Source organism: Anguilla anguilla, chromosome 16 (assembly GCF_013347855.1).
Source record: "Anguilla anguilla isolate fAngAng1 chromosome 16, fAngAng1.pri, whole genome shotgun sequence".
Classification (NCBI taxonomy): domain Eukaryota; kingdom Metazoa; phylum Chordata; class Actinopteri; order Anguilliformes; family Anguillidae; genus Anguilla; species Anguilla anguilla.
The window spans coordinates 20,988,264-21,132,442 of NC_049216.1; the positions used below are offsets into that span (position 1 = coordinate 20,988,264).

General features: G+C 37.4%; 1 protein-coding gene across 1 annotated transcript; it reads right to left on the reverse strand.

Annotated features, from left to right (window-relative positions):
- Positions 1 to 8,423: 8,423 nt before the first annotated feature.
- LOC118214756 (cadherin-8-like) lies at positions 8,424 to 83,734 on the reverse strand. Its single transcript, XM_035394944.1, has 12 exons — positions 83,428 to 83,734; positions 80,223 to 80,656; positions 50,113 to 50,407; positions 32,775 to 32,894; positions 29,810 to 29,977; positions 29,275 to 29,462; positions 25,974 to 26,227; positions 16,270 to 16,406; positions 14,349 to 14,470; positions 13,684 to 13,801; positions 10,606 to 10,857; positions 8,424 to 10,430 (listed from the first exon to the last, which is right to left on the reverse strand). The coding sequence occupies exons 2-12, from the start codon at positions 80,472 to 80,474 to the stop codon at positions 9,937 to 9,939; spliced, it is 2,400 nt and encodes a 799-aa protein (XP_035250835.1). The 5' UTR covers positions 80,475 to 80,656; positions 83,428 to 83,734; the 3' UTR covers positions 8,424 to 9,936.
- Positions 83,735 to 144,179: the final 60,445 nt, after the last annotated feature.

The window sequence follows — 144,179 nt, forward strand, 5'->3', positions numbered from 1 at the left end:
GCTCACACGACTCTCCTCACTTTTATTAACATTAATTCAACTTGCTAACATTACTGCCTTCACAGAACATAGCTCATCAAGACACAAGGAAGGGACACACAACAACAAGCAATATTTCTGAAAATTATGATGTGGTAATACTAAATAGCTGATTCTTTGCCAGGGATATTTTTGAAATGTATTCGTATTTGAAGAGAATTTTAAGTCTCCTGTATTCTTGCAATCTGAGACTACATTTCTTAAGCTTATGACAGTGAGCACATTCTGCTGAGTTGGATTTAGGTTGAATATGCACAGATCAACTGATCTGATACAGATCAGTTCAGTGTGAAAGGGAGGAGCTTTCCAGATGATTTCAGGAGTTGCAGTTTTATTCATTTGGATAATTCAAACCAACTTTTATATGATAAGATTAACACCTGTGAACATGTTATAATGCAGAAAATGGGTGGGAATGTGTTTGAAAGTGTGGTAGAAACATGAGTGAAACAGACTAAAATCTTCAAGAAAAAATTCTTATGGGGCTTGCGCTGGTCAGCACTCTGGACGTAAACAAATAGTCCCTCTACATATTTGGGGCAAGTCATTTATTTTGTTAGCATGATTAATTACAACAATACATTCAGCACAAATAGTGTCAAAGGACCTTGAGCTCCAGCTGCTGTGAGATTTCTTTTTTATTGACAGAAAGAACAGCTTCACTTCTGACACAGGAAAAGTTAAATTCAAAATGAAATTGAATCATAATGAAAGTGAATCTTAATGCCTTATAAAAATGTAACATTTTATAGGATCACAAATGCCTCACATACTCTTGTGACCTTATATGTCTATGTATATGTGCTCTAAGTGTACACAGAATTATGGACACCTGTGCTTTCCATGACATAGACTGACCAAAGAATTGTGATTTATACATCAAGCAGGAGCACAAGGCTGGAAGTGAGGTTTGTGTGTCATCTACATGGGTCATTGCAAGGTGCGCTTCTCTCCATAATGCATATGCATAACAGGTGTAGATATTATAAGAGTGGTTGATTATGTATTATGTACACACTCAGGGTGTTGCTCTTACTCTCATCTCAACAGCCATGAGTCCTTTAAGTAACTGAGAACTTGAAGATAAAGTTAATTGACTCTTACAAAGCTGGGGAAAGCCTCTAAGAAGATATCAGAACACTTCTAGCTTGGAATTTCCACTGTCAGAAACTTCATTAAGCAATGGAAGTTAAGCAGACTCTTGAAGTCAAGACAAGATCTGGAAAACTTTCTATGATGAAAAAGAGCTGCGTATAGACTGGCCAGGTATGCAAAGCAAAAGACAGATATCGCTGCAAAGCACCTGCAGAAGCTTTATCTGCACAATGTTGCCAAAAATTATATTAATCGGAAGAAAAATACAAATATCTGCATTTAGAGATTTAAGAAAATATTAAATTGTATCAGCAATGAAATACACACATTTACAGTAATCATGTTTAAGTATATATCAATAGTCAGACATGAACTGGATAGACGCATTTTATAAAACCTTCCGGACTTGTATCCAAGACAATCTTGCCTTTTACTTGGTGTCGTATTGATGTGGTAATTCTGAGAAGGAGAAATAGAAAATTAAGAAGTAAAGCAATGGTTTAGTGTGACAGAAATATCCTTTGTTGATGGGTGAACAAATGTTTCAAGGAACTGGTAATAATGCATAGTCTATATTGACAGACCTGTCAGTCACTGACTGTGAGTCTGTAACTGGATGTGGGAAGGAGCGCTGAGCACATAGGATATGAATAGCACAAGCAATGTTGTGGGTCCTCTTGAGAATAATTAGACTTAAAACTTGAATCATGAGACATAGAACGCAACCTTTCTTTACGTAATATAGTATTCTTACACTGCACTACATGGGAATGAGGATCAGTCCATGTCAGAGATGATGAATCTGGATCCATAGTGGTTCTCTAGTAAACAAAGTGCAAAGAGTTTTAAGACAGCATTTTGAGGGTTGAGGGCAAAGGCATTGGGAGGTGGTGTCTTTCAAAACGCAGCCCAGCACTTTTGCTGTCCCTCTAGATTTAGGGTAGTCAGAAGTCAATTCATTTGCATTCAGATGGTTTAATGGTTTGTGTGCAGGGAATTCATTAAGGTATATTTGCAGGCCAAATCATTTATTTTGCATGTTTGTTTACTGCTTTACACATCCTTCAGGATACATATTCAGTTTAATTAATGCGCAAATATCTATTTATCAAACATAATAAGTGGGAGACTACACATTTAAAATTTGCTTTAAGATTACAAGCACTGCAGAATATCTGTAGGTTATTGACATAATTTTATTTTATTTTATTTATTTATTTATTAGGAAGACTAGGGATGAAATTTGGAGCAGTTTTATTCTTAAAGAAGTGTGAGACATTTATTAGCTGGAGAGTGAGATACAAATCAAGTGTAATCAAACTGAAAAATAAATTAACATGTACATTTTACTAGGGAGTTTGGTTGTCTTAACAGGTAAAATACGTGAGTTACTTAATTATATTGATTCCATGTTTCCTCGGGCTTGTTGCTTATTAGTTAATTGGGTTATATTTCATCAGTTCCAACAATTCTGAGATGTATGTTATTTAATAAGATCAGTTTTTCTTGATTAAAGTCTTCCTTTCTAATTAGGAACATTTGCAGGCTTGTTTTTGCATTCATTTTGACTTGCATCTGGCAAGGTTCTATATTCCCACAGCTCCTAACTAGTGAGAGCGGCCAATCAGCTTGCAGCTTCCATTGCTTTATTACCTTCTACATCTTCAAAAACAAAACTTCTGAACATTTTTTAGTTAAAATGAACTTTAATATTTAATTTATTTACCTGAAAAATAGCTGTAATACGTTTTAGGCCTTACAATTATGGAGCTCTCCTGCTTATATTATAATAAATAAAAAATAATCTCTCTCTCTCTCATGAGCACTGTAGATCTTTGAGGTCTGGACATAAATGTTATCTCTCCCATTTGGCTTGTCACACTCGCCCCCTCCTGTCCAGGTGAACTAATGAACAAATCACTGACATTACACTGATATTGAAAAATGCATGGCATCTCAAATGGTAGAGAGAGAAAGTTTAATGGGGCTCCTTCTCCTGAAGTTGTTGATGTGCATGAAATAATAAAAGGCTGAGCATGCTCTCCACCCAGTAGATGCCACAAAGTAGCAATGTAAGAGTTTGAGGCTGTAAATAAATCTTCTATAAGACTTCTATAAAATAAATCTTCTAATAAATTTCTACATTTCTACTGAAGATCTGATTTTAGTGTCTTCATTAATTGACCAGTGGCAGTCACAGAAGGCGCATTCATGCCCTCTCTATGTGTATTGAAGGTTTGATTGACAATCGTGTTCTCAGTGTTATCAATGGAACATATTAACTAACAATTATTTTACAATCATGTGCTATAAAATCACTCACTCACTAAAGGAATTTATGCTTTTGCACATAGTGTAGGTTGGAAAAAGACTTTATATTTAATATCCAGCTTGCGTTTGCTAGAGGGAGAAGTGAAAGATATTTTATAATCTGATCCCAACATATACAAAGGCAATTACATGTTTTTTGGTGACATTTCTTTATCACTGAGCTAAGGCAATATTCTGGAGCAGGTCTGCCCTCTGTATTTTTTTCCCTAAAGCTTCTCACTTTGCAGATGGGGAAAAACAGAGCAGGTTACAGATAGAGGTGGGGTTCACATTGCAGATCAAAACCCAAGTTGCAAGAGGGGATTTGTGTATGGGGTGAGAGTCGAACAGTCAGGCACTCTTTTGACTAAAAATTTTGTTTTTGACGTGCAATTGATTGAAGATACTATATGCCCAAATAAGACAAAACATTTGCATGTTTCTTTTTGGTAAGATCAAAAAAGCTCATAAATTGAATTGTTGAGATTTTGCTTCAGAGCTTCGAGTGATTCATCAACAAATTGCATTCCTATTGACACAATGTTCATTAGGTTGTAATTCCAAATTAAGGACAGATGTTGATGGAATCCAAGCCAATGTCATTTCAAGAAAGGAGGGCTACTACAAATAGCATTAAGAGATCCTGGAAATGCGTAATGTAGTATGTAATTTAATCATCCCGATTGCTCAAACCAGAAGGAGTAACACTAATATTACTATTTTTATTCTCAACAAAAATTGTATTTAACAGATGGCTAATAAAATTGAGCCTTCAAACTGTAACAGTCCTGAATTGCAGGTGTACTACTGTAGCTTGGTCTGTGAATAACAGTCAGCATTGATAGGTGGATGCTGAGTTTTGAACTGCTGTACTACTATAAAAGAGAATTGTGAGATGAACTGATGAGGATGTGATTGCACTGTTCTGTTACAGTACCGCGGTACAATGCCTATATTGTACAGAATTGGCCAAGGTATAATATATGGCTTTTAGTGATATGGCACGGAACGGTCCTTCATATGCATAAAATGTTTGCTAATGTTTTAGATTGCAGTATCTTATGGACATGCTGTATAACATTGTTGCCCCATTGATATAAATCTTTTTTGATGACATGAAGGATTAAAAGGGCTGAAAAATGAAGCTTTAAAACCTGAAAATACAGACACTAAAGTTCATAGCTATATCTGGGTCTTGGAACTCAAAGTAGACAGATTGCTCAAGGCAGAACTTGCCAGCAAAAACAACAGCACTGCATGAATAATTAAGACTTAGGACTTAATTGTAATTTGCAGTTTGATCTCTCTTTTTCTGCCATCAAGGCACACTTTAGCAGTTCTATTTTTTTGTCATTGCTTTCAGCTGCTTACAATTAAGCAATTGTGAGCTGTGGCCAAAAATGGAGTCTCAAGCCTAAGGCTCCAGCTCTCTCTATAGAAGTGAGAACACCCTACTGTGAATGCATTTTTGTAATAGATAGTTTTTTTTTTTTCTATGATGTCCATTTTTTTCACAATTGACTGGAAATTCTACTAGTGATAGCATCAAGTAAGCTCAAAAAGATGTTTATCACGGTCTAGTCTTTAGATTCTCAGTGGTAGTTTGGTTTTGTCTGGTGCTTGAATTGAAGACTGTCAATTGATTGTTTGAAGCTTTGTTTTCAAGGACGCTAGCAGCTAAATATATGAAAGTATTAATACATAATAAATTAATAACATGTAAAACATTCCACATCAAATTTTTCTTGTAACAGAATGTGTATTAATGCCTCTAATGAGATTAGATTTTTATAATGACCTCATTGATTTTGTGCAGCGATAAGTGCAGACACAAATGCTCAGTAAAATTAGCTTCTAATTAAAAAAGTAACATTGTTGAACTGTCAGTGCACTTTTGAAACAATATAATAGCTTTATCTTCTAGTTCACCTAAAGATAGCGAATCATCTCAAAATACATTGCGGCCTGACATCAAGTACAATGCAGAATGATGGAAGCTGTCCTTATGAGGAAGGATTACACTCTGATGCCCCCTACTGTCAGAACCCCACAAGCATTTCCCTCTGGCCCTCAGAACCTCTACCGCAAAGGCAAATGCGTCAAATGAAATTCTAAACCACTGTAGGTCATCCATTAACAAGCACCCCTTCCCTGCAGTCTCATCTGCAATTACAATTCCCAAGCATGACACACTGGACAATAGCGTCCATCTGGGAGTTCATAAAAATAATCTTTCACCACCAAAAATGAGCATTTCACCATAGCATCATGACAAAACTAACAATTTTGCGATGGTAGGTTGGGGTATAACACAAGTTTGGTCGCATTATCTCAGCTTTATGCATTCATTGAGGAAAAACAAGGTAAATATCATGAATACTATAATAGAAACGCAAAATCAATATGTTTGAGGTGATTTTTAACAAAAAAACCTAAATCTAAATTAAAGGTTAGATGTGATGTATGCATTTTCTATCTTCTGATGTTTATGGAGAGCAGTTATTTAGGTAATATGATTCCCATACTGACAGGAAATACTGAGGTATACTGCATTTAAATACTAGATAATTCAGCAGGGTAACTTGCTGTCATCAGAGGGGCATTTCCATTAGGTGACAAAAGTGTGTGGATAATTTGATTTGCTGTTTAGTCTACCAGCCTGTTCCAGACTTGCTGATAAATTTGGAAGTGAAAGTGATTCTGACTGTAAATGAGATTATTGACCTGTGGGGTGAAGCTGGATTTCAAATGTGGAAAGGAATTATACTTTTCAAATTTAAGACTATTATGAAAATGCCCCAGTGTTAAACATTACCTGGATTTTGAGGTGTCCCCTGAAACCAAATTTGAGCTATTTTAGCAGACAAGGGGAATGGATCTACATGGAACACCTGTGTAAATAAAGTCCTACCACAGAAATCTTCAGCGAGGTTTAAATTATGTTAAATGCTTGAACACCAATACCTGTCTGATAGCATTCGTTTGGAGACATCATGTTCTTTGTTTTTCTGTATTCTAATAATGTTGTCTCTGTATATCCCTGTAAATCTTGTTGTAAGGTCATTCCCCAAATGAACAGGAAATGACTCCATAGATGTAGAGGAGTAAATATTTGTGTGAAACAAGAAAATACTTGTATAGAAAATAATGCATGCATTCCATCATACTTGCAAAATGAACAACATTATATTCATTTGAAGCAGTAAAGATATAAACCATCATATGTTAAAGTATACATAAAGTATATTATCACATATGCATTGAATTATCATGTATTTCTCATGTTTCATGGGGATAAATTGGGGTAAAAAGTAGTTTAAAAAGAAATCTGAAATCAGAACAAGCAAGGTTAGATTTTCATCAAAGCATACCCATTCTCATTAGAATTATGGGTCATGTAAGGGCACGTGCATGTTCTCACTGGACACCTCTCCGTTAATTTTGCCAGCCATGATAAAATATATGGATAGCATGTTTCACAAATACATAGTGTGTTTCCTTGGTCTTTGTTTGCATTCATGTGTGAATGTCTGTTGCAATGTGCGCACTATATTAATCCACTCAATGGTATTCAGTAAATGACAAGATCAAGGGCTTTTTACCTCATGAAAAGGCTGTGATATCAGATAAGACAGAACAAAAATTCTAATCTTTTAGCAGGATTATCACAAAGAGTAGCTAAGGCTTAATAAGATAAAATCACTCATTTAAAAGGCGTGTGAGTTTAAAAAAGGGGATACAATGCCTTTAAGCCTTTCCTTTGTCTGGTAACATGATGAGGGACAGATAATTAAAGCTCCATCAAAAAGTATTGTACAAAGAATGTGAGTCTGAGGAGTATAATCAAATCCCATCATATGAGTTATATGGTCAGCAATGGCAAACTACCTGGTTGACCAAGGAAGACCAGTGTAGTGGATAACTGAAGATTACTTTCAATTGTGAAGAAAAAACATCAACTGTCAGACAAATCAAGAATAGTCTCCAGGATGTAGGCATAGATGAGTCAAATACTACCACTGCAAACCACTGCTAAGCCTCAAGAACAGAATCACTAGGTTAGAGTTTGCTTTTTTTTTTTTTTTTTTTTAAAGCACATTTAAAAATAAATAAAATGAGATGAGCAATTACCCTGTACCAAACTTATTCTGGAAGAAGTGCGCATAGGTTCATTAAAGTATCAGTGTTTTGTGAATAAAAATAATGTTTTACTAATTTTCATTTAGATATGCATACAGAATTTAGTATTGACACTAAAATATAAATACATAAATAAGTAGATTAATATTGTGACTTCACATATCATTACTAGAACTGAGGTGTAATTCTGAAGGGATAGCTTTTTTATTGATTTATTTATTTTACTTTTTTTAAATTTTTGCTCAAATATATGGCTTGAATGGACTCTAGCATGAGAGGTAATGTGCACTAATATATGTTCTGCAAACCTATGACTTGGAAAGGAGGATGCTTGAGCAGGAAGCCACGTTTAACGGATAATGAATTTTAGTGCAGGCTGTCTACGTTTTGAGTCCAGAATTCCAAAGTGCAGTACTGATATTAGATGAGTAATTATGAATAATTTTTACATGAATTATACAAGTAGATTATGATTCCTGAAGCAAGAGAGGGTGAGTTGTTGACATATAGCCACTATAATTATTTGCAGTTCCAGATGCTGTCAAGCTGCAAACCGTTGAGAATTGTTTTAGCACCCAGCAAAGCATGAAGGCAACTGCTGTAATTTTTCACATGACATTTATGAATAGTACATGTTCTTGGAATTATATTCAACAAATCTTGTATTATTATTTTTACAACCTGTCATCTTTGCTCTTCAGGAAACAGAGGTTCGTGGCGAAGAACAATTTTTCTAAACCATATTTATATGAAGAGGAAGAACAGGGTTTTAGTGAATGCCTGCTCCACTATGAAACATTTTGCATGACATAACTGGTGCTCAAGAAGACCACACCCTCAAGTATTTATAAAAATATATTTCACAAAGTAGGAAACAATACAGGGATATCTTTGATAACAATACATAGAGTAAATAATTAAACATACAAGATTATAAGCCTTAAAGCACGGTAGAAAATATGATATGCATGTAAGACTAATTCAGATTTACTGTCAAGTCTACTGACAACTGGCATATACTGTATTGGTACAAACTGAGTATGCTCACAGCTTAAAAGCTGTTTCAGATTCCCGTGTGCAAGAGCTAATGGGCATTGACAAAACCTCAGTTTGCTTCAGAGAAAAGCTAATAACTTTATCAATAATTCTATGTACATGTCTAATATACAGTGTAGCACAATAAGCACGTCTTTCTGTTTTCCCACTGGTTAAGTTAAGCAGCCTAAAGTAGTTAAAAATAACTACTTGAATGTTCAGGGGTCAAATATTCACATTAACTTATTTGTCCAAGTTATTGTGCTTCAATGATCACTGGTAACTGTGTGTATGTACAATGTACGTGTTAATATAGCTCTCAAGTATACTGTTTAGCAGTTCTTACGAATTTAAAATTGATAATGTTTGCAAATTACCATATTAACTGCATTATCTGAACATCTGAGTTCTCTTAAATCAAATAACTAGCCTAAAGAACGCTAGAAAAATGAAAGCAAATTACACCCATTGAATATCTGTAGCACAAATAAGTTACAGTATAAAACATAGGTCTAAATATTATAGCGACAGAACTGCATATCGTTAAAAAACACATCTTGAATACAATTGTATTTGATACTCGCTTAGGCAAAAAATGGCCTCACTTCATCTCAAATTATCATTTTTCCACTATAGGCAAACTATCCAAGCAGCACTTGGAACACATCAATATAAAGTTGTATAAAGAAAGCCAGTTGGCTCATCCAGTTTATATAATAAAGGTGGTCACCTGGTATCAAATGTTATCTCAACAAATTCCTATTAAAGCCAATATTGTCATTTTTAAAATAATACGTACATTCACAATTGTATTGAAGACTGTATATTGCTATTTTCGTTCAATCAGCCAATACTATTGGTTACCCCCTCCTCTCCCATTGGCTAGGCGATGGTTCATGAATTTGAAAACTAGACTACTCAAGAGAGTGGCATTTTTTCTATGCCCTCCACAGACCTGCACAGTCTCAGTGGTTGGTGCCATGTCCCTCGTGTTCTCAAACTTAGTTATTCCAGCAATTATCAAGAATCCAGGTCTTAATGTTCTTGAGGTCACAGTGAACAACAAAATACCCGAAATACTGCTAGACACTCAACAAAATCTAATTCACATTCCACAAGAATCATAGACCTCATAATATAGACATTGTTTAGTCTGGCTCAACGTTACAATGCTTTTGATATGGTAGATGAACACTATGCTTTCCTGTACTAATTTAAAAAGGTGGCCCCTTTTTAATAGCTGTTTCTAATATCTGGTAACCCTAGCATTACATGTAAGTATGCGGGCAATGACAAAGGGTCACTGTGGATTTGTGGTCAAGTCTCTTTGTCGCTCTCACCCACTGAATAGAGCTCCCCCAGTCTTCTGAAACGTGGACCCCATTCTCTGAGGTAGTCATAGTTTTGGTCTGAATCTGAGGATGATGTTTCCAGGGAGCTTAATGAGCCAGCCACAGAGCCCCGCCCTTCGTAGCCATATATCTGTATGGAGTCATAAGGGGGTGCCGTGGGGTCGTTGTCCGCCTCATGAAGCCGCACGTTGATGAACTCATCCACATCCACACCATTGGGGCCAGAGTGCTGGCCTTGCCTTGGCATGAACTGCAGGTCTGGCTTGATGTCTTTCCGTGGAAGGAAGCCGTTGATGCCATCAGGGTTCTGCAGTGTGGCGATGTCGAAGGCCTCTGTGTCCTCCTCGCCACCACCCTCGTCATCGTAGCGGATGATGTTCTCTCGGACGTCCTCATCGTCTTTGATTATCAGAGGCTCATTTTTGTGTTTCCGAAGTGTCACGAAAAGGACAACAATGACTAGAAAAATGCAGACACCCAGTAAGCACAAGAGAAAAAGTACATATTATTTACATTTACATTGACTTGAATTGAACCAGCATTTGTTTTCAAATGTGTTTTTTTCTCTTCACAATGTATGAATATGTTAACGTCAAACAGCACTTTGTAGTAGATAGTTGTAAAGGAGACATACCTAAGAGTAAGATTATACATGCAAGAATAGCTATTAAGGCTCCCATGCTGAGTCCAATTGGCAGAACATAAGCTTCCACGTTGCAGGACTGGACGATGCCATCTTTGCTGCAGCCACACACCCGGATGGTCAGGGTGTTGGTGCTGCTCATAGGTGGGTTTCCATTGTCCCTGACAACAATGGGCAGGTAGTACATCTCCTGCCTTTGTCGCCGGAACATGTCGTGCTTGGCCAGCACACTGATAGAGTTGTCTGTGGAATGGAGACAAAGACGTTGTTGAGCTTGGCTTCCATGGCAGGCTGAGTTCTGCACCTGTGACCATCCATGAAAGCCATCAGCTTAATCATTTGCTCCATCATATCATATCCTGCTTTTTACTTATTTTGAAATGGCAATTCTCTGCAAATCCAGATTCTTCATTTGGTGAAACTTTATCATATGCAGTATACATACAGTATGTGAAAAAGAAAATATGCTCTTTTTTTACATATTCGGACATAACTAACCATATTCTTGCCCTCACCAAATCAAAACAGTAGATCAATCTATTTGATTCTTACACAAAGTTTACTGTGTCACATGTATTCAGCCAAAAGTCATGTGGAATGTGAAAGTGCACCTTCACCACTTCCATATCAATGAAGAAAGTCATTAGTACCAGGTGTTCCTAATCAAGTACACACAATTAGGTGATCATCAGTAAGTGCTTACCAACTGTATAGAAAAGCTGAAACTTTGTCACTTTAACACAGCATGCCAATGGTGGTGTCATATAAAGAAACACTGTTACTGAAGCGCAATGAAACATTTTCCATTTCATGGATTTGACAGGGGAGACGTTTTTACATGGAAAGTGGGAAAGTTTAGTTAGAAAAGCAGGAACAAATGGTTAAGTGCCACAACTGATGTTTATATAAAGGTTTAGGTTCATTATCCACTTCATATTCACATTTTGACAAACATATGAAAGCCCAGATTCTCCCATCGCCCAATAAGACAGAACCTGTGAACTTAATTTTTAAATACATTTTTCAAATCTTGAACTTTACAGTGTTGGTAAACTGATTCCTATTTCATGCTGAAGAGAAGGGGGCAAATAAGGAAGGGATGACAATGAAAAGCAATTAAAGTGAAGTAGCAGTAATTATTTTACACAAGTGTATGGCACTGGAAGTACCTTGTGTTTCTTCCAACTTAATATTTTTTGACACTATAAATGCTAATTACAATAAGTGAACTCATTGTAGTCCATAACAGTAAAGGGCACCCTGGAAGATAGGTATAGTTATTTATGGAGAAAATAGTAATGAAACACACTCATGGCTAAGCCATTTATTCTCATGAACGCTAATAATCAGAAATGCATTTTTTTTCCCCTCTCCCTGACAACAAAGCAATTATTTGCAGATGCACAGAACTGATTTATCATAATAATTAAAGTCCCATTTTTGTTATGCGTCATTACGAGCTGGGGAAGTACAATGCCTATGGCAGCATGTCATTAGAAATAAAGGATTATCTAAAATTGAAAGAATCAAATGTACCATATGAACACATTAAGATGTGCATATATTGCAATAATCATCACACACATACACACACACACACACACACCAGAACTGCTCCTTACACTGACTGTACCAAAGTCAGCATTAAACAAATGGAAACTTCCTATTGATACCGCCAATCGAAATATTTCTAAAATGAGAAAAACATGCACTATTGCTAATGAATATAAATCAGTAGAGTTTAATATAAAGATGAGGCAGAATGAGAGCTGACATGGCAATAGAAACAGACTATTCTAATAAATTCTGGATTACTGATTATAGCTACTTATTTTTAAAAGTGTTAATTCTTTGTGAAACTATTATCTAAATTATGAGCATACATATATAATTTCAATAAAGAAAGGATTTTAATTCTTAAAATTGTTGTATGTTCACAGCCCTTCTAAAATTGAAACCATTTCATATCTCGGATATTTTACTGTGTGCTGTACAACTTGCGTGTGAGGGGAGATAATAACAACACCTTGTTAGCCCAGGTATAACCTGTATCCTGAGCCACCTCTCTGATATGTTAAAATGTTGAGTCAAAGGTTGTGGGGCAGTGCTGAATTGTTTCAATAAAATATTGAGTTTTGTAAGTGGATTGTATGTTTAACAAGTCATCTATGCAAAAGAGCACCTGCCAAATGTTGAAATGCAATGCAATTATGCACCTTGCTGTCATTACAGAACTCTCTTTTTGTTGTGCTTGAACCCTGTTTTAGCCCTTAGTAAATATTTGACCTCTCTGAGGAGTGATACAATCTGAAATCTGTGAAATCCCCATGAACAGATTCAGTCTGGGATTTTTAAGCAGTAAATTGTGCTGTAATGCAACACCTCTTTCCTCCACAAAGATGTATATCTTTATGCAACTTTTTCTAACACTTTTAAACTTTGAAATACTTGTCGCAGGAATCTGCCTCTGTCATGGCATGCTTTGACTTATGGAAAAAGAGGCAGAGTTGTTCTTACGCCAGCAGAACAGGCGTGATTTTGAGCCAACAGCAGGTCCTCTTGCCTGCAGCTTTCATACCAGAACAGACGGAAGTTACCAGATGAAGATTTTTCACCCCAAGCTCTTTGAAAACATTATGTAACATCAGGCTGAGTGCAGGCTCCTCAGAAAGTGTGATGGAGGAGAGAAAAAAAACCCAAGATAGCTTGCTAAACCAATCACGGTATTTAGCAAACAAATTTAGCACCATCTGCTCTGCTGCAACAACACAAGAAGTCACCCTGCATTGAGTTACATGACTATTGAGAGGATTTGGATCTCGTTCACTCACTTTCTTTCAAAATGCACAGTGCATTAAAGGATAGCTGATGTCAGACAATAGCACATCTGTTAACTGCAGGGTGCTCAAATCCAAGTGTTTATGTGTGTCTGTGTGTTTTTATTTCTTATTTATTTATTTTAATTACCGGATAATCCCTTTGGGGTATGGATGTAAATGAACTTTTCGTTTGCAGATGTCTGTTCATACTTTTAAGAATGCTGTGAATACCTGCACTGAATTTGCTTACCTCCATTGTTTTTTATTGTGAAATTAGGATTGTTTAACATTTCTGGCACTAAGCTGTAGATGAAGGAATGTCCATTCTTTGGGTCATCCTTATCAACCGCACTGACGGTCTGTATGACCTGCAGAGAAACATGATGCAAAAACGGACCTTTTAACAAAAATGCATCCATTGCTGTTATTTTGGTAATCCAATAAAATTCTGTTGTTTTTGTGCTAAAAAGAGTTTACTCTTAAATTTGAAATAACTTCTATCTGGGCAGAAGTTGTGCTTATTCTCTAAATGCAAATATCTGCCAGCGAAGAGCAAAGTTCTCTTTTTTACAATGTTTTTCTGGCCATTGCCATTCTAAAATTACAGGTCTGTCTTGTGAGAATACATTTTAAGAATCAGCTGGGAAAGGCTGACAGAACTTGTATTGTAGTCCAAACCGAATGTGTCAGTTCCCAATGCACTTTCCCATCCCAAGGAGGTGAAGGGGGCTCCAGAAATATGAATTATACATTTATTCTATTTTCATTTTTCATCTCAAATTTCAGAGAAGAATATATGGTCAAAATGCTGCATGTTTGCCCACTTTTTGGGTAAATAAAGTAAGCAATATTTGACAATAGCTGATAAATAACACTGAGACAAAGAGGGGCAACTGCCCTGATCGATATACCCACCTGCCCAGGTTTGCTGTTTTCACAAAGAAAAGCTTCAAATTCTGTGGCAAATTCAGGGGCATTGTCATTAATGTCCAAAACTCGAATGGCAACAATGGCTCGAGAGATCTGGCTGTGATTCTCTAGAAGAAGAAAAAAAGAAAGAAACATAATATCACATACTAATAGTGCAATCCCCACTAAATATGTTGGTAAGACTCAAAAATCCCATTCATGCTGCATTTTCTTCAATCCCCAGGTTTGACAGGAACCCAGGCGAGTTAATAATAAGTACAAACACACATCTATCATATACAAAGTGCTTTTGAAATTCCCTGCTCAACTCTCATGGTTTATACATGAGGCTTTTTTTTAATATGCATTTTAATGAAATGGTGGCAGCCGAACTCTAAAAGACAATAAAGGCCAATTTAATTAGATTAGGGTTTATTGGAATTATTCATTGCTTGTAATTTATGGTCTCTTTTGAGGCCTCTGTAAATTGCCTTTAATCAGCTCAGCAACCACTAACTTTTAAAGCTATTATCTCGTCATTTGGACAAGGGCGTGCTATGGCAGCATCATTGCTGTTGACATAGATGAATTTATAGGGTACAGTGATAGAGATCATGTCTGACCACTAAGGACTCAGATTAATTAATGTGCCAAGGATCTTTGAGAGGACTGACACATTTTAACAGCTTTTCTCTCTATAGTGAAATGTTATCTCTGTCAGTTATGACACATAAAATATATCTTTTTTTATTTTAAAAAAGCATATTTCCTTAATTAAACTCGCATATAATGAAAGGGCTTAGGGGCATCAATAAAAAATAACAATATTTAAAAGTAAAATGTTTTGTTGTGTGTAGTGATACCCCGATACAATCTGAATCCCTTGTAATCTTTAGGAGAGGAGCTGTGCGGGTTTGAGAGCAGGTGAATGTGCCCAGCCCAGGACAGCAGTGGTGCCCACAGTCTGGCACATGTCAAGCAGCCTGTGAAAGCAGCCCAGTTTGCGCCAGCCAGAAATTCAATCTGATTAGTCAGATAGTATCTGGAGCGAGCAGCAGAACACCGTGCCATTTGGGTGGCAAACTGTCACGGAATTGGACAGGGTGTGCAATCCTTTTTCTTCACAGCAGACAGGTAGCCTTTTTTCTTTTTGATTTAAAAAAGCAAAGTATGGTAAACATGGGTGTATTTATTTTGGTGCATTTCTGTTAGGTGTGTTCAGTGACACTGCTGCGGGGAGTCACAGCCACACTTAGCCGAAGGGCATGAAAGCAAAGAAAGTGTATACAACGCGGCATGACAAATATATTTAGAGATATATTATATTTTCAACTGTGTGAGTGTCTTTTTTTATTTAGTCTGCCATCTCATCTGCTACTGATGCTTGATATTAGCTTAATATTATATGACAGTAGCTTTTTTTCTGTTGATTTACAGAATAATAAATGTTTGGAAAATGTCCTGCACATCTTAGGATATAAAAGTCATTTCAGCTTTATCTTTGAATAACCTCCGGGACACTAAATGTGTAAATGCAGCTATTCAGGTGTCTAGTTCCCAGATTTTCTTTTATCCTATTTTATCCAATGACATTGCTGAAAAAAAAATCATCCAGTGTTACTGTTCATGAATTTCAAGAAACCTTATCTTAAAACATATTTAAAGTTAATCTAAGGCACTCAGACATGTAATGTAATTGAAATTCTAAAGATAATCAAATGTTTCACCCTTTGGATTCAGACAGTATTTGTAGGCACCATATGATGCATTTGGTAAACAATGAATAAACTGTGTAGTAAATCCCTACAAAATATGTTATTTGTGGAATCACCATGTAAAAGTGATAGAATAAAGATTTTAAATGTATATACAAAATTATATATAAATCAAATAAACATGTACTTTTTTAGTTTAAAAAAATACTTACTGACTTCTGTGGCTGTCACAGTGATGTTGTGCCACATATCTGTCTCCCTATCAAGTGGCTTGGCCAGAGTTATCCTCCCATCATCAACATCAACATTGAACTGCCTCTCAAGGTCTGTGTGTCGATCGATGAAGTACCTGCAAAAACAGCACTGTGAAAAAAATTGTGTATTCCACTCACAACTGACTATTAAAAAACAATCCCCTTGGCACCTGCCTAATAGTGCCTTGTTCATCAGTGGCTCCTGCAGATTAATATATGTTAAAAGCTGTGAGAACTCAATAATTATCACCTGAGGATTAATTACTATCTTCAGATTAGACGGGAAGACATTTAAATGCTTTCGTGTATAAGAGGCCCAATATTTAAGAACTGAAATAGATGGGAGGCCAGTTGAGTCTCTAAATACTCTCTCATTAATGCCGCTCTTTCTAAAACAAACCATTAGTGAAGCACTCACCAAACGAGTCAACACATCACTGTGTTCTCACCCCTTGCTCATGTCCACCACCCACCCACACCACTTCTTCCTAAAAATCCAACTGCTCCTTTCCAATCTAATTGCACCAAGGAGGCACAAGCACTGCAAGGATAAGGAAGTGCTAAAACAAAATTAAAATATTAGTCATTGGCCTAATTCTGAATGAGGAGGCACGCAGAGTTGTGATATTTCTGAGGTGGAAAAAAGAAAGGATGTGGAACTAAGACAGGTGCACTTGGAAGAGAACCCTACAGACTTGCATCGCACTAAAGACAAGCAGACAGCAGCGGCCACCTGGGAGCATTTTCCAGGAGAGAAAGCAGATCTGAGACTGCCTTGACAGCTTCTCCTTGTGATGCGAGATAAAAACCTAGAAACTTTCTGCCATGTGTCAATCAAAGCCTTTTTAAAAGGACTTGAAGGTGTCCCCACCCCACCCCATCACACAAACACACACACACACACACACACACACACATTTGCTAATGCATACATACAAATGTACATGCATATAAATATCAGAATATCACATTCTTCAAAAAGTATTATAGGCTATTCCAACCTTCCAATCAAGGTTAAACATACCAAATAAGACTTCAAATTTCTACGATGTGCTTGTAAACATGTTCCACTATGTTCCATAGTTCTGTATTAAACTTGTTTCTCGGTTTCTTACTTGGTCTCTTATATGCCAATGGCAAACTCAATAACATATTTTTTAATATTCAGATTTTCATTCAGGTTAACTGGTTCAGGATATTAAGAATAAAGGGGGAGTTGGGAAGCAATGTCTTGCTGTGAGGATCTGGGTGATTTCTTAAAATTTATTTTACTTCTATTGCTAAGACAGGACCCCCTGCAATACAACTTTTGTTTTATATTTTGTTTTACAACAGCATTTTTTTTTACTATACTGCAGACATTTTACTATACTGCAGTGCAAAACATTAATTGGTCTTTATTTAGATTTACAGATTAATCAGTTCATCCTTTGCTTTGAGATGTTATGTAAATGAATTATGATGTTTGCAATGTGGACATAAAATAAACATTGATATTAAGCAGTGAAATAATAAAACATAAAACATGTCCCACCAAGCCTAGTCATAGAGCGAAATAAAAGCCTGAACAGAAGAAAGTTTCACCAGCACAGATCAGAGCAGTGGTCAGCTCCTTAGAACATGGTTTCCTGAAACTAGAAAATGTTGGCAGATTCAACCAGATAATAAGGCTTCACCACAATTCAAGTGCTATAGTGAGTATTGTAGCCTTCACAAATTTTACAGAGGAGATGTCAGATATTGTAAATAGAGGACAGTGAACCAGGCAGGTACAGGGCTACTTGAATGACATGTATATGGAGGACTAAACGTGCCAAAATAAAATAATAAATAAATAAATATGGAATTATATAAATACATTCATAAATGAAGAAATTGGCCAATATTTAAATACTTCATTTTATTTCCAAATAATTAAGTAATTGACGCCTCGTGATTGTCCTTTTCACAATATTCAATTTCATAATAACATGCTGCATTTCTGGATGGATTTTTTTAAATGTCAAAATGACACCTACTTCTGAATGGCGTTTTTATTTCTGAACTTCCTTTTTCATGTCATAATGAGACCTTTCAAAATGGTAAGACCTCCTATCAATCAACATGATGTCATGGTTTTGGCTGATACCACCATTTCTTTTCCTTCCTGCGCCTTTCCTTCGGTTATTACGGCCATTGGTTTTGTTCTGCGCCTTTTCATCAGTTATTACGGCCATATAGTTTTCTTCTTTTCCTTGATTGAATTATACGCGTGCAAATCCCCTTTAACTATTTGCACCTGTTGACTCTCTATTTAAACACTTAGCAAGCCGATAAGCTTTGCTTCAGTGTCACTTGCGTTACATGAAAGCCGGTAACTTGGGCTGTTTGGTAAGAGGTTTAGTGTTTGTTCAGTACTAGACCAGTACTAGACCAGTTCCTCTTCTGCGTCCTTTGTTTTACGCGAAGAGTTACTGCGGAACTGAACTTTAAACTGAGAGGTTATTGGATTGTGGGCTACAAAGTTAGCACTACTGTCCTTGCTCATTTCTACAACTCTCTCTAGTGATTATTTTCACAGTTCTCTGTGTGAGGGCTTCTTAAAGTTCTCACGTTCTCCAATGTTTCCAGACTGTTATACTCATACTCCTTAAGCTTTTGTTTGTTACCCAGTACGTGGGTTGTTTAGGGCTTTTCTTTGGGATACTCTCCCTTAGGAGTGTTTTTTCTTTTTTTTTGTTCTTTTTCCCCTGTCCTTTTGTCTCTTGATACTTAGTGGTTATTCTACTACTATGAACAGCTTAAAGAACCCCTGTTCGGTCGTGGTTGGTCTCCCAAAACCCCCACTCCCTCTCACACGAGCAGGGCAGGGTCACTCTTAGTCATTGGTTACTCAAAAATGCAAAGGTAAGCTTCATAATGACAATGCTAGAAGCTAGTTTTAACTTGCGACTACCAAATGAAAGTGCTGTTATGTAGATCCAACACTCAATTGTTTGCGTCATTGTTTATTCATTATTAAGCTGGTCATTGCGATATTACAGCCAATTATCAGGCTAACTAGATTATGTTAGCTAGGAACATCTCTGGGCTAAAGCCACCAGCCACTCCACTTGCAGTTCCTGGCCAGCAGGGTTGATGAGCTGTCTTCCTGGCTAGTTTTAGCCAGTTTTAACTAGCTACTAGAAAATTAGTATTTTGATTCGGCACTCAAACTTAAACAAGTTTTCTTAACTTTTTAAATTCATTATTCATCTGCTGGTAACTAATTAAGAACACTTCCAATTAAAAACCTATTGCTATCTACCTAGCTAGCAAGCTAGCAGAGCTAATACCATTAGGCACTCTACGCACAGTGCCTGGTTAGCACTCGGTCTTCATGGCTGTCACTTGGAAACTGACAAGCTAGAAAGCTACTTTTGACTTGCGTCCAGCAATTAAAAGTTTGATTAGTTTGGTCCAACATGCATGTTTTTGCTAAACTTATCATTCTTTTGTTGTTTTTTACCCACATAGTGCAAAACAGACATCCCACTGGCTAAAAAACTTTTCTTGTCTTGTGTATAGAAAATGCCTGTATCATACAATCAGTAGACGTATTGCCTCGCCCTTCCTGATCTGAATAGTATAACGTTACAACATTGACAGTAGCATCGGTAGCCAACTTTAATGAGCGGAGTTGGCTGATATTAGCCCAGACTCCATACTCTAGGCAGTGTTGTTCCAAATTGAATGAACAAATCTTTTTGAGCAATTACTTCTTAAACTTGATACATTCCAAACTTTCAATGGTAGGGACTGAAGCTAAATTTCAGCACCTGGACAGATTCAATTTGCCAAATGAGCTGAACTACCTCTGCCTTGTTGTCCCTATTAGCCCATGTGCTGCCTGGACTAGTTCACATCTCCCCTATAATGACAAGACATTTCACAAAATGATTAAAGTGTAAACATCAGGTGTACTTGCAATCACTAGTCATTAAGGCATTGCAAATACTATCAATGGCATTAAATCATTGATACAAAATCGCTTGTGTAGTCTGTGCTGGAACACAAGCGCATCTGACCGGTCATTCATTTGTTTCATTCAATTTTGTTTGTACCGAATGTACTGAAGACTCAATTAACAAAATGTACTGGTTTTACTGAATTACATTAGATTACATTTATTTAGCAGACACTTTATCCAAAGTGACGTACAAAGTGCAATGTTCTGAATGTACTAAAACACTCATTGAACAAAATGTACTGAAAGATTCAATTGGTACAAAAACTTGAAAAGTAGTCTACTTAAAGAGGCTCGGTGAGTGTATGGGCTCATTTCAATCACTTATTTTATCCATCCTTGTCTCCTCGGTGCTTGACTGACTCAGAAGTCGATTGAGGTCCACTGTCTTTAAGGGCATTCCAACCCGTTAATTTATCCTTGTAGGAACTAGCAGCAAGGAGCTAGGAGGATCCCAAAAGATTCTTGAGCTAGGAAACAGTGGGACGTATTACAAAGTATTTTTTCAGAACATTTGACATTATTGATTGACCTGTGGATCCACCGCTCCCCATCAGCCACATCTGTAACTGATGCTTTAAAGAGCAAGGAGGTTCTATTTGCCTATTATACATGTCCTTGATTCCTCGTGGTTAATGGCTAAATCTGTAGAATTAACTCGAACAACTTGCAACTTCAATTAATTTTAGTTTACGGACTCAAACATACTTATTCATTTTAAATCAAACTTCCAAAACGGTAGTGCCAGGCACTGCTCTTTGAACAAGATGAAGCAATTGATCAAAAAAAAATTACCCTGTCAGTCGGTAGAGTCCAGCCCCACTTGATTGACAGGAAGTCTTACCATTTGAAAAGTCTGATTATGAAATGAATAAGGGAGTTCAGAAATAACAATTCCATTTGGAAATAAGTCATTTGGAAAAGTGTCATTATGAAATGGAAAAAGGCATTTGGAAATAGATGTTATTTTCTAATTAAATGATAACGTTATTGAAGAGGACAGTATAAGGACAGTCACAAGGTGTGAATTATTTAATTCAAACTAAAATGAAGTATTTATTTATAATTTCTTATTTATTTATTTATTTCACGTTTAGTCCTCCAAACATGTAGGCTTTTACCATTATATCTGTACAAAACAGAAAAGTTTTACTTCAGGGGCAGCTGGTCCACCAAACTGTTGAGTGGAAGCTTAAACCAGCATATACTGTAGCTGCAACGATATGTATGCACAATCAGAAGAGGAGTTATATGTTTTAGTTGAATCTAATGCAAATTGTATTGCAAAGCATACAGAATTACTTTTTTTAAATCTCTGTTTCTTCTCTAAATTTAAACAACGTTTTTAAGGTTCTTGTTTTTCATCTGTGGCCGTTTTAGATGATCCTACTCCCTCTGCATGTACCTTCTTTCTACTTCTGTGTCCTCCTGCCTCCACCTACTTTCACCGAAATGTTTAGATAGGCTTTTTTTCTAAATGTGATCTCACAGGGGGAAATTGCCACTGCAAAACCTTTTACACATGTGCTAATATGGCGTTTATATTTTATTTCCATCAAAGTAAATGTCATTTATATGGAAAGTTTACTTGTTTTGTACAATGTCAGTTGTCCTGGCAAATGCATGTCACAAAAGGGCATTTTACAAAAGCAGTTAAAGGCAGAGCCATCTTCATTCAGTATAATGCTGGACTTTAAACCCCCTTTTTCCTGAACACAACCAAAGCAATATGTTGACAATAGCAACAGATTTCACATGCTAATTCCTCACCTTGAATCAACTTTTAGACCTTTTGTTAGCTTTCTTGTGCATGAAATAATGATTCAAAAACACTCAGCTGGCCAAGAAATAACTGAGCAGCCAGTTGTCCCATTACTTTTGCTCTCCTAAAATGGGGGACTATGTAAAACAAGGGCTTGCAATTCCTGCATGGATCACATACCCTGATATGGGTGTACATTCCCTCAAATTAAAGCTGACAACCAGCACTAACCTCACATTCATTGTTTAGTTTCAAATCTAATGTGCTGGAGTATAGAGCTGAAACGACAATATGCCAGGTTACGAAAATATAACTTAGAAAGAACAAAATAAATTGACACATCACTACAAAACTAATTGTCTCACTATATTTCCTTTATTCTACAAGGAAAGTGGAGCACCGATTTGTCTAAAGGTTGCTGGTTTAAAATCTTCCATCTTCACTGACTTGCAGGAAGAAGAGAAAAGACCTCTAAACCCAGGGGGTTCTCTGAGATGCACAGAAAAACAGCACATAAAATCCCAGCAAAATAGGGATAATGTCAAGTGAATATAAAAATGAACAGATTCACATGAGACTGGATTTACTGAGGTCAGTAAAGATGCTGAATACCTTTTGGGACCTTCAAAGGAGTCTCTTGTGAATAGTTCTTTGTGTAGAATAATAATCTTGGATAGTATGGTGTAGTAACCATAAAATGGCAGCATTCATCACAAATTTTAGCATACACAATTCTTATATAAGCCCCTTTGTGTTCATTACCAATGCTTTCTTTCAACATGATCATTTTCTAAGCTTGATTATACTGTTCATCTTGAACCTATGAACGAAAATGTGTACAGTGTTACGGGGCTTTGTGCTGTGCAGCCATTTCTTTTCAAATCCAATGTACAGAGTACAAAACCTGTGTCACTGTCCAAATAGGTACGCACTACACTATGTGTGTATGTGTTTGTGTGTATATATATATATATATATATATATATATATACAGAAAGAGAGAGATTGCAATATTTACAACATGTACTGTAAATGCTATAATGTAATGGATGCTTTTAATTGAAGGCCTTGTTTTACAGTGCTATATTTCACTTTTATGTCATACTGTAAAACTGTCATGTTATGTTGCTATTAATGTCATATCATATTTCACAACTATAAACAGGGCATTGGAAAAGATGTACCTTAACTTGATATGAAGCTACATTCTGCTGGATAGTGTACTGGTGTTGGCAAACCACATGAGGGGAGGAAATGGTTCATTAATTAAATCCTGGTGTTTTGTAGCCATTTGGTTTGGACTCCATCATTTAGTTTGCCAAACATGGCAGACTGGCTGAAAAGTAAACATTTTATTTATAAGGTCATTTCAGCATCATCAATGCTGTTAATCATCCGACATAACGTGAGCTGAGCCGAGCGTGGTGTGGACATATTTTCAGGGTGTACAGAGTGGTTTTTCTAAACTACTTACTGAGACATTTTAGCTCACTGCAGTGGAAAATCAAATCTAATTTGAGTCTGTTAGTGTATTTAATGCTTCTAGAATCCATTGAATGCTTGTGAATCCGCTGTGTAGTGATAAACAGACACAATATACCTAGTTAAAGAAAGTTATTTTCAAAAATAAAATACAGACATAAAATTTAACAATGGATATGGACGTCAATCACAAGCAGAATTTAAAAAATAAATAATTAAATGCATTTTTTTAAATAAAGCTTACTGGTGGCTTCCAGATTAACAAGAAATGTATGAGAATTGGGGAATTTTGTATGCATGTGTGCGAGAGTTCTACTGGAGCAGTGTGTATGGGTGACACACAAAACACAGCCAGACGTTTTAATGTGATGAGGAGCATTTGCACTGTCTTAACGCTGTTGTTTATATTAAGCTCTACTTGGCTGGCTATGGATTTTGCCAAATTCTTCCTCAGCTTCCTCTCACTGCCTAGACCTGGCCCTGTCTGAGCCTTGGACCCTGGAGGTTTGTCAATGTGTTTGTTTCTTTACCATACTGGCTCAAGGTCACTTTACAGCATTCTTTTATCAGATTCATTTTATAGTCCCTACTGGCAATGTGCTATTTATACCATCGCAAAAGGTGAATAAATGAGGGGGCAGGGGATTAACTCCCAATTTGATTATGTCTGTCCAATTTTTGGATGTTAAGTTGAATGTTTTTTAATGGTGTCTCTATGTACGACCAAGTTGTACTGTATCAGTGGTGCAGGGCCCGACTGCACCTATAGTCCTACTTTCAGTCATTTGTATTGCTACTCAATATTGGCTGTAATGTCAGACTCATTGTAGTGACAGAGTAGGTTAGTGTCGTTTGAAAATTCATCAAGATTTCATGTACTTGTTGCTGCTGGCCTTAATCTTCTGTTCAGACATGCATTCTGACAGGTAGTGTCCCCCTGAAGGGTAAATAAAGTCAACACCAAACACCTGTGTGCAATTACCATGACATTGTCTAATAGGAGCAAATTGACATTAACTAGAACCTCCAGACTGAAATAAAATAACATACAAGTTGTATCAGGAACTCCTTGCTGTGTCATCAATCCACAATTTTTCACCCCGGCCACTAATTGCCCACCAACTGTCTACAGAGCACGGTCAAATGTTATCTGAGCACTCGCCCCCTGCTGAGTTTGAGAGCTTTGTTTTTCCACTCGTACTTCTCCGTGTTCATCAGCTTCCTGACCTTGGGTCTTAAAGGGGGTCTGGAATCATCTGCTCCTGGCTTTAATCCGCCCCCATGAAGACACTGTTCAGATGCATGGTGTTGCTGGCAAGTTTCCCCCTGAAGGGATGGGGTCAACACCTTGGAACTGTTTGCAGCCAGTATAACAAACTTGCAATAAAAAGGTTTTGTATTATCAGCAGTTATAAACATGTTGGTTCAGTGTCTTCAGTGTCCTCTATGTCCAACTTGAAACAGAGGGAACTTTCGACAATGTGGGGCATACTTATTGGACTGTGATTGTTAAAATAAATAAAAACTGTAGTTAGTGGTTTGTGTGGCATCCATGCATCATTTAGCTTGTTTTAAAATTAAAGATTTTTAATATCTATATTGCAAAGCTACTCAAAATACATCTGTTTCCATAATTATACATTTATTCATGGTGTCTTACTGTGTGTAATGACACACACCACAGCATGACCTTGACAGCGTGTGGTCTGAACCATAAACATGGCCTGTACCACAATAAAAAAAAAAAGTTTAAATCTTGGAAGTCATATGGTAAAGACTGACATACCCCAGCACTGTCTTGCCCTTGAAAATAAATGTGATCATTAAAAAATTGAATAAAATAAATTATTTTTGATATAAATCCAGAGCAGACGAGACTACAGAATACAGGGTTTTTTTTTTGGTGTAAACGCATTTCACTTCCACACTGTCCACCATATAATTACACAACTTGTTGAATGTTGTCCCTGGAACACAGAAAGACACTGGGGAATTAATGAAATGCTGGAGTGGATGGAGAGAAATTGCCTGTATAACCTACATTCAAGGTGCCCTTTCCTGGAGAAAAAAAGCATATTATTGGAATGCAGCTGAGGGAGTAAGCACTCAAAAATTGTATTGTTTGTCTCGCTTGTGTTATTAGATCTAATTATAATGGCATAAAAAGAAACTTGTGAAAAAGTTGTAATGAAGTGCAGAGACGGATATTTTTGCAATCATAGCAGATGTGATTTCAAAGGGCCACTGAAACTATTAAAACGACAATGAATGTTCAAAACAGAATAATGTTAAAATAAAAAAATAAATAAAAAAACTATTCACAAAACTTGCCATTTCATAAATGGAGGCAAAAGCTTGAGGAATTAAAGAACAGTCAGTGGGTTTGTGACATTCTTCCACACAATGGGAGTGTGAAAAAATGTCCTGTCCTACCTGATGAGGCTGGTGGCTGAATCTGGGTCTCGGGCAGCTACCTGCCCAATGACGGTGTCAATGGACTCATTTTCATGAACCTGCAGCTGGTAACTTGATTTCGAGAACACCGGGGGCTCATCCGAATCCTCCACCGCTATCTTCACTGTGGCAGTATCCCTGAAGGGACCGCTGCTGCTGAACTGAGGATCGAAGTGGATGTTGGTAGCCTCCACCTTCAGAGTGTAGGATTTTTTCATCTCAAAGTCCAGGGGCTGTTAAGAGTGGCAAAGACAAATGGTTTAACTAATGATTGTAGCCGCACGAACAACTGAGCCTAATGTTGACTGTTGAAAGTTGGGAAGACGGTTCAGGTTTCACTATCGCTGTGCCACATCCATGCCTCTCACACAAGTTAAATAAAAGAAAGTGCAATAACTAGAAATAAACTAAACAGGTTATTTATTTGTAATAACCACAATTTCACCCGAAGCAACCAAACTGTTATTAATTTGGGCGGAGGCAACACCTGTTCCAGATGGAGACGTTGCTGTAAATAAGGTTAATCTAATAATATCAAGGCAAATTATTTGCAAATAGAACAGCAATGATGCTCAATGCCATTTGTTTGTTTACACTTTAGGGGAATATAATTATGTTGAAGCTCATTATTTTGACAGTTTCATAGTTATAAAATTATTGCAGGCAATGGTTGTACAGTGAGAAAATGTCAGATAATAATTCCCAATCTTGTGCTGAGTTTGGATACCAACGACACCTGTGATAAAGTTATTGCACTTGAACAATGAAAATGTGTACACACGTATTCATACACATGTATTCATTCAGACCAGCTGACAAAGTCAAACAGTATGGTCATTAAATGCTATTTAACAAAAGTCTTGAAATGACATTTCTGATTTCACAGTATCTGCACAAGTCACTTGCTATGTGTAACAATGTCATTACTTCAATGCGCTATGTCTCCACGGCCATCCCCAACCAAGTCTTGCGTATTCCAAATCACCTCTGGGGGGCTCCTATAATACCAGAATAATGGGATCAAGTCACTTCTATGCTCAATAACTACGATTTATAGGGAAATCAAAACTGGGCCTCACCGCTGGAGGGAAGGGGGCCGGCTTTGGGAATTACAAGCAAGGGCAGAAAAAAAAAGGAATGGAGCAGTGTTGAAAATGAATGGGCCAAACCACAGCGGTCCCATAGGCTGGTCCATGCCGGGGCTGGAGCTACGCCGAGAGGGGGCCCAGCTGTGAGAGGAGCACAGCTGGGAATTGGCATCAATTGGGGAGCTTTGAAGTCTACACTTCTGGCACATGGGCACCAGGGTGGGGAGAATCTTCCAGCCATGTCTGCCTCTGTCCGGGAAGCTGTTCACAGATTTTTGTTTTTGCTAACCTCCCTTGCGCTAGGAAGTTGCACAAAACAGCTGGACTATGAGCACAGACGAGCTGAACTTCAGCTGAATACTAGTTTAGCACAGAAAACAGCAGATAATGGAAGGTTTCCTGAGACACAGAACCGTTAGTTGAACTGGCAAGCAAAAAGGCTTTGGGTTTCCTGATACAATTAAGTCAACTTGCCCGTCAATGCAGTTGCTACCAGGAAAGTTCTATTTTATTAAGTTATTTTTACTCTTTTTTTGCCATGACAGTAAAATGTATAAACACTCTGCAACACTTGCAGTCTCCTTGAACGTTTTTTAGGCTGATGACAGAGTGTGTGTTGCTCTGCTTCAGTCTATTTTCAATCTGAGTGCTCTCTTCCTCTGTGTCTCTACATCATTCAAGGGTTACAACAGCCACTCCTACCATGACTCTTTCCCTCCCTGCTTAGAGCTACACATTTGGAAAGAGGACTTGAACATTCCCATTCTGCCCAATTATCATTTATGAACCCCTCTCTGTTGGCCATATCTAAAATTGGACTGTGGTGCCACTGCTTTATCATGTATTGTTCATGGGGATTCAACACTGATGGCACTTGACCCGCTTCCATCCCGAGAGCTGCAATTTGGTTTCCCTATCAATAGCACATATGCTAAATGAAGTGCCTGGCTCTAGTTTCTCTGTGCTACGCCCCCCACCCCCCTCCCCCCCACCCACCCATCCTGATCCACAATTCCCTTGTCGCAGCTTTGGCTGGAAGCGCTATTGTGAGCGCAAAGCTCCCCAAGAGACGCAACATAGGATCTGTGTATGTAAACACAAGGCACATTTAAGAACATCAAAGATCAGTGACGGCTGCTACAGCGAGCAGAGCATTCCACTCCCAGGCCCCAGATGGGCCTGAGGGGTAAGAGATAAAAAGCTTACACCCCACAACAAAGCTGCATTCGACTCTCTGCCCCCGCAGACTCATTTAGATCAATATTTTTAACCTTGCCGCGGAAAGGATCTTTAATAATTTGCTCCCGATATTTTGACAGCAGCTTACAGACTGATGTTTATCATGGGCTCCCTGGTCCAATCGCCCCATTTAGCTCTCTGATTCAAGCGTCAATGCAAATGAACATTGGTGTCCCCTTGCTTTTGTGGTTGACTGCTATAAAGTTACAGGCTCCCCTTGTCTCAGGTGCTTTTCCAGCTCCATGGAAGTAAGATCCATTGTGGCATTGTGGCAGTGGAAAACAAGCCGTTTTTTGCATCTTACTCGCCTACAAGGCTATCGTGCTACTGGTACTATGGGAAATAAACTGCAGGCCAGCTGCATTGTGGGGTAGGATGGGGATTGGTTTAAAAGTAAGTATTATTGGTTTGGCATTGCTCGGGGGCTAAATTTAAAGATCTTAACAGGCAGATATTAAGATTTCTATAGAAGAGTTAATTGCCTTAAAACCGATTACACATTTTTTGGAAGTTGTCTTAGTGGGTCATTGGGAATGACAGTACCACACTGGTTCGGAAATGGTGAGGAATTTTTAGATTGAATATATCACATCATTCTCCGCATCTATAGCTGAAATACATGGACCATTTTTAAAACTGAATAGTGCAATAAAATAGTATACAGTGACTTAAACATTGTATTCATTTAAAAGAGGTGCCCCTTGCCGTACAGAGGTACAGGATCTGCTATTTCCTTCATGTTTTCTTTCCCCAGATTAAAATGAACAACAATTTAGACTCAATAATCCAAGTGGTGTGAGTTAACTACGTAATCAATGGCTTTGAATGAGCAATTGATGGCCGAATAGCAATGGAAACCGACATACCCAGACTGGAAACTGGAAAATTGATTCAAAGTTATTTAGAGAAGAATATTTCATTGGCACCCTGACCACTTTTGTACTGCAACTCACCTTCCTCAGCTGGATGATTCCCTCCTGCGTCTGCGGATCAGTGGTAATCTCAAAAACATCCTTTTCATCTCCATCAATGATACTGTATGTTGATCTGGCATTCTCTCCTATATCCCTGTCATTTGCCTTCACCTTCCCTCCTGCTTTTCCAATGCTGAGGTCCTCTGGTATAACAAACTCATACAGATCTGATAGAGAGAAGATAAATTGCAAAGTGGTCTCCAAATAGCACACAATCATTTTAATCTCTTTCACAATGAATAAAAGTAAATAGTATTCTGTGACTGAAGTGAGAACCAGTAGAATACTGATATAGAATACTAATACTGACGATTCATTTAACTTGCACTATATTGTTAAAAAACAAACAAAAAAAAAAAAAAACAGAGAAATAGTCTCACAATTATTACAGAACCAAATGTCAAAACATTAACTTTCAGGCCATTTTAAAACAATTTTAATTTTCTTATTTCAGTAGCACTTTTTTATTTTCATTTTAAAAGCACTAAGCTGCATAAAAACCCCTTGTGCTTACTTTTTGAAAACTTCGGTGGATTATCGTTCACATCCGTAAGTGTGATTGTGATAGTTGTTGTCCCCGACAACCCTCCCATGTGACCACCCATGTCCTTTGCTTGGATGACAACAAGGTACTCCTCCCTCATCTCTCGATCCATTGCATGCAATGCAACTTTAATATCAGCTGAAAACAGAGAACCCAACACGTCATGATTACTGTACAGCTTGTATTTGAGCTTTCTGGCAGTCACCTCTCTTATACAAAAGAAAGAAGATGCATGAGATACATTTCCCACACTCGACCATTTCACAGGAGAGCCATGGAATGTTGAAAATCACTGTCCATTCAAAATTGAGTTAATACCAGAATCCCATTCCTGAAGTCAATCAAATCTGTCATTCACCTAAATTCCAAAATTCAAAATTTTAAAATGGCTAAAGCTGAAGCCAGAACAGCAGTGAAGCTAATGTTAATTGTTCCTATGTCAACCAGACCACTAACTGCACGCATGATCAGAATGCCGGCTAAATGAACTAACAGAAATGGAAAGTTTTTATTTTTTTTTTGTTTTTTTTTATATCATTTTATTTTTAATTTTTTTTTTGATGCATGGCTGCTCAGTATAGCTATCTAATCAATCTCTTAAATATAGGCTGAACTAGGTTCTGTTTTATATCCCAAATAATGATCCGTGTTATTTTCTTGGACAGCAAGTGCATAAACACCCAGAGCTCTTTTTTCCGGCAGGCACATGTGTTGTGAGCTGTCACACTGGCAAAATGGCATTTTCATCATGGATTTTCACACGCCTGAGCCATTTGGTAAGTTGGTGTCTCACCATGTGCCAAAGTGGATGGGGAGCTGCTGCTGGGAGTGTGTCAGTCAATATCACATGTCACACTGCAATTTTGATGCAGCTCATTGGAATTTCTGGGTTTTACAAGTCTGCCATTTGTGCGTTTCGCCGCCCTCCTACTTAGACCACGTCTACAGCATAAAGTGCAGGCCATCATACAGCGGATTGCTAATTTTGGGAACAAATATGGACAAATTTATCTTATTTATGAGATTTCCTCCAAGCATTCATATGGAAGGAATTGCAGGATAGCTACCAGGCTGGAAATCAGTACATGTTGTATGACATCTCTTAAAAGGATCATTTGATTCACTGTCATTTTTTTTTGTTTGTTTGTTTTTAAATATATCACAAGCTTGCAACTTTTATTAGTTATTTTAAAGTTTATATAACTTCAGAGGTTAGGAGCAGTAATGCTGAGGCAGAAATATGCTCAGTTTAACTCATAAAGTCACCATAACCCCAGACAGGATGCATTATAATCACTTTAAACCAAAACTATATTTACGTTTCCTTCCACAGTGCACATATAAAGTTTTGAGGAGGATAACACAAAAGTAGCAATGAATAAAAATGCATAACAAACTAATATTATTATTATTATTATTATTAAGGTCACATTTGGCATGAAGTAGATTACAGGTAACTGGTCACATTCATTATAAAGCAACAATGAGTCCATATCAATTTTCAGCTGTTTCAGGAGAGTTATAATAATTTCACATGGTTCATTCTGTCGATAAAGATGAAATAATCAGCCACGTGCTAATTATTGTTGCAGTATCTTTGTTGGAAAAAAATGTAATTGTGTTTAGTCACTGTAACTGCATTTGCTAAGGTATCTGATGTTAAAAAAAAAAGGGCATTGTGGACCTGCAGAATCAAATCATCAAAGGCTACAAACAAGGTGAGCCATGCCCCGAGCCATCACATGCTGTGGAGCTCGGGTAATGCATTTAGTGCTGACGGCAGGCACGGGGATTGCAGAGCAGGGGAACAGAAGCTTTTCCATCAGACAAAAAGCCGAAGCACTCCCAGTGCCAGAACTGTTCCCAAACCTGCTTTGCAAATTCAGCCCGCACTGCTGGGGAAGCAGAAGGAGGATTCGGACGGAATTATCAGGGCAAAAACTCATGCATTGCCATACCTTGGGAAATCTAATCCCGATGATTTTAGGACAGAGATGTAGGTGTAAAGACAACTACCCCCTGCCCCCACCACTTGCCCCCCTTTACCCTTTTCTTTCTTTATATATATTGGACGTTTCCTTCCCCTCTATGACTAATTTGAAATGAATGAACAAATAAATAAATAATTAAGAAGCTAAAATACAATTGTACACTAAACACATTTCCACAGATTTCCATAATTTGTATCTGAATGTTAACTACTGATGTATTAAGAATCTGGTGCTCTTGTATCAGTCAAATATGGTTAATTTCCGACATTCTGTTTGGAAGTGTGAAATTGATTCTATTTATTGCTTTCTCCATACCTTACCCCTTTAATTAGCACTCATTGGAACATCTGACTTGCTTGAAGGAACCACCTGCATCTATTCAGTAATGAGGTGAGGAATACATAGTTTTACAAATTAATTTATTTTTTTAATTGATGCTTAATAGTAATGGAAATGGTTGTATGTGCCGACATAAAGGAGTGTACATACAACATGAATAGTTGTATTCAGAATATAGTTTTCTTCTCATTAATGTCTACCATTTCCTATCCAAACAATGTTGTTCATTCGAGTGTAATTGAAATTGAAAGTCAGCTCATTTGAACATAATGCCATTAAAAGCATGGAAACAATTTTTCTGTGGTTTAAATATGAAAGTCATGCAAGTCAGGATGACCCAGACAATGTTTCCCTGGTGACTGATAAGCACAGTTGTTCTGTATCATCAAATAAGAAACTCATTTTGAGATGTTTCCTCCTTGAAATGATAATCAATATCTAATTCTAATTAAAATAATATCCATTTATTTTCCAGAGCATTTCAACATACGGTTTCACGGTATAATATGCAAAACAATACAGAATAAATATGTCGCTGCTCCATGTCATGGTTTAGCCACCATTAAAGTATCAGACTTTGGAGCAGTCCCAACACGATCGCTCACCAGTGTTGGCATCGATGGAGAAGTACGGTTGCCCCTCCAAAATGCTGTACACTAGCTTGGCACTATTTCCATACACTGGGTCGTCTGCATCCGTTGCCGTCACCTTTGTAACAAATGTTCCTGTGAATGAAAGAAGTCAGGAGGCAATGAGAAAGCATCAAACAGGCTACCGTCACTGCTTCCAGCAAAGCACAGGGTGTTGGGGAATACAGTGGTAACCGAACTGGGCTTGTAACCAGCAAGTTTCACATTAGAGTACTGCTGTTAAGAAAATAATCTATTTTCATGTAGCTCTTTAAATGCTTTACAACTGAATGGTGGTTGGACTAGATTATAGGACAATTTTAGCATTTGTATAATTTAATTGTAGTGTAATGTGTCCTCTAATGTTACATTAAAATATTATTTTTTAAAAGTCTCCTTTACAAATATTCTTCTTTTATTTGGGAATTAGTTGCACACAAGGGTTTGACAAGAACTGGAAACACTTTCCTTAGGACAAGAAAGACTTCATAGCATGGCAATGACTGGAGTACACAGTAAAATGTCCAGTGTTAATTCAACCCTAACATAACATTTGTTCCCAGTGTATTTACACAGTTGCAGTTTTTTCAATTTCATACTGTCATTAAGTTCAGGCCAACAGAGTGACATTTGTATCTGCTTGCAGACATTGCTAGCCTCTGCTACAGCAGGATTTGCAATAGAACATGTACACATTAAGAAACATACAGTTACAAACCAAAAACAAGTTGTGAGCTTGGTTAATACACACGGAAATGTGATAAATTACACAATTGTACACAAGTATGTTTTACTAGCCAGGGTTTAGGCTCTTGGCTGCTTATACAGTAACAGAGCCCATACATTACTGAGACTAGTGAATGACAGGACTGTAGGTGACAGGCACACCAGAATTGTCCTTTTTTGTGCCAGATGGCAGTGGGCACATATCTGTCTGGCTGCTTCTCACATTTTTAATTTAGCAGTCAAGCTTTCTCAAATCTCAAATGCTTTTCAAAAGGGGGTCTCCTCCAGTTGCTTCATAGTCCGGCCGAAAGGAGGAATCTTTCAGAGCCAGCGGTATCCTAATGGAAGCTACTGGGATGGAATTATTCTTTTGCCAGGCAGTACAAAATGTTTGGTGACTTTGCAGAATGGAAACCACAGTAAGAAAGTGCATTGCATCTCCCCCTCAGACTTGATGATGCTGTAACACAAACAGAAGCAGTGGCTCAGAAGCCACAATCTGTAAATGAAGCCCAGATGTCTTCATTAGCACCATGTGGGAGGGAGTTCTTCAGCACAGCTAAAGAACGTGGCTCATAAAACCTTCACCAGGTCTTATTCGTGAGGGAGGCCAACAGCTCAGACAGTTGCAGGCACAGTATTGACAATTGCCTTGGGATTCTCAGCTGCACACACAGTGTTTTAATGTCTTGATTTTTGCAGTCATTCCACGTGCTAAGCAATAATCAATAGCAACTACTGCCCCATGATCTCACTAACAATGTTAAACTCAAGTGAGCTTCCCATTGAAAACCAAACAAATACCAAACTACTCTGACCCTAATACCTTATAAGAGCCTTTTATTGCAACCCAATTATTTATGAATGATGGACTCTGGTTGCCCCGTAGGGGTTACCTGTCCATGTGGTACACATGGTGCAAGAATATGGGTACGGCTTATTCCTGACATTGCCATTTCTTGTTATCCGATAATACACGTGTATAGGCACGTGCATGTGTGTTGTGATGGAAGAAGGGGTATATTGTCCAGACTTGTCTCAGAACTAAAAGTTCAAAGAGCACATACTCCACATATTAAAGTAAACATTCAGTTTACCTTAGTAATTAAAAATTAATGCTGGTAAACTGAATTATTTCTCAGTATTTTTCACATCTATCTGAGGAGGTACAAAAACAGGAAATCTGACATTTTTTTTAGTTTGGAAAAAAAACAACTGACACTGGTGGAGATCCCGGAAATCGTTACTGAATGTGCGACAAGCTACTGAAACACATTTTCTGAACTTTGTAAATAGACAATCAGTTGGCAATCTGGTTCCATATGTCAATATATATGGTTATTATCACATCTATTCTGTAATCTGTATGATTTATTATGTTTTCAGAATGTATTTTATCCTACAGTACTTTTCAATAGACATGATGTTAAACATTCTTTATAGCTGTCTACAGTATACTGATTTACTGGTAAAACAGTAGGCTACCATCATCCTTTCTCAAAAATAAATTTTCCCTTTTCCCAGTTCCCTACTAGTTCTGCTTGTAAGACATCCTGTTTTGACATTACGATATGGTACACATCCTATGCATTGTTATGGCAAACTTATTTATTTATGTGATTGGCATTACATTACAGGCATTTATCAGACACTTTAATTCATTGTGACTTACAATAGAAACACAATGCAAAGATCAGGGATCAAAGTGCAGTGATTCCCTTTGGTGGAAAGTATACTCTCTCTCTCTCAAGAGAGAGAGACCAAGTGCAGTGATTGACAGAATCCAGAATAGAGAGAAAACATGAACATACAGCCGTATGTGATTGTTGCAAACTAGGTTAAATGACCTTATATTTATGGAAGGCAGTTAATAAGGATGTTCATCTGTTACAAGTACTGACACCTGAGATGTGTTAAAACTGTGAGACTGTCATTCAGCATAATGCTGATGAAAGCCTGAAGTGAGGACTTTACTATTTTTATGCTGTATGCAGACATTGCAAACTCTTCAGTTTTATTTTTGCTCAAAGCACCTGCAGGTTCAAGGTGTTTTAGTATCATTTGAGTACAACAATGCATCGCCAACACACTAGAACTTATTTTTAACATTACATTACATGTTGGCATTTAGCAGCTGTCCTTATCTAAGGCAACTTACAGATTACATTTTTCAACACGTATATATAAAAATCTACCTATAATGTATATTATAGATGGATATAGATGAGATATATCATCTCAAAATAGAAACAAAAATAATAAACAGATATAAAGTTATAAATCCATATGACTGAGTAAATAACACCAAATTCATATTTGTATTTCTTTTTTCTCCAATGCTAAATAGTGGCATCTATTCTCAGAGTTTTAAATAATATGAATGTTCACATTGGTGAAAGTATACATAAACTGCAGTACTGGAGACTCATTGAAATTTCAGAGACTATTTGACACAGAGGCTGAATCCACCTCTAATGGCCAGCCTCACAACAGAATGGTATTTAAATGTACAAGACGAAACTCACCAGGGTGTGAAACAATGTGAATCAGCAAGAGGAGAGAAAATTAATGGAAGAAAATGAAAATCTGGCCAGCAAAATCACACTCAGCTATACCACAAGGAGAGAGGGTTATATAATTATAACATGTGCAATTACGAAACCCAGTGAACTGGTACAACACTTGCTTGACTAAATGTCCACTCTTTAAATATTGCAGGAATTTGTCATTTGTCATTTTGGAATTAGACAGAACAGAACAATGTAATGCAATCCCTCATTCCCATACAAATATGGAATATATATATAGTTTATAAATATGGAAAGAAGGGCCCTGACATAAATGCCATAAATTGCTTGAAATAACATTGCTTCCAAACTTATGATTGTTTAACAGGCATGCCTAGAACAAATAGTGAGAGAGAAAATACCTATACCACATACAAATTCAGGAACAAAAAGAAAATGTAAAGAACAGTGGAGCCGGCGAGCCATGAAATAGCTTTCGCCTCCTTTTCCTCAGTCGGTTCTTTCTCCACTCTTCCTCCGATAACGAATGAGGGATTAGAGACATTCTTCTGTGTGGCACTGTTTCAAATCAGTACAGATTAGCTTGTCCTTCCTCAATATTGTGCAGAGACTTTCCGGGCCTCTCTTGGCTGTCAAAGGAGCTTTTGGGCCTTGACGGTCCAGGAAATCTGATTGGCTGAATATTGTTTCAGGATTTATTTGATGCCTGTAGCGCAGGTGCAGTGACAGTGGTGTGTAACAGGTATAAACTTCAGGAGATGAGAGACTTAAATTGCTTTGAGAAAAAGTAAATAAATAAATAAAAAATCAGGTTTGCAAAAGCAGCTTTCGGTCCGTGAGGCACACCCAGTAGCGTGTCTTGTGTGCATCTCGGTGAGAACTGAATTTCATGCACGTGTTATCGGTGACATTTTATTCTCAGACATACAGCACCCTGGTGTAAGTCTGAAAGTGTGTTTGAGACTGATGAATAAATCTGTTATCCCCCTGCCTAATAATATTTTCCTTTTGGCGCTGCCTTCCGTTCTACCTGCTTAGTCATTCCAAAACACTGCAAAGAAGTTATTGAATACAAGCTGTCTACATTTTCATATGCAGGTGTTCAGCTGTGTGTGACACCAGTCCCTTGCAAACAAAGCACTGAATTAAAACCGGAGTCCCTTTTCATAACCCACAAGAAGCTGCAAGCATTGAATGAATACATACTTATAATTGCACAGATTTCATCAGGATGAATGCACTTGACAAAACTGCATACCATTGCACCTCTGACATTGTTCAGTGTCAACTATGTATACTGTATATTAGTTGTATAAGACTGAAAAAAATATGTATCTGAATATTTACATGACTATCACCAGAAGCTGCCTTACAGCTGGACATTTACTCTTACTCTAATCCTTTGTCTCCAGACATGCCAACAACAGAGAACACATATTGGACATAATGCTTAATTATATCTTTTTAAAAGATAAATACATTTTTAAATTTAAAAAAAAAATCTTTATTTACTGAACACAGGCGCACTGCAAGAAAAAAACGCAAATCAATAGAGGGCTTCCTTAACAGCAGGGGAAAGGATAACTGTGATGTCAACGGTGACACATTGCCAGTCATGAGCATCCTGTTCTAGCCTGAATTCTGTTTCATTCTGCCATGTTTATCAGCAGTTGACGGATCTCCTAGAGATCAGATCAGAGCAGAAAGCCAACAAGACTTCAGACAGAGTGCCTCTGTGACATTTGCCTGTGAGAGAGTGGGTCACATGTATATTCATGCAAGCACTGAGGCATGGGAAGGCTGCATTCCGAGTGACTCTCACTGCACATATTGCCCAGTGGTTTATAATACGAACTGTCTTTGCTCAGCATGCCCACAACATGGGAGAGCAGTCTGACCTCCGGACTTGTTTGTGGCAATGTTGAAATAACATTGCCACAATGCTGCATACCGGTACCGTGTGAAATAGTGTATACAACATGTGCTATAACCACACCACTACTGTTTACGTCTTACATGTAGTGTTCTCCAGGACCAGGAGGTTCTGCATTTTGTGTGCTAAATACATCCGTGTGATAATGATGAAGAAAAAATAAATACTACTTCAATTTAACCAGTTAAACACGCAGAGAAATAATATTTGCATGCTATGTATGAAATCAGAACTCCTGGACAAAACTTTTTTTTAAAGTCGTTCTCTTCAGAACTAGGTCAGTTGTAGTCAGCTGCTTTCCAGCGCTTCCCTGTCTTGTGATATTTTTTTTAGAAACGTGCTCATTTTGACGGCTGCTGTATTGTGCATATCCATATTTATGACACTAGCATTGCTCATGTATTGATCATAGTGTGATCTGGATTCCGGCAAAGATTTTTTATTTTATTTTTATTCTTTTTTTGTTGGCAGGACCATGCACTGATATAAATAGGCAATAAGCCCCATTCAAAATGAAATAGATACGTTTATTTGAAAGCCAAACTGTGACCCAGTTAAATGGAATTTATGGGTATGGAGCACTTTTTTTTTAAAACAGAAAACAAAGCAAACTCATCCCTAATGGATAAAAGTCACATGATATTCTCTAAAACCAACAAGATTTGAAGGTTACCAATGTTAAGATCTTATTTTATTTTATTTTATCCTGTGGAGCACAGTACTTTCTGATGAATTTGAGCAAAACCAAATGTTCCATTCAAGATTATAGGCCATGGCAATTTTTGGTCAATGGTAAACTACTAAACTATGTAATCTTGCATTGAAGTTGTGTTTTTCCAGACCACTTAATCTAGCATGATTTAACAGAAAAATTGTTTGCCTCAAAATGGAAATAATCCCATGCAAATGGGCCTGAATGTGAAGGAATGATGACTTTAGAGTAAAAAAAATGAAATGTATTATTAAGACTACTTGGCATCACCTTAAGATTTTAGTCCATTTCCTCTAGTCTGAACCTTGCTACTTAGGGCTTGTTCCTGCCTTAATTGGTGCTTCATGCTGTTTTTCTAAGGGCATGATCATGGCCAACTGGGTTTAAGCGATATCTGCAAATGATAATAAGGTGGAAACAGGGATTCATCATCAACAGATCAGCCCTGATAAGACAGCTAATATGCATTACAATCTCACACCAACAATAGATACTGATTAAAGAAGATGGCCATAGTGGTCAGAGAATTTGAACAATGAGACATGATGATGAGATTGGTGGTTAATATTATTATTATTTATTTATTTATTTAATTAAATAATGCATTGGATGGAAAGACCGTCCTGTGTTACAGTTGTCAGAGTAATGTAAATTGCTCCCATGAGCCTCTTGTGAAGGGGGGACTTGGGAAGTGCATGGAACCATCACCAGCAGGCTTGCAGTGTCAAATTTGTGGTGCAATTAATGGTATTTGATAAGGCTGAGGAAGCTCTAGCTTGAATGAGCAAGGAGGATGGATGGTGGTAGAAGATGGAGGGGTAAGGGGGGGCTGACAGACAACAGCTAACACAAGAAGAAGGCAGAGGAGTGTGGACCATGGCAATTTGCTTACAAGCAAAAGACTCTTTTATTCAATGAGAGTGACTGCCAAAGAAGCCGACATTCCATTCTAAAATGTTGTGCCTTCAATCTGTTTTAATTATTTCTCAGGCAATGCACAGCATGGGTGGTTTTGGCAAAAAGGTACTTCATGCTTATGTTTCTTTTATAGTTATGGAGGATTGCAAAGCATAAAGTATGTATAATCCAACCATAATGAGTATCACCATCATTAAAAAATGACTACAATTTAACCATGGTCTTTGAAATAGTCATCTAAAGTTTTATAGTCCGACCACAAGCTACAATATTTTATGAAATACAAATGACACAAAAGATGATGCAGACAAATGGACTAACATCAATAATTACGTCTATCATACTCATGTAGTGGATTTACATGACAACATCAAGATGGAACAGCCTCAGCAACAATTAATTATGCCTGCTTATCTTAGGTTGGTTCTGAATGTGATATGGTTCCTGAAAGATAATAATGAAAAACATGAATGAGCACAGTGTTCTGTGAAAATAGAAGGGATTGTTAAAACATGGACATACAGTCAAATCAGGATCACAATACAACTGCAGAGCTTATTTCAACATATAATTCACATGTGCATCCTTCAATTTCTTACAATGCACTGATCTACAATGCACAGCTTCCTGCTTGCGTTATGTTAGCGTTGGGCGCTGGGGCAACAGAAAATGAAAACAAATGATGCGTCCGCCACACAAGGTGCCAGGAACCAAAGGAGTTAGCTGATTTTCCCCAGAGAGTTTGAGAGGTAAGAGCAAATGCTACGTACGTGACCAGGGACTAAATATACCAGTCAGGCATGCGGTAGGTTTCCTGCCGCCTGCTGACTGGCAATCCATCACTGAGAGAGCTTGCACAAAACCAGTGATGGATCCGCTGAAGAAGAAGAAGATGGAAAAGCGAAAGCATTGACTTGTCACCCTCACCCCGCTTTACATTCTAATCTGTGGCTTCACATGCCATTCTCCTTCTAAGAGTTATCTCCACTGTGGACTTGAGGGCAGATTCAACTAATTACATCGAGGTCCCTTAAATGATGTGATCCCCTAATGCTTCCCAGGGCATGCTGCCGGTGACTTCTCTGTGTAAGACACTGCGTGTGTCGAGGCCCACAGACAGGGAGAATCTATATCTGCCGAAATAGGCTCTGTGTGTCATGACTTGCTCAGGAGCTGAGATGCAACTGTCAAAAGAGGAATATCCTCTGTTTAACAAAATTGGGTTTGGTGTGAAAACAAAAACCCAAAAAAGGCTCAGAATGAATACTGACGGAAACTCTGTCATTAGCATTGGAATTCCATTGATACCGTTGCCATTGTCAACGTTGATAAATACAATTTTCACAGTAAATGCACTCTGCATTTAATGTACTTCTATAAGCATACCTATGATATTATACCAATATGCTTAACCGGAACAACTCTACAGTCTCTACAATCAGGTTACTGTTGCTAATGTGGAATATGTATGTAAGAGATTACTTTAACCCCTGTTATATTTAATAATAGATGTAGGTATTACATCCATGTTTTTATTTTAAATTATAGTGTAACATATCCTTTCATTTCCACTAGTCTAAGAGAATGATAAACAGTCTTTACTATGACGAGCAACTAGCTTTCTCGTTTGACCCATGGCACAAATCTGAATATTTGAGCACAATTATTTCACGTATGTTTCATAATAGCTTAGATCCTTCGTTTTTCTCAAAGATCAGCAGCATATTTAATTGTTTCCTTGCTTAAATTTTTTCAGTTAATATTTATATCTACAATTTATACAAATTTGTTAAAGTAAAGAAACGAGAGAGGGAGGGAGAGAGAGAGAGATACTACCATAAAAACCAACAACTAGAAGATCAGCAGCCTGACTTTGAGCACTGTTAACACATTGACCTCACTAAATATGGGAAATGGGCACAGATATTAAAAAAAGAGAGAGAAAAACTATATTGGATGGCTACATCACTACCTCTGCATAATTAATAAAGCAAGTATTCCAACTGCAGGGCATCTGCAAAAATGCATCTGACATCATATAAGAAGTAAATAATCTTCAGCAATACTGGAACAAGAGCAGGGAGATCTCAGTCTCTAGTGAATGGTTTCACAAAAATGTGAGCCTCACAGGGCTAATTTACATTACCACAGCCATGGTTGTGCATGTTGTTCCTCTGATATTCATGTGGAGAGAACGTTGTATATGTTTATATACGTGCAGTACACAGGTTGCCATAATTACAGCTGTTTTTTTTTTTTTGTTTTTTTTTCAAACTGAGAGAAGATCAGGTTATAATTAACACAAATAGACTGGATAATAAATAGAAGTGTCTGATGTTTATGTTCACATAAAAAAAGCTGTTTAATGCAAATGTGCAAATTCTCAGAATGCACTGCTAATGAGAACGAATCTAAATCTGTTCATTATGGCCTCAGTCAAAAATATAGCTGCAAGCAGCAATTAAGGGGGCCAAGCACAAATATCTACCATGAAGCCATAGAGGTAGTAGAATGACCCATGTGGCAAATCAGGGCCACAGTTGGCCAATAGTTCAGACACATTTTCCCACTAAAATGTAATTATAATCTGATGGTAATAATAGGTCCATGTGTTAGGAGTTTTTATGTAGAGTTAGAGTACTGCTGCAATCTTATTGGATCAGCTGTGTTTTAGTAACTTTTCAGAGGACCTTACAATGAACAGATTGCTCAAGGTTCAATGTTATCAAACAATCTAGGAAATATCTTTTAAATGTTTGTCAAAAAATTTGAAATGGTGGAACATTCAGCCCAGAGGACATTTATGACTTCTAACCATTTATGTTGTCCATGAGGAGAGACATCTAGTGAGCTTGGTGACAGTCATCATGCCCAAAGTAGCCAATCAGTGCTAAATTTGTTTATTGGCCATTTGATGTACCCTCTACCAATGTTTCTGAAAATAGTTGCAAATGTATAGGCATGGTCTACACACAGCCTGCTGTCTATCATACAAGGACATGTTGCTCAAGGAGCCAACTGCCTTATTGATCTCATGTACGCAATTAAAGGGGAGCACTTGAGGTCCATTCTTCGGAGTCCAGATTCTGAAAAGAATCCATCGGTGGTGTAATGTTACACATGCCTCAAGGCAGTAGTGTGGCATAGTGGTAAAGGAACAGTGTAAACGTTTCAGGTTCAATTCCCAGAGATAATCTTATATTCTTGAGCAGGTTACTTAACCTGGATGGCTACACTAAATGCTTTATAAATGTAAAACAACTTCAGAAATGTACTTAAGTTATGCAAATTGCCTAGATAAGCTAAATAACACATTTACGATTCTGGAGCATAATCGCTATCTCATTCAATTCTAGGTACACAGGTGAGCATATGCATTTTTATTCGATATTATCGATCAGATAATTTAATTCAATCATGGAATGTGCCTTGGGCTACTGGAAAATAATATTTGTTATTTCAGCATTTTGACTATACATATTCATGCAAAATATATTAGAAGTTTTGTAATGAACTGCAGGAATCCTTATATAACCAGTTTTAAAATAATAATCTGGATGCATTCACAAACACCTATAAGCATGTATTAGCATTTCCTTGAGTCCCTTCCCTTTCTCTTTCAGGAAAGGGAGATAATCCCAGTGACAACCTCCACATTGAATATTCTGTCATTGAGTATCAACCTTGGCACTCCAGCAGTCACAGTGCTTTCCTAGGCCCATTAATACAGGCTTGTGCTATCTGTGCACCTTGCTCATTATTATAAGAGTGGCTTGGACAAAAAAAACCCTCCAGGTGATTCATTTGCTTCCCTTTTATCACTTGTTTTTCCTGGCTGTCTGTGAAAAGGTGATTTTTGAAAAGCGGCAGAAAAGGGCTTTGTCCGTCATTTTGCTTTGCTCTCCATCAATCATGTGTCATGGCAATCTCATACAGAACACAGGAAATGGCTCCATTACCTGACAGCCTTTTCTGTTTTTTCAGGGGTGTAAAGAACTGTAACTAGGGGACCACACAGCTTTTTAACCCTTCAAGCTCAGATGCATCATAAAGCCTCTTTGGCAGTCTGTGTTGACCATTCGCAAGACATTACCAAACTGCTTATTTACAAGCCACATAATGTATGTATTATTAAGAATAGGCACATGATAATCAAATCCAAACAAAACCAAGAACATGTGTCCAAAAATGTGTGAATTACTGCAGACCACTCCCTTTGTAGTACATGAGATGACATCTTTAACAAGTATCTTCTTATCAGAATGTGGGTGGCAAAAATATTTACTGTTTGTTGTGCTTTTGCACTGTGCACATGCACTACATTTGTATTTTTCATTAGGAATAAGCATTGGGCGAGAGGCAGGAATACATCCTGGACAGATCAGCAATCTACAGTATCATAGGGCTGAAAATTTATATTTTTGAGGAAATGTATTATACTAATCACTTTAAATATATTTTAACAATAAAAAATGGATAAGGAAAATAAAAATCTTTCTATGTTGCTTTGGTGCCGAAACTAAAAATTGCACAGTAAAAATATTATTGAGTGGATTGAGTCATGTCTTAACCTCCATGGTTTTATTTAATTCAAGGTATTATTCTGAATTTTGAAAAATCTATATTGTGATATCATATCATTATCATAGTAACAGTGCAAAATATCCTGATATAAATTTTCGGCCATATCACTTATCCTAGGCACATCCAACCAAATAACTCGTCTTTAAAGAATTTGCATAAGGTAGTTACATGATGGCATCTACGTGTGACTGTGTCAGTGTTGACTGTGACTGCAAGTCCCAAGAACAGCACATAATTAGCGCTGGTATCACCCAGGGAGTTTTACCCTGCCTCACTGCACAAGAACCACTCCTTTGGTTGATTGGGCATCTGACTTCAGAAGACAACTGCAGTGCACAGGACATGACAGCTTGAGGAACCCAATTATTAAGAAATTGAAAAGATTCCCCTTAGATTGAATGTGTGTGTGAGAGTGTATAGAGTATATATATTAGAGCCCTACCGATGCCAGATTTTTGGGTCTGATGTCGATCCCGATTTTGGAGAGTCCTAGCCCACCGATTACCAATGTTTTGACCGATATTTTGTCAAAAAGTGCAACATTTTCAAATCAATTTGAAAAACTTATATTTTATTAAAGTTTCTATATTTAAGAACATTTAACTTATAAGCAAACAAATAAAAATAAAAATAAACACACAAAGAACATTTTAGATAAAAAAATGTAAAAGATGATATTAAATGAATTATATATATATTAACACCATCTTTAAGTGTGTGAAATCAAAATAACTCCACACCTTGCTTTTACTCCTTTCTTTTCCAGCCATCCATAAAAAATGAATTTTAAAAAATCAGTTTTCCAGTTTCAAACATGTATTTTCATGAATATTATTATTGTTGTTATTAATTTGTTATTATTTCTTAGTATCTATTCTCAGTAAACTAATTATATTTTCTTATTTATCCCTACTACATGATCTCAAAGAGTAAGACTTTATCTAGCGAGCTTCCCTGTCCATAAGAATTCGGTAGTGAAAATAACTACGATGCGCTCTGACGCGTGACTAGATGACACACTCGCTCGCAATAACGCATTAGCTATTGACACAGCCTTATTATTTCTTATTATATATTCTCAGTAAGTTAAATGAATTATATTTTCTTATTTTATTTCTACTACATGATCTCAAAGAGTAAGACATTATCTAGCGGAGCTAATGAGTGAATCAAGTGTAACGTTAGATTAAATTAAATTGACTGGATGAAATACGTGAAAAAAAACTACAATGCGCTTTCGTGCAGGTTACCCACGCTAACTGTTGGTTGATTCACTTCTCCAACAGCAATCCTTCTCTCATGTTATCACGACAAAGCTAGATAACATGGCTTAAAATGATCCACGTTAGAAGTGTTTTATCTGCGTTTTTACTGTCTGGTTAGCTTGCTACGATGACGCGTGACTAGATGACACACTCGCTTGCAATAACGCGTTGGCTATTGACACAGCATCATATAGTAGCTAATATCATTATCTCAGATAAAAGAACAAATGTGTGATGCATTCAATCACCATTTTATTTTGGCTGGTTATTTATACGAGAATACAGCGATGATCCTACGCTGCATATGTGCTCACTGCCACTTTATAAAGGCTTGCTAGCCAGCTAGCTTGCTAAAGTGAACCAAATATGTTAGCTAGCTCGCTCGCTTGATAGTGATGATTGATAAACATAGTGGTCGTATAAACACATTTAATTAAAAACTTTCACTAAATATACAATACCTTCAAATGAAAACTGACAATCTGCACTTTAAACTCATATCCATTGTTTTTCTTCAAATCTAATGAGCTGGAGTACAGAGCCAACACAACAGCTTGTCAGGTTACAAAAATATAATTTAGAAAGGACAAAAGCAATTGAAACATCACTACGAAACAAATTGTATCACTATATTTTCTTTATTCTACAAGGAAACTGGAGCACTGATTTGTCTAAAGATTGCTGGCTTAAAATCTTCCATCTTCACTGACTTGCAAGAAGAAGGGAAAATACCTCTAAATCTAGGGGGCTCCTGAGAAGCAGCACATAAAATACCAGCAAAACAGAGATCGGGACAATGTCAGGAGAATTTCAAAATGAACAAATTCTCATGAGACTGCCTTTACTGAGGTCAGTAAAGATAGTGAATACCTTTTGGACCTTTAAATGAGTCTCTTCTGAATAGATCTTAATGTAGAATAGTGATCTCATGTAGAATTGAGTAGTAACCAGACAAAATTGATGCAGCGTTCTTCGAACATTATAGCATAAATATTTTTTTGTTTTCATCACCTTCTATATGATTGTATTCTAAGACTGAGGTTATATTGTTCATCATGAACCTATGGATGAAAAAGTTGACTGTGTGCTTCAATTTAATTGGATTACAAATTCTGAATTGCACAGGAGGATTTCCATCTGCCATGATAAGTGAAGCCCTTAGTCAAGTTCAATTTCACATATAATTCCCCATGCAAACTCAAATTACTGAATCAATACTTCATCGGAATCTGGACATTCATCACATTGGGGAACTGCACTACCACATTGTGCACAACATATGACACGTTGGTGCTTTTTTGGAAACTAACAGAAAATGAGCAAGCTTACTATCTTGATGGTATTTCATAGCATCTCAGAAATGGTGTGATTAATTGCTAGATACTGTATTTCCATTTGTGATCTATGACCATGGTGTGAAAGAACAAATAGATAGAATACTTTTACTCAAACCATTTAAACATTTCTAGTAGCCTAGTGGCTTAAATGAATACATTGTAATACAGCATGTTAAAACTGGGTGGGGGGGTAGTGGTAAGCATGTTTGGTTCTTCTGTAGCAGTTTATTTTGTTTCATATAAACCTGTACTGTGAATAAACCATTTTTGGTTTGCATTAGCTTCAGAGTCTGTTCAACTGAGTTTCAGTTTAAAAAAAATAAATTTTAGAAATACAATGTTGATTTTTAAATCTATAGTCAGTCATTAATTACTTTTAATATTCATATTGTTACCGTCTATTGATTATTTTCTCTTAGTTTTATCTATGCAAATTGAATACGGACGCCACATAATTTAGGCCACATAATTGGGAGACTGAATTGAGGCAACCGTTATGGACAGAATTTATTTGAGCGATTTAATGGGAAACAAATTAGAATTTGAATTAGAAGCAGTCGCCCATCCTTTTAAGAAAGTGGTTGGTTGAGAACCATAGCCTGGTGTTGTAAGGAAACCAATCGCTGCTCAGACTACAAAATGTAAGTCAACCCATTAAAAGTTTTCCCAGAACCTGAGATTGGTTACTTTACTTGTTGGACAAGTTCTGAGTGTATCGGACTGACTCATAAGGCAGGAAACATACTCTACGCAAGTACGCATATGCAAATCACAACACCAGGCCAATGCACTGCAAAGTGCGTTCTTATGTCCAAGTGGAGGTAATAAACCTTAGTCTTCAAGGGGGAAATTCAGGACAGACTAAGTGGGGAAAAAAAGCACAAATCAAAGAAGACATCTTCAATCTGTTGTTACCTGCTATAATGCCCCTCACTGTGACGATTGAAACTACAGCTCACGCTTGCAGCCATTTTAAATTACAATCACAGTTATACGGACAACCAAACCATAAACATGCAAGTACTGGTAAATGGACTGCATTTATATTTTTTATATAGCGCTTTTATCCAAAGCGCTTTACAATTGATGCCTCTCATTCGCCAGAGCAGTTAGAGGTTAGGGGTTAGGTGTCTTGCTCAAGGGCACTTCGACATGCCCAGGGCGGGGTTTGAACCGGCAACCCTCCGACTGCCAGACAATCGGTCTTACCTCCTGAGCTATATCGCCCCTGGATAGATATACTGGATATACCAGAAGTGAATGCAATGTAAGTATACTACATGTGGACATTTAAAACATTTTTTTTTTAAATGCTTTATTCGACTATCTCAAGCACTGTCCTCATAGCTGTCCTCATGCAAAGATATCACAAAAAATCACGACCATCACAAAAAATACATGCTGTATGTAGGTATGCCATAGGGCACATTGGAAGACAACAAATTTGAATAAAAAAGATAATAATAATAAAGTATGTTTTTGTACATGTCACTTTTATGGTAGCATAATAAGAGCAGTATGCATATGCATAATGGCCCAATGAGGGGTGAGGTAGGAGCAGAGGGCTGCTCCTGGGCGCTGTCTGTTCGGCACCTCTCACATCCCTGATCCACAGAAGGTCTGCAGGTCCTTGGAGAGCGCCACCTCCAATCCCATTCTCAGGCAGGGAAACAGCTGTAGCCCATTCCTAATCATGCCAGCTGCTCCCATTAGCAGGATTGGGGCTATAAATGGCCCTGCTTTCAGGCCTGAAAGGCCAGACAAGTTGCCGTTTGGCCACTGTGCAACTGATCAATTGTTTTTTTTTCCTGAACTTAAAAAAAAAATATATATATATATATAATTTCTTTTTTTTCAGTTGTGTCTGTTTTTGGTTTTTTTAATTTATTTTTTGACATATGGACTATGGGATATCGTACTAAAAAAGTACTCTTACTTTTTAATTTGAAGATTATCAACGATTGTATTCAACTTTAACTTTATAAATCTGCATATGAAAAATGTTCCATATCAGCAGTTGAAATGTAACTACTTGTAATGGATACACTTCAGCAGTATGTTAATTATGAGCATATTGAATCATATGTTCTCAGTAAGCTTTTTTTATATTTAGTAAATGACAATTTTAAATTAAGTTTATTTTAAATACTTTTCATTCTGTCACTTATTTTACCTCAATACATGTCTTTTTTTTATTTTTTACTTTTTTATTTTGTTGCTGTATAATTTCAAAGTGCTCTACTCCTTTTATGGCTGCCTCCCACATCCCATAAATACTTAACAAGATCATAACAATCCATCAAGACCGTCTTTCAAACAAACAAGAGCACATTGGCTCATGTTTAATTAATCAGCAGTGACAAACAACAAAATAACAATCACAAAACCGACCTGCTCCCATGAAAGCAAATAGACAAGACTGTATTCCCACTGGTAAATCTCACTTTGCCCTCAATGCTGTTTTTCACCCGACTGCTTGCAATTTCCCTCACTTCACTGTCAAAACCATTGGGTTAAGTCGTGTGCATTTCAATTGAGCACACCGCAGTGCGAAGAAAAAGTGAGACTTTTCCCTCATAACCACTAGAGAATAAAGATTTCAAACCTTGCTATATAATGGACTGTGCATTACTTTTTCCAAGAAGATATCGAATTTTCACTTACACTTGATTGATTTTATGATGGAAGAAAAAAATAAAACCAAACAGATAACACACATATGGTTTCAACTTGATGCCACCTTATCTTAGAGCACCATAGAGGATTGTGTTATAAAAAATAAAATAAAAAACATCTCGCAGAAGCAATGCACCGACGCCAGCTGCCATGAACAATGTGACATTGTTTACCAGCATCTGTAGTGCCACAGCAGTCATTAGTTCTGTTTTGTTCAGAATGATCCCATGAAGAAAGGCTCATCTTGTGGCCTTCTATTTCTGTAAACACATAAGGTTTGGTGGGTGGGGGGTCTGAATCACTGGAAATTGTATTTTCACAATGAGTTGCCTCTGTAAAAAGCAATTTATCATGTAAGGATGGAAATCATCTATGCTAATTCCTGTGCAGGTATAACCAATAACAAATATTTGTGTGAATAAGTATTGTTAACTGTTTTTGTTGGAAATACTTTTTTTTTTTAAACTACACTGCTGTTATTCTCCTGAGGTACAATTACACCATGCCTCTGCTAAAATGTGCAGAGGCATGGTGTAAAGTAGTTTTTTTTTTTTTTTTTTTTTGCATCCAGTGTGATCCTGACAAAATAAGTAAACCATCTGTAGGTAAAAAAAGAGCTGCAAGAGTTTGCTTACCCACTTGGGACATCTCCGGAACTGTTGCATGGAAAGGGCCGCCAATGAACTCCGGTGCATTGTCATTGATGTCTTGTACTTTAATAGTGAATTCTGAGGGTGGCTCCAGAGGCTCATTGGTGTCCCTGTTGATCACTTGCGCTGTGAGAGTATATTCAGCCTTCTCTTCCCTGTCCAGTCTCTTCATGGCGTGGATGTCTCCCGTCTTCTCATTGATGGCAAAGATGGTCCCCGCACCCTCGCCAGCCAGGACATACTTAATGTTTTTCCCACCAATGTCTAAATCCGTGTGAAGCTAAAGGGAGCAAATGGTAAAAGTAAATGAGTTACCATTGTATTCATAGTCTCTCAATGCATTTAGTTAAAGAATCTTAACGTGGATTTACACCGCAATATACTGCTTCTGCTGCTGAGAGGTTAAATCTGGAGATGGTTTTTGCGAATGTACTGGTATTTTACTGTGACAGCACAATTGCCCAAGCTCACTGACAAAAGCAAAGGCCAGACAGGAGCATCAGCTTTCAGGCAATGTTTTGATTTCATCTCCTATACCACTGTTATTTAGTCCTTAATCTATCACTGTTTGGGAGTCGAGGTAAACCTCTTTTCAGACAATGTTTTCTTTTGCCATTGACAGCTCAGCCAGAGTTATTCACCCACAAATCTTTTCTTCACAGAGGTCGAAGTGTTACTGTGTCAAAATGTGCAGCTTCCTACTAAATACACTTGCAACAAAGCAGGGATTAAAAAATGGACAACAGCCTCATAAAAGTGGGTTAGAGGCTATGCAATTCTCATATAGGTGATTCTTGAATTTTTGAACTGCCTTCCTGGACCTGTAAAATGAAAACAGGCAGACCTGCCTTGCCAATTGACAACTAAGTTGTGGCAACTAAGTTTCCATATTCATGGAAGAATTAGATGAGCATAGACATCAATTTAAGAAGGAAAAATGTAACATTTAATTTGTAGAACTAAATATTTCAACTCTCATACTTTATTATTAATCAAAGAACATGCATGAGTAAATACTGATTCACTGTATAGCTTTGCTTATTAATTTGACTGGTAAAAAGATCAGTTAATAATAATAAATTAGATGTTTAATATAATTTGGTTACTTTTTGTGTATGGCATTTTCACTTAAATTACAGCATTAAAATGCTTTGCCTCTCTGGTACCTGTATACTGCATCATCACTTTAGCTGCTCTTAGTCAATCAACAGATAGTGATGAATTTGTTTTATTCGATGTTAACGGCTGATAAAAATGCAATCCCAATAGTATCATGCATCCCTGATCTCATGCACTTCTATAAAATGCAGACAGAAACCTCCATATTAAGGAAATGACAAGGAGAGACAGTACCTTCACACAAAGCAAACTGGTTGTTTCTATAACATGTCTGGCAGAAGTAATTCCCCAGTGACATGCGTGGTGAAAAAATCTAGTTGAGTGAGAGGAAGCACCTTGTTTGTCACCTGTTTTCACCTCCTGGTGTCACAGATGTTTCCATCCTGTGCAAGAATTGCTTTTGAAGCTCACGGCTGGAAAATATGGCTTCAAACTGTGAATTTATTCTGTGCCAAAGGTTTTATTTCTTTTTACTGTGACTGAATAATTGACAGGAGGTCTTGTCAGTCCAGGGATGAGTGGCATTTGCAGCAAGGTTTTTAGAGTTCTTTCTCTGCCATTCTACACTCAGGGTGTTGAATCCCAAAGGACAGGAGGCTGGGGAAAGAGGGTAAACCTGAACACTTCTTGATGTCTCTCCAGTGTGGCCCAGAAGTGGTCATCATATTTTACAATATATTATTATTGTCCACATGTGAAATTTTTCACACATTGATGGAAACAACCCTGAGATTTCCTGGTTATATTCCAGGAGTTCCAGTCACAATTTATTTGAACTGAAATTTCAAGAAATAAGAGAAATATGATTCACCAAGTGTTTGATCAGGAAGAATTCATGCATACTCCCTCATATACAATTTCACAAAGCACAATAAACTTTGTCAAAAAGGGCAGTCAGAAACAAAATATAGTACAGATTTGGCTAAGCTGTCTGTCTCTGTAATTACTAGGGCAGTACAACTGCTGTACAACTGAGGAGACACACTGATGATATACTAATGACTGACAGCCTTGTGGGAAAATGTATGAATTTTTCACAGTGTCATAATGATGGGATTTCAAGTAGATTGAATGCACCATGGTGGATTCCAAATTGGAGAAAAAAAGTGCATATATACACCCGTCACAAGCCAGATGACACCCCAGTTAAGGACATAATTGTTGGTCACAAGGAGCATTGGACATTTTGGTTTTCACCACTGTGGTTTGCCAATACATAAACCTCTTCAAACAAACAAGCAAACACACATCATTACTGTTCCCTCATGGCTTCGAGGCAAAAATAGCAAACCAAAATAACTAAGATAAAATAAACTAAACTCAGCAAAAAAAAAAAAAAAAGTTTTTACATCTTTCTGCTGTCTGGCTCCTCAGCTTTTCATCCTTTAGCTTTTCAGCCAGGTTGCTTTCACTTTGTTCACACTCTCTCAGACTCCCCTCCCACCATAGGAAGTGAGCACATCTTTAAGCCCTGGCCTGATCGCCATTGCAACCCAGGTGTGTGTGTGCCCCCCTAGGGGTGGGGCTCCAGACTGCCACAATATCTTTTAGTCAGTGAATCAGTGAAATTACCCCAATAATTTTATTAGTCTCTTATATGAGGAATCTGGTATCTGGGTCTTTTAAAAGTGAGATAATTATATCTCTTGTCAAGTTGGTATAAAGGCATCAAGTTTGATATAAGCTCTGACCAAAGCAGTTACAAAAACCATTGATAAATCTGGAATGTAGGAACACTTATCAGTGTTGGCCTCCAGATAATCTTAACTGTCAGATATTGCATTTTTTACCAGCTTAAAAAGTAGGTTTGTCATTTTATCTGTAGATGTCAGATTTGGTATCTTTAAACCTCCATCCCACCTGTTAATGAAAACAGCACAGCTTCCTTTTTGGGTATTTACCACCAGGGATCAGTCAGCCTTTCAAAAGAGCCACTTACCACCCTAGCCAGTTCATTACTAGGGCTCTAAATCAGGTGTTCTAAATCAGATTGCCTAAGATTGTAGTTCACTGTTTCATCAATCTTGAAGCACAGAGGGAACAGACATTTTTTCACTCGTTCTCAACCAATGGCTGTGGACTGGGATCTTTTAATGTCAATTCTGAAACTAATGTCTCTGGAAGAATTTGTCTAGAGACAGGAATTTGTGGAAGAAAGAGGAGCAATCAGAGTACTTAATGAGTAACCAAATTCTATGAAAAACCATTCATGGTAATATTATGATTTTGTTCCTTGTCTGGGCAAAGTGGCAAACTGAATCCTTCACCCTGAAATCTGAACAGTGAATTGCTAGGCATGTTTGAATGACATGTATGCCCTATGTGATGAGAAGTAAGCTTAAATGAAAGTGCAGTCTCCTGACAGACCTCAGCAGCAATGTGTCAGTGCAGGCAAGGTAGGAACAGGACATTGCTGCCTTTACGGTGCCATCTGAGTTCACTGAAGTCAGCGCACACGAAATATAAGCATACTGGCAGAATGCATACAGGCTGAATAAAATGCCATCTAAAAGGCTAATGGAAAGGCAATAACTTATTTGCCTTTAGGAGGGTGCCCTACTCACTTCCTCCCATACCACATGTTTCACAATGGCAAATATGAGACCAAAAACATTTACAGTATGCAGAAAGTGTGTTGTGAAGTTTAATGGATAATCATGCACAATTTAATCATCAGAGTTTTACAGTTGTTGTCCCTTCCACTGTGTGTGTATGCATATGTGCTTGCGTGCTTGTGGGTGGGTGTGCTGCATTATTCAAATAGCCTCTTCCAAATACCATCTTTTGCACTTATTGTTAGCGCCTGCCAATTATATGTCACATAAATGTATAGGAAATACAAAATAACCCCTCACTCTCTTTCAGAATTAACCTCATTCCTCAATTCTGTGACTTGATTTTTAATTTTTTGTTTAGTATTGTTCAGTTATTCCCATTTCTCTGCTTTGTTCATCTCATAGTCATGTGTCAGTCAAGTAGGTCTCAGATGCTGAGTAAACATGAAGCAAAGGGTGTATTACTAGCTTTTGGTTACATGTTTTGTGAACACCCTGAGGTTGGACTTTGTTTCACAATGGGTAAATGTGACTGGTTCTGCAGGAGCGGGGTACTGGGTACTGCATCTATGAACAATGTACAAACCCCCTCTGAAGCTCACCTCCCCATGTTTTTATCTTGTCTTGCAATCCTTTGCATGGATTGTCCTTTCATCTTCGTCACCTCATCCATCATTGAAAAGTGGTAAGACCAAAGAGAATAAAAGACCAAAGACATGTCAAGCATTGATTGAAGGAGACTTTGGAGAAATCAAATGCTAAATAAACAAGGAACAAGCCTAGGGTGTGCTTCTGAAGATAACCCTTTGGGATTTGAGCATTAATCGCAATTGCCAATCATGTTAACGGCAATGTAAAACATTAAGTGGCAATTTGGGACTTAATACTTGCAGGGGGCTTGTCTTCTTCTAACAGTGCTGCCCGAGTTAACAAATTTGTCTAAAACACATTTGTATAAAACGCAGCTGTGTCTACTGAGAAATCAGGCACTGGATCCTCCTACTAATATACAGTAGGTGGACTCCGTTGTAGTGTGTGTAGTCAGATCATTTCATTCTGTGGGTATTAGCAAATGAGCTGTGCAGCAATGATGTATGACTTATGCTTCCCATAACTAGAAGGCAAATGCAAGAGTTCACCCCCCAGAAAGCTGAGGGTATGCCACGATGACTCCTTAACACATAACACAACCCCGAGTCACAACTACTCACATGCAATCAGTGCCATGTCCTACATTCCACTGATGTGTTTCTCAATCTGTGCAAATTGCAAGCGCAAAGTGATTTCAGATGATTGGTTAAGTCAAACAGAACTTTGGCAATGTCTTTTCAGGTAAGTGCTGCAGGCAAGTCAATTGCAAAGACCGACTACTATTATAAGAGTGAATCTCATTTCTTGTAAGGAAACTACTGCTCTGCATTGTGACATAACACTTTGAGTGTAAGAAGCAGATGGCACTTTGCATGATAGATGATATCCACTCCTATTCTTGGAAACAATTTTCCTTCCAGTTCATCCACTGAGAACACTATTGCTGCCGACAATGTACGGTCCTAGTTTCAGGTCCCTGCATTTTATCTCCTCATTAGAAATACATGAGCAGTCTGCAGGAAAAATGGCCACAGTGCAAAGGAGGGAAAACTAGCTCTAATGACTCGTGCTATTGAAGCAAACTCTCTCTATCTGCCTTGAATTTGAAGCTCACTAGGATCACAGTCAGTTTGACCAAGGCACAGACAAGCTAAGTCATTGCTCTTATTTACTCAAAAACAGTTCTGTAATATATGGACATTAATTCTCTGATTGACAATGAGCATGGACATGCAAATGTGTGAAAAAATAATAATGAATGTGGAAATTCAGCACACAGCTAAAGTCCAGATAATACCTCAATGTTACTTTTTTTTATATATTATTGTTTTATTAAATTACTGTACGGGACAAAACTGCTATGCAGCAATAGGGGAAAAGATATACCATTTGAACAGAGCGTAGTCTACTTTTGTGATGCTTAGGTGTGTATGGTTGTGTGTATGCATATGTACGTGCGTCCAGAAATCATTTGATATCATCTTCAACAGTTTGTGCCTTCTCTAGTCTTATTAGAAAGTACTTAAAACAGAATTGTGCTCTCTATGAAACCTAACAACTTTGTATGCACAGAGATTTTGCAAACTTCAGCCTGAATTATTTCTTCATGCACTGAAGACAAGCAAAGAACAGCCATAATTAAAGAAAACAATGGTTCTCTTACAGCTGAACTAATTAAATTAGAATAAGTTTGATTTTCATGAAGTACAGATGGAACCTGTAGCACCTCTCATTTGATATGGGATTTTGTAATGATGGAGTGTTATCATAGCCCAGATGGCACAGCTTTGATTCATGATTCATATCTATTTTTGAGCAGCTGAATGAATGAGCAGTGATGGCCAACAAACTTCCGGTTTTCTTGTAAGATTCCCATATCAATGACAAAATAAAATAGGCATGCAGATGATTGACCCTTAGAATTTACTTTGATCCCTTGTGGCCTAGTTTGGTTGTTTCCCCATAAAAAGACACACCGCGCCAATTGCAATTTCCCATACAAGAATATTTTTAAAAAATCAATAACAACCATATTGAAACAATAGATGTATTATGAAGATTAATAAAAAATGATGAGAATGAAGAGACCAGCTGTGACAGAATGGTTCAGGTGGTCAGGACCGTTGCCAGAAGAACAAGGAGCACCAAATGTCCACAGCACATCACAATGCACAGTTGTCAATGCATATAATCTTAGATGTTTAATCACCTGATTCATGAATGCGCTCTCATGAGCTGTCATTGAAGAAGACGAGACAACTTCCAGATGGTTGAAAATACAAAAGGTAAATATGATAATTTGGTGCCACAGCAAAAACACTGTGAGCCATATACAGTCATGTGGATCAGTGTCATTCAACCACACATTTTAGATTCTTTCAACAGAATTCCCATCTACTGTCAACCAGTTCATTGTGATTTGAATGTGACCTCAGACAAAAAATAAGTATGTTATACATGGCTTCTGGAAAGCCATTGGTCCACACGTGCAACTTTAAAATTACAAAGGGTAATATTTCTTTTTAACATTCATATATATATTTTTTTTTCCCTTGTGATCACAAGGTTCTCTGGTGCCTTTAGGCATGCAAATAACTGCAACACTTCATAAGGAACTGAGGGTGAGGCAGAAATAATTAAGCAGTGTCCGTAGAGTGTCTGCTGGCACTGATCTGAGGGCTAAAAGAATAGAGAATCTCTTCGCTCAAGCAAGCCTTCCACCGCCGATGTCTTGTTGAAAACAGAATTACAGTATGCAGTGTTTCAAGCTGTCATATTCCCTCTGAGCAACTACCCTCTGAAGCAACTATGTACTCTGTGATTCATGCTCATTTCATACTGTATCTTGATTCTTCCAATGAAAACCAAACTAATGGTGAGAAAAATGATAATGATATGCAGACAGTGATTCATACTTTCCAGTAACGTTTTTCAGTGATACTTTTTCAGTACATGCTGGTATTCCAATCTTAGTTGGAACCTTTGAGAATTCACAGTATGCTGAAGGCACAGCTTGTCTGCTCAGCAGGTGGCTTGGTTTGGACAGAAACACCACCACATGGACAAGGACTTAGAAAGTAGAAGTAATTAAATTACAATTACAAAGGCAGCCATACAGGTGAGTTATACTGTGTTTGGTTGAATGCCAATTAGATGTATTTGTCAGCTATAGATGTTGTCCAACAATCAACATTTTGATGTATGAATCTCCAAAGCAAAATGTGTTCCAAATTATCACAAGCTAAATGTTAACTATAACAACCAAAGTATGCCAAACATAAACTGCATTGGCAGTTATTTACTAACTCTCTTTTCAGTCTGATGGCCTCAGTAACATGTTTCTTATCATCTGTGCTAGTACATGGTCACCACCAAGCAAGTTAGCACCTATTGGAACACAATCTGCAACAGCTGCCAGCCTGCCAGCATTCAGAAAATGTATACTACAGCAGCACTACTGCTTGCGATATGGCCATTCACAACAGTGAATCTTCATCTCCAGCACCTCACCTCAACAGACCACCAGTTGTGCCACTAATGGACCACGGTATCTAGGCATTATAGCTAGCTGGGCAATATAAAATGTTGAAATATTGAGGACACAACAAGTGCAGACATTACAGTAATAATAAATAAATGATCGTTATGTCCAAATAGACACAGCTCCAACCGAAGTCTGTAGATTCCCCATTTATATATGCAGATTGTCATCGGTAGCCACAAGTCCTCATGCTGATTATCACATCTGTTTTCTATAACACCCTGGATAGAAGCATCAATCTGAGAACGCCTACATCATGATCCAACATTGATATTTCACAATAAAACGTCATATGAAAGTTGGGTCCAGGCACTCACGTTTTACTGTAAAAATATATATATAATGAATACAAACTTTATTTGGATTGGCACATTCATGCCATAATATAGGCATTATAAATGGCATACATGTTGTAGCTCATGCTTTTGGCATGGTGTGAGCAACAGTAGGAAGGCAACCCACACATTTGCCTAATTGAGTAATCAAAGGGTAAATTATGACTTCTCTCATCCAAGTTCCAACATTACTTTGGAACTTGGATGAGAGTGCTTACAGGAAAGGGACTGTTGACCTTAGGTATGTACATTCCTAAGGTATCTTTCAATGAAATTGTTGAAAAAAAAATGAAAAAAGAGAGAGCGAGTGAGTGTGCGAGAGTAAGAGAGAGACTACTGACTGTTAACGACAACAACCAACAGCCAGAAGAAATGCAGCCTGACTTTTCACACTATAGAATACTGATCTCTGAGATGAGATGATTCGCATAGACGTGAAGAACAAAAAGTAACAGCTCAAAGGGTTTTCTTCCAGTGCTCTGCAAGTTTACTCCTCACCTTTATGAGGAAAGGTAGTAGTGTTGTATACAGTACATCCTCAAAAACAAAATGGCTCATGGTGGACAGAAGGTCTGATTCTGTTCCCTAGAGTGACTCATGCACAAAAGAAGGATAAAAATTCCAAGTAATGCATGTTTGTTTTCATGTGGTTTGTGTCACGCACAACATTCCCTAAACCTTTACCAAGGAGGGATTGGATTTTATTATTATTATTATTAATATTTTATTCCAGAAGTACATAGCAATTCATTGATGCTGTCACACACTGCACAGCTTTTGATTAGTGCACATTGAAGTGTGGAAGAACTTTCTGTGACCACATATTCTACACTTCATTAAGATGTTCCTCTTCTCTTGATATATGCTGCCAAAAATACCCTCAGTTTTCACAAATTTTCATAGATTTTTAAGGTTATCACTGGTATCCTCTTATCAAACTAATAAAATAAAGTAAATCCAATGAGTGTCTCTCCATGGAAAACGTAACAATACATTCCTCTAAATACATTATTAATTTAAATAAGCAGCAATATAACTTAAACTGAGTACTGCATGTAGGTATTGCCTGAGGTCAAGGTCAGTACATATCCAAATTAGCCTCACTTCAGATATACATTCAATACATAATTCAACTGGGTATGCCTGCACATCGTCAATTACTAAAATGCAGTATGCCTACTGTGTAGTTCTGTAGAACATTTTTTTTTTCATAAAAGGTGTAAATTTACATTAAGTAATATCATAATTTACAATAAGAATAAATAGACAATATATGTGTTGGTGACACTTTTTATGAAACAAAGAGATTCATATTTATTTGCCCATTCTAACATACACTGCATGGCCAAAAGTATGCAGACACCTGACGTCCAACATCTCATCCAACATTTTGGGCATTAATATGGAGTTGGTCCACTGTTTGCCACTATTCCACTCTTCTGGGAAGACTAGATGTTGGAGCATTGCCGCAGGGATTTGCTTCCATTCAGCCAGAAGAGCATTAGTGAGGTTGGGCACTGGTTGGGAAATTAGGCCTGCCTTGCAGTTAGCTTTCCAATTGATCCCAAAGGTTTTGGATGGCACTGAGGTCAGGGCTCTCTGCAGGCCAGTCAAGTTTTTCCACACCAACAAAACCATTTCTAAATGGAGCGTGCTGTATGCCCAGGGGCATTGTCAAGCTGAAACACAACAGGCCCTTCCTCATACTATTGCCACAAAGTTGGAAGCACAGAATTATCTAGAATGTCATTGCATTAAGATTTGCCTTCACTGGAACTAATAGCCAAAACCATGAAAAACAGCCCCGGACCAAGGGTGTCCACATACTTCTGGTCATATACACTATGCATAATATTACATTGCTGTAAATATTTCTTAATTCTTAAATATATGCATGAAATCAAATATGGTCATGACAGTACGTAAAATATATGTATATATATTTTTGCTGCGGAGATGAACAAATTGACTTTGAGAAATTTATTTGGTATTTCTGTAAATGGGCAACATTTACAGAAATACCAAATAAATTTCTCAAAGTCAATTTGTAATCACAATCTACTAATCTGACTTTTATCATAAGAATGTCTCCTGGAGCTAGTCACATAGCCAGCAGGCTAGCATATGCAGGCAGTAAATATGGGGCCACAGCCAATAGTGTGTAAATCAGAGTTCTGGTAGGAACAAGTACTCACAGAGGGCACTTATGAAGCCAGAATTCTGCCTTTACTGTGCGGGAGGACAGTACTTCTACCAAGGAACAAGTCGTCTGTCTTCTTTTACAATCTACGCTGTAAAGCTGTCTTCTGGCAAGCACTCCCTCTGTATGAAGTTGGTTCTTTTTCACACTGGTGGTTTCCCCAAGTTACCACGAGTGGGTGGGGTTCAAGGAAGAGCTCTGCATTGGTATATACAGCCTAGTGAACTTCGTTCTGCTAACCACTTAAAGCCATAAAAATATTGTTAACCTTCCTCCGAGGACTGTGTAAAAAAAAATAGTTGCTTTATTCAGCAAGCTAGTGGATAATTTAATAATATCACATGTAGGTCAGATATATGTACAAAAAATATTGTAAAACTAATATAAAGTTATCGCATGGGCAGTAAGACATGGCTTGAGAGATGCACATATTTTGACTGTGATTTTAACCCTGCTTTCTTCATCCTTAATTCACATCAGATAATACAAAAAAGCGAGCCATGTCCAGAAAACCACAGCTTGCAAGCATACATTCTGTATCTGCTTCCAATACAAGATCATGAAAATGGCTAGGACCTTATAATGACCCTCAACTTAGAAACTTAGAAATCAGTTACAGTAGCATGGGTACTGTGTAAACTACTGGAACAACTTATTTTAGGTTGTGTTCATGAACACATTAGTCCTGTCATTCATTTTAAGCAATTCATGACATTAAGTTGAATGAATAAATACATAAATAAATAATATAACTTAATTATCATTGTGTATCCTGTTTATAAGGTGTGTTATCAATAATACACTTATAACCATCGGCATAAAATTATTATAAGCAGACTGTAGGTGTTTGTGTTCACCACAAGGTTTTGAAAATAATGCAAATAAATAAATACATTCTGTTCCCCAGACAACAAACACAATAATGGGAAGAATTGAAAGGATAAAAACATCTTGCATGTTGTGCCAAGTTGTTTGCCACCTATTTTTACTTGTTCAGATCTAAAGTGGTTGCATCTGCATGTTCTCCCATTTGAGGCTTCAAGGCATAAAGCCCATGCAATGCTTAAACTGACAAAATAACTTTACTGTCAATTGTATAAATACCTTTTTTTCAGCCATCAATACAGGCCACTATTTGAAGTTCATACTGACACACCAAAGCCCATTCTTATTCCTGCAGCATCTTTCTTGTCTGCCAGAATCTGATTGGTGTTCTTTTCACTTTTGCTCATGAAAAAAGACAAGGAAAAAACTAAGCTACTACATTTATTCTACTTTATTACCAATCCTTTGGGGAAACTAGAGGCCAGCTTTATAGCCAGCTATCTGTTTACATTTACTGTACAAGTGTATTGGAATTATAATTTTGTTCCTTCCTTTGGAGCACAGGTCTCTATAAAGGTTTTGTGGTCCCAGAGAGATGAGGAAAAATGAAGCCCTGTTTGGGAGATTCGATTACATGTGCAAAAGTCCACTTGTTTGTTTGTTGTCCTTTTTTTCTTATTATTTTCTCTCACGGGGAGTCTGCCAGGCAGAGTGTTATTAAAGGGGGAATAGACGTAGTGGCTGCTCTAAAGAAATATTTTCCAATTATGGGCCAAAACAGACACAGAAAATAGTTTGTGTGATAGGAGATTATGCATAAGATAATTACAAAGGCTCAAATGTTGGTAATGCCACAATAGAGGGACTTTATGAACTATATTAATTGTTTGTTGATTTATCTCACATTTTATGGCAGTATTTCAAAGGTAAAGCAGATTTAAAGATTTAGTCATTCCTTGCAGTCCTGGTGCAGCAGTGGGACTGCATTGTCGAAACCAAATCACTTCCTCTTCTATCATTTACTTTTTACATCTATTTACTAATTTACACATGAGCCTCTAAGCATGTATGAATGCAAAATAAATGATGGGTAAAAGGCAGAAAAATGAACATAAGGACATGAGAAAATTATTAATATCAGTATGGGGTAAAGGTTAAATAGTTCTGTAATTTTTTGACATTGTGTTATTGATTGGCCCAGACACTGTTTTTTTTATGCAATGAAGCATATTTAAGATAGTGAAATAAATTTATGTCAGCCTGTCCACTCTATAGGGGATCAGCACATTCAGGGTTTCATGGTATACAGTAAGGAATTAAAACACACTTCTGCTTGTACAGTGATGTTATGTTTCCACATGTCCTATAAAGGTATTGCATTTTGCATAAATATTCTTTAAAAATGGTCATGCAACCTCTACTCAAGGAAACTGTTGCCTCACCCTTCAGCGAAATTATGTCTCGTCTTTAGGAGTGAAGTGCTTGAGAACTCAGAAGGAAAGATACCAGCATGCTATAAAAATAGATTTTTTATGATCAAATCTATAGCCTCTAAAAACATTCACTGTCCAACTTGAATTACTTGAAGTACATTTTTTTGTTTGACACGACAAACCCGTAAAATATAATTTATCACGTGCAAAAATTGGGCCAATCAATAATATATTCTGAAACTGAAATAATATTATCCCTTCATCATAAGCTTTATTTTTTATTACATTTTATTTAACCAGGACAGGCTCACTGAGATTCTAAATTTTGTTTTCAAGAGGCCTAGCCAAAACAGGCAGCAACAAATCAATACATAAAGTTAGAGACAGACAACATATATAAAAATACAGGAAATTGAGTTAAAATCACAATCATAAATATAAAACACAGCACAAAATATAGCCAGAACATAGACATTGCAATGAGACTGCCTCTATATCCATAATCATAGATTTAAAGACACCAAGAGAAATCCGGTTAGAACATTTCAAATATTTTTGTAACATATTCCAGGTAAAGAGAGCAGAATATATGAATGCCTTTTTACCTAACTCTTTATGGACATTGGGGACAGCTTACCCTACTGTACACAGCAACAAAATTAATTTACAGTGACTTAAGTATGCCACCCTTCGTTCTTGGGCATATCTGCTTGGACATTGTATTCTACTGTGAAAATATTGCTTTTGAACCTACACAGCATTATTAGGCTAAAGTTCCACCTGCTTGTTGAAAAAGTGCAAGCAACAATGCAAGCCTGGTTTTCTAACAGTTGTACTGCTTTGTATTTGGAGACAATTGGTGTTGTTTTTCACAGTGTCTGCAAGCCTAGTGAGAACAAACTGTTATATAGTCAAAATGTACTGGCTATAGATTCCCATTACATTACAGTATGTGACTGTGATGCAAACATGTAGACTGACAGACCAAGTACAGCTCAGAAACCAGCTTCTGCGTCAGTTTTGCCCAGAAATATGAGACAAATAAGGTACATATATACTGAAGTTGGTGCATGCATTTTTGGAATTACTGTGACAGGTGTGGAAATTACTTTTGTGCATATGACAAAGCTAAGTGAAGTGCATGAGCTGAATGGCTATGGTTCATGTATATTATTCTGTTGTCAGTGCCATATTTTGAAAAGGGGATAATAATAATAACAATAATAATAATATACTATTTAATTTCATAGGAGCACTTTATAATCAGATCAGTGAATATATTTGCTCAATATATTGAAGCTGATCAGTTGACAAAGAAAATCAGGATTCCTTTTTCTTTGATAGGACAAAGATGTAGAGCGTATATGTAATATGACCTCCAATGCCACTACAAGCTTGAACAAAGACTTTGCTTTGCAGAAATCAGGCAGATTGACTGTGGCTTTTGTTTTTTTGATGCGTTGCGTTGTGCGTTCAAAAGGTTTCAATTTACAATTATATGTCAGCTCATCTTATTAGTTCTTTCAAAATGCTGATTTGTTTCAGTGGGGGTCTGAAGCAGAAAAAAAATAGTATACTAAGCACACTTGATATACACTGTAATTATACCTAAAGTATTCTTAAGTATAAAATTGTATACTTTAGCATACTATTTTTTCACATGGCATATAATGAGTTCAAGCCATTCTTATGTTCTGCATCCACACATGCCTTCTTTCCATTTATCAATTAAGAACATATTTTGCACATAAGACATTGACTTCCCTAGCCTCCAGAGCTCATTCAGCATTAATCAATAGATTTTCCGTTAATCCATTGTGATCATCCACATTTTCAGTTCATTTCTCAAGTGTCACCTGGACTTCCAACAGGGTTTGATGTATAGACTGAGGAACAAAGTGCTTATCCAGTCTCCTGAGTCACTTCCTACTTCTCACTCTTTATTTCTCAGAAATCATAGGTCATGCATCATGCATCATTTTACCATCAATATTCATGCAGATATTCGGGTGACACTTGAGAATTGGATGCAAAACACCAATGATCAGTAGAGATTGACCGAAATTGACAGAGGAAAGATGAGTTCAACACTGGGGCACACATGAAAACTCTCGATATTTATCTGCCAATATTTAATCATCTTATTTGCATTTTTCACTGTTTAGCAGGGAGCAGATGAGACACAATAATGGTAAGTCTAGTCACAGACACAGATCACTAGCACAGATGTCTTATGGATGTAGAAGCCAGAGGTGGGAACACAATAACAAGGGACATCTAGCATACATTCAATGTGTGGATATAAAGTGTGGGGAGTGGGTTATTGTCAAATCCTTTCAGCTACATTAAGAGTGATAAGAATCCATGAAGAAAGAACTATCAAGTGTTCAATTATATTTCACCAGGCAACACAAAAAAGGGGACATTTAAAAACCTGTTCCTTTGAAAAGGTTTTTTTTTTTTTTGTTCCTCATTCAACTGTATGTATCAGGTCCCCCTTGCAAAAAATATTTCAATCTCAAAGGGTTTACAGTACGCTGTACTTACATTCAACAATGTCAACAACAACGATACACAACAAGAGTAGGTTTTCTTTTCACTATACTCATACATATCATAAAACAAAATTACATAGGTTGTATTTTTGTATTAGATTTCAAAAGTGGTGCATCTAATGTAGATTGTAGATTCATGTCCCATTCAGTGTATTCACCTACCAGGCTGAGAAGAATGGGGTAGCCGTGTACTTGTGCTTGACTATGATTTACATAATGGACATCTGGGTAAGGGATAGTAGGATATGGATTATGGAAGACTCATTAACGTTCTGTTGTGAGATAAAATAATCATTTCATCAGTTATAAGATAAAGATACAAAACTGCACATTGTTGAAGACCTCTCTCTAATTTTCTCTCGAATTAGAAAAAATACCTAGAAGACAAGTTGTACTGTACAGTATGATGCATGTCGACAAATGGAAGAGGTACAGGAAGGCTGAGATTAAATTATTTTAATTACACACATATGGTTATTTTTAGCTCTGCAGAATGTACACCTCTGGCAAATCAATTAAATCACACAACGTAACATAGTACAAAATAGCTCCACCGGCAAGTAATGGGAATGAGGGAATGAGATTTAAAAATAGGGTACAAACATCCCTGTGTGTTAGTGCCCTCTCCTCATTGTTTTGTATCAGATTAATAACCAGAAAACCCTTGTAAAATGAAGAGCTATAATTCTCACACAAGTACCGGCACTAGTTAAATTTGGGAAATAAAGCTGAGCTGTGGGTCATGTTATGCTTTTACAAAATTCCAGTGTGTGTATAAATGTTTGTGAATGCATGGTATACAGTATTCAATGCAATTATTCCTTTCTACAGAAATACGCTGAGAAGAAATTAGCCTCCAGTGGACATTGAAATCAAAGTCTATTTTAATACTCCCAGCAGTAGTATGCCAGATCATTGACAAACAAATAAAGAGGGTTCTTGTGCTGTCATGAAGTACTTACACAACCTAGGATATCAGCACCAGATTTATGAAAACACACAACATTAACAAAAGGAAAAGGTCACTTCGATATACATACTGGTAATATTAGCATTTTTGCAGCAAATGTTCTGTATGTCAATACATGCCAGATAAGCAAATATGGCATTTTTAATAAAGAGAACATTATTTTCAACTCTGACACATCCCTTTGTTGAAAACATGCCACAGTTCTGCTGTTAGAAATACAGGGGTAAAAAAACACAGTGAGGTAAAGCCATGGATGTGTGATTCTGAGGCTACATTTAGCAGGCTGACTCAGACTCAAACATACCAATATCTGTGAAATCATGAGTTATGCAGTTATGTGTACAATTTAGAGATGCTTCTAATACTAATGCAAGTACCACTGATAGAGCGCAATGGGATTCTTACCATTTTTGGCCAATAATCTGGTGCCTAAGGAATGATTTATTAAACACAAAGAGAATTCCTAAAGATATCATTTATTTTCAAATTGTGTTTCATATAATCCTAGGCCATTACATGATTATATGATTGCAAATATTATCCACCTTTGAATATTTGGTTTCAACATTTTTTTTTTAAATTTATATATGTATATATATATATATATATATATATATATATATATATATATAACAATTAGACACACACAAAGCAAAATTTGTTCTGAAACTGTGAGCTTGTGCTCAAACAATGCTTGCTACAAAAGTAGAAATACACAGACATGCAAAGCTTCCCTAAACTGCAGCTTGAGACATAGAAGATCTTTTCAAAACAAAACCAAAGACAACAAGTTCTCTGTGGGCCATTTTCAATCTCAACACATTAAATTCAGATAAAAATACATTTAAAACCCTGATAAGCATTAAACATTCATAATGAATCTGTATTTTTGTATAAGGGTCTGAATTTTCCATGTGTCATCTAAGCCAAAAAATGAAACTGTTGTTCACAAAATGTGTCCAATGGCCATCTGTACGGCCTTGTTCTGCTTTGTTGCACCTGCCTGTATCTTCTTTGTATTACTTTGCTGTAATATTTCGTTCTCATTTATTTCTGAAGTACTGCAATGAACAAAGCTCTGAACATCCAAGCAGTGAATAAAGGGAGAGCTTGCAGCTGTTTCAAAAGACTTGAGTTTGTGTGAGCATTGACTTGTTCACACTGCCTATTGAATATTCATTTACATCATTTTTTTTCTGCTGTGACGGGATCATTAAACATAAATAATTAATCTGTGATAAAACTTAAGAATCATAGCCTTTTCAGTTCCAGATGTGTGAGACAGGCTAGAAATGCCCATTTGTTTGATTCTCTGTATGAACTTTCTTTTATTCCATTTGAATTTAAAGGAATCTGCTGAACACAGTTTTATCATATCATCATTTTTGTGGCACAGCTTTGTTTGTTTTTCACACCAACACATTGTGATGCATTCCCTGTTCTTCGCATAAATATGTGTGGTGGAATAAAGTGGTTCAGTTTTGCAAAAGATTAGGTATTACTCCCACTATCTTCTGTTTTGTCTATTGCTCTACCCACACATGCTCACTTTGCCATGAAGTACACGTCTAGTTGCACCATTATAACAACCAGTCCTTACAAGAGTACTGTATTTTCGGTTTAGTGCTTGGACCTTGAGTAAAATGGATATGGGGGAACGGACAGCAGTGTATTTGCACTTTTAAAAGCTGGGGTCACATCTGTAGGTGAAGTATCAAGTGAACCTGAGTACCTAAGTCAATGCTCACTTTAAGACCACACCAAGCAAATGGGAAGCTATTATAAGAAGAATTATAAGAGCTAAAGACAGAAAATAATCGACCTCATATCATTGCAAATTGAAGCTCTCCTGTCTGCCCTTTTTCTGCCAGGGTTTCTTCTGTATGTTTTATATTGTAGAGCAGTATATACCTGGAATGTGAAGCTACTGGCCAAGCTTCCACTGTATGTGTACAGCAGGGTGTGATGTGAGCATATTTTCACTACGGCATGACATTGGTTATAAACACCATAGTCATTCACATTCTTGGCATGGCAAACAGATTCAGTTTGGCTGGAAGAAATCAAATATTAACCACAAATGGTTGATGGGCACTGGCAGAAGTTTGAAATGAATGAGTTCCTTCATGCAAACACCAAAGAATAGATCATTAAACACAACAGTATCTGTCTAACAATGGTAAAGAAGGATGGTGTGAGCTGTAAATATTTTTTTTTTTTTATGCAGTAAAATTATCTGCAATCAAAATCTCACAAAATCTGCGATCACAACAATCAAATTTATTTATTTTGTCTTTTTAATTCAGATCTCCATAAGGATCCAGAGCAGATCAGAACAGAACAAACTCTAGTTGATATTATATAGTACTAAAATCACAACATCACTTGTGGATTACAACTATTCTTTTCTCCTCCAGAACTGAATGCCCATTTGTAATTGTACTTGTAGGCCCTTGCTATCACTGTGATGATCTGTTCATTTGGCGGGAGCATACCTGGCACACAGATCCTTAAAAATGAGTAATACTAACCACCACTACTTTCCACTAAACAATCCACCAGCTGAGATACACTGTCGCCACCCAGGAAAATCCAGTATATCCTGAGAAGGAATGTTGCAGCTAACCAGTCAGACAGAGGAGGCACAATGAAGTTATGAGGCAAGAAATACCCTAGAGACTGAAACCCTCAATCAGTAAAGAGATATATGTATCACCCCTGACCATAGTCCACAATGGCATGGACAATATTTTATCAGGAGCACGGTGCAGAGATTTCAGAAATAATAAAAATAAACAAATGCATAGTTGCCTAGAATGATTATAGCTAATCACTAGTTTTTCCTTGTACAGTGTGTCCTGTCTTAGTTATATTATGTGAAGTTGAAAGCAATACAGTACGCAGATTTCCATGAAATACTGGTTACTTACTTTATGTATAATTTTGTAGGAATTGATCAAGAGCACAGGTTCGTATGAAAGGTACTTGCATATTAACACTAGCACAGCGGTGATCTGGCCACATGATGTGTTTAAGCATTTGCATAGTAAACAGTGTAATTGCTCCATGTAATACCTACCATCACAAAAATAATAGGCTACATTTGTTATGTGTAGGCATGTTATAGTACACACTGAAAGACTGATTTTGCCTGCAACAGAATGGCTTTCTTATGATAAATCACCATGATTGATCTGATCTTATCTCTCATAAATATTTTGTAATTAGTAGGCTATCGATTATAGATTTGTTTCACAAACTGTAATCAAGGATAATTTGAACAGTAGTTTTGACACAGTCATCAAAAATGATTTTTGTAACAGTTTCAGTCAATTGCATTTGCCAACTGAGAATAATGCAGTGATAGTTTAAATTAGTTATATCTGGTATTTTATTTCCTCTTCCATTTTTCAATTAAAAGAAATAAAATAAATATTTATCAAACGATTTCATATATTTATGAAAATCATGAATGGATAAATGTGTAATCTTAATGAGTCACTGATATTTAATAACCCCAAATGCCAAACGACATGCCATGGCTATTCTAGTGTTAAATGCACCTTAAACCAAGTGTAACTCAAATTGTTCAGAATTTTTGGCGTGAGAAAGGTTATAGTTCACCAGAAGAACAAAAGGTACTTGAATCACATCTACTGATGAGTGGTCCATTGAAGTGATCTGCTTCATGTGAATAATTCCTATTAGCAAGGTTAATGGCATCTTTTTCCACTGATCTAATTTGGTGGAAAATGAAACCACAACGGTTTTATGTCTATTTGCATTTCCAAGTCATCACATCAAAGATTATTAGCAAATATTTGGCTTCACTTGCCCAGATGTATAGGGTGAGCACTGGAACATCTAATAAAATCATAAAAGTCGCTTTCATTAACCGTGTGCTCTAATGCAAAAAAAAAAAAAACTGATTGCCAATCACTCATTCATTCAATGAACATGTTTAATAGTCCTCAGAATAAGGTGACCAACACAAACATTTGATTCAGTTTGTATTTTACTCATGTTAATGGAATTTCTGAGCAAATCCCTTTATCCATAGAAACCTGGACAGTCTACATTATATATGAGTCATTCATACAGCAGGATATTTACTAAAGTAATTCATGTTCATGTCTTTGCCCAGGGACACAACAGCAGTGCCAACCTACAATTTAGATCTCATCCTTCTGGTAACTAGCCTAGTTCTTTAACCACTACAAGTCTGTGTTTATTCCCCTAATTTAAGTATCAGTAAGGCAGCTAACTATTAATTATGAAATCTTAATTCCCCGGAGAAACATTTACCAACAAATCACCTGAAGAAAAATACTATTTATGAATAGAACCTTCATACAGTGCTGTGATAAAATGTATTTGCCCCCTTCCTGATGTCCTCTGTTATCACATATTTGCTGGTGGGATGGCAAGTAGGCTACTTGAACCATGCATTGTCCAGCAACATCCCAAAATAGTTATTATAAAAAAATAACCTATGAAATAATAAAAATATAATATGCAACAAATACCTGTGGCATAGCTTAAGAGGACTGGGACCCACAACCTTACCCCTATTTCTGCATCTTGAAACATTCACACTTCATTGCAGATTCCTGAGCCGTCTAATAGGAAGAACAATGAATAGCAGTTGACACTTTGCAGATCCCGTGGCCCGGCTGGTGCATACAGAGTAGGGAGATGAGCCAGTGGAATAAAGCCCCTATCTGTGTAATCATCAGCACTTGCACTGTTTCACTCCCGCATAGGGGCCGCTGCATTCACTCTGAGTCACTGCAGATGTATAATTCCGCAGTATCTGCTTTGCCAAAGGGTCCTGGGTTCTGTCTCTTGCACAGGTTGAGGCAGAGAGCATGGGATAAAGAATAACTCATAGAATCTAAAAGAAGAAAGTGTACTGTTGAACTATAACACATTTATTCTGTACTCATCATTATATTTTGAGTGCAACGTTTTTTGTAATGCAATCCCCAGTAAATGCAAATACACACACACACACAGTGGAAGTGGAAGGGATAACAGGCCTCACCTGCCTTGTGAAGTAAAACTCAAATGATAAAATGCATGGCTGGTCATTAAACTTAACAACACATTTCCTGCTTAGTGTAAATGTTTTTGGTCACATATTTACCATTAATCTCTTGTGAAACGTGCTGTGGCAGGAAGTGAGTAGGGCCATATGCAAATGTAATTACTGCTCAGGAAGTAGTACAGGCATTTATACAACAGCTGTTCTGTCAAGATGAAATCAAAGTTGACTCTTGTCTATGTATGAATAACAATCTATTGTTATTATCTATTATAGATATTTTATTATAGCAAAACAAAGAGAAAGATAGTGATTGTGGTTGATGCGGGGGCATTCAATCAAAAACTGGGTCTGCCCCAGACACAGGATACAGACTGTCACTATCAGTGTTCCAGGCCTGCAAATATGAATTATCCTCATAATAAAAACAACAAATTTCATAATACACTTCAATAATCTTGGACTATATCTGCTTATAAAAATATGCAAACTTCAACCAGTCACAGAATCTGTTCATTCTTTATAGTATCAACATGCACAATGCATAGGTTTTTTCAACAATATGGCTATACAATAGTCATGTCATCCTATTTAATCCAATATATAACATTAAAAAATACAATTAAAAATCCACCCTTAGTTGATCCTGTTTGTTTGCTGGCTACTGATAACTGAATGATTAGTACTCCAACTTAAAGAGCAGTCATTTATGTGCTTACAAAATGCAAATTAATTTCTTATGTCACATGTAAAATCTACGTCATTGTTTTGTGGCTTCCTCATCTTGAACTGAAACAATGTAGGTGTAGCCAACTGGAAAAATACCACCAGGCTGGTACCTCTTGTAGTTCACTTGCAATAAAATTATTCACAAACTCATTGTTATTAGAACAAATAGTTATCTAGCTTGCTCGTTGCCTTCTAGGAATTACCTCATGTACTGCTGTCTAGCTAGTTGGACCAGAGATTAGGTAATGATAGAGGCGGTATGACATAACGTGACAAAATAGTTATTCTACTGTGGAGGAAACTTTTGAAAACTGGAGGAAGCGAATGAGTTCAACAGTGATTGAATATAAAAAGCACGCTAAAGTATAGCTTGTACCCTTTCAATCGATCACTTGCAGTACAATAAAACTTTAAGCAAACAAGCTATGAACAATTCCAACTTCTACCACAGAGCTGTAACTATTGTCTCTGCCCCTGCATATGGAGGTTTTACCTAGCAACAACAAAAAAAGCTATTAAACCCCATCTGCCAAAGTAAAAGTACAATGCCAAATGTTTCTCTCCAAACATTATGTTCCCTTGGAATTAACTAACTTTTGCTGATAAAATATGAGGAGCATTTTTTTTTTTTTTTTTTTTTGCCACATTAAGACATCGTTTTAAACTGCTTAACCTCCTTTTCAAATGAAAGCTCTATTTTGTGCCACTAAAAACTGGGGGCACATATGCACACGTTGTGCTTTGAATATTGCAATAACAGCTTAAAGATGATTACAGGTCTTTGGGTGTTACAATCTGTTGTTTTAGATGCTTGTGCAACTGATGATAATTTCTGTATCTGTTCAAACAACAAAATTATATGCATCTGTATCTATATTAGGAAAAAAATACCAGAAGTGGGCATGGCCCGTTTTCAAACCTAAGCTGGTATTGCAATAGCTGTGCTTTCAAAGCACCATGCTTTTGATTTAACAATGACATATCATTATTCACAAAGCATAGTAAGGGACTATTTATTTTCAAAGCTACAAACAACATTAACCTAGATGTTCTGAATGATTAGCCATTATATAAAATTACATTTTATAAAATATTCTGCCTGAGCAACACCCTTATTAGCTCTAGCAGCACCAGACACTGCAGATGCTATGAGAGCAGCCAGCATTGCCAACTGTTAATTATTTAATCTTCCTGATCCATTGCTAACAGCCTTAGAAAAGGGACCAGGGTCAGGTAATTTGAACAAATGCAGGATAGCATACACTATATAAGCCATATTTTAAACAAATAATGCTTATTTGACACATTGGTGAATGTTTAATTGTAACTTCCCGTCATTATGATATCCTTCATTTGGTATGCTGCAAGATTTTTTAGGAAATGTGTATTTTTTAAAAATATTATATTTACATTTAACTAATAGGCAAGGCTTTTTCCGTTTTTCTTGTCAGCTCTTAAGGATATTATGATTATAAGCCCAAATTGAAGCAGAAGAGCCAAACATAATATTTAACATTGGCAGAGGAGCAAGTAAAAAAATGTATGTGGATATAAAAGGTACAGCCAGAGCAAAATATAGCAAAAATATACAGCAATTAAAAAAAAAATTAAAAAAAAACTCAGAAATGAAGGTATTAAATTGCATAATATGGGTTCTGAAAATATATCAGAACACTATACAGTATTTTCAAAATAAAAAATACTTTTCTTTACAAGTATTATGTTTAGTTGTAAATGGCATAGGAGCACATAATTGTCACGTAACTCATTTCCATTTAGTTTTCTATGTAAATATTTGTCCATCTTTTAAATGGAAAAGGCAAAGGTCTAGAGTACCTTACTCCCCTTATCTTAGACCAAGATTTGTAAAGCTTCGTCATACATTTGTTTATTTAAATTTGTTTACTTAAAGGATCCCCATTAGCTGATGCCGTGGCAATCAGCTACTCTTCCTGGGGTCCACGCCACACAGTGGTCTACAAGCACACGTGCCTTCTGCAAAGTACCATTATTAATTTTCACAGATATATTGTAACAAATTAATATTAGCTTTTGTTGGTTAGCTTTCCACACTCTTAGCAACTGATGTGAACCCCAGCCCCGTCAATAATTGGACATGTCAGGGCAAATTTTATTAAGTGACATCAAGCAAAAATGCTGTGAGACCATTTCATTTCTAAATGGATAATAATCAGCAAAATGAAAAATGGACAGGTGAATCTGATCAGAATTACACAAGTATTAAGAGTAAATATAAAAAGTGAATAAAGATGGAATAGAAGGAAAAAAATATAAAGGCTTTATAAATTTAAAAAAATTAAAGGTATGTGATAGGAGACCAAATCGCCACACAATCACAGACAGACTGATCTCATGGACTGGGTACTTCATGTAGACGCCTGTAGAATGTGCGTTCCACTCTCTCCTCTCCCCTTGTTCTCTTCACGGCTCAACTGGAGAGGCATGCACAAGGCACTCTCTAAGGGCTCAGGCCTAAAGAAAGCTAAGGCCTGCCTGTACAGAACACGCAAAGAGATACACTGGCTCTCTCGGGTTATAGCCACGACCGGCGATTTATTAATCAAAGTAAACTTGTTAGCTATACTGGAAAAAAACTACATAAACGGATCCATCCAGAGATCAATTTGTTTACAAACTTTACACTTGCTATCATTCCTCAACACAGGAAAAAGCTAAGTACGTGTAGTCGATGTACTTTCCTTTGACGACAAACAAAGCAAAGCTACTTCCAGCTCCAGCAAGGACGGAAGAAGACGAACACCAGCTTTTCTATTGACAGTGCAACGGAGATTCCGAGCCAATGCCCAAGTCAGTTTCCTTGGACAAGCCAGTACCACACGGAACCATCTGCATTCCTGCAGTAACACTGAAAAACATCCAGGCGTTAACTAGCTTAGGAAACTTCTGTTTGTTCTTTGTTTACAAAGACGTGTGTTATCGATTGTATGTAATGTATTTAGATTATATCACGTCGCTCGTTAGTTAGATACAGCTGCCTACCTCGCATAGCTAATATATCGATGTACACTCTATTACTAACATGATCTTACAATCTGCCTTCCTTATAATTGAGATCTGTGCATGCATTCACTCCTGCACTAATATATGCTCAGTCAATCTATATGGTCTCATATACATAGAATGCAAAGGTGCGTTGAGATCAGCTAACTTCAGTAGTCCTTTGTACACGGAACCATCCTGATTTCCAGCCCATATTTAGCAGCACATGCTAAAAGCTGATTCATATCAGGAGCCATTGTTCTGTCAGGTATCATGTGTGTCTGCCTTTAGCCTTTCAGGAATTTAGTTTAGATGTTTGTTTGTTTAATACATTTAGTTTATTAAACATTGTCATCGGTCTAATTATTATTTGGATAACTGCTGGAGCCTACCTCCTCAACTTGCACATGCTGTTACATCATTGGTTATTATTTTAATATTTAATGTTAAAATTCATAATCATGATTTAATTAATTTTACGAGACTGATTAATTATAAGACCGATACTTTTGAACTGTTTGATCACCGCATGAGGTAATATATTTATATCTCCTGCATTCCTTGGTTCCTACTAGTGAAGATGGTTAAAACAGACACATTTTAATTATTTATCCTCACTATTCTACAATTCGTAGAGGTGTTTTCCCATACAATAATAACAACCAAATTAAACAATGCTCAAAAGAATACAAATACATGTAATTGAAATATTATCCATCTTTGGGTACAGCCAGTGTTAATTTATACTGTCTTACAATCAATAGCGATTACAAACTCCTTTAATACTTCTGTTTACTCTCACACCCTGGCTGTCAATCATCAGAAAGCTTGGTGCTCATTAGGAGACTTGTGCTGCCTTCATTTTAACCTGAGCAAATGCAGATTAATGCACAAGATCTTTTTAGATCAGAGGGCAAGTTGGCAAGACTGAAATGAGAGGGATCTGAAGGCAGACCTTTGATCTGCTAAGCCCTTGTCAGTCAGCTCAGAGCAGTCAGACTGGGGATAAAGCTGTCTGTATCTGTGTCAGCACTGCTGCCCCTTCTTGCTTAACTGAAGTGGATATATGGAACTTTAACATGGCTGCCCCCTTAGGGAACATTTTTCACATCCGTGAATCCCGCTCTCTCTAATCACCAGATCACAAACTGGGCACTCCACCAATGTGGGTCACCTGCAGAAATGTGAAGAACATTTGCACTCAGCTCCATCAGGGTGCTGGTGCAGGCGGGGGCAGGGAAGGTGTGCATTATATTACCTTATGGGCATTTAGCAGACTCTCTCATCCAAAGCGACTTGCACAACGTTTTTACATAGCATTTACGTTGTATCCATTTATACCGCTGGATATATACCGAAGCAATGCACATTAAGTACCTTGCTCAAGGGTATAACAACAGCGTCCTACCTGGGAATTGAACATGCAAACTTTAGGTTGCAAGGCCTGTTCCTTACCCAATGCAGGCATACTTCTGACTGTTCTCCAACGGTCTTTAAAAACTTGTATGTATCCAGCACTGATTTCACACAGTGTGCTACATGTGGACAGATGTAGCACACAGTATACTTTCTGAAGGCCTTCATCTTTTGTTTAATAATGCCTTCTTTCCCCATTGTATCAACAAATAAAATCTTGTCTTGTCTTATAGCTAAATATAAACGATAAATGATTGTTCCAAAATCCAGTGAATCTCATGTTTGTGCAACAAGTCAGTGGGTTTATGATCTCAGAAATAAAGAAAAAGCTAGATTTGAAACAATGATGCTAATATTGTGAGGTTGAAAAAGGTATCTAAGTATCTAAGGTACGTAATGAGGTGTGTTATACAGAACAACAGATCCCAGTGGGGGAGAAATGTGCCTGTTTTCTCACATAAAGTCGAACTAAACAAAAAGGCAATGCACTGTTTAAATCAAAAGGGGCTGTCAGGTCGCAAAGGATTCAGCTCCCAGAGGTACAAACTGGTCAATGTCTAAAGGGATGTGCAGCCTCTTTGATCTAAACTACTGTATACATGCTGTGGAAAGGAGGAAGCTCAACCTGAAAGTCACGTTCCACAAGAATACTTAACCATACAATACAACCAGTACATGCCTGCCTTATTTGACTTAACCACTAGCATTTCTGAGATTGCTGAAAAACACACAGGGATGTAGTCTTTGAGAGTTCGCATAGGAAGCCTCTGTTCTGTATCAACATTTCCTCAACAAAGCATAACAGTATGGGGCATGATTGCTTGAGTATCCTTATTCCCCAGTGGCATGTGTTAAGATTATAAAACATCTCTGTGTAATTCATTTTACATTAAGACATTTTTATTATTTAAAAGCTCACATATGGCAAAGCATATTCCAAGCTGAGAGCTCACTTCCAAATACTTAGGACAGTGATTGGTATCCACTGCATATCCACATGTTGTATCCCATGACAATCCATGTCTGTGTTGTTAAAATCGAGTCGAACTGAAAATAAGCACAAATCACATGTTGTTTTGAGGATCAGTCATGTGACTGCTGATGGTAGCAGGATGAGTTCTGAAGTTTACAGAATTCAGATACACTTATATGCTCAGATCCAACCAAATGCCTCCAAGCTCATTGCATGGTGCTTCACCTTGCACCAGAACAATGACCTGAAACATGCTGATAATGCAACCAAGGAGTTTTTCAGGGCCAAACAGTGGCATTTTCTTGACTGTCCAAGTCAACTCCCTATCCTGAATCCAACTGATCATGCGTTTCACTTGTTGAACACAAGACTGAAGGTAAAATGCCCAAGCAACAAACAGGAACTGAAGATGGCTTCAGTACAGGCCTGGCAGAGCATCATCAGGGAAGATGAATATCTGGCGATGTCTATTGTTTGGAGACTTCAGGAAGTCATTGAATGCAAAAGGATTTGCAAGCAAAGACTAAATATAATGACTTTATTACAGATTATGTTTTTTCCAATTGGTTTTGCTCCCCTAAAGAGGAGGGTGGGAAGGACATGTGTAGAAAGTGCTGAAATCCCTGCTCAGATCATCCAATATAGATGTACATATCCTATATTTCCACTGACATGGTATTCCCCACCTCATAGAACAAGTTTGACTGTTCCACTTGATGGGACTGCAGAGTGAAAAGAAGCAGAGGCTGGCATCACGTGCTTCAGAGGATGCTTTCCAAAATACATGTTCTCCTGAATTGATGTATGATTTTGCAGTGATGAGACAGGCCTAAGAATACAATTTACCATTCCAAATTTGTATATAAAGTGAAAAAACTAAAATGTTTCAGTAAAAGCTTTGGAAGTCAGCTTGTCAATAGCTGTTTACAGCTGTTTACTATGTGCTTCATTCAAAACAGAATGGTATGGTGAATGAGGTCTTGTTTCCCAAGCCAGAATCCCTCAGTCAAAATCTGAAGTTGTAAGCAAGGAGGATGCTGTCATGCACTGTTACCGGCTCCCTCTCCCACACTGCCATGCACACTTTTACATATATGCTAATGGTCTCTGCTGACTGCCAGTTTGAATACAGAGGAGTTTGGTAACTGACAAGACAGGAGGTATATGTATAATTAAACATCAGAGGGCGAAGCCATAAAATGTCTGAGATAGAATGAGTCTAATCTTTGCCTGAGGTTCCTCGATAATCAGCCCAGAACCACAAGCCTACAAACACAAAGATCTGAAATGTATGACCCATTTTAGTGGCACCACCCCCTTCCACATGATTCATTTTTTAATTAAGCGCAAGAGAGGAAATTGCAGCTCTGGAGCTGTTGATGGGATGGTGTGTTGGGGTGGGGAGGGGGGAGGGGGTATTCTCAATCTAAACTCGCTCTATGGCCTCCTATCTCACTGCAACATAGAGCATATCTATGCTGCTCACAAATACTTAACCTTGGGAAAAAATGCAACTCAGTCAGCACTGCATCATTAAGGGTGTGCTAAATTCACCAACATCCTGTCACCAACTCTTACTAATCAAATAATTATCAGTTGTCCATTGCCTTTTAAAATTAATCCAGTAATACCATTAAGTCACAAAGGAAGCATGATAAACAGAAATGTTTTAAACAAGCTGCTTATCGCAATAAGGAGCAAATATTAAATATAAATTCCAAAAGAAAGGAATCCAGTCTCAATGTAGTTTGTCTCAAAGAGCTCTCATTCACTGCCTAACCATGAAAATGCTGCACACTTGCATAGTCCAACAGAAAGCTGTAACGATCCAATCCAAAGCTTTTCCTTGGAGGTCACTTCGCAAAGCCATCTGAAATGCATTTTTAATCTTCAAACAATTCCGGTTCCAATAGGGACCCTTTAAATGAGCAAACTGAAATATTTATGTGGCTCTTAACTTTGTATTTTGTGATCTTAGGCAAACACAGGTGTAAAGACAATGGGGGAGCAATATTTTATTAATATGCCCATTTGTTGTGACAAATATAGCCAGAAAGTAAAATTGGAAGGTGGGCAAATGTAAATATTTTGTACATTATTTATTCTACAAAAAAGTAATAAGTCAAGATATTTTGGAAAAAAATGCATTCTGATAATATTTTTGGTTATAAACACATCCAGGTACCAAACTCCTCATCTCGCCCCAGATTACAGGTTGTAGGAAATGTTCTGCTTTGTTAGGAACAGATGATGGAATAAGACAGAAACAGCCGGAACAAAAGACTTTGGTCTGAGCTGGTACCTGGTTCTGGATACCGAGCAGTCTCTGGAATCAAGCTGTGGGCAAGATACTCTGGCCCAAATCTCCCAAAAATCCTCCCAGGCCCTCCAGCCTCTGAATAGGCCCACCCATTTATTTATAAATGGGCTGTGCTTACAGATGCTAATGTGAGCTATTTCAGTGACAATGCATCTTGTATGCATATCTCATATATCTCATGACAGTGGGAACTAAAAAAAAAATATAAATATGGAACAATGGTATATTCCATTATAATTTGCCATGACAGGCCAGTGAGGCCACGCATCACACCTGGGGGAAATTTAGGTGATCATGCTAGTGCAGCCCTTTTCCCCTCAGCACAATTGGTGATGCTGTGCTTCCATTTCCATCTCCGATGTTCACAAAAAATGAAAAATGCATAAACAATCGAACTGTTGAATTAATGTTTCCACACGATAAGCAAGCTTAATATCCGACTGACAATTGGAATGCCAGAATACTCACCCTGCCAACTAGAATTGGGTCAGGTCCAGAAAACTCCTCCAGCACAAACATTTGATTCCAAACCCATCCCCTCTTGGCACGACTGAGGAGTCTTTGTCCTTCGCCAGGCCCATGGAGGCCCATGACAGATCCAGTTTGTAAACTTTTTGACTGGTTGACCAAGGGTGTCGTGGACATAAGAGAAACACACATAATCCACACGAGCAATAAGGAAGTCCATATATCTGTCAGCACCTCCAACCGTTTTGCCATTATTTCCTAAGAAATGCAACACTCCCTCTGATGAAAACTTATTTCTCTCTACTTTGGATTTCAGCTTTCAGGCTCATGATGGAGTGAGGATCAATCACACAGCAAGTTGTGCTTTCAGGAAGGACAGAGGGTGTGTTCTTTCGATGTGGCCATCCATTTGTTGATTCTTCAGTGTGCAATACCTGGAGAAAGAAGAGTGTTTACACAATTTTTGCAAAAATGAAACCACAAAATGTATTAAGAGCAAATCTGGTCATTTAAAACAAGTACACATTATACTGTCAAAATTACACCTTTGTAAGTAAATAGTGCTCTATGCATGTTTAGAGTTATATTTTGATAAATATCCCTTCCTTTTAAAAAGGCTCAACGCAAAGCAGCTGTTCATATAATAAATGACACACCAATAAACTTTCTCCGTTATCACAGAGCTCTCCCTCATAATGAACACTCTACAGGTATTTTTGTCGACCTTGCTGATTCCTGTCTCCTTGTAAACTGCACTATAACATTGTAAACATAAGTATTGTGGTGTAAAAGATTAGTGTTGCTGTTTTTGTTGTTGGTGGTGGTGGTTGAGGTAGTAGTAGTAGTAGTAGTAGTATTTTTGTATGCATGTATGCATGTATGAATGTATAAATAAATAAACTGATTAATCTAAATTAATTAATACAATTGTTCTACTTTTGCATGCAAAATTGTGGTTTGTGCTGTCAAATGTATATGCAATTAAAACAAAAAACCTATTTAGATAGATAAGTGTTTAGATAAGTGTTTTTCTTTAAATAAGTATATTTCTTATGTGTGTACCTTTGAAACAGTGGAACATTGTGCCATGTTACTAGCAGCAGTAATATGTATGTATTTCTGTCTGGGAATGTTTGCTGCTTTCCTATACAATGTAGCCAATTTATATTTTGTGATAAATTTGAATCAGTAGTTTCCTTGTTAGATTACAATACACTATTTCATTATGATGAGCTAATTTAGAAGAATCTATGATTCTGTGTTCTATGATAATCATAACATTGATGTAATGATGAGTGGTTGTTTAAGAGTTATTTATATTATATATATATATATATATATATATATATATATATATATATACAATTAGCAAATATTTTAAAAGAAATGGTTTTAAAGTCTGCATAACGATCAGTGATGTGCTAATTTGTGACATTGGTGTTCTATGAAACATTTTTAAATGATATTACACTTGCATTTGCATAAGGGGATACCATAACGCATTGGTTAAATTCATGTATGTCTTCTGTCATCTCATGATTATGGTCATTATATGATTAGCATGAACCTGTCATAGGAAGTGTGTGTGTGTGTGGTTGTGTGTGCGTGTGTGTTGGTATATTTCTCCTAGAAATGAGTTCAGCAGATGTAAGCAGAATATAGATTTTTTTTTATTTTTTTTTTTTTAAACACGTTTACTCCACATGATACCATTAACTTACTTGCACTACATATGTATTGACATTTACGGACTATAACACCACACTGCACAAACCACTTACATGTGTTAATTAACAGATTTGCCTATGAAGTTATATTCCATTTAAGTGTACTTCGTAGATTTAAAAAAAAATAAAAACCAAGTAGCCTATTTATTAAGTTTTTTTTTTTCTTTCTTCAAAAAATTAGCTTTGCTTAGTATAAAAGTAACAACGACATTATAATTACTTCAAAACATGTAGTGCATCTGGGGTATAACAATTATACCTCAACAGACTCTGGGAAACGAATCGATTTGACAGCCAACTCTGGTATGCACGACCAAAAATCAACGTGCATCTTTCAAATCGCGAAGTCATAACATATGGTTGACCACAATATGGCAGCTATTGCTCTACCTGTACAGACTGAATAAAGCACGGAGTTAGTCACTACCATTTATGGACACTTGATTGATGAAATGTTGTCTAAAGAATACGAGGTAACTCAGCTTCCGGCTTGAGTAAACGCTAAGGCATTCTATTTTTCCGGGAAAAAAAGTATAGTTGTGAGTAACCTACTCTTGCGCTCCTTTTATCCATTTTAATTCTTCATCGGGAACGGAAGGATGCCGCACATTGCAGGCGCATTCCAAAGTAGCTGGATTAGTCACAGTGTTAAATAATCGGGTAGTTATTATGCGCTGTTACTCTGTGTAAACGCTCTAATTAATGAAATGAATCCTATAGATAAATAAATGTTAATTGTAGGCTTCTGCTGTCGACATATATTGTCACCCTTCACCCATCTTTGACTATTTTGGCATTCTGCCATGTATAGTTGTCAAAGTGCAGTTAGCCTTATATGTTGCCCTTTAACGCGAAAAAGCCAGAATGACGAATGTTTCAAACTGATCGAGTTAGAAGTATTTCGCCACACCTAAGTACGTTTTTGTCCGTCAAGTTTCAGCACCACATATGTGGCTAGCTCCCATACAAATCGCGTATTCAATCTTTTCACAACTGGCAAGTATAAAGCCATTAACAAGAAAAGAGATCGCGTTTAAATGGACACTGAACTAACTACCTTGGAAACTAATCTTTGAAGTGAATAGTCTTTTGATAAATGCATTTTCTTTGAAATGTGAAAAATTAAATGCAATCTGACTTTAAAATATCGGTAAACACCAACCGTTGTCGGCACATCAAGCGAGGATAGTAGATTACCTGACGTTCAAAATATTAAGTTGAGCAAGGTTTTCATACATCTCTTCATCTGTACACCTCACCGAAACCATCATGGAGCATATTATTTTTCGAAATTTAATGGAAACCTGGACGAAATGACTCAACACCAAGAGCGGTTAATGCCGATAAATATCTTAACAGAAATGACAAACTGTGACCACAAGAATGACTCGACTGATGAAAGCAACTAACTGCACATATTTCTCCACATGAAATTTTCTCAAACATTGGTGCACCTGTTAATTTTGCTCAGTACTTACTGTCTTGTTTCTAAGTGCCTGCACCATGGTAAGCTTTGGAGAAGAAGTATCCTCCCAATACGGTCAATGCTCAGTGCATTTTCTTTGGAGGAAGTTGAAGAAAATGATCAAAAACGGGGAGGGAGCCAAAATGAATCCGCAGAATTCACAAATATCACAATACCCGCGAGTACTTCGCCTTACTGCCTGTCTGCAAAATGTAACAGGGAGGAGACGGTGTGGAAGTGTTTCGCGCGAGGAGCCTCCCCTTGCCGTTTTCATTGGGCTGATGAAGTGGCAGGTCTATCGCTTAGAAATTAATGCATGCGCTCAAGGGAATGCACAACTTTTATAACCATGCCTCAACGTTGTTTCAAACACCAGATTCTGCAGTGCTTTGAACACGATTGACTGGAAAGAACTGAGGGGCGTTTTGGCAGTTACACCGCACACATGTAGGCTAATGCTCTTTTTTATTTTTTTTTAAGTCGCTGCATTTGGTAAAACTACGTTGATTAAAATAAACAATGTGTGCATGGAACCTGTCACTTCGCTGTTTAATCTTTAAGGGAACGAAACACTAAGAAACGTCGGTTCCAGTGGCAGGCTAAGAGGAAACTGAAGAGCTCATCGGTTGGCAGGCTATGAGGCTGTTAGAAGAGTGCATCGGCTTTGCTTTATGCCCGAAAGTGCCGAACACCGCCATAGGCATTTGCTGCCAGATATGTGATTAACGTATTGTTAAATTGCATTATTTCTGATAAATGTTCTTTTCCCAATTCAGTAAATACTTTGCATATTATTTCTATTAGTATTCACCACTTTACTGAACCGTATTTGAATCAGTTGTGGCAAGGTACAGCTATTGCGGGGTGGTGGGGCGAAGAAGTGTAATTAAGGTCCAGTCCAGGGGTCCCAAAAAAAAAGTCCGGTCATATTTTCTTCCAACCATGAACTCAGCCAGCTGATTTCACTAATTAATTATACCTGGCTGATTGTAACAAAATACTGGGAGCACTCTTTCAAAACCTGGATTTTCCTCTGAGGGAAAAGTAATCACTGTGACATAAAAAGATATTTACAGTTTACAGTATGCAAATCTGGTACAGCAGTGGCCCTAAAACGTGCAAGGGGCAGACAGAATCATCAAAAAGGCAGACCTATGTGTAACTCTAAAGTTACTGGATGCAACGTGTGATACAATAATGAAAACAGCATCTCATTAGAGCAATTTGTAATCCAAAATTCCAAAACAAGTTTATCACCTCAAACCACAGCTCTGCATGCAAATCTATCGACATCTAATCCCCAGGTATTTGTCTGTGTGTCAGGGAAATAAATAAAATAAAACCTGTTTTGATTTCCAACTGCACAAAGTGCGCACAGAATACATAACTAATTTTCAAGACAACGTTTTAATTAATGGCACTTCCATTATATTTAACATATAGTGCACTCCAAAGACTGCTTGTAAGAATTACATGAAAATACACTAAGAGTACAAAATATCACAGTAAGTCATTATGCATTAATCAATAAATATATCTGGGGAAAGTAAAAAGTCATAAAAACCCGATTTGAAGGAATGGTAAATTATCTTTTCTAATCTTTATTGCTTTACTGTCAGTATCCCCCAGTAGTATCTGGCATGAGAGAGAGATGCTAAGATGTGTGAGATCTGTATAGTACTGGTGAGCTCAGAGCCCTCTAGTGTATAACAATGTAGCTGACATTTTAAGTCTGACCAAAAAAAAAAGTCCAGTAATGGTCAGAGGCCATTATTATTATTATTATTATATTGTTTTGTTGTGATGCAACACACCACCATCAGGTTCATGTGAGTTTATTGAACCAGGACATTGTCTTTCTAATGTTCTGGTTCAATAAACTCACATGAACTCTAGGGGTTTCGTCATACTTGTTCCTGGTTATGGTTATACATTTTGTTGTACGTCGCTCTGGATAAGAGCATCTGCCAAATGCCTGTAATGTAATGTAATGATGGTGGTGTGTTCCATCACAACAAAACAATGTAATAATAATAATAGTAGTAGTAATAGTAGTAATAATAATAATAATAACAATAATAATAATAATACATATAAACTGGGGTGGGGAAACAAACTAAGGTAACTATATGTATACAAATTGAATGTGAAAAAGGGATTATGTTAATAGACATACACACAATTCTGTGGTAAAAGTATGGACACATAAATTGAGGGTTGATTATACTGTGCCTGACTCTTTAAGAACAGTACCTTTGCAATTTCAGTTATATATGGAAACTCTTAACCTACAACTGATGATGTTGCTTTATTTATTATAATTGATTATTCTGAACTTATTCACATTCACAGGCAATCTAACATTTACATTCTAATAATATATTTCAATGTGATAAAACATTTATGGCTGTCAAATTATGTTAATCTGTTTCTTGTGATTAATTAGAAAGTTTATGTAAACAAATTAAATAAAATAAGCTCCAATTAAATAGTTTTCAATTGAAGCAAAAATGAAATAGTATTTTAAACTTAAATAAAACACAAGAATAAAACATATTCTGACCAAGTATAATACATATGAAAGAGCAGTGTTCAACAGCATCTTTCATTGACCCATGCTTTATCTATACCTGCTTATTCTGGTCAGGGTAGCGGGAGGTGCTGGAGCCTGTGTATTGGGTGAGAGGCAGGAATACACCCTGGACAGGTCGCCACTCATATTGCAGGGCACACACACCATTCACTCAAACAGTCATACCCATAGGGGTAATTTAGAGTCACCAATTAGCCTACCTGTGCATCTTTGGACTGCAGGAGGAAAGCAGAGTCCTCAGAGGAAACTCACATGAACACGGGGCGGACATGCTAACTCCACACAGAAAGGCCCAGGTCGGGATTCGAACCAAGTACCTTCTTGCTGTGAGGATACCCACTGCACCACTGTGCCTCCCCAAGAGCAACTTATAATGCCAAATTCAAGGCCTATAGTTCAGATTGACCTGTTGCTATGCCACAGTTTGGTTAACCTTTTTTTCTCACTTAGCCTTTTAGTAAGACACCTCTTATATCTCTTCACAGGGGTCATTGATTCAGATGCACAGAACAGCTATTTTTCTGGCTGAACACAGCTTAAAATAAAAATAATAAGCAAATAAAATTTTTGCCGGGGTACCATCAGCAGGTTCTGTCTTGATTAGATAAGTAGGCAGAATTTCCTGACTGGGTGCAGCATTGCTTTGCATTTGGACAGGGCTGAGGAACTAGAATTTATTAAATCACAATTCTTAACTAACTTAAGCATGCCAGCAATATGCCATGCCTTCAGCAGGGCAATCTCTGTGCAATTATTATAGTTAGCATTCAGGCAAGAATAACCTTATTAAATAATTACCATACCATATTAAGATTAAAACATGGCAAAATTAAACACTCTATATCATTCAGCTTTTAAGTGGGCATGGCCTTTTATTAAAACAGTCACTGCCATGTGCATATGATTTAAAGTTCAAAGCCAGAATGCATGTAACACTGGAAAATAAGCATTACACCTCCTTTTCAATAAAACCACTTTGGAATGCACAGAAATCTTTTTTTTTTTTTTTAATGGACCAAACTGCATTAAATACATGTTGAGGTGTAATTTCAAAGGTGAGTTTTGAGACCTTTGAGGAAGGCAGCCAGTGAACCTGCAATCATGACTGATTGTGGAAGGTTAGACCACCATAAGACAATAAGAGCAGAGAAGACTGGGGCCGTGAGGAACAGCTCGTGGGAGCTTGAAGCGATTGGACAGCGATTGGATCACAGTTTGAAGATAGGAAGGAGCAATGCAATTTGCAATTTGAATTGAATGAGTGCACCCACCAGAAGCAAGTTAAAGGTTGTTCAAAAGTAGCACAGCATGTATGAATTTTGGCAGGTTGAAGCCCAGGTGGGCAACAGCATTCTGGACCAGTTGCAGTCGCCTGATGGTTTCACAATTCCTTGATGAGAGAAAAATAGCAAGCTTGAGTTATTTGTCTCCTGGGATGACAGCACTTTCTGTATCAGACTCAAAAACACACTTATTCAGCAAAACTTATGGACATATTATTTCACTGTCCATTCTTTGTACAGAAGAATTCAGCCACTACAACATGATATTTAAAATGTAGTTCAAAGTACACCTAAAAGCAACACCTTTGGGATCATTAGAAAAGCCAACTGCAAGCCAGGCCCAGTCAGTGCCCGACCTCTCTAATTCTGGATGAATGGAAGCAAATCCCTGCAGCAGTACTCTGACATCTAGTATAAAGCCTTCCCAGAAGAGTGGAGGTTGTTATGGCAGCAAAGAGTGGACCAATTGGTGTTGGATGTTGGATGTCAGGTGTTGGATGTCAGGTGTCCATATCTATATAATACAGCCCCTGAGATCACTCTGAAACCACCACAGCACTAAATATGATTAATTCTGTTGGCATAGCACTAACCGGTGATCAAAATATCAGCGGGCTTTGAGAAAGGTGAAGTAACTGAAAGGGGAAACGGTCTTTGAAGTCTCGGCATTCATAATCGATCATCGGTTACTACTTTGTCAGTTAAATTAATCACCAAGCTGGTGTTACAGAGCACTGCTGCTACTACTCCTTGAGGATACAACCCATGCTCCCAATTTGCAAAAGTTAATGCATGAACAGTAAACAAATTATACATTAAGGCTGAATTGCAATTCATTTGTCAGAGACTTCAGTTTAACGATCTGATCTGATGAATGTGTGCATCTGAGTAAAGTTCACATTTCTCCCTTCTTTGCATTCAACTCAGAAATGAGTGAGGCCCAAGTAAGTTTGTGACAGGTTTTATTATCCACAGTTTTCAAATCCATAGGTTCTATTTTTTTTAATCTACTGGTTTTTCTGTCAACAGAACTTGAATCAGTAAAAGTGAATATTCACATGCATTTCCTTGCCCAGACATTGTGGGATGACCCCACCCCACACAATGCTTGCATAAACGTTTGTGTAGGCTATGATGGAATTGGCCAAAACAATAAAAGGTGCCAATTCAATCTTCATGGTACAAGGAAACATAATGTTAATATGTCAGGCCTAGTTACTATGGGAAGCGTTACTATAGGCCTACCATTTTATGAAACAATTTAGCTCAGCTATTAAGGAAATTTTGTAACAATACCAGCTTCACATACTGTCCTGGATTTAGATACCTGAAAAGGAGTGTAACAATATATAACTATACACAGGAACTTTGGGGCTCTCTGACCACGGGACTTACTCTCTGCTGAGTAACATTCATCATTAACTTTTTTATTAACCTAGGAATAAGGACGTGCCCATCCCCTTCCTCTTGTGACCCTGCAATAAACTCTCTGCATGATCAATTAAGCATCAGCTTGGGGCAAGGAACACCCCCTTTATGGAGGAATGCTCCAACATTAATGCAGTAATCAATGGTCTGTCTATCCATGTTTCATTGACCACTCCGATACCGCAAGCCAATCAAATGTTTGTGTGGCAAAAATAATAAACCAATCACATTACAGAGCTCACTCATGGGGTTTGATCGCGTCAGTGACTTTTGAGAATAAAAGTCATCAAAAAACCTAACAACTTTGCCAGACTTTGCTGCGCTTCCAAACTCACACCTCGCTGGAGACCTGCCTGAGTTGGCCAGCCACCGTCCGTGAAATAAACCAAGCTGGTTTATTTCCCATCGACACCTGTTGAGGAAAAGTACTTTCAGACTTTTCCGCCGTATATGCCTTGCGGCCGGGCCCAAGTGGAAGATATGTGCACATCCCAAATCATCTTGACTGGAACCCGTCGCGACCCCGACTTCACAGAAGAAGTTTCCCAAGTTTCTGCGCACATGCCACAGACACTGAGACCAGCTGACGAGCTGACTAAGCATCACCTAACAGAATTAAGGACTGGCCTCCCTCATTATCACCATTAATGTGGTGGTGGGCCCACGCTGGCCAGCCAGATTTTTGTTTCATAGGGCAGGGTCCACAGGAACCTATTTTATTGAGCGTCAGGTGGCTGGGGAGGTGGTCATGTGAAGGCAAGGAGTGGCAATACATTTCAGCCTGGAAAAAACAGGGACTAGGCATTCTTGCCCATCTGATATGTCCAGGTGTGGAACCTCTGAGCTCAGTGAGATGGGCCACCTACTCCACCACCAGCCACATAGTGTGCTGTTGCCCCAGGTTAGACTTCACAAGAGCCCTTCAGCTTCCATAGCTACAACAAATTTAACCGGGTTAGTGCGCTTGCTCCTGTTCTCTTAATTAATTATTTTTATGTTGATCACTGGCCTGAAAATACCTGCATTTTATACCACTGTAGTGCCTGCCTGTGGAAAATGCAAGCCCTTTGATTATATATCATCACAAAATAGCTGTATATATATATTAATAAATATCATGTGGGCTATCTAGTATTACCTGGCAATTCTATACAAATGCATATTCTGTTGTGATACATTTCGCCACACTTTATTTTAATTGACAAAAACAGCCAGGCTACTGTACAGTTAACTTAAAACCGCAGACATCTACTGATATATCATCATAATCATTATAGTTACAATAATACCATCAGATTGCAATCATAAATCTTCTGCTGTACAATTATAAAAATGTTGACATACAAAATGTAACATATCTAACTTAAATGAAACCAGGTGCTAAAAAGGCATCCACCATGACATTTTTTTTCTCAAAGAATTGAATAGACAAAATTGTATGGGACTGTCATGATGGAGGTGTTCTGTCTCTTTTATCCAATCAAAACTATTGTTTTCCAGGACATATATGACCTCTGGAAGAATTGATTAACCAGATATTTTCTTTGTGCAAGGCAAGGTTCCATTCTAAATAAAATAGTAACACAGTTAAAGTAATTGAATGAGTAGATTTTGAATGTGTGTGTGTGTATGTCAGAGAGAGAGAGAGAGGTAGGAGCCTCAATATGTCTGCACCCCCACACCACATCCACACACTAAACCAATATTCCACCATTAAAGTGTACTTTTTTTTCTCAGAATTATAACTTCTTTTTTTTTTGCGAATGCCAGTTTATTTCTTACAATTCTGACTATTTCTCAGAATTAAGATTTTCTCGTAATTGTGAGTTTATTTATTTCAGTTCTGATATTTTTTTTTCTTCCAATGGGCCTATCTCACATAGAATGGTCACAGAATGGAAGTAAACAAATGCAGTGTATCACCTCTTCTGGCTTCACATATCTTCAATTGTAAAAATGGTGCCATCAACACAAAAATGCTATTCAGAACAGTGATAGACACAGTATTATTTTTATTTATTTATTTTGTTTTGTTTTTGTTTGTTGTGGCGTGTGTCTAATGCATTGCCAACTGGTTTTATTACCCCCTCACTCCTCTGTGCTCTCACTCTCAACCCCAATTTGCATCTTTTAAAATTGTGAAGAGGGCGGTGACAGGCCAAAAGCTGGTGTTGCTGTACACTGTAAAATATAATTACTATTCAACAAATAAAGAGGATGCAAGCAAAAAAATCTGCAGACTTGACCTTTCCACCGATGGGATGGAATCTCAAATGTAACTAAAAAGATCCAATTTTTGGTTATCATATCATAGCATGTAGGTAATTGTCTCATATGTTCTTATGTTACATATAGTGGTTAAAATAATGTTTCCAGAGAGATAAGGTTTGATGTATGTTTGCAGCTGGTGTACTTACACTACACAGATAAATTTACACCCACAGCAACCCTGCTCAGGATAAGCTGGAATAGATAATGGATGGATGGATGGATGGATATTTTAAATTGCCCAGTCCGACTGTTTGTATGGTGCAAAATATGTACGGTATAGTAGGACTTGCAAGTTCTTGAAAGTTGCCTGCTGTTTATATAACATGCCGCCCCGCCAAGACGTAACTTGGCGGGATGGCATTCCTGCCATCCCAATATATTTACCTATGCAAAGAATGTTTGATGCATTGTTATGTTCTTGATCTGAACTGGGCTTTAGGATAACAGCAATTTTTTGTACCCATACGACTGTACATCCGATAAAGAGTTTGAGGAGATGCTGATATTTACCCTGGAGCAGATAAGAGTGCAGGCATCAGCTAGCTGCATACTGTGCAAAAAAAAATCCCTTTACCGGGGACCCGGTCCCCTTTTAGAACTAGTTTTGAAATAGCAGGAGAATGTGAATTATCATGTTTTTATTCAGATTTTTGATGGGCTAAAAAATATATAATTCATATTTGACACGGTGAACATTGGAGATGACAGCAGCATTGTTGTTGTGCTTTTTTATATTTGACCACTTTCACCACTATGCCACTAATTATAGCTAAGAATATATCAATATTATGTTACAAAATAAGCACAGCAAACAATTTTTAATTAAGCACTTGATTTTGCTCCAGTGCAGTTGATTTGTATCTAGGGCTCCCGTTGTTTGCAATAAAATATTTTATTTTCTGTTGGAGGGAGTGGCTATGTGTGAGTTGAAGCCCCACATAGCACCCTATGGATTCCCTTTCAGTGAAGGTGCTGACGCTGCTTCATAACCCAGCATCTGTAAAAGTTTCAGGAAATGTTCACTGGTGTTAATATTGCTGGTGAAGTCGATAAGTAGCTGGAAAGCATGCAGTTGGTTACACTGTTAATGTGGCTTATGCTCCTTTTAATAAATGCTTAACCACCAGACAGTCTTCTCAGATTTAATAATCAAATACAGTGTTGAGCACTGGTATGGGTATTCTACTTGTAATTAGAAGGCAGCATGTTTTAATCCTATGAGGGATATTGTTTCTGAATATCCACTTGTGTCCCATTAGATTGTGTCTCTTAGCAGTGTGGGGGAACGCAGAACTGATCAGCAAGAAACCACTATCAGAATGAAGGAAGACCAATATAGCTTGGCAATACAGCCATTTTGGGAGGGAAAAAAACCCAACATAACGGTCACCCTGGGATAAAAAATAAAAATAATAAAACCTTCATCCGGTAATTCATGCTCTGGCGCAGAGAGTGTGTCCTGTACTTAAAGATGGGTTTAGCAAGTGTTTTCCTGGTTGGGTAGCCTGGGGAATTAAACAGCTTGCATTTTCACTAAGGAGCGTCTCTGTGGAGGTTTCTCGCCACTAATTAATAATTGGTGTATATGGCACCCCAAAAGATTATTAGAGGAGTCATTAGAAAATATGTTTCACCCTCCCTCCTCTTCTCCAGAGCAAGTATGAAGGAAACCTTTGGTCTTAGGGGAGTCCACCACTGAGCCAATAATGTTTTGTTCTGGAAATTTAATTGCACCATCTACAAACCTATTCCTGTGAGTATTTCAATATAATAACTCTGTTCCAACATGAAATTAGAATGAACATGCTTTTCTTCAGTCTCAGATAATCTTAATTGGACACTGTTATAGTTAAGCCATGAGTCATTACTTTAAGCCATGTATTATCAATTTGGTGATAAATATCGTTTTGTTTTGACTGACATTCAAAGGTTCTGTGCTATCATTTACTAAATGACAAGCTCCAGTTCATACTACTTCGAACACAACATGCTCAATGTGCAAGATTTCACATTTTTGCCTTCATAAGAGATGCAAAGAAGTAATTCCCATTAATGTAAAAAAAATAATACAATAAAATTGTTTGTGAACATAACATGTTTGTATGCCTTACCTTATTAGATCATTTTTAAATAGTCATCCAAATTTGATTTAAAAAAAAAAAAAAAAAAAAACAACAACCTGAAAATGACTGAATTGAAAGCATTCACTCCTTAGTAGTAACACGCTACATTTATGGTGGCCAAGATATTCAAAACAATGCAACATTGTCACAACACAAACACTTTGGTTGTCAGTTTTATGAAATGCAGCATGCATTTCACCCAATGATAAAATTCAAAATCAAGCTACAATATGAGGCATCATTTGATGAGACTGAGTTAATATTTCTGGAAATGACTGCTTTTGCAAAAGAAAGTTGTGAATTTTGCCCTCATCATAAAATATGCTCCCAATCCAGGACCTATTAAATTAAATTGTTGTATTTGGGTAGTCCCTAACCCAGTGCTTGCTATGATTTTGAATAATTTTGATTAGGATAGTGTTTTCACCTTAAACCCTGAATCTTTTTTCATTCTTCCACTTCTTCATTATTTTGGCAGGACTCTGCAATATCATGTAACTTCAAAACATTGGTAACTGCTCTCCCTATTGAAATATAACAATAATAATTCAAAGAGTGACCTTAAATTTGTATAGCCCTCATCAACAGGTAATTTGTACAAGGCAACTATCCCACAATAGCTTGCATATGAATGCTTGGTGAAAAATGGCTGCCTGCTGTCTTTTTTGTCTGTAGCAAACTCATTTGCACCTGAATCTTGGAGAACTAATGGAAGACTGGTGGAATGCCCCAATACCCTTCCACTATTTTGAATGCTTGAATACTGAGTTTGAGTGTTGAATAAATTGAGGGATATAAAACAGAACCCAGTTTAGCTTGTATTTAATTTACTGATTAGGTAGCTGTAGCTATACTGTGCAACCATCCTTTATGAAATAAATCAGACAACAATTAAACAAAAATTATAATGTTCTCCAGTTGTCTTGGCAATGATAAACATTAGCTGTTCTTGCTTCAGCTTTATTACTCCACTGACAAATACTATTTAGCGATACACACTGGTGTAAATCTAGCTTAATGGCATAATCATGGTGACACAACAATGTTGTAATTGAAAAATAAACAATAAGGTAACAATCATTATTGGATATGTACGCAAGATGTTACTGTTTGCTTCATTGTACATGTTCACTATATATGAGGTCAGTGTGAAAAGTTATGTTATTTAAGGGCTTAGTGTTATGTGTTGGTTATGTTGTATGTAGTTATATTTGTCAGAGTTTAAAATTAATTTTAAAATCATCTAGTTCAATTTAATAGACAGGAAAATTATTTGATTGAACACATCAATCATGCACTGCATGCAGTGTTATCATGGCTGTTTTGTCAAAGCTATATATCTCTACCTAACTCATACTCTACAAAGCTTGGCATTTTGGTAATCGTGTGCAAGTCTTGTCATAAAGACTGGGTAACAAAAAGAAGAAAGGAGGGATGTAAATTAATGTCTCTGAGCACAAATAGACCAGCTGCAGTCGTTTTGCTTATTGACGTTCATTTGAGAGATACTCTCCAAGGAGTTTCCCATTTGAAAGTCTATTCAATTTCAATGTACTTGTTGACAAAATCACCACTAGGATTAAGACGTGAATAGCTGCTGTGGGGAAGGTAAAAGGATGCAATTAATCTCTGCAAACTAAAATATTCTAATTTTCATTAATCTTTGGAAATGAAGAAAGTAAGTGAAGCAGGACAAGACTGTGAGATGCCAATGGGACATGCTCCAATGAGACCTGTACTGATTGAGCATTATATATCTAACAGCAATAATTTATGTGCCATTACATTCTTTGCTTTCTGGAGATTTAAACTTCTAAGGTATTAAAAATGAGACTCCATAATTTAAAGGACAGTCAGTGTCTGAGCTGAAATTTCAGTTTTGGATTATTGGCAAGAAAGCTATAGTAGCATCATTTTCATAAAGCTTTATTTGTAGACACTTAGATGATGTTTGCTTTGTTCTATGCCACTCCTCACCAGTTTTATTTGATCAGGTCTGACGCACGTAATATGAATGAGACAGAGCCATGTATCTCACACCAGTGAAGCCAGATTCACAATTCAATTTATTGAGTTTCACATACAGTGGAAGTGAATTTGGGAATGCTTTTGGGACAAGATGATGACATTTTTACTTGCCTTTTTTCATCTAAATCTCACTGCTAGAAACTTCTGCTCCCTTTTTCTTTGCTCATTCTTGCATTAATACATGTCCTGGGGACAGAGTCACATTTCATGTGGTCAATAAATTAATCCTGGCATCTTTTCCAAGAGCACACCTTAGAAGCCACAAAACCAATTTCATTCAACCTGGTCAGTAAAAATATTATTTTCTTCCAAAAGATTCTGCTGGAGGCTGAAGCAGCACCTATGGGCACAAGAACAGTAAACATGATTTCATTCCAAGAGAGCTGACGCTATGTTAAAACTACGCATGCACATTTATTGGTTATAGAAAAGTATATATGGAGTATAATTATGAAACATGTCAATAACTAAATTATGGATCCCTTGTAGCTTGTGGAGACTGCGCCAAATTTGTTAAAAACCAAATGGCAGTATTTCCTGTTGACATAGACTGCTTTGAAGACCAATGACCTCCCGCCTCCAAACCACCTGCCAAAACACACACACACACACACATGCACACACTCACAACACACAGAGTTTATTGAGACGATTAGACTATCATGGGCTCCATGTTCTGGTTATTTATGAGCCAGTAACACATTGGCTCACACTGTTGCCATTGTTATCATGTCTTACATGTGTATTCATTTGAGGGAAAAACTGCAATAATTATTAATGGTAAATAAAATAAATCCCTTGCGATGTCTTGCACAGTGTGGAATATAGGAGTGAATGATTCGTTGCCCAGACCCCTTGTCTTATATACAGATTCTAAAAATTCAGGGCCTCTTTAAAAACACATTTTCATTGGACTACATTTGCTATGTGTTATGCCTGTGTTGTACAGTATGGGTCGTATGAGACTGATCCATCATGTTGCTAGGATGTCCTTTGTGGTGTTGGCTCACTTCACTGATTTATTTACTTGTCACTCTGTTTTGAGGCATGGATAAATCTAGGGTGATTGTTTGTCATTTTTGATGTCTTTGTGGTAGCCAGGCCTTAGGGTGATGGCACTTTCACAGTCATTTTCCCATACGGTGGCCACATTATTTAAATAGAAAATGAAGTTGCATTTAAGTAAATGGCATTTTATTTATTTATTTATTTATGTATTTAGTTAGTCATTTTCTGGAGATATGACTTTGAATACTAAGTTTTTTAAGTTTTTTTCAAAACACAGTTCAAGGGAATTTTGCACTTTCTGATCATACAACCTCAAACCAGGAACTATTGTATGGAATTGTTATTTTTTGCATAGTCCCTAACCCAGCGCTTGTAACAATTTTTAATTTGTTTGTAAAAAAAATAGTTATATTACCTTTCCACACACCACAACGAGCTTTGAAGGGAGACATGGACTTCCTATTCAAACTGAACCAAAGCGCACCGATTGACCAGATGGTTATAGGGTCCCAACACACTGGAAACTTTTTTTTTTTTTCTTTTTTTTACATATTAAGGCAAAACTAATGATCTACAACTGTACAGGAGTTTTGGACCCAGACTCCCGTTAAATAACCTTTATTGTTGCATAATGGAATGTCTGTATTTCATCTTTGAATGTGGCAATCCCGGTGGCGGAACCAAATCATGAGACATTTGAAACATCATATGTGCACAGCTGCACTGTTGGAAGGTAGAGATTTACTGCATTGGATTGTGTCCCAGCCTTAAACATGTAACAATTAGCTGTTTGACTCACCTCGCTCATTCCAGTTGAATGATTGCATCATGGGATCTATCAAAGTGTCTTTCATTTTACATAGCACTCAGCCCATAAAGATTTTTAAGATACTGTACAAGCACAACTTCCTTTACATTTCATTTCTGGCTATGCAGATACCTTTACTCTGTATGTTACTGGATCATACTTTTCACAACTTATTTCATACATTATCAATAATAATAATAATAATAATAATAATAATAATAATAATTATTATTATTATTATTATTATTATTATTATTATAAATTGTATGCATGCCCAAGATCTTCTGAATAGACTGAGCCATCTCAAGCACCTCCGTATTAAAACACCATTGTAGCCTATTGTGTATCCACGACAACAGTTTAAAAAAAAAAAAAAAAAATCAAACATTTACATTTTAATTAACTGCATGGGGGACAGTAGAATATAAAATGGATGTCATGTCCAACTTCAAATCAGAAAGTAAACAAACTTAAATGTTGAAGGAACCTGTTTACAGGGCCAGAGCACCTAATCTCAGCTGAGCACATTTTTATTACAAATTCCTAATAACAAAAAACGCATTGTCTTTTCATTGTAAATTATTGTCTATTGGTAATGCTAATTCATTGCCTGGTGCCCCTGGATTGGAGGACTCCCTTGATTCACTCCTGGGATAAATATCATAAGGTAGAAATATATTTTATAGCCAAAACCACTACAGCTTCATCACTGCCCAACTGTTTACTGCACTCCAAAAAAAGTAGTGGTTGTATTTCTGATGGATCTGTCCATTCCAAAGTAAGATCTGATTCTATCAAAAGCAGCATTTGCATGCAAGTCATGGTCATGTTCTGTCCAGTTTGCTTGGGGCCCTTCAAAGTTAGTCATGCCTGAGTGACAGTTAATCCAGTGGACACTAGGAACCATTTTGCTGACACTGAAACTGCCAACCTTGATATTTATAATGAAAATGCTGGCCATACAGTAGTATTTGTATGCATGACTTCCACATCCCCTCTATAAAATGGTGGCTAAATGGAATCTCCACCACCACCACCCCCATGGTTTGCGATTGCAGTCTTGCTACATCCCCCAAAATCCCAGTCCGCCAATTGCAATATACCCCCCACCACTCACCCGTTCTGTGTTCACAGTACTGAATCCATCCAGATTTTTTTCCCCTAGAAATGCAATAATAATAAAGTATTATTTATGCATTACTAAAGCAGCAATTTAGCTTGAATGCTGAACATCTGCTATCAAACCCCCTCTGTGTAGTAGCTGCCATGCTGGAGCTCACTGCTTCCTGACAAGCTTGGCTCCACCTCCTAGTCATGCCTCGCTGTTCCCAGGTGCAGGTGTCTAATCATCCCAGGCTGTGAACCAAGGGAGTCTATCCAGAAAACTGACTGGAAACCAGATGCTTCAGCAGACAATTAAAGGTGTAAACATTCAAGGAAACAAGCCAGCATTACCAGTAGCAGTACTCAGTGTGTAAGCTTTGAGGCTGATACTTCCTTAAGGGAATAGTAAGGCAGTTGATGCTCTTATTGCAAGTATGCATGTGTTTGTACAGGATAATATACATTACACACAAACAAACGTGCACACACACACACACACACACACACACATCTAAAAAAAGTCTGCTCTGACAAGTGTTTTAGTCAGACTGTAGAAAAAGTGACTGTGATGCCACTAAACCAACTGGAGCTGAACCTAGGGAAGATATCGTTTAGATTTTTAATTTAGAATTAGCATGCTTTACGTGTATTTTACATTACATGAGCAATTGTGGATGAGACAAGTCAAGGCAAGACATGTAGTTTGAATGGATGCATTTTCTTCAGATGGTAAGATGAAAAAAATCACAGGGTCAAGGTACTTGAAATAATTGAGGAAGCATTGGAAAGCACTGCTTTGGAATGCAGCTTGTTTAATTTGTTTGAGCTAAAATAGCTATTATTGTTTCTTCTAACATGGCCTAATTGGAATATCAGTACTTTTAATGGCAGGCCTAGATTTTTGCATTAGTTTGAATTAATGACTTTTGTATGTTGAAAAAAATATATATATATTTTTGTACTTTTTTTCATAGTAATGCATATAAATGTAGATTTAGCGGGGCAGAAATTTGATGAAATAACTTGTTGGTAAGTGGGCATCTTGTGACAGTGCCACGTTGAAAGTCACTGAGATCTTCACTATGATGACCCATTCTACTACCAATGAAGAGTTTTTGTGCTGATGTTGTTTTTATTTATTCCATAAATAAATGCCCATGATTTCCCTTTGGCTGAAGTAGCCAAGCCCACTAATTATAAGGGGTGTCCGCATACTTTTGACCATGTAAGTATTGTATATCACCAAAAAAATTTTTTTTAAATATCAAGATATTACTTTTTAGCCATATTGCCCAGCCCTAAACACACACACACACACACACACACACGCACACAGAATCTGATGACTAACTAAAATAAAATCATCAACTGGGCTTGGTGCATCTTTTACCCAGGTGTGTATTTTAATCCTGAAATTCACAAATTTATAATGAGTTCCAGGTTTTATAATAAAGGTAAAAGTCCACTGCACCCAATCTAACCTCACTTTATAAGCCCAGGCTCATTGTGCCTTCCCATGTGAAAGGACACCCACTGAAAAGTCTTTACCTCTGCTCCCACTCACTCTGGTTTCCATATTTCTATCCACACTCAATATCCCTCCACTCTGCCCCATTGTGACCTCACATTTGGTGTTTACCAGCAATGAGCAGGCTGATAACAAACCAGAGACTGTCATTCGTCTTCATATTCTTTTCCTGCCCAGACCCTCCTCGATTCCCTGGGACCCCCCGGTCTCAGCTCTCCCTGGGCCTATTCAGTGTTAACGGGTATCAGCCAAGGAGTGTGATGAGGTGGCCATGCTCTAATGAAGATGAATATTAGGTATGCTCAGAAAGGTTCATTTCCCAGCCTACATCCAGTGACCCAGTCAATTGTTAGTGTGATAACAAGAGCTGAGGAATGAAGGGGTGAAAATTCCTCAGCTGAAATGCACACCAACATGCATGTGACCTCATTGCAAACATTTTTTTTTTTTTTTTTAAGAAATGCTTAGTTAGGGCAGAACATTTCAAGATATTATACTCAGATGTGCAAGGTTTTATTGCCCTCCAGAAGCCACAGCTCCACAATGATGCTATAGTATTAATCAGAACCATAGTAGTGCAAAGAAAACAGAGGTCATAACTTGAATTTATTAAAAAATGACAGGGATATGATATGTTTCTCCTACTGCCATAGCAGCTCTTGTGGGATAGGAAGGCAAGGGGCTTACTTTTTGTTGGCACTGCATTCTTGCAGAGGAAACTGGCAGATTATTTGGCCAACCTCAATCAGTTCCACTACAGATTAGAGTCCGGCTCTCTGGAAGTGACAGAAATATGACATCAAAGTTAGAAAGTATGTCCCTTCAGAATGCCCCATGCTATATCAAGCATATTCAAGCCAGAATGAACAAAAGAGTGTTCACTGTTGTATTTTATTTATCTATTTATTTATAATGTTAGTCAATCTTAAATTCCGCACTATGCTCCTGTCTCTCAAAGAAGCTAGCATCTCAATGTTTTTTTTTTATTTTTTATGGCCAAATCTCAGACAGATAAGTTGTAGTTTTCAATATTACTACCGTGTGTGAAAATGTTTGCATACTTATTATTATTTGGTTTAACCGTGGAGGATGCAGAGGAATAGGATTACATTAAACTTGTTATGTTGTTGAAAAGGCCTTAGAAAAACATTTTTGACCTTGCTATTAACATCTACTGTATATGACTATATGACAGTGAGTGGCTTGCCAGTCAGCATTGCATTGCTATGTGGTATCCAAGCTAATGACCAAGTCCTGCAAAGAGCCTATATGTGTGATCCATATTTTCAGCAAGTAACAGCAATTCATTTTTTAGCCTAATACCTGTGGCGGGAATGGTAAGGAAACAAAGGAATTTCACGTTTTTAATTAAGTTTTGTTTTCAACAATACCCAAAGAATCTGATGGTCATCTCAACCTATCTGCGCTTTCAGGTATTTTTTCATTCAGTCTTGTAATGAGATTCTGGAAAGACGAAAATCACACTAACAAAACATTAAACTATGTCATAATAAACACATTATTCGTTTAGTATCCCTAATGTAGATGCTTTTCAGTCATAATACTTTTCTACAAGGAATTTACTTTGATGGGACTGTCAATTTTTACACAGTGTTCAAACAACAAAGTGTGATTTTTTTGTAAATGTCTGAATAATACAATTTGTATATTATGAGGACTAGACAATGCTTAACAATTCATGAAGGCACCAAAAGCTTTGCGTGCTATAAAATGCCAGCATTCATCATCGGTGCAAGTCAGAGATGAACATTATAGCGTATACTGATTGCTTAATATATTATATGAGCATTATTTACATCATTTAGAGAATCTAGGAGTAGGTGGCTGGACTTAATATTTAAAAAAAATAGGAATGAAGACACGCACACACATGTGGATGTATCTGATAGTGTCCCTCAGTGAACCGGATGTTCTCGGCAATACATGGGTCACCAGGAGCACAGAATATCCTCCTGAACACCCTTTCCAAACTGAGCAAACACACTTCCTGTTTTTTTGTTTTTCCTGAATTGCATTCGGTCAACTTCCCAGAGTATGGACAGAACAACAAGAATTGAAATGAACTGATTATACTGACTATTCTGTTGCTTATCACTCATGCAGAATTGATGAATAAATAAACGAATTAATTAATTTCACACAGTAATAATAGGGTATAGCCTCTGAGATACAAACTCATTCGGAATGGAGGTCTTTTGGGAAACGACCAGCAGAATGTAGTTGCCTATCTCTGTAGTCAGGGGAACTGGTTTCTCACTGTTCTTCCTGCAATTGTGGTGCAGTTTTATGACAGTTTCTCTTGCTAGACAATGCAAGACATTTGTTTTCTGACTCTTGATCATCCCGGTTTCCTCCTGCTAAAGTTACAGCCCATCAACCGGAACCCTCTGAGCATGCACTGAACACCTGGAAAGCTTCTTTGCAGTTTCTCACTGGGAATAACCTTTTTTTGCACAATGTTGACATGGCCCCACACATCTAAGCCTAATTCCTTCCTCTTTGCAAAATTCATTGCAAATTGTGTGCCTATTTTACTTGCACTGTTTAACTTGACAAACATCCTAAACTTAGATACGTGATGGTGTATTCACATTTCTAGTCAAATTATTCAGGAAACCTCAACTGTCAAATAATCTTATAGATTTATCAATGTCATTAAGTTCTCAAATCAATTTCCTTGTCAATGACCCCTCCCCCCCAACCCCCACACGCATGCACACACACACACTTCCTTGAAAAACTTGCGACTTTAACAACCTCAGACGAAAAGAAAAACAAATCACATTACCAGCAGCTAGAGAATAAAAAAAAAAGATTTGTTTCTTCTAGGTTTTTCAGACAGAAAAGCCTACCCCAGGTAAAGCAATAATTTTCCATTCCCCAATTGTATTATAAACACAGCATGTGTCTCAAGACTTGTGGCTTACCAAGTAAATGAAGTTTCCCAACTCCTGACCGTCTTATTAATTAGAATCATGACATCTGCTTGAAGGCTGGGAACAGTCATTTTTTGAAGAGACGTCAGTTGCTATAATTTGATTTTTTGCAATTTATTAATATAAAATTACTGATGCAGGTTTTATGCATACATTGTGAGGGGTGCATGAAAGCTAATATGGCAATGCAATGGGGTTTTTTTTAGAAAAAACAAAAATGCAATCAGAAAATCTTAATTTATTATTATTATTATTATTATTATTATTATTATTCCTAATTAAAACTACCCACTCCACATTCCATAGTCAAAGAAACACTGCATAATATAGCTGAATGTGTATTGTGCTGAAAGGAATGTGACTCTAAAGCTGCTGTCTGATAGGCTTGATGCAACCAAGGTCCCTCCCCTGAGTCCCCCATTGCTCACATTTCAAACGTGCAACTTGCCACATGAGCTCACGGAAGTCCTGCCAGTGACTTGTATTCTGATATTCATTGTCAATTTTATTGCTGTGTGTTCTTTTGCATCTTTACTTAGTCCAGCTTGAGTATATATTGACTTGTCTCTATTACAGCAAAGTTAGGCAGTCACAAGCTGGGATAGCTTTCGCTTAGCTTGGTGGAGTGGAACTTTTGCTAACCACTGCTAATAGGCTGCAGCTTTCCTCTTTTATATTATGTCAGGGCACAGGTTTCAGTCTGTTATCGAGCCTGCATTAGAATCCTGCACAACTATTTAACACAAACACCCACATTCAAGGGCGGCACGGTGGTGCAGTGGGTAGCACTCGCTGCAAGAGGGTGGTGGGTTTGAATCTCGGCTTGGGGCCTTTCTGTGTGGAGTCAGCCACAAAAAACAGGATGGTCAGATTTTCAATACTTATGACATCAGTAATTTATTTGTGATGACCTCACTCTGAGTGAGGTGTTGCTTGTTTTGGCTAACGGGCAGGACTTGGACAACTGATATTTGGAACCTCAGAGTGCACTCTCCCTGCAAATATCTTTGAGCCCAATATACCAAACAATTTCACACAGTGGGTTCACATGAGGCTCACAGTATTCATGCATGGCTGTATCGTATAGAATAAAATAGAAAGGGTTTATACTGAGGTTGTTGCAATGACAGTGGCTATTATACAATCCCAGAATTCCCCCAATCCACCCTGCCAATACATCTGCATTCTCTGTTATTTTCAAATGCCAGCAGTAGTCATGAATAGGTCAAGACAGCACATTCTTAAAAAAGGTGTTGTCACTGATTAATTGGAGTAGGCCCTAACAGCCGCTTACAGAAACAATGTGAGTTGTGTAAACAACCGTGGGTGGTTCCTTTTGTTGGACATCTGTAATGCCAAAAAATGACAGTTCCTCCAGGGATTGCAGAAATACGCGTTTCCAGACACCAAGGAAATAAACATGATTTCTAGGAGAGGACAAGGTTTTTCTCTGAAATGCAGAAACAATAAAGGTACATGCTAGAGCTACGGATGTACTCCACTAAAATTCCCATCACACTGTCCATAGTAGACATTTGCTTTGAGGATGGACTATGGAGCAAAGGAATTATTTTCACTCATCACCAGCCCACTCTGTAAATAACAAAAATTTCTCATCTTTGCTTATATTTTTTCATCAGACTTGGAAAATTGACAACTCTTCTTTGGCATGTGCGATTTGGGATGTGTGAGATGCAATAGATTTCTCTTGCTCTTTTTGGAACATTTCACATAGAAATCACTTTTACAACGCATGTGACAAAGTGAATTAATGTAGGCAATCAGTAAATCATCCTCATACCCCAGCCTCATTTTGGTTTTGTATTGTAAGAAACCCCTCAGATACACCAAACGGCGCATCAAGGTCACCAACTGTCAGAAACCCTTCCGTAAACCAAACAGTGGAAGTATCTGACTGGCGAAGGAATGCGTGTAGTCTTACCCGGTGCTACTGGAATGGGATTCATTTAATGCTTCTTGATTATCTGACTCCAAAATAGTGTTTTAACCTTTCCTTTAATCTTGCACTAACAGTTATGCATAGACGTAGGAGACTGCTAGTGCGGCTCTATACGGATCTCTATAAAACTTTGTAGACGTGGACGTGTCTCTGGCTTGTGTAGCCTGCATAAATACAATTGCGTATCTGGCTACAACACTAGTTTATAGGTGAGTGATTATGAGGTGCAGATATCCTGAGTTCTGTGTACATGTATGCCTTAGGACCTCAAACTGCTAGGTGGGCAGTGTTAAATGTCAACAAGGAATACAGGGTTAAAATGAATGCAGTTTATTGTTCAGTCTGTTCAGTAATAATGACAGCATACAATGGTGCAAAATGTGAGTGGTGATGCAGCATGTACACCGCACGCACACTACTGATTAACTTTTGAAGCTTCACTTCCTCAGTAGGCTGAGTGTGTTAGTGTATACCAGTGTATCCAGTATATATCCAGTGTATTAGTGCATACAGGTCAGAGATGTTCTATGGCTCATGAGGGCCCAACTCAAAATACTATCATGAGGCCCTCTCTTCCCTGTTCAGTACTGTCCCACCAGCCATTTATCTATATGGGCCTACAAGACACTGAAATTTCAACACCACCAATAGTTGAACCACATTCACTATTTTATTTATTTATTTATTTTAACTGAAAGCTTTGTGTTTGTTCTTTCAAGCATTCACGACTATAATTCAACTGGAATACTGGAATTTTGAAAAGCAGTGTTTCCAAAAACAAATATTGAATGTCCATTGGAGATTATGCATTTTCATAGCTTTAGGGAAAGGCAAAGGTGCAACGCTCACTCTGGAACAATAAAAATCTTTTTATTATTTTAAAAAACCAGCTCTAGGAAATTAAACATGCTTCTAGAAAGACAAAACCGGTACAAATGTAATTTAGGAATTAAAATAAGAGCGACCAATTATAACATTTTAACATAGACGGTAAATGATCCAAAATGTCCACACTGAAATAGGTAGCCTATTTTGCAGGTATAGCATATTCAGAATACGCATCATTTCTAGCTATTGTCGGATTAACTATGATCGTGTGGACAGATTGATAAAATATATCAATAACATAACATATATCAATGCTATCTTGAAATCTCTACACAGCCTATTTCAATTGCAATTTTGACTGGCATTCATGTTTCACTGGTTTCCTCGTTGGACGGACAGCCGCGTCGGTTGTTTAGTTAGTTCAAGTTTTAAGTTTGTTTTTCTACAAGTTAGCTGCAAATCCTTTCCTTTGGCGCGCAATTTCATTAATTCCGTTGTTCCTTAAGTCTTTAAGAATTTTTATCTGGCAGCGCTCTGTATTCTAGCCTGCTCGCATTCCGAATTGTCGGTGAGTTGTGATTTCAAATCTTTGTTTTCCTCTGCTTCTCTTCTCCCAAGGCAGCCATTACGGACTACCTTTATCTCCATCAGAATTGAATCCCCCACTTCTGTGAGGTAATCACACTGTCTTAAAGGAACGCATCCCAAGAATAACATTTTGTTTTCAAGGAAAGGATAATTACTTGCATACAGCTACAGCTAACCACAAATACTTCATGGGTCATTAATCATATTTAAATTAATCCGATCCTAGACATAAGGACAACACCGTAAACACGCATACCGGATCGAGGGGAAATTACAGTAATTGTCACAATTCCTACACCACAAAAGTCACATGCTGGATTTAGAGAGATGAGGTGGCAGACGTCTGTAAGAGCTAATTTAAATGAATGGCCATTTAAGGAAGATACAGAGACAATGTATTTCCTGGCAAGTCAATTATAGGAGGTGCAAAAAAACACCCATCAGTCATTGACGCACACCGGTCAAATGGTGAAACAGAGATGCAGAGTTGATATCAGCACAGCCAGATTTTAATGTTCCCCAGTGCACACATGCCATCGCCGCCATGAATACAGACAAGTGGATTAAAGGCCAATATTTAAAAATGAGGTTCTGAATTTATCTTTCCAAGGTTTGCACAGACATCATTAAATTCCTGAATTCATTCTCCGTTACAGCTTTGGATATTCTTAGCAAGAAAGCTAGCCTTCAGTGGATTCTAAAAACCTAAGAGGATCAAAATTTCCCCATAGTTCTGGGTGTAACCACTTGACAGATACCCATTGAAATTGGTTGGGATTAAAGTGGATTTCTGCTCTCACAGGCCCTGGCAAATACTACAGAGAGTTCTGACGGCGTCTATATTTATTTAGTGTCTGTAACAAATGCACGTTTCTCTGTGTCTAAATAGCCTGCTTTTAATATAATGAATACACTGTATTACACCACTGCCATGTTCCTATTTATACGTATGCTGTACAGCATATGTTTAGTTACATTAATGCCTCTCAATCACAAATGTGTTTTTTTTTTTGTTCTTCATGAAATTTAGCACACTACTATCATCACATATACGTCTACATGAATATAGGAATTGCGATTCTACTATGTCTGTTAAAGTGTATGATAAATGATTGGAAGAATATAGTTTGTGGTTTGATTAATCTTAGTAATATTTTTAAAAGTATACTCTGCAATGCAATATTAAACACCTTATAGCACAACATTCTGTCACTTATTGCATTATCATCAAGCTCATAATATTATGTATAAAAAAACATATATACATTCACTCAATATTGTAATAAAGTAAAAAATAGTATTCAATAGTGCATCAGAGTCAGTATTAATATGACAACATTGGTCCTATAGGTTTGTCTGTAGGCCTTTGCTGTTTAAAACATTGACAATAGGATTTTATAGTTTCTATTTACAGTGTGGATGTGGAACCAAGGATTCTGAAACCTTTGTATTTTCTGTTGCTGCAAGACAGATATAACGCAGCTTTGGCTTTAATGCATTAAGATGACACTTTCTGCCCTTTTCAGCAGTCCAACATCATTCCAAGGGCATGCAGGAGAAAGCAATCACTATTAGTGCAAGTATACAGTGCTGGTGTATAAATATGGCTGGCTTTTAGCAGATGAGCAACAACACCATCAATTAAGATCAAGGTCTGTTGCATTGTGTCAAAAAATGAATAAATAAAGCTAAATAAATAAAAATATCTCACTATTTTTTCAGTGTCAAAAAATTAACTTCTGCATTTGTTATATAATAATAATAATAATAATAATAATGATAATAATGATAATAATAATAATAGACTTATGTAATTATTAAAATAATTATGCCATATGCATTGTGCTTTTATTTGATCCAGTTAGTCATTTTAGGATATGATTCAAAACAAACACATGGTTAAAATCAAAGGACAGCAGCAGCTTTCTTTTTTAGAATTACAATGCCTTTTGCATTAATACCCATTAGTCGACTTGTACGAACATAAAATAAAAGCATGAAGCTTGTCTTACGTGACTTATATTTTGTTTTATGTGTTTATTTGTTGACTGTGCTGCCTTTTTCTTTTTTGCCTTTACCGGCAATAACCTTGTGGCAGAATTCCAGTGTGACCACTGCTGACGTATCTGCTAGCTCCCAGCTCCTGTCAGTACCAGAAATGAAATCAGGCTGTTTCTGAATCAAGTCCTGCCAGCTTGGATCACATTTTATCAAGTGCAAATGCTCCAGCGTGGGCCCAGCACGGGTCTAGGATGGGTCTGGCTCGGCTTGAATATGCCAGTACAAAAGGGATATTTTAAACTCATCAATCAGGTGCATCTTGACTGCTATTTATCGTGGAGCTTTCCATCACATCTGTTCAAGGATTTCACAAAAGGAGCAAGAGAGGAAGCATTCAGAGCAGTACTTTATGCTTAGTATTATTTTCTCATAGAGGAATTGGACACCCATGACTGCTTCACTGACTTTGCTTGATCAAGTCACTAAATCTTGACAAATAGCTGTGTGCCAAGGAAGGCAAATGATTTGACTACACTTGTCATTTAATTTTAGTGCTTTGACTGGCCATTTCCCATTTTTGCTAAAAGGGGATGGTATAAGCTGTCGCACTGGTTGTCCTCTCGTGTGCCTGTGTCGTCTCTACCAAGGCACCATCATGAATAGCTGAGGAATCCAACAGATATCAGAGTTAAGGTCCAGTGGCAAAACATGAATAATATTTGCCATAATACATTAAAGTCATGATTGATGAATAATTTGGTGATTGAATAATCAGTAGAGAACTGGGACAGGCATCTTCTCTCTGAAAGGCCAAAGTATCTGCTGGTTTTCCTTATCATTCAACTCCTAATTGTGCAATCATTCATTAGGGTGAAAATAAGTTGAATTGCCAGGCCTTAATCATGTGCTGATTAACCATAAGACCAGTCAGTGTTTGACCCCTAATATGAGAGATGAGAAAAGTTAAGCTTTTTGAAGCAGTAACCCTCTTGAAGACAATTCTATAAAATATATGCAATGCTTAAAATATTTGAATATGCATATTCAACAGTGACATCCTCTGGCCGATAGCAAGCCTGTCTCATTTAGAGCAAAGATGAGACAGAGGTAAATCTGACCACAAATGTTAAAACACAGGATCAACTGTAAACTAGTTAAGCCTGTTTGGGAAAGTGTGTGCAAAATACAAGATGAACACTAAAAAAGTAACGCCATTTTATTTTATAGTTTTCACTTGTCCTCTCCTCCGTCTTTGCCCTTCCTTATACAACTCAACTGTCCCCACTTCTGCCTGTTGTTTTTTTTATCCAATATGCAATGAATTGTCTTTGGAAAGGTTGTGTGTAACCACATGCATGTGCTCCCTGGGTCTCTTCTGAACGGTTTCTCAGTTGACTCGTTCTGAGAAATAGGCAGTGTTAATCCTTGCATGGGTCCGGTGGGAGTTGCACAGCACACACGTACCTTCTCTGGTGGATTCTAAGTAAAGGCCATCAGTCTCTTTAATTAGGTCTTTTTATTCGCGCTGTGACTTAAATCACCTCTGTAGTGTTTTCTTCCACCAGATCACACCTGATTTTAATTAGACCCTTTGGAATACTGGTCAGGCTTTGTTCTGTTTCCTCTCATTAAGAAACCAGACAAATTAATCTTTAGCTTTCCTGCACACTTCTCATGCACAATGTCCACCTGATCAGGAGGAGAAGGGAATACCACTATGTGGGATTCCAAAGGAACATGCGAATGAGAGCGCATTGTACAGGCCAACTCTATTTCCCCTTAACCTCGGTTAATTAGCCACGTCAACATGGGGTATTTCACCTCTCTTTGAAGTCCCAAGAAAGTGTTCCACAGTCTGGCTGAGCACTCCTCCGACACTACAGAACACTGTTGTTTTTAGTCAAAGCTATTTCCATATGATGTTTGTAAAGATTTCATGGCTGAGCCTAGGATCCCATTTTTAATTCCCTTTAGACATTTATAAAACCAAGACATCACCTCTTTGGGTGAAGGGAAGAAAAGAAAGAAAACTGAGCACCTTTAAAGCAGACATTTCAACTGGGCAGACAACAGTAAATATGAAATTTGATAGACACTAACAGAAAGAGAAGTGCTGTATTTTGTGGACTATCTGTTGTTTCCACATGAATGATTAAATCTGCTGTCTGAAAATTATGTCTTTTTAATTTTTTTAATTTAATTTGTTTAGTTATTTATTCATTCTTTCATTTATTTATACATACGTATATGTTATGGTTGAGAATTCAGTTTTTAAATCTAAAACTGCACATTCCTCAAACATTTGCTTTCATAATAGTATTCCCCTTCACCCTCCTCTTGAAGGACAATTATATATGTAATAAGATTTGTATTTATACATTGTGTGTAAAGAGCTAGTGATAAATAATTTTGACTTCTAAATTGAACACATCTCCTATACTTGACTCTGGGGAATGAGAAGTGAGTGCTTCTCTTGTTGTGCCTCTATTAAGATAGTGAGTCCCTGGCGGAGTTCATCTGTGTATTTCACTCTGGCTTCATGGTCCTTGTAGTTTCTGCAATGGCCTCCCACGGGAAGGCAGTCTTTTTTGTGATTTAAGACACTCCGCTTTGTAAGGAGGGTGAGTAATCGAAACAGAGGAGAGAGTTGGTGTAGTGTCAGGCTCTTCCCCCAATGTTAATAAATTATAAAGGAGGAGCAATTATGGGTTTTACAGAAATTAGCCAAAGGACATTGTATGTACATAGTAATTGGGTCAGCAGCTATTTCCTGCTGCACACCTGGGTTTCCAGGAAGCATTAGGTGTCAATAATTTATGTCCTTCTGTTCTTGGGGAGGGGTGGTGTAATATGCATGCCCTCCCACTGTGGGGTTTAACACATAAACATATTGATGATGAGGGTAATAATGAGAATGGTAATGTCAAAACTCCAATATCATACAGGACAGTGAACCTGGAAATACGGGCAGCCTCTAAGGATCATGCTAGGCAGAATACTATGACAGCTGCATGGATATAACCACATCTCAGTGTGAAAATAAAACAAGGTCCATGTGAAAGCAATATAAATAAACAAATGTTCTCTAGAATCTCCTAATTAGAAACACAAACTCCGTATATTGCCATTAGCTGCTGCAGCTTCTATTGCTCTTATCATACATATTCTGGTTTGTGGAGACTAATATTCCATTGCATTTTTTTTTTTTTGATAATGTCCATCAGCTCATGTGCTTTTCACATAATGCATATTGATTTGTACAGATGTGATATTAAAAGCAGTCATTCTCATGCATGATGGTTTTAGCATGCCATACAGTTTGGTTGTATGCATGACGTCTTCTGGATAATGTACTGGGCTAGAGAGGAAATTGAAAACTGGAATAATTAGGAGATTGGATATTCAGTTCAGCCTCCTTAAACTTTCATGTAAAACTTTATTTTAATTTATTTTATTTTTATTTTTTTCTTATGAACACTTTAGTATTAGAATATGTATAGTATCTTTGCAGTGCGATTACCAAACAGACAAAAATGTATAAACCAATAAATAAAGTTTAGTAAAATATTTGTATTGTATGGAGATCCATAAAGGTTTCCATTATTTTGTCATCATGTTTAGGTAAAATAAGAAAAGTGAGAAGTGATTTGACTTACTGTAAAAAAAATGCCCTGTAGCTTAAAAAACAGCAGATGTCTAGGAAAACAACAACACTTAATAACACAGTTAACATTTTTGAATTATGCACAAAAGGAATTGTTTTGTTTTGTTTTGCATCCCAGCATGGGTATCTTTGCACAGCTTGCAGCTGTCTATCCTGAATTAAATAAACAAGTAGAAAAACAATCTCTGTTGGATATTGTGTGCTAGTTCCATATTCCTGAGCCCCTCCAAAATTTCAAACTTCAGAAGAGGATCATTAGTGACAATGAATAAATTTGCAATACATGAAACCTTACCTAGCTTATATTTGATTCAAAATGACGTTATGAAAGCAAACAGTGCAGAGGGCGCTCACAGGATGGAAAAGAACAGAGATAAGGGGGGTTACTTTGTGATACGAGAAAGATGTGGTGTGGTGTGAGAAAGCTGTAATTTTTGCACAATACCCTTGTGAAGCTTGCAGGATTAAAAAAAAAAAAAAACTACTGGAGGCAAGCTAGAAGGGTATAGAAGTCCCAGATAAAAATATTAAAAAGCTCAAATCTGAATTTATTAATTTTGATATCTGAGAAGCAGTAGCAGTATATGCAAAGGCAGAGTCAGTTAGCCTTTTCTGGAGGCCAAACACTGGAAAAACACATGAGCAGGGAAAATAGGACTTCCCATTCTGGATTGTATACCAAGAAGCCATGTGAAGAATATATTTATGCCCACTGTCATGACTACGAGGTGTGTCAATCTGCAGCTTTACTGTGATAAAATGGCACAACATGAAAAAATGTTTTTTTTTTCAATCTTTGTATAATTTGACTTACAATTAAATACTTACCAATGAGTTTTTATGAGTTTTGCAATGACTAAACTTATCTTGCTCAATTTAATTTGTGAAAAAATGACACTTAAATTCCTTTGTAAGTCAAACAAACACATTGACTAAATCAGGCCTTGTAAGTTGTCATATTATTTCTCTGTTGTAAAGTCTAACTTGTTACAGCAAATTGAGCGATTACATTGTTGTGCATAAGCATAGTCGCTTAAGATCGCACCAGCAAAGCTGGGTTGGATGTGTTGCACTGTGTATATCCTTGTCAATTGTTTTAAGAACGATAAGCACTCTAAACTCAAAATAATCCCATTTCTAGTCATTTCCTATTTCCTGTAGTGTATATCATGCTTAGGAGCATTAGTTTCCAGCACTGTGATGGCAGCTGTCCAGTTGCCCAACCTCCAGGGCAAGCTGATTGTGGAGTATTGTCACAATGATAAGGTGTTACAGCGCAGGTGTAGCGCTGTGGATGGGCCTAACAGACCTAGTGTTTTTTTGTGATGTTATGATGAAATGCCTTGTGATTATGCTGCAAACCAATTTCCCCACGGGGACAAATAAAAGTATCTATCTGGACCCACCTACTTTTACCACTGGCCCATCCAAAAATGACAGTGGGGAAACGCATATTTTAATTTTCACTTCTGTTTTCAATTATTTTCATTAACATTTAGATGCACGAAAAAAAATGTAACAAGTAATCTCCCTCTCGAAAACATATTAAAAGTTAAAATTTTATTAGGCTACAAGTAACTTTCTTCTAGTAGCTTAGTTCTGCTTAATTCGTCTTGGAAAATGGCAGAATACAGAAGCACTCGCTGCTCCGTCTCAGGAGGAAAGAACCCTATTCGTCCTTTAATTCAGTCCCTGTGGATAAACACCAAAGTAAGTTGTGGATATGGGCTATTAGGAGAGCGGCAGTAAAAAAAGGCAGCACTTTCGTGCAATATTAATTTGCTGCAGGCACGCAGCCTTGCAATGCCTTGCACCACTAGTAGTCAATGTACAGTGAGCTCCATAATGTGTGGGACAAAGACGTATTTGTTTCTTGATTTGTCTGTGAACTACACAATTTTAGATTTGTAATTAAACAATGCACATGCGTTTGAAGTTCAGATTCTCAGCTTTTATTAAAGGGTCATTTAATAACTTTTGTTTCACCATGTAGCAATTACAGCACTTTGTATACATAGTCTTTTGGAGCATGTTATTGGTATTTGTCAGCATGAGGACCAGAGCTGTGCTAAAGAGAGTCAAGTAAGCAAGTTTAGGCTGAGAAATAAGAACAAAAACAGTCAGAGTTATAGGTCAAACATAACACCATAACACCCACTGTAAATTAATGAAATAAAGAATTTGGGGTGTGCAAACAGCTGACCTAATTTCTGAAATTGATGGGCCGAGCACAAATGACTTGAAATCCTGGTGCTGCTACTGTTATCATCAGTAGTTCTTGAAATAAATAAAAAAAAAATAAAAAAAATTACATACAAGATAGTAGAAGATAGTATATATATTGTTGGGAACCTTCCTCTGGCCCAGGCTGGTATTCCTGTCTTGGCCTCTGAACGTAAACACAGAATACTATGCAGTAACACAGATAACACAGCGACAAGTGCTATTTGTGTCCCAGAGATGTCTAAAAATGGACTTGTGGATTCATGCACTTAAGTACATTAATTCAATTAATTTCAGTTTTACGTATAGTGTTTTTTACGAGGGCAATGTCATAAAGACTTTACAAAGGAAACATACAATTCAATAAAATAAAATTTCAATTCAATAAAATATATATTATCTCCAAGGGGCAATTCGATGTTGGGTATATCATCAATCAACATCAAAAGCAGATGGGACATAATGTGCACAATTACCTAGCATCACACGCAACTACATTTTGGCAAGTTACAATCAATACAGGTAGTTGAACTGGCTGGTAAAATAGACAGTTCAACCAGGGTGGTGCATCTAGGGCTCCAGGTTGTGTCATGGCATGGGCTAGAACCAGGAGAGGGAAGGGGCTGGAGCGGTCTGGAAACTCAGAGTAGAGGAAGGGGCAGAAGCCCCAGGGAAGAAAAGAGAGAAGAGAAGGTTACACACCATGTAATTATGAGTTTAACTGTTGGATATGTACGGGCCTAAGTGTAATATGGAAAAGCCCCAGGGGGCTATGCTTTGACAGCATATCTAAAGGATGTGCAGAAAGGAGGTGAACACAACCATGAGAGTGATCCTGGACTTACAGTACCCCAACATGACACAGAACAGTAAACCAGAGCATTTCCATGGAGTGGAAGGGTAAGAGCAACCGTCATCTCAGTTCACATAACAATTATATGGTTCTGATCGCAGACATCTTTTACAAAAGAATTGACTTAATAGGTAAATATTGCGCCGACACTCAAAGACAGAGTGTGTCTGAAGCTTGAACATGCAAACAGTGATTATTCAATAAGCCACATTCTGTAAAGTTTGAAGATGGTTCAAGGCAGAATTACTGCAACCAGTCAATAAAGCATGACAGTGATCCAATCTTGAGGTTACAAAGGCACATACCATTTTTCCAGAATTCTTTAGGGGCAACATTGTTAACGTCAGTGACATTACAATGAATTTAGCTGAAAAGAATGAAAGGAACGGAAGTAACTGAATTGTGCTGTCTGTGAGCAAGCCACTTCATGGAGTACTGTAAAAAGAGACCAGCATAAATAGTATGGCATCCACAGCATCCAGAATGCATGGCATTTTCCTTTGTCCATAGTAATGATGTACACGGTGCCAAAATACTGATGGGGTCATTCAATAGTCTGTAATACCCTCTTCATATTTTGTTCTTTGTCACATTTGAATATTTAAATGTCACAGCTGTGGTAACTCCATCCAAATTGGTTAATAAGTTCATCAACACATTTAAAGGTCAGGACAAACCACGGGGGTGGGGGAAGCTGAATGTGTACAAAGGAACAAACATGATCTTTGAACTCATTTAAATTGCCTCCTTCATTTCCACCACCAAAAACCACACATAGTATTTTTTTATTGTTCAGAAGTGAGTGGAGTTTCCATGATGAGTTCTTCTTGTTTTATTATTATTATTATTATTATTATTATTTCATTGAAAGCTATATTTGAAACAGGGACTGTTTTCTCCATTGATGTTATTTTTCATAATGCCAGAGGTTTATGAATACATTTTCTTGACCAAAATCAGCTTAATTCATTTCAATGCATTACGTTTATTTATTTATTTATTTATTTATTTTAGTGCATCATGACCCATTTCAACAGAAGAAATCTCTACAACATGGAATATCAGTCGTTGAACAGTCAGAACTGGTTCCGGATCAGACAGTATTGTACTAGTCAAGCCATGCTTATAATATGTGACACATCCATAACATGTGCATAATATCCTTTACTGAATTTCTTCAGGTCTTGTCCAACCTTGAAATGCTGCCAGTCTGATGGTGAATTCTTAGTGCCTTCCTTTCTTTTGGTCAATAGGGTGAGCTTGGAAAGAAACTTGGGGGGGAAATCAGGTCGGATTCCTGTGGCTAAGGGGCCAAGGCTATGGTTGACAGGCTGGGTTAGAGCGCCCTCCTCAATGCAGCACAGATAATGGGTTTTGTAACAGATCACAGCGCCGCTCCATAATAGCTTTTTTTTTTTTTTGTAAAGCTGGCCTTTGGTTGAGAGGCAAAGTCATTCGGAGCAATCTCACTGCTGTCTCCCTGAGCCCTATTGCACTGTACTCCATGAATACTTACAACTCCTGATAATACCACAAGAATGCAGTGGTCTCTGGAGACAAGAGAAGAGAGACACCTAGCGAATTAATCAATATCCATGACTTACATAAGACAAAAAGGGGAGTGGAGAGAAGGTCTGTCTGTGAGAGATGTATCCAAGATCATTAATGCTTTAAGGGGGTGACGTACTACAAAAACAACTACACAAAACAAATGTGCATGCATATGCATATTTAAGATATATTAGGGAACTGCTGGGTAAAATGGGCCATGTTAACAGTAAAAATGAAAATCATTATTTTCACAAACATTTTCAAAAGTAATCAAGACTAAGGCCAAATGTAAAAAAAGAATACGTGCCTTTTTATGTAGCTTCTTTATTATTATTATTTTTTTAATCTTTTTTTTTTCTCTTCTGGAGAACTTCCGTTGTGTTGACTGGATATGCAACGTTTTTCTGTTGCATTTGTTTTGAGTTTGTGTTTTTGATTTTGCATCGTTTCTGTATCTGCAGCGTGTTTGCTGTTAATGTATTTGTTTTGGCTTTCTGCAGCATGTTTTTTTCATTTGCAGCACGTTTCCGTTGTTGTATTTGTTTTGGAGTTTCGTATGTGTTTTTGAATTGGCATCGTTTCTGAAGCTGCAGCACGTTTCTCCTAATGGAAATGTTTTGGGCCGTTGTAGCACGTTTGTCCTTGTCGGCCACTGTAATATAAAGTTGTGGAGTACAAAGCCAAATCAAGAGCGAAATATCTTTATCCCAAACATTATAGAGCTCACTGTATTTGTCTGTCACACCTACTTACAAATGTAGTGCAACTTTTAAATGAAGAATGAAAATGTTTCAGTCGGCCACCGTATTATATTCATAATCAAACAATTCACAAATGGTGAAAGTACACTCAGACATTCAATGCTCCTGCTACTAAACTATAAGTGGAAAGAATAAACTCGGTGTTCTAGTGTTATTAGCAGATGATACAACTGATGATGACAACTATCCCAAATACGAGTTTCTAAGCAATGCCCGCCCAGTCTCATCTGCAACTAGTGTGACACATTGGACAATAGTATTTATCTGGGAACTTATAAAAATATTCTTGCACCACCAAAAATGTATGTTTCGTCATGGCAACAAGCTAAAGCTAACAATAGCTCAAAGGTATGCCAATACAGTGGCGAAAAATGTAGCTCACTGAACAGCAAAATGAATAAGAGGAGTGTAGTAGTGAAAGTACATATTCTCACCTTTTATTAGAGGGTATTTTTATACACTTCGGTTTCACCATGTAGAAATCATAGCAAAAAAACTTTTTTTTTTTTTTTTACACATAGCCCCCCCTCCCCCCACATTTCAGGACACTATACTGTTTGGGTCAAATGGCTTCCACAGGTATTTCTGATTAGTCAAGTGTGTTCAATTGCTTCCTTAATTAAATCAAAGACCCAATAGACAACCTGAAGGATGGAAGGATTTCTTGGAAAGACCGTTTGGCTCGGCTCTCTTGCTCATGTAACATCAAAAGAGACTCAGGTTTAAAAAAATGATTAATTAAACAGACATTAAAAAAAAACACAGAACATACGTGGACTAATCAAACCAGGAAGGCTAAGTAGGAGATTAGGTAAGATAGTTTGTATTAGAATGTGTGAGAGTGTGTTTTCACTTGCACACGTGTGCTTTGTCTGGACAAAGAAGAAAGACAAATTAGCTGAATAATTGTGTGTGGCATTCAGTTCGCCGGAGAAGCAGATTGGTCTTGGCTGCACCTGCTGGTGGAGAGAGCACACACACCTGGGTTGCGTTAACTAATCAGCCCAGGTGCTTAAAGGTGTGTTCCTCTCCACAGTCTGGGGCTGAGACTGGGTGGACACAGAGAGAGCGAGTTTTGAGTTTCATTTTATTTCATTTACTTTCAGTTTTGTTATTTATATTGCAACATAGGTTTGATATTGATGTATTCACACTGGTCGTAAGAGACAACTGTTAGCCTTTGTTAGTATAGGAGCATTGTTAGCATAGTGGCTTGCTCTGTCAGAATTTATACCACTCACAATGAAACCGAGTGTCTTTCAAGAGGTTTGCACAATTCTCTAATGTGGGAATTTCACATACTGTAGTATAAACATTCATAGGGGGCTCAGTCATGTCTCATGTCTGATGCACACCTTTACTGTGAAGCTAATGCATCATGACTATTTTTCTGATGGTGGAATATTATATTCTTGTAATCCCATTGTGTATTGTGGGGTTAGCAGCACCATGAGCTATGCCTGCCACTTACAGCCTGGAAAATACTCATTCAAATTTACTGTGTACTGATATGTGCTAGATGAACATAAAATTTCCCTTGGAGTGATCATAAATAGTAACATTTGTAAAATGCCCATCCCCATGCAACGAAACATTACATACTGTAGAGTACAGAAAAAAAACATTCAATAGTGAATGATGTTGGTATGGGTACCATGGTGTCACATTCTTTTGCATTATTTTCAGTGTGATAAAAATGTTTCATCTTAAACCATTAGAAGTGGCAAATTGATATGCTTTATAAAATTAGTGAGGCTGGTTTTATTCTGTCCAAGGGACAAAATAAGTTACTACCCCTCCTTCTTACAATAGTTTGGTCCAATGTTAATAGAAAAATGCTATATCATAGTTCTGCCCTTTTCTTCTTGAATCAATGGAAAGAATAATGTCTCGCGAAACATTCAAATATGAGCCCCTTTTGCCAACAAAGTCATAAAAAGTATGAAGTGAGAAATATATACAGTTCATGTTTGGTAAATATGAGTACATTATAGTGGGCACTATGCCCTGTGGAGTGAGTGAGCTCACTTCGCTCCTCTGGAATGGTAAATGGTAAATGGTAAATGGACTGCATTTATATAGCACTTTTATCCAAAGCGCTTTGGAATCATTGGAAGGAAACAAATGCTGTGGATAATATTGAGGCCTATGCTGTGTGTGTGCATCACTCTCTATGCAGTTGATATTAATACATTTGCAGATACCAAAACAGTTGTTGAGTCGCTTCCTTCAACACATCACAACGCAGAGATTACTTAGTTACAGTCACAGTGTCATGAAACATTTACATTGCCTGTGATCAGTGTGTCTCAAATATCCGTGATGCATGCTGTGACCCTGGAGTATCTAGTCACACATAAATTACATTTGCTGAATGACATACATGGATGTTGCTGTATCCTGCTGCTGTTTTCAGCCCTTATGGTCAGTGGACATATTTTGGCTTTTCCTTGGCAAGTCCTTCAGTGTCAGACGGGTGATGTGGGAGGGTGGTGAGCCTGAAAGATCGGCGTCCGCCTCTGCCTGCAGTGTGGTGTCCAAGGGGCGGTAGGTGCGGCCCCAGGGGACAGAGGAGATGGGGAAGAGTTATCACACCTGTGCACCGAGCCCTGGGACTGACCAGCACATGACAAGACTTCAGTGAATGGGTCACAGGACACATCAGCTGGCTGACAGGGAGTTAGAGGTGGAGATTTGCTCTTTTAATGCTAAATATATCTCCTGTTCAAATGCACAGCACTTGCATACAAATGTATAGCTAAGCATCCAGGCTACATTCAGGCATGAAAAAAGATTGATGAGAGCAGTCATCCAGACCCCCCCCCCTGCCCCACACACACACACACACACACACACCAACCATACACACATTGAGATGACATAAAGATTAATTCCAGATGAAAAATATTTTCTATTTGATGGACATTCTTCTTGGTTTGTGCCAGTTTGTCAGTTGTAATCCTCATGGGGCAGATAACAAAAATGACTTCTCATTTACGCTCATTTCAAAGGTGACTTCATCATCGGCATCTGAAAGACATTCTTCCCCTTGATAACAAATGATGATCACTTAATGAATCCCATAGGTTCAGCTTTAATGGGGAACAAAAGCCAACAAACAGAGAGGCAGCACTGCTTCAAGATCTATTTTTTATACAGGCATCATTTTTTGCTTCACTGATCTATCACTAAACAACAGCTGCTCTGTAGGAGCCAGCAAAGCACACTCAAAGGAGGGCAAAAATGTGTGTGGGAGAGACAGAGACAGACAGAGAGGAAACTCCATCGAAAAGGCTCCTGCAGTTCCAAAATGAGTCAGACAGACATTAAGAGTGGGAACACAGAAGTTTTCTATTGCGTGTGTGGACATTGAGTCACTTCCCAGTTTTGGATAGCTATAATTAAAGAACATTCTAATCCCCTGTTTCTTCAGTGCCATGCTCTCCTCCCCTTTACACGCATGCAGGGCTACAGCCAAAAAAGCAAGACTATTGATTGTGTAGCCCCTCCAGCCTGGCCCATTCTTACCTGAGGATCTCTGCCACTGTGTGCAGCCAACCCACAACCTGGAGGGTGCTGAGGTGATGGTGGAAAAAAAAAAAAAAAGTTTCATAAATTTAAAATCATGAATGCAATTCATACTTAATTAAGCTGTTCCAGAATATTAAAAAATCCCACCCTGTTTTAAAAAGCTACAAGGTTTCTACACCCCAGGGTTTATTTTAGACCAGTTTTGTTAGCTCACGCAATGTGAACACGTGTAAATGTTGTCTGGTGGTCTAAATGAGCCGTTGTACCTGATGACACTTTGCAAGGCCAAAGTTCCCAAAGTGACACTACCCTGCAAGAATGGAAAAGAATATACAATGTGGGTACATAAAAGTAATCGAATGAATGAATGAATTAATTAATAATAATTAATTAATACTGCTTTAGCATTTGTACCGCATTCTAATTTCTTTATATCAGCTCTGAGATCAAGAAAAAAACTGGATGAGGACTGGATCTGGCTGTGATAGATATGCTTGAAATATGTCTTGGTGGGGGCAACAGAGCATTCAGGGCACTATGCTTTATTTTCCAACAATGAATATGCATAAAGCTACAAACAAGGGCCAGGCCAAAGCTGATAAATAACATCACATTACAAAAAAGTTGAGTTATGTATGAAAAAGGATGTCTTGCACTTGCTGCACTGCTAAAGCAGCTCCATTCATCAATGTCACTCATATAACACTTTTGCACACCTCATCGTTGGACCTTTTCGAACAGGTGTATACCAAAGTTCATGTTTTTTTTTCTTTCTTCTTATTCTGCTGGACTGGGGAACCATGGATATCCATTTCTACACAACATAATTTTTCTATGGGGGGAAATGATCATTTGGAGATCTGGCAGGCATAGTGATACTAGAGGGGGTGGCTTTGTGAATGCATTATTACATGGTTAAATTGGTACAATGGGAGAACATGGCAGATGGCAGGCCAGCAATGTTTGGCTGCAGAAAATGGTTTGATAACCTTACTGAAAACGTGCAAATAGGTAGCGTGAACCGTGAATCTTAAATCACACCATGTGCATGTGCGTGTGGGGGGGGCGGGGGGGGCTGTATATTTATAATACAGAATCAGTATCGGTAATATTAAATATTCTGCATGCCATATGAATGTTTGGATGCAAGCAAACCAGATTGTACTTAAGACCAGTATAAATGTGTAAGAGAGGCCAGGCTAAAAACCCCTTGGTGCTGATGACTCTCAGGTTTTGTCGAGAGGAAGAGATTCCTTGTGTTTCTTGAATGGAAATCATTGCACTTTAGTCTGTGCTCAAGGGAACTGAGACACAGCATTGCAGTCTGGAGCATAGGGCCTGGCTGGCAGCAGCCTTCAGGCACTCTCTCTCTCATCGAGACCAGACATGCACCACTGGAGCTGCACTTGAAAGTGACTGTCTTCAATATTTCCTTTGATTCACACCTCGGCCCACATCGGAGAGCTCAAATGCACAAGTCCTGCGGCTACATGGCCCTCAAGGGAATCCGCTTCAAAACTGATGACAGGGACTGCAACACTGTTTCAAATACAGCGTTCACTCTTCGTAGATAGAAGCTGCATAGACCCTGTTTTTGAAAAAATATAAAGTGCTTCAGTTAAAAACAATTATCTACAAATACGGTATAATATATACAGCAGCAGTCCATTTAAATCAGTGGGTATAAGAAACGATTTCCTTAAATGCAAAGAGTTTTTCCCTTTTTAATCTAGATGTTGCAAAACAGCAAAATAAATAAATTAAATAAATTCTAGATTGGACTATCTGATTGTAGTATTACATTTCCCCCTAGTCACCACTTCCTCATAGGCCTTGAACTGAGCTCTACAGCCTTTGTGTCCTAGGAGTACAGCAGGTGCAGGCAAACCGAAGGTGCCAAATTGATCCAGTGAGTTGATCTAGTGGGATGATGTGGAAGAAACCCTGGCAACCGAAACTGAATAATTCTATGGGGACACCAATGGGACTATTAAAGTAAGACTCATTTTCAGACCATGGACCTTATCAGTAGACAAAAGATGGATACAAAATCTGGAAGCTGAGGGTTAACCATATATATATATATATATATGGATATACAGTACCCATCAAAAGTTTGGACACACCTGCTTAAACCAGTTTTTTCATGTTTAAAAATGCTTTAAACTGTACAAATGTGTCTATAAACACTTAATATTTCACGGTATGATGTATGTACTTATATAAGCAGATAATCATAAGTGAATTGCATTCAATTTTAATTTTTAAATGAAAATGGAAATCTTGTAAGCTCATTGGGAAGGGGGGGGGGGTGCATTGTTTTGTTATTTAAATATCTTGGTACGTACTGGTGTTCATGATGACATCTATCTTAACAGGTGCTCCAGGACCTGTAGAATTTTTCATATTTAAAAAGAAATAAAGACCACCCACCATATTTCAAAATGCATGGGATTTATTCCTACATCAGTTTCACCCTTCTACCCTCCATTGGAAATATATGGTACTGCATGTGGTGACAATGAAGTATGTCATTTTTTATGAGTAATTTGCATTTTAAAGTCCAAATGCCGATGGCATCAGCTCTGGCCTTTCCAGTGTTAAAGTCCGATGATGTACTGTAAAGAATTCAGCTGTGCAAATACCGTTATATGTTGTCAAGCAGAATAGTCAGCTGATGTTTTTGACATCTGCCTCTTTTTGAAAATGAGGTAGTGAGGACGGGTACTTGTAACCCAGGTTAAATAAGCTATACATATACTGTAAGTTAAATAAAATTATACCTGAATAGGAATGAAAAAAAAATTACAAAGAATCTGTTCAATGATATTAAGAAAATATACAGAAAATGTATTATCAGTCTTAAAGGAAAGAAATAGGAGATAGATATGTGAATAGATGCACATTAAGGGGAAAATAAACAGACAACTTAATCTGAAAAGATAAACATTTATTTGCCTTGATTAGTATTGGTTTATTACATTTTTACATGTGAACATAAGACTAGCTCAGCCAGTCAGTTGTCAGTTCCATCTTGTTAGGTGACAAAACCTATGCGCAACATGGTTCACTTCCTTTTGAGCCACGGCAGAAAATAAGAGTAGACATTGAGCTGAGATAGCCATTAACCTTGGATAAAAAAAAACTAAAAGTTGATTAATGTTAACTAAGATAGAACGGTTAGCTCTCCTAAACATAACAACCTGACATGAGTACAGCCAGAGGGACCCGTCTTCGCTGGTTGCCAAGAAGTACCTGCATTGGTGAGGTATCTTTTGGCTGCTGAAGCTAGAAATCGCCAGTTAGCCGTTAATGCTAATAATTAGAAAGGCGAACGCCATTCGCTAATGCTAAAATTATTAGCCATGCCTTTTCGTGGTGGAAACTTTATTTTGTGCAATGCAATGTTAACTTAGCCAATGTATTTCATCTTTGCACCTTTGTTACATGCTGTGAATGTTTATTTGAGTAGGTTTTGAGTGCATTAACCTGTGCCCTGCACATGAGGTTTCTGCTAAATGTTGCAATGTTTAGTGCATGTGACAGTAAGCCGCCATTACATGGTGCAGGGCACAACGGACGTGTTTTTTCTGGAGATAGTGCAGACATTTTATGCCAATGTGGGAAAGAAGGGGATATTTTGGTATTCTTTTACTGTGAGTTTTGAGTTATTTTGGTAACCATGGTTCACTGAAACTTGGGACTACTATGTTTCTTGTTCATAATGGAATTCATTCTTTATGTAATGTACAAAAAAGTGCCAAACTCTCGGTGCTGTATAGGTATGGGGCATGCCCCCGCCAAGGCGTAACTTGGCGGGATGGCATACCTGCCATCCCAATAAGAGATTTTGACTAGCTATGTTGTTCCAGCTTTTATTTTATGGTCCACTATACCAGATTAGAAGCTTGAATACGAGTTCTGACCTTACCCACTACAGTTCAGGTTTTTTTGGACATGCATGGAGTTCGAGCCTTGATTCTTATTGGACGATTGATGGCGAGCTACAACCCAACGGACCAAAACTAGAGATTAAATTGCATGCAGAAGATCGAGAACCAGGATCTCAAGGGCTATGTCGCTCTACACACACGCAACCAACTCACTCTACAGTGCAGTAGGACAGACACTTTCCACTTCCACAGTGGTGCAGACCCCGAACTGTCATCCATTACTGGGGATACGTGTCAACTTCAAAGACTGAGTTACACCAGTGAATAAGTGACTGTGTGGGGAATTTGGGATCTGATTGTATTGAAAATAGAGATTTTTGGCCAATTAAAATTTTGTTTTGTTTTCCAATTGCCTGGGTAATATTATAGAACTGTATCAAAGTGTGTTATATTTTATTTTTTTATTTCATTTACAACTTTCATATTAAAAGGAAGTGCTGATCTTCCAAAAGGAGATATTGTGTTCCGTGTGCTATTCCGGTGTATTGTTTGGTCCTCCCTGGCTCCATAGTCGATTTGAGTAACTTCTGATTTTCAAGCTCATAGTAAATGTCACACCTCCTACTATATCCCCTACAACCTTTTATTCTATTTGATAGCTCTTTTTAGTAAAAAGGGTTACATACTTCACTTAGAGCATCCTTGATGTACACCTCTCTAAATGCTGCCCCAGTGTTGCACAGCTGGTGTTTCCATTCAGTGATGCTTTTCACAATAAGGATAGGTTCAAGGTTCAGGACTTGAGTTCAGAACTGGGTTTAAAATACAAAAAGCAAAAGGGTGCCATCACAAATAATAGCTGAAGAGGTAGAGCAGGACAAAAGAATTACAGCTCATGGGAATCCCTGGCTGAAAGAGACTTCTTCATTTCTTATTGTCTCCTGCAGAGTCAATTCCAGCAGTATTACGTGAAAAAGAGGACCATATTTTACAATTTAGGACTGCCTGAATCCAGAAAGCAATAACCTTAAACCTAGAACCCACATTTATATATACTGTATATATTCTGCACCAGCATTTCATAAATATTATAAAACCATATATTGCAAAACTATTTTCTTGAAATTAAGGATATGGATAGTCACTGACACATGCTGAAGGGTGTTTCTCATCAGACCTAAGGTGATAATTCAATCAAACTGTTCTTCCTTAGCCTACCAGATCCTTTACGATTACTGATCAGTGCTCTCTTTCTTCTTAATGATGTTCCAAATGTTTGATTTTGGTAAGCCTAAGTACTCATGTAATAAGCGGGATTGTTCACTCTGAGGTGGTCAGCTATCGGGAAATAATGACCTTCTCGGCTGGAGGTACTTAGTCTCCTCGTCAGTCATTATTTCCCGATAACTGACCATCTCATTGTGGATTATCGCTTATATCTATAGTACAGACCCTCTATTACCCAGATTGTCCTTTAAAGTTTACAAAGTTTATTTATTAAAAAAATAAAATAAAATCAATTAACAGCCTGCTGCTTGCTTGAAGCATTCATATCTGCTACCTCAATCAAGGGTACACTGCTGCATTTTGCCCTGATATTTCATGTCATCACCATGAAATTTAAAATGAGTTTCAATTTTGTATTTATTTACTTACTTATTTATTAAAGTTTTCTTTCTTAAATTGCACAAACAATTCAAACATTTTTTTTTTAAATAATGCAGATTGCTGTTCTTTCAACCTTTAAAAATAAAGTGCCTTTCAACCTTTAAAAATAAAATTCTTTAAAAATTTGCTGAATTAATTGGTTCAGTTAATTGCAAGTTTATACCTTGTTCTGGAGTGCCATTCGATAAATAAATAAACTTAAATAAACAAACTGTTCATAATAACAGACGAAAGAGAATAAACAAATGTTGGTGAAGTCCACTTTTCTGTGTTTTTATAGCTTTGAGAGTTGAGATGGGGAAACTGCTGCATCGTATTTTCACAGTTATATTGTTCCTATTATAAAATGATGCAGGTCTTGATAAATATATCCCAGCTTGTTCACATTAAACTTCCATCCATTGTCTGTAGAGTGTGACAGAGGCTTTTGTTCTCTGGAAAACACAGGGCCCTGCACCTTGTAGCCAGGAGAGAGCTGAACCTTAGCAGGTAAGAGAGGATATTCTACCCCCCGGCTGTGCCCTTCAGTTGCCTCTGCACTCTCATATAATCAATATGTGGAAGAGATGCCTGTTCACCCTTTTATATACAGGAACATTTGGGGATATTCCCCTTTATAGTATGAGGCCAGCAGCACCTCTAAACCTTATTGATCTCCATGGCTAGGTTTCAATGTGCGTCGATGTATTGGTAAAGTCCTTCAAAATTAGCAGCAGAAAAAGCCTGGAGTCTAAAGAAATCAGCAGCCAAGCTGTAAAGCAGAACTAACTATGATTTTCAGTACTAGCAAAAACAAACGGACAAACTCAAAGAACATTCATTGTGCACAGCATCTTTTATGCACTTTAATTTAATTCAGTGATGTGTGGCATTTTATTCTTAACGCAGATGTGTAACTGAGGATAAAATGTTCAGTAAGTTTACCATTTTTATTTAGCAGACAGGAATTGGCAACATTTCATATATGTAGTTAAAAAAAGATTGCCCTGGATGTTTGATTGCAGAGATGGCTACTTAATTTCAATATTTGTTTTCATATTTTTTATGGAAAGGGCAGGCTGATGGAGTAAAGTAGTTCGATTTTAGCTCTCAGGTGACTGTATCAACAAACAAAACAGAAAAAACATAATATTCAGAATACAGAACTGACTGTTGTTTTCTACCAAGGGTAGCATGTTGAAAAAAATAAATAAATAAAACCTATATCCTCCCATATGGCTCAATTGCTGTAGATTTGCATATTAGTGTTAGCCTTCCTACAATATCAGTATTCGAACAAAGATGGATTAAGCTTTAGGAAAGGAACTATGTCTCCTTCACAAGGTCAGACTCATCCTCTCCCAATGCTGGAGCATCACCCTAATGAAGCCCCTGCAGACACACACTTAACAAGAGTTTAGGGTAAATTAACCTTGAAGAGTTAGTATGCTTCTTGTTAATATACGTTATGCATCCATTTCCTATGTGCCCCCCATCAAGGACAACCCTTCATTTAGTGTGAGGTCGAAAAGTGAATGTCTTGCGTTGGTTGCAAATTTTCCACAGTCATTCCAGTTTTTGGATAAGGGGAAACAGAGTTGGATGAGTTCTTGCACACGTTTTTTTTTATTTTCTGACTGCCAATGTAATTAAAGGAATTTATTGTAGTCGAAGTAAATAGTCGTTGAATATGCAATGGGATAGATTTGCTATAGTGGGATCATTAAGACTATATAACACAGAGCGTATTCCCTTGCTGAACATTTCATTATTATTATTATTATTCTTATTATTATTATTGTTGCTATTATTGGGGCAGCATGGTGGTACAGTGGGTGGAACTGTCACTGTAGCACTCCTTCCCACAGCCTGAAGGCATGCACCACACCAAGATTATCTTTTTTGTCTTTTATGTTCGTGGAGCAGTACATGCAGTAGTAACTGTGGTTTGATGATAACCTAGGGAGTGGAATCTGCAGTAAGGTTCTTATTACACCTGGCATTTACATAAGCCCTGGGTTTTCTCAACCTTTTAATTCTTTTTTTTTTCCTTAAATTGTGATAGATATTATATATTGTGTTCTTTTGGATGACAGTTTAAAAATCATACTGCTCACCATTTTTTGAGACTCAGTGTAGTGATTTAAATAAAATCTGTATCCAGACATCCCTCTGTTTATGTTCTTTTTTTCCACAGGACTGAGAGCACAGTTTGCACTGTTCTTCCACTATGATATTGAAGTGGTCAGTATCATGTTCTGAATGGACACTGGAGATTCAGTGATTACCAACATGAAGAGAAAATGATGCAGTACTGTTCCAAATTAACAAAGATCTGGTCAGGATATGCTTTGGCTACTGGCAAAATGTGAATGTGTTTAATGGAAAAGCCTTCTTTATGTGCTGCAAATTGTAATGAGCATGGGGAGTAGTCTGCCCAAGTACATGAATTGATGTTAAAGGGGAATTACACAGCAAACAACATTAACCTCATTTAACAGATCTAGGCATAACTGATTATGTCTCTTTTAGAGGCTGGCCAAAGCAATCTCTGCACAGGTGCAAATTTGGTAGAGGTATACATCATAATCAGGTGCACCTCTATACTCTCATTTTTGAAGAACTACAATGGGAAAGTAATTTAAAGTTAGAGAAACATTCCCCCAACCCACTGCTCTTTGACAAATGCTCTTCTGTTGGTTGCATGCTGGCCCTCCAAAATAAGTTTTCTCTGAGCTCTGCAAGGAAGCATTCATGTCCACACCCATAAGCTATGCGATTGTTTCCCAATGAAAACTGGTCTTGCTCCTACTATCCGTTCTCTGCATTGCAGATGTGTACTAATTAGCCTACCAGCTGATAATTTACCGAAACTTATTAGCCAGCTACAAACATGGATTATTAGTTTTGTCAGTAAATGATATAAACTAACAACCGAGTCGAATGAGTCCGAGTTTCACAGAACCGGCAACATCCTTGCCGGGATCATCCAGACCCTGAATCATCCTGTCTCGTTATTGTCTTCTCACCACAAAAATAAAACGATAACGCAGGCATGGCGATTCATGGCCTGGCTCCAGGGAATGCCAAGTGTTATCATCAATATAACTGAAAAATAATTTACTTTTAGCATGGTGGATAATCTTGCTGTGGTGGACCGCCACGGTATAATTATTCGGCTACTGAAGCTATACCATTGCACATTGGTCGTTTGGATTCCGGTCTATGCAAAAAATAAAATAAATAAATAAAATAAAAAAGAACTACATTCAAGTTCGTTTGGCCCTATACTGTATTTCAGAAACATATATGGCGTGAAACATTTTCAACTGTTACACAGAGAGTGTCCAGAGTACACACTAAATAGGCTCCCCAAACAGATGTGGAGAGTAACTTTAAGTAAAACAAAACAATGTAAGCCTTACTTTGAGGTCATTTTGACAATGCAGAAAATGCAATGCATGCAACATTGGGACTCAGTGGTAGCACAGCCATGCATGTATTAGCAGGCAATAGGCTATAAATGGATATGTGAAGCTTTGGATTTGGGATACAATCTGGATTTTTATTTTATTTTTTCTGTGAATCCTTCTTTGTGAAAGAAATGTGTCTACTACCTCACTAAAAGCTTGTATTTTCATTTTTCCTTGAACATCATACAATATTGAGAACTAATAAAAAAATACCTCACATAACCACATTGAGCAGGATTCAACCAAAGATGCATAGTTTTGAGGGACTTTGGGGTTTGCTCTGTTTGTCTATTAGGTTTTTTCTTTTCTTTTCTTCTTCTTGTCTCTTTGACCTATGTGTAATGTCTAATATAAAATAATAAAAACACAACTTGAGGAAACAAATGCATAGTTTAAGATCAAATAGCTGCTGCTATAATCGCAATAAAGTCTCTTGTTCACATTGTTCTGCCAGTATTTTTGCTTGTGAAGCTTAAGTTTCACTGGTTGAGAAATTCTGCTTTATGCAAAAATAGTTAAATATTTTACATTTATGTGGTACAGTTATCTGTATCTATTTCACAGTCAGAGTATTCCATCATAAAACTGCCAGAGAATGCAAAATATAGCTTAATGCCTTTCCTCAGTATCCTCAAATAGCCAAGCCACATACAGACTCAGATTTAAAGTAATTTTCTCCCAACCATGTTTTTTTTTTTAGCAGTCCTGAATATTTCATGAGGGTAAATGTTTGAAATTACAAAGTACAGTCATTTCAGTTTAATGTTCAAGTAATTATGTAATTTTGTTCAGAAACAAGCGATGCCCCTCAGTATCAGAAACATTTAAATTATATATCAAGATAAACTGATATATAAAGGGGCTTCTCCATTAAAATTGAGATAATTTGAATATCTTCTCATTATGAGAAACTCAGATATATCTTTCGGAGTAAAACCACATATTACCAAACGCTCCATAGTGCAGTCTGTGTGATAGCTTGGAATATCACGCCTTTGGCAATGAGCCTTTCACTGGTCTGGTCTGTCGGACTTTTGACATTCCTTCAGTTGATGGTTTGTGAGTCAGCACTTTAATCTGCCAACACCAATCTGATATTGTCTCCATGTCAAAAATGAGTGCCACGGAAATAAGGAATGGGTATCTCTTACTCAACTCTTTACTCCTGCATGCATGAGTCTGAGAATGGTAATATATTGAAAGCATGGGCAATCTCATTACATTACATACCAGTCATTTAGTGGACGCTCTTATCCAGAGTGACTTACACAACTTTTTACATAGCATTTACCTTGCATCCATTTATACAGCTGGATATATACTGAAGCAATGCAGGTTAAGTACCTTGCTCAAGGGTACAACGGCAGTGACCTAGCGGGGAATCGAACCTGCGACCTTTACCCATTATACTACACTGCCGCCCATTACTGGGCTCCCATAGTTCTGTAGATTCTTTTTTTTTTTTTTCAGTTGCCAACCCGTTTACACTTGGTTCACTATGTGAGTTCAATTCCCATCCAAATAATGAGCCTTAATTAAACCACCGAGAGTTTGCACAGGATGAAAGCCAGCAAACCTTGCCGCCCTCCAGGACTGGAGCTGTCCACCTCTGATCTAGTGTGCACCTCACATGAATTCCATCCAACTCTCCCCAGACTGCTTTATTGCCCATTGATTTATACATCCTGCCTTTCGTTGCATTATTTCTTCATTATTATACCTCCTCACTCCAGTGGTCTTCGGGCCTCAGGGAACAATTCTTTGTCTCTGGGTGCTTCAAAAGAAGCTCGCAGACCACCACAAAGTGCATCCACTCCTTTTCCTGGAATTTTTCACTCAGTAACCTCCGGACTTGACAATGGCTGGCTTTGGTTCATCTCTGACCTCTGTAGATCTGTCTGGAGTCATTCCCAAATGGGCTGGATGGGGGCCCAGGTCGCTCTCCCAGAGTCCTCCATGGACCCAGCTTGGCATACAGAATGTGGAGCAGAATGACCTTCCAATGCTGTAACAAAGAGTTTGGCTCATGGCCATGATAACCAACTAACGTAGCAGCCTGGCCCTCTGTCTGGCCTCACCCCTTGTGCCCTTTCCCCCCTTCGCTGATCCCTAAAACATCACACCAATGACTCAGTTGTACAAAAACAAAATTATAATAATAATTATAAATAAAATATTGGCTTTCCATATAAAGGACAGCTGGGCCAAGGCATTTATGATGTATTTGCATGTTAACTTGTACATGTGTTGTGGCCAAGGTGTATAGGATTTATGAATATGTAAGTGACCCAAAATGATTTTCTTTTCAGATTTCTTTTTTATTTGGATATCTTGTTATGAAGGCTTTTTCCTGATAAATACGCTTATTTCCAGATTTTACCACTGCGCTTAGAGATGTAAAGTCACTGTAATAGCTGGGTATACTTTTTTTTGGATATAGGCAGCTAGGGAGGAGCATGTGTCACACATTGTACAAAATGAATCTGTATAATAAATACATATCTGTGCGGGTGGAACATTTTAGCATTGCAAATGACTGAGTATTCCACCAGCAACTGGAATTGCCATAGGTGTCTATTCAAGATTAACAATTGTCTGTTAAAAAAGTAAGGTATGTTTTTGCCAATGTAAACAATATGCAAAATACAGAAGACATAACCCTGTGCAAATAATAAGTACACAGGCTGCTGAATGTTTAAGTTGGAAAAGCTGATTTCAGCAATAGGCTTAGCTCTATAGCTGTGATACCACAGCACTAAACCTAAGCAATGTCTTTAATGGACAATGGCCAGGCGTCTACTTTTCCAGGGAGACAAATGTAATTCTCCTGCCAGTAGTGGGTTTTTTAATTAGCCATGCTTTCGCTGGTCATCACTGCATTAGTCCCTCAATATAGGCAGCTACCAGTCATCAACACTGAGAAATGTTCCCTCCATACAATCAATAGTATCAAACAGTCATGACAAACATACATATCACATTATATCCTCTGGATCTCAGTGATCCAGGTATTATCCCACACAAACAACTGCTGCTTCCTCGACTGTCATCCCAGTGCCATCTTACAGGTGTAACTCATGAATGCAACAGTTTGGCTTGTGTTCACCTTTCAAAAATATGCCTGTTTTGCATACAGCAGTCTAATTTCGACACTGATTTAGCCCACATAGAAGTCAAGCGTAGAGCTGTTCCCTCCATTCATTACATTACCAGATTTTCCTGTTCAGGTTCTTCACTCAGCACCCTGATCTAACTAGCAGCTCGTCCCCTGCCTTTGCCACATACTCTGAGTGCTTATTTGCCCCCAGCCCACAATATTGAGAATGTGTATGCTATGATGAAAATGTAACCTAGCTCTTATAATTTATAAGCACAGCAAGCACAAGTGTACAAAAAAACTGTTTTGCATGCATCTTACTGTAGCATGCTTTTTCTCCCCCAGCTTGACACTTTATCACTAATTTGGTGTTTGCTATTCTGAACTTGTGCCCTTGCTATAGTTGTTCATGTTCTTGTGACAAGCATTTTATGTATCTTGGCCTGGTGGTCATGTAAATGACTCTGTGTTAGACTATCTGCCAAATAAATAAATTATTTAGAACTTTAATATTTACTCAGGTTGTCTCTTATGCCACTTTTGTCTAATGTTACAATTATATGACCAGTTCATTATTTACACATTTGTAATTCAACAATGTCACTGGCGGGCTTTAAATATTGTCCAATGATGAAAACTACACAAAGATAAATAATGGTAATGAATAATCCTTCACCAAGCAGCCATTATGTGACATCTATATTTTATTAAGATTAAACAGACATATGCTGTTGCTACTCTTGCTCGAGTCTGACACACACTTCCTGTTTGTGATGGAAAGTTTGGTCATGTTTGGAAAAGTTTGTTACAGGATTATATTGTGCTTTCAAATGTGTATTTGATATTCGTTTGAGTTTTTTAAAAACCCATATTATAAATAAGGTAAGCCTATGAGAAGTCTTATGATATTATACACTTAGATTTCCAAAAAAAGCATTTGATAAGGTACCATTCAACCTGGTCGCCACTCTGTGACTTAATTTAATAGAAACAGAGTACAACTATTTTCTGTCTTGCCATGCATTTCCCATCTCTTCCATGCTCAGTATGCTGTCATGCGTTCTAAGATAAAAGACACAGTGGTCTATATAACAGTAAAGTTTAGAGATAGCTAGCCACCAATGGGATGGCCATATTGGCATCTATAATGGACACAAAACGAGATAAATAATATTCAAGCTGTTGCGTGAAGTGTCTTAGATTCTCAACGAACATACCCTGTATTTCAGCCTATACCGACTCTTCGCCCCACGTACTTATAAGTACGTAGCCTTGGTTTTCGCCACTGGACTGAGCCTTCATCCTTCGTTTGACTTCTTTTAATATTTACCGTTACCAGCAGGGAGTGGCCGTGCATGTAATATAAGTGGAATGTTCTTAACTTGGCTAAGTCAATCGCCTGACCTGCATCCGAATGAACATGCATTTCACTTTCTGAAGAGAAGACTTGCAACCAAGTCATAAATATGTTGACTTTAGTTACGATTATGTTAATTTTTCAAATGATATGTGGTCCTCTAAAATGGGGGAGTACATATAAAAAAGTCAGTAAATTCTACACAGATAACCCAATACGGATGTAAATACCCTCAAATTAGTGCTGACAGCCTGCATTTTAACCTCACATTCATTGTTTAATCTTAAATCAAATGTGCTAGAGTACTGAGCCAAAACCAAAAACACAGAAATACTGTGACTGTCCAAATACGGACTACACTGTGTGTGTGTGTCTGTGTCTGTATGTGTGTGATGTCACAGTATGTTAAATGTCTGTTTACTTATTTCATACTCATACCAATAAATAAATAATGAGCTAAATTTTTTATAAGCTAGACATATCCAGTTTGCTAGTAGAAACCACACTTGTTGTAAGTCGAAGGCATGTTTGGTGGTGAAAAAAATGGTAGGGGAAAATCTGTAGAAATGCAAGACTGCCATAAACCTCCATTATTTTGGCCTGACATTATACAAGCTGCTATGTATAAATAAAATGTATTGCGGTCTGTGGTCCTTTTGATTTCAGAGGTTTATAACTGCTGTTTGCACAGCTTCCTGCAATCCATCTGATCCGTTCTTGCTTCTTACCCTTTAAAATATTCATTATGCCATCATAAGTTCCTTCTGAATGTTTTTTTTCTTTCTTTTTTTGTCAGGAAGTGAACTGTTTTGCATATTATTAATAAGCAGATAATCCCAAATAATTTCAGCTGTCTGATTTTAGCACTAAGGAAAGCAAACTTGTCAAACTGGCAATTTCTAAAACACAAATTGCGATTTATTTCATTGGCGTATGAAGCCAAAGTTGCTCTCAGAAACCCAGCAGGTCAATAAGAAGCAGCTACTGAACTCTTGACTATAATTGTAAGTGCCACACATCACATCGAAATCTCCCACACAGATTTAGACATTTGCACTGGTAAATGGGTGGCAGTGCAGCATGCTTGTTTGGGAAGTGGACTTGTAACTGTGATTATAGGGTAAATTTCCATATGGGGCACTACAGTTGTACCTTTTGAGTGTGGTACTTTCAGCTGTATTAATGGATTGCTTGTTGATATATAATATGTCTAAGTTGCTGGATAAGAGTACCTGCTAAATGCTAAAATGTAATGTAAATGTTGGCCTTCTAATGAGCCGTTGCAAATGTATTATTCAACCTTTATTCAAGACTCTAAATTGAGCTCAGAAACATCCTGTTTTCTCTGATCATCCTTGAGAGGTCTCCAGAACTTGATTGAAGTCCACCTGTGACAAATTAAATTGATTGGACATGATTTATAAAGACACACACCTGTCAATATAAGGTCCCACAGTTCGCTGTGCATGTCAGAGCAAAAAAACAAGCCATGAGTAAAAGGTATATGACAGTAGGTTTGGACAATCATGTGTACGTTTACAATGGCCAAATATGACCTTCTGGGATCGCCAATCAGTGATTGTATGGCTGATGGGGGCATTAGGTTTCTCATGAAGAGGTCAGTTTTGTGGTGTGCAGTTTTGATTAATAGTCTAGCCTAGTCAGTCCAATTTAGTACTTTTTTTCTTATATGCTATTATTAGGCTATAATTGTATCCGCTCCAGGGTTTCCGCTGGCGGTAATCAGCTGTGGCGCTACACTACAGCAAGATTTAGAGCAGCACGGTGACATAAATCCCTGGAATCAAATAAATCTAAATGTGATCACTGACAACACTCTATAACCTTCTGAAAAACAATCTGACCATCACAATGCATGAGACACTCAAATCTGGCATCTATAATACTGCATGCAGTGTATATGTCTGATGTTTGGGGGGGGGGGGGGGGGGGGGGGGGGGGGGGGGGGGGGGGGGGGGGGGGGGGGGGGAGGAGGAGGAGATCTAATCTTGTGCACCTCATCACTCTGGCTGTGTAGGCTACCCAATGTAGCAACAATGATCAATTTAAAAACTTTGATCAAGCAAAGATACCGCGAGGACCAAAAGTCTGAGGACGCTACCAAGTCCAGTTTGTTTTCATTATTCATGAGGGAAAAATGCAATTATAATGCTCTAGTCACACTTTTTTTTCAAGAATACTGTATTGAGAACAATTACAAATGAAAATTAAATAAAGACATTTCCAAAACACTTGTATGAAAAGCGAAGCTATGTGGATATCTCATTTGTCCACCATAAGCTAAGCGTTTCTTTATTTGTTGTCAAATTGTATTCCATCCAATTTTCCTAAAGATCGATATGCAAACATTTAGACAATTAACAACAAAAAGCCACTGTTGCTAAGTCAAAGCATTTGACATTAATAATTGATCGCAAGTTAGGATGCGAATGTTAGAATGCTGTCGGTTCATCATTTTTTCTCCTTGTAGTATAAAATGCCTGAAATGGCATATACACATGGACATAGGAGCATCATACCAGTGACTTTACAAGCAGTCAATTAGAAATGATCATGGCAGTCATTTTAAAATCAGTCAATAAAAATTACAGTCATTGCCATCAGTCAATGAGAAATCAATCAAGTCTACAATATAATGCCATTAGGACACGTACCATTTGGTGATCAGACTCTCCGGGAATTCCAAAATCAACACTTTACCAAGAAAAGAGGACAGACAATGAAATGACTATACACACATGTACAAATGCACAACAGATGTTCTGGAATATTTGATATTTAGCTTCATCTTAACTAAAATTTTGACTGTGGATCTTACCTGTACGTCGCTTTGGAAAAAAGCGTCTGCCAAATGAATGTAATGTAATGTAACCTGAATGCAGGTACTGAATTCTTCAGTGCAACCATTTAAACCCAAAGGGCAAAATTAAGAGTGCGATCGATTTTGATTTAACTTGATTAAACACATTATGATAAAAAGCTGTCCCATATGGGATGGTCGCTGGTCCATTCCCAACACTGACTGTGTGCCATTGTGGTTTATTGACTACTAATGAGTGTACAGTGGTTTCTACAATGGATTGGTTTTTATGTAATGTACCATGGAAGTACCTGCATTTCAAAGATAGTTACATTGTGCTAATCTATTAATTCAAATCCATCTTTGCATGGTGAGGGAATAATGTGAAATTACTTCAGTAAATTCAGAGAATAAACTTGACTGACAGATCTTTAACAGACTGAGATTGATAATCTAGACAAGCACACATAGAAGTAATGAGATTCAGTTAGGAAATAGTGTTTGCGCTAAGGCACAATTTGTAAATGGGTCAATTAAAAATGAGTGATCAAGTGTTAAAACGTATGGAATGATAATAAGGAGCATGTACTTTGCTTGCTTTGAATCATGCTGCTTGTTTATTTTAAGCATCTATATTAATAACATCAACTGCCAATGACTATCAAGCAATAAGATGTATTAATAGTTTTCTTTCAGCAAATTAAACATGTACTTGCTTGTAGGAAACGTAAAAAGCCATTGTGCTCAGCCCTTTATTTATTTGTGTAGAAGAACAATGCGAAATTTTCATTTATTTAATATTCATAAATTAACGCTCTTGAATAACTTGAAATGTTGTCAATCTATGAAGCCATACATACAATTTTACTTGCAAAATTGTATAGCTGGAAAATGTGAACAGGAATGATCTGCACAGTAGAGAGTGTGGAGCGAGATGACAAATTCACTTAGTTTTCAGAGACCATGTTTCATTTCTCTTGGAATAAACTTTGTGCTGAGGTCATATGGCATCTCTTCCCCTCATCCATATAGTTTACTGTGCTCTGTGTGGAGTGTGTTAGATAACCAGGGTCATGGAGAAAAGCAGCGTTACCTGCTGAGTGACAGTCCTGACTTTTGTGGAAGTCGAGAATCTGATTGGTGTGGGCCCCCCTGTGCTCCAGCTGTCTCTCTGAGGACGGACCTAATTTTTCTTCAGAATGGAAGGATTCTCACATCTGTCTTTCAGAAATATGCATGGCAGGAAAAAAAGAAAAACAACATCCCAGGTGCAAGCACTAAAACCATAGATGTATCAATCATTTTATTTTCTATGATAATTTGCTATCTGTGAAAATGGCTACAGAATCAGGCTCCGCTCTTATGACTGTCATGTCTAATGCTTCAATCTGCCGTCAGTCTTTTTCAAAAAGATCATTTTTCTTCTGCCATTTCTAGTATTAATGTGATAATTTGTTCCTCAATAATTATGACAAGATAAACTAATGAGGTAACTAAATATGATAAATTATGACACCTGATTTAAATCTTTGTTGAATTTTAACAACCTTAAAATGTATAATATTTGTCAGTTGATCACTTTATTTCGAACATGACAATACATTATTTGTGACTGTTGATAGACCGCATTGACATCATTCATCTATTTTGCTGGTTAATAATACCGCATCCAATGGATACCAACTGAAGCAGAGAGAGCATCCATTTAAAAATGTAATAACTCCATTCACAAAATAAAAAAGAGGATATTTTCATCAGTCTTATATGAATATCATGAACAGATTTTTGCCTCTTTAAAGACCTTTATAATGATCATGACTAAAACTGGCTTTTTTTAAAAAAAATTTATTTAGTAGCTTTGGAAGGTAAGTGTTAAACTTAAGGCAACCTGCAGTTTGATTTTTAAGCATTTTAACCATATTGCTAAATCCTAGGAGAAGCAATGTGTGACCCTTCTACTAATGCAAGTTGAGTAATTTAGAAATGCATCCTCTGTTTCTAACTCTTAAATTAAAGGCAATAAACCATCTCACATACCAGGTTTTGGCCCAGCGATGCCCCACGTAGTTCACTTTCGCTCAGCGGAAATGAATGACTGCCCATGGGTGGTCCAGATAAAGTTGCCAGGTCTGGACTCATTTTTTGCCCATTTTTTGAAGTCATATGTGTGTGCGTATAGTAGACATGTAGATAATGGTTTTATTTATTAATTGATTTATTTAATTAATCAATCAATAAATCAATCAAAATTTATTTCTATAGTGCATTTCACAAACTATTGTCAATACGCTTCACAGACAACCCTGACCTAAAGCCACACAGGAGCAAGCTTAAAGCAGTGGCAAGGATAGGAAGTAGCAGATAGGAAGGTACCAGGCTCAAGGGGAAACCCATCCTCCTCTGGTCAGCTCAGGGTCATTTATTTGTTTGTTTTTTTATTTTTAAATTTAAAAATGAGTAATTAATTTATAGTCCAGTGGACTCTGTTTTTCATGCTATGTGATACATATAATGCACTTGTTGGCACTTAATGTATACATGTTGTAGCTACTATGAAATGTACTGTTTGTAATGCAAAAATGTATGAAATGAATCTAATATAGAGAACATATAGGTATTTAGAAAATGGGAAACGATTAGCATTAAGTAGAAAAAATTACACAAATGATTCTACATTTAGTACATTCAAAATATGCACATGTGTAGTAAAAAAATAAATAAATGGATAAAGTAAAATAATTTGTCAGGATGCTTTGTGCTGTTTTATTGGCAAGATGCATCACACAGAAGCAAGAGTTCTCTTTGTAAAAAAAATACAAAAGTGGTACTTATCTTATGTTCCTTGACTCCACAACTCTTCTGCATGTGTAGTATGATTCATATTCATAATATATTTATTTTTGGATGAAGGCCTCTGAGCCCTGTTTTCTTTTGTGCTGAGGATGCATTTTCCAGGGTCTTAAACTATCAGACTGATTGACAGCCACAAGACATTTAATAGGGTTTGCAATGGATTCCTGGTGTTTCCCATGATCCCCAAGAGAAAACTCCAGCATTTTTTTTTATTCCCCAGGTCTCGCTTGTCAGTCCTGACTCTTCAGCTTAGATTGGTTTATCTCCTTCACAGAGATGGCCAGACTATTCCACATACATAACACACCTATTTTTGCCATGACACTTTTTATTGAAAAGACTGCAAGTACATTGAATAGAATGCAATCAATGAGTATTTTATTTTGATTAAATAACTCAGCAGCTTAAGCTCCCATACCAAACAGTCATTTTTCTAGTTTAATTTATCATTTCCTCCAATCAGAATTATTCATGAACATACAACAAGCAAAATAATACAGCTAGCAATAAAAAAAATGCTAATAGTAATGTGACAGAACTGCACTCTACTACTTGTAGTACTTCCCTCCCCATTTTCTATTGTCCAGGGTATATTAAAAGCCATAACTTCTGGTAACTGCAATAAAAATGAACGCAGCACTTTCACTGTTCATTCCTTCCTTCAAATCTGCCCTTGCCTCTTGTGCTATGCCTAGCCATAGCCAGCCTGCAAACCACCTGCATCAATTCAAACTGCAGCTTATGTATGCACTTTAATATTATAAATGTCAATCAAAAGTACTGAACTTAGATTTAAAACGTTGGAAAATGTTCCTACACAAAACATATATTCTCAGTTTTTTTTTAATTTAGAAAGATTTGAAATATCTATTTCCTACAAAACCTTGTTTGTCAAACAGTAATTGAGGCATAGCAATGTGCAACTACATCACACATCAAATTAGACAGATTATTATGTATTCCATTTATAGAATGGCAATAAAATACATATACTTAACCTCTTACTGGTAGTGTTCAGTGTTTATCACAAAAGCTTAGCTGCTGCCAAAGTTTCCTTTCATTGAATCCCCTGAGGTCTACCGTGTTGCCAGCAACAAAAACGGGGTGATATGGTATTTAACGTTTAAGAACTTTGCTCTCGTTTCAGGTAGAAACATATTATACTACATATAATATTGGAGATTATGGAGTTTAAGACGGGGGGGGGGGGGGGGGGGTTAAATCTACAGTATCAGCTCTCGGTATTTTTCAGTGAAAACTGTAACAACCCCAAAACAATGAACCTTAACTATACTGTAATATATTTTCTTCCTTGCCAAAGCTTGTGTACTTGTATAAGTAAGGTGTGAAGATGCTTGGTACTTACACTTTGTGGTTGATCCCTGTCTTTAAATTCTCTTTTCACAGTGTTCCTGCTGTGTGTACACAGTGCCTGTCACTATGTAATCATCAAAGCTTAACTGAGAAGTTCAACGCTTGGTCTGTCTATAAAGTCTACCTGAAGTAGTTAAAAATAAAACTTAATTTATTTCCTGACAGCTGAAAACCTCCTCCTGAGGTCTACAAGTGCTAGTTTATCGCAGCAGCATAACCAGACTGCGAACACCATGAGAAAAATCTCCAATATGAACTAAATCACACTCAAACCTGAACAGCAGTTCAATGACTCTTCCACCATTAAATTTAGATAACTTTTTTCCTTTACTAACATTGTGTATGCTATTTTATCATCACTACACTTTTCAAATTCACTAATTTGGTGCCATTTTCTAGCCATGCATTGTGCCTGTACAACATACAGTCATTATTAGCAAAGATAAAACTGTTTTCAGCATTTAAGTTAGAGATGCATGGATTTAAAATGTCTCATTATCAATGTATTATTACTTTTTATTAAAGTTTTAATCATTTGTCAGATGTACTATATCCAGAACAACGATGAAAAAAGTTTCTTACCTCTCAAAACCAGACCTAGTGTTGCTTCTTTTGGCAGATGTCCAGTACCTCCTCAGCTGTCCTCTGACTGCCCCAGGTTGAACCAAAACCCCCCTCACTGTCATTTAACCTAGTTTCAAGGATAGGTTGTCACATGCACACCCTTCACTATTGGTCACTTTGGATCCGAACACTGATGTCAGAGTTTATTGATAGAGTGAGACATTATATGTCTATATCCTTTTATGTAACTGGGTCATTTCCCTTATTTAAACACAATCCCTTCTTTTTAAGTTATGATGGGGGTGCCTGGAATGTCTAGGTGAGGATATAGTTTAAAACATTACAAGCAATGAATTGGGGCCTTGAGCACATTACTTTTAAGCAGTTACCTTAATTAAGAATTAATTCATTGTAATCTATTATAGTTTATTATCAATGAGAGTGTTCAGTTCAATTCAGCATTTTCCTAATTCTCTTTGTTTTATTAAAAAGGCAGCATCACTTAATTAATAACAGCACTTATTCAAGGGGAGCTGGTAAAAAGTAAAAAGCCTGGAGTGGCGGGAAGAAGTTTGGTTTCAACTAAATCTGTGACTATGACGTAGATCAGAAAACCTGTTGCCTCTGCATGTGAAAGCCAAAGTGCTGATTTAGTCAATCTGCAGAGCTGGTCCTGACAGAGTCTCATTCTTGAACATCTGTCAGCAGGAGCCAATATTTTGTCTCATCACAGTGATAGATGGGGGTATTATCATGTTGTGACACTCGACTGTGAATCCAACTTGTAAAATGCACAAGTCAGCACAACTGATCTTATTATGTTTATGGTTGCATACGTTTGTAATATGACACAGTTTATGACGGCTTTCCTTTTTAAGGTCAAGGAGATCAAATAAATGGCCACTACTTTACCAAACGAGGAGATGCCACCTCATGCTGATGTCATTTACATGATGACGAAAATGACACTGAACATGAAATGAATGTTTGCATAAAAGAACAAATCCAAGGTGATTAAAATATTATATGTGAATAATATAGTGACAATTAGTAGTTGTCTGTTAAAATTCCTATTTATCAAATCTTTTCAGATACACTGCTGTTATAGGCAGGATAAACTCACAGTTAAGAGACAGTAAGTTTGTTTGGTTAGTTACCATCACTGTGGCTGTGTTGTTCTGCTGTGGGCCTCCTAGCTGTCATTAGTTAGTTGAAAGACAATATGTCCTTCATACCAATTCCCTATGTGTTACACAATCTGGACAAAAGCATTTTCACAGTACAGATCATTTTTAGTTGAGCAGACAGTAAGGATGGGCAACACAGGGTGCTGCAGCCCCCTCATCGACAAGAGAAAAACAATTTTATGTTATAGTAGGGTGACTTTGATGTGTGTTTTTGGAATAGATTGCTTGTGCCATTGCAGAGATTCTGCAGTGAATTGCTCACTGCTGGAAAATGAATGATCAGCAGGAAAGCACTCCTCTGCCACTTCAAACCACTCAAAATATCTGTTCTAAAAGGTGGCTGAGTTTGCTCTTAAGTTCTCTGTCTGAGCCCTTGCTGCCACTGACTCAGAGGCTTATATCTCAGAGTCAAGAATTCAGGTTCTGACAGGATGATTAATTAGCCTGTGCTTGGTGACAGTTTGGGAAAGGGCAAAAGTTAAGTTATTTTCCATTTTGAATTTCTTATAATAAATCCTAAATATACTAATAAAATGTATCAAGTACAATGTTTATTAAAATTGCATGGACTTTGTGAATTGTTGTCACTAAAATTAGTTATTGAAACAAAGATATTGTTTTTGTGGTGATGGTTAAACAGCACAAGCTTTATGCATCTTTGCACGGGCAAAGTATGTTCTCTTGATTGATTTATTCTAACAACTGGAACTTGAGTGTTAGAAACCTTTTGATACCTCATGATTTTTTGTTTTGTTTTCCTCATCAACTTTTTTTTCTTAATATACAGTCTGCTTATTTCAGTATTCGGTATTGTTTAATTGCGCTAATACTCAAACATCACGGTCATCAAATGTGAACTTTTGACCACAATTTCCGACCCTGTTTACTGATGTCTTTTCCATAGATCAAAAGGCAGATGTCACTTTAGTCACTGTTCCTATTGAAACACCTGCCTGTTGAGCAGTCTTTGTGACTGAAGCTCCTGCCATCTGTGCTTCAATAATGAACCCTCTTTTCAAGTCACTTAGATCTTTTCCTCTTACCATCTTGTTCTAAAATCAAGGTCAACTGTGCACAGCATTTCTGTACATGCCACAGAGCATGATAGGATGCTAATTGCTTAAAGGCATCATGCAGTACACCTGCATGGAAGCATCTGCATTCCTTTTGTTTCAGGTTTTTCTTTTAATTTGTCACCCGTCTGTATTTACTCTATTACTAACATTAGCTTACAATCTGCCTTTCTTTTCACCATGATCTGTGTTTGCGTTCTGTCCTGCACTAATATATACTCAGTCGATGTATGGTCTTGTATATTTAGAATGCAAAGGTACACTGAGATTAGCTGGACGTAGATAACTTCAGTAGCCTTACCATTCCATACCATTCCCCAGATTTCCTGGCCATA

Coding starts and splice junctions, on each gene's coding strand:
- LOC118214756 (XM_035394944.1), bottom strand. CDS start 80,474: ATGGCAAAACGGTTGGAGGTGCTGACAGATATATGGACTTCCTTATTG. Junction 29,463..29,809: donor TCCACCGAAGTTTTCAAAAA/GTAAGCACAAGG, acceptor TCTCTCTATCAG/ATCTGTATGAGTTTGTTATA. Junction 16,407..25,973: donor TCAGCCACCAGCCTCATCAG/GTAGGACAGGAC, acceptor CTGTTTTTGCAG/GTACTTCATCGATCGACACA.